Source organism: Sesamum indicum, linkage group LG6, assembly GCF_026168435.1.
Source record: "Sesamum indicum cultivar Baizhima isolate 11 linkage group LG6, ASM2616843v1, whole genome shotgun sequence".
NCBI classification, from domain to species: Eukaryota; Viridiplantae; Streptophyta; class Magnoliopsida; order Lamiales; family Pedaliaceae; genus Sesamum; species Sesamum indicum.
Window position 1 is genome coordinate 20046746 of NC_142662.1, and position 144179 is coordinate 20190924.

The following is a 144179-nucleotide window of genomic DNA, read 5'->3' on the forward strand; positions in this document are numbered from 1 at the left end:
ATTTAGCCGTGGGTTCGATTTTGATATTTTTTTTATTTTAAATTAAAATCAAACTAATAGTACGATGCCCCTAAATTTAGAACTACAATTTGGAAGATAAATCATTTAAAACGATTCAATTTGATTTGCTTCGAGCGGTTCGAATTTTTTTTTTTTAAATCACCCCTGGTTGTAGCTGTTAGCAATAATTCTTCTTGTGGGCTGCAGCCCAATAACAAACGACAACTGTTGGAAGTATCTGTGGGCTAACGCCCCTCACAATGAAAACACCTTGATCACAATTAATAAGCTAAGCATATGTTCAAAAGATGAGATGGAAATTATTTTACGAAGCAAACAAGCATATTTCTGTTGGCTTTTCCTATTTTTTTGTTTTTGAAATAATAGCAATGAAGTATTATTAATTTAAATAAATTAATTACCATCATTCCTGTCGAATATCAATTGTTACAACAATCATATTCTGACCATTAATATCAAATAAATGAATAGACACAACATCTCATGTATAAGGTGGACTTTTTGTATTATTATCAAGTATTAGAGTCTTATATTCCCTTCCATAGAAAAAAAAATGTTATAATTATTATTTGTTATTTGAGTTTTCTTTGGGCTTATGGATATATATATTAAGAATAATTTCATTCCACGAAGATTGCAAGAACATTAAAAAATAATTGATTAATTCTTCCCCTGAAGCGCTGGAGAAGCAGAAAACGGGTGTTGATATGGCGGGTATTATTCAACAAATTAAGTAATTTCAAACCCAACGATAAACCTTGATAAAACCCCAAGCGAGGAAACCCAACCAAGAATCAATTTTCAGTTTTCTTCATTAACTTTCCGTTCCGTTCCTCCCGAATACCGCGTCACTGGGTTTCATGCAGAGACAGTGATCATTACAATAGGAAGATTTTAGGCGCCGGAATTCGACAAGTTTATAATTTTGTTTGATCAGAGAACGATGGTGATGGAGTCGGGCAGCTCGCCTGGCGTCGGTTCACCGCAATGCCCTTTAGACTTTTCATTTGCATTCAACAACGTCGGTTTCTCTGATAGGATTCTCAAGATTGAGATCACGGACGACCCTCCCGAGTCCTGCCCCGACCGCGACGCCCTGCTCACCCATGCTAATGGTACTGGCTCCTACAAGAACATTGGGTGCATTTGCATTTAATATGATGCATGTGATTTTTATACGTTGTGATGACTTTTATAGTTGAGGAATATAAAATGGTGTTTAATACTTGATTCTATGAATTTGGGTGGCTTTGGAGGCAAAGAAACTTCTTCTTGGGGTGGGTTTGCTTACAATGGATTTTCTTGAAGTTTTCTTTTTCTTCTTTTTCTGTAAAGAAAATCACTCATTGCATTTGAAGGTAGCACTTGACGATTGGAAATGCGTGTAACCTTATTTCTTGACGTGGATGTTATGCTGAGATTAGGTATTGGGTTGGATTAAAAATATGGTCTAAAGGATCTTCCGTGAAGGTTGTGAAATTCTAAGTGATTGCTGGGCAATATTTGGATATACCTTTTCTTTTTTCCCATCAAGAATTATTGATTTGAATGGATCTTAGGATCGAGAAAGTTAGTTATACAGAGATGTCATATTTGGTTTTGGTTTTCCAGCTTATTATCAGAAAGAGTTCACTACGGAAGTAGTGTATTTGAATGGATGTATGAGCCGTCCTCATTGGAAGTAGACATACATATTGTGTCAGATCAGAGTGGAATGTGGACATATGGAATCCGTTAGACAATGCATTTGTCATCCGGGTGATAATTTGAGTGTGCTCATTCTTGTGACTAAACCGTGATGACCCTTTCTACTTTGTGTCAAATGATAATTGTCCTCATAGAAATCCGATAAGTGATGAATTGGAATGAAAGAAATTCATCGCTTTGTTTAAGCCTTAAAATAGGCATAAGATGCTTCTGAATATTATCGACATATAGACTTCCTTTTAGCGGTTTCCTGAATTACATCTTTTTCGTTATTCCCCTGTTACACTGAAGTTTGCCAATTTTTTTCCACCTCATCATGAACTAAGGTTTTAATAATATATTAAATCAGCAGGTTTGCTTAACGTTTCATTCTGATCTATCATTTCCAATTTTGATTCACTATTGTCCTCTGTACCACTTATGGGGAATCGCAACAGCAACAAAAGAAACCTGTTAGGTTATTATATCCTTGCCCGTAGTTTATTGTTTCAATCCTAATGCACTTTTGCCCCTTATGAATCCACTGCAGAACAATTCCACTTTTTCATTCAATTCAAAAACCTTTCATCGAGATTCTCTTCAGCACCTGAAGGAACTGCACATCCTCATATTTGAGAATTTGAATTTCTTAGCTCTTGTCCTTAAAACTAGACAAGGCTAATAGGATAACTCTGTAGGCCGTGAAGCTGCTCAGGGCAATGAAACATCCCCCAGCATGGATCATTCTGTAGTGCGAGAGAGGATTATATACTTCAGCTCTCTAATTTTAGCAGCACATAGTCCATTCTTCTACAAAGTAAGTTGTGTTTAACTTGATTTCGTCTTTTCTTTCTTCTACTTCGACTCCTCTTTGTTCCCACTGTTCATCTGTTTTCTAGTTGTTCTCGAATGGCATGAGAGAGTCAAAGCAGCAACAAGTAACTCTAAGGATTCAAGCCTCAGGTATGCACTGCAGCATATCGTTGGTGCTTAAGTTTTTACTTGAAAGTTCAATTTACTCAACGTTGATATCCTTGAGTTACTTCAACATGATGTGCAGATGAAGCTTCCCTCATGGATTTGTTGAACTTTATGTATAGCAATACTCTAACAAGAACTACTCCCTGTGCTTTGCTGGATGTGTTGGTGATTGCTGACAAATTTCAGGTTGCTGCATGCTTGAGGTACTGCAGCCAATTATTGCTGAAATTGCCGATGGACTATGAATCAGCCTTGCTTTATTTGAATCTTCCTCCAACTGTTTTAATGTCTGATTCAGTTCAGCCACTTAAAGAAGCTGCCAGCAAGTTCCTTGCTGCACAGTTCAGGGACATAGGCGGGTAAGTACCCATCTTTTCTTGTGAAGAAATACCTGTTATTCCTTTCTTTTATTATAGGTTTCGGTATAAGGAATGGTGCACTAACAATGAAGGGATAATTACACCATCCTTCCCCGTAACTTTGGCTAATTATACACCCACTTAGTTTTGAAATCACAGTGACCTTCCTTGTTCTTTGTCTCTGACTAATTATTAGTCCTTTTCGGTAGTCAAACTGATGATGTGTGATAACTTTGTCATCATAACTGTTATAAACATCCCAAAATGCTCTCATGTATTTTTATATGCCACGTAGTTTTGCAATGTTATCCAGAAATGCCCTTCTGAAGGATACTGAACCAAAATTTGTCATTGTTATAGAGATTTTTTCATAACTTTACAAACCCCAAGCTTACAAAATTTAACCATCAAAACCAAAATCTATTTAGTTCCAACCATTTCATTAGTTTACTAATAAAGTACTTCTTGTTGACAAAGAAACTAAACCAACCAAAGAATAGACACAACAATTTAAGTCATGACAATTAGTTATGTAAGTAATATTTTTTGGAATCAATAACCATGGACTATGTGATCCTCGTGATCCAACATTAGAAGCTCCATTTGACTTAGCTCTATATGGGGACTGAAGTCGCTGTATAGCTCAATGTTTTTTTTTTCCTCTTGTGCTCAAAGTCTTTCGTTGAGATAATCCATACTATTTGATCGGTATATAATTTAAAGTGATAAATGCTTTTTCTTTCTTATATCTTCTCATAACCGTGGTTATTAACTTATCTTAGGCTTGCAGGAATGTGCCTCTCAAATTTTCTACTAATTGCATAACTAAGTAATTCATATGTGACTTCTTGGATTTCTGTGCAAAGGATAAAAAGAAAAAACATATTGAAAATATATAATATACACCTTCTTTTATGTTACCCCCTCTAGCTATTAAATCTTAGCAATGTAAACTTGTCCTTTGACAATTCCATCTGGTCTTGACCAAATTCCGAGAGTCAAACGGTGGTATTTGTAATTTTGATATAACAGGGGGCAGAGTAAACACCACTAACAATGAATAATCATCTATTTCCTTTCATAGATATTACGCTCCATGTTATTCTGAATTAGCTAATTGACCTTTGATTTGTTTGTGTGTACTTGAATTCTGGCTTGAAGAAATGTTTTTGCTGTTAACTTCTAGCTATAGATGAGTCAATCTTTGTTGCTGATTCTTAGTTTTAGGTTTGCTGCTTCATAACTCTCTTTCATTGATTAATCAGGTTTCAGGAAGAGGTACTTGACCTGCCTTTAGTTGGTATTGAAGCAGTTCTCTCCAGTGATGACTTGCAGGTAGCAACAGAGTACGATGTATACGATATTGTGCTGAAGTGGGCTCGTAAACATTACCCAAAGTTGGAGGAAAGAAGAGAGATATTGAAAACGCATCTGCTTCGCCTCATTCGTTTTCCACTAATGATTACCGGAAATCTGAAAGAAGTCCTTACTTGCAATGACATTGATCCTGAACTAGCTTCAAGAATTGTTCTCGAGGCTCTATTTTTCAAGGCCAAGACTTCTCATCGACAGCGCTATCTTGCAGCAGAGTGGGTCAACTTTACAACACGCCATTACTTGGTCCAACGCGCATACAAATTTTGGCCAATTCAGGTAGTTGAATTTGAACTGCCTCGTCCACATAGCATCGTTTATTTTGATCTTAGAAAGGAAGAATGTCTACGTCTCTTCCCAACTGGTCAAGTCCACTCGCAGCTTTTTCACTTGGGCAGGCAACAAATTTACTTGACTGGCCAATGCAGCATCCCGGGCCATCATAACTTTGTTCATTCTTTCGGACTGTTTTTCTTTGTCGACGGGCCAAGATCAGCTGCCTGTACTGTTGTCTATGAGCTTGCATCAAGAACAAAGCCCTCTGAGGAGTTTGTGACCTGGTGGAGAGGAGCATACATATTCGACGGAGGAAAGAAGACCATTGGACACCACAACATGTTTGGTGTCCCGTGGACGGCATTTGTAGCTGATGGAAGCCCTTTCTTCATCAATGGCATTCTCCATCTGAGGGCTGAGCTCACAATCGAGAAGGAAAGCAACGAAGACGACCTGTATGGAGGGCTGCTCGGCATATTAGAGGAATTGGATGGATGAGGAATGATGAAGTCCAATGGCTGATCTTTCGTATTACTCGGCTGAATCTTTTTGCTACGGTTAATGGAACTGCTGTAGGAAACATCATGCACATATTAAGGATCTTGGTTTCTTGTTGCTTTACTGATCAAACATAAACTACTGTGGGATGGTAAGCCTTTGTATAAATAGGACCTGAGAATGACTGTGAGATGAATACAGCCGGTTGTTTCTTGAAAATTGATTTTCTGAAAAAGTATACAAAGTTAATGAAGAGAAGGTGGCAATTATTCTACATACGTATTTGATGAGTCGCTTTTAACGTTTTCTTTTTCTAAAAGACAATTGGATTTTGGGTTGGAGGAAAAGAAATAATATTTTAAAATTATGAATGAGAAAAGCTTTGGACAACCCAGTTCTGCCCAAAACTTTATAGAAAAGGAAAAAGAAATACCAAAAAATTAAATAAAGGCGAGTATCAATTAGGGATAATTGTATTTATACCCCTACCTTATAATTTATTTACAAATACCACTCTTGAAGATTGGATAATTGCATAAACCACCCCTTACAATTAAAAAAGTTTGGATAATTACACTCTCCTCCCCTGAGGTTTAGTGTAATTACATATAAACTCCTTATAGTTTAAAAAATTACATCTAGTATTTTTGAGATTTGTTTTTGTCTAACAAATAAGTTCATTAATCAAAAGTCACTAAATTTGTTGATATTAATTTATTACAGGTCAAATAAATCTTTTTATGATCAAATTACCCTCATATGTCTTCGCGCATTGATGCATGTGAAGAGATATCTTCCCCATTATGAGGGTAGTTTAGTTTAAAAAATTATTTGTCTTGAAATAAGTTAGTAATCAGTTACTCCCAATTCTCATTTAATTTTTTTTGTTAATATCAGCAAATTCGGTGAATTTTGGCTAACGAAGGGACTTATTTGTTAGATTGAAGCAAACTTCAAGGTGTTAAATGTAAATACCCAAGCCACAGGAGTCTATGTATAATTACATCAAATCTCATGGGAGAGGAGTGTATCCCTAAAAAATACGATAGTTTGTGTAATAATCTTGATGGTTTTGATGGTATAGGTATATTTTTTAAAAAAACAAAAATAATTTATATAAATGATTTTGATATTTGTAATAGGTTTACGCGTAATTATATGAATAATTTGTGAAAAAAGACATGGTACGTTGTCCCTTGTAATTAGGAGTCTTGGTCCACCTCCATGATTCAGCCCTAAACTGGCTCCCACACCAAGAAGAGCAAAAGCAACTACAAGCGTGCGCTTTAACCCGAATTTCATGGAACATTGTCTCCTCTCAGCCTTTTTGGTACACCACAATGCTTCATCATTGCATTTGCACTGCTCCATCCACCATTTTCATTCATTGGGCCTGGTCCCAAGTTATATTCTTGACGTTTGCATGAATCAAATTTTAGCTAAGAAAAGTTTGGGAGTCATAGCAGTTGAAGTCACCCAAAGGATTGAGGCATAAATTTAGGTGGGATAGTAGCCAGAAAGAGAACATGATTGAAGCAGAAAAAGGCCATGGAGAACTCTGAAATGAGTGCAACACTTTTGAGAAGACTAGAAGATTCAGTGAAGTTGAAATCATTGCCTTCAACATTTACCGTTGCAAGGCCCCAGTGAAGTTGAAATCACCATAGAAATATGAGCCTTATCATCAACACCAGAGGTTCAAACATGTACTGTATGGGAAACAACAGGAGTTATTTTACCTTTATCTCTTTGTTTCTGTTCTTACATTTCTCTTCTTGGATTCACTGCTTCAGAAGCAACTTTGATGAATCTTTGGACGCCATTCTTCATGAGCATGCTTTCAGAGTTATGATTCACCGCCGGCCGCACACCGGTGCGCTCTATAACGCCACTCTCCCTGCAAATCTTGCAGGGATGAAGGTTTCGGTTGTGGGGCTCAGAAGCACAACTCTGTGGAGAAAAGGTGCCAATTTCAGTGACTTCATGATCCCACCAAGAACACTACCTGTGCCTTATGTGAAAAGGCTGCTCATAGTTTACCATAACTTGGGAAACTGGTCTTCTTCATACTATTCCTTGTCAGGGTACACAATGGTGACTCCTGTTGTTGGTTTGCTGGTATATGATGCATCACATTTGAGCAGCAAGAACTTGTCGAAGCTCGAGCTCAACACGATGGGGAAGCCCATATCGATTGAGTTCCAGGATTCGATGCTGGTTGTACAGAGAGATCGAAGGATAAAGTGTGCTTTCTTTGGTGGTTCTGGTGAAGTTTTTCTGAGTGAAATGAGCTTGCCAAATGTGTGTTACAGCACGAATCAAGGCCATTTCTCGATAGTCGTTCCGCTCGAGAAGAAGCAGGAGATTTGGCCCTTGTGGGTTGTGGGTTTTCTGGCTGGATTTGTGGGGTTGATTTTAGTGGGATTGGCAGGGATAGTGGCCGTTAGATCATTCGTCGGGAAGAGAACTCAAGAAATGGAGAAGGAAGCAGATGATGGGGAGTGTCTGCAAACATATTGGATTTCTAGCAGCAAAATGCCACTAGCCGAAGTGACGAGAACTCGGCCTGTGCTTGAGACTACAGCTGTCCCAAATCTGAAGCTTTCTTGGTATGCTTAATAATGTGCCCACTTTTCCTTGTTTTCTTTTATTTAACACCGTTGAGATATCAGGGTCTGTTTTCGGATTGTAATCTGTGAATGTTCCAACATATGTTAACTGGTTTGATCTGTTGTAAATTAAAAAGACTGAACAATACATGATTCAGATGCACATAAAGTGAGTCTTTTACAGCCATATTGACTGTCTGAAGGATGAGTGCTGTATCTGGCAAATCAGTGATTAGGGTTGGGTTCGGAAAGGGTCAAGTCCAAAATGGTCCTAAGTACCACGGGTTCAGAATGGGTCGAGTGAAACCCGAAGAAGTGACCATAAGAACCAGAGCAAGATGTTGTCACATGGCCATAGTCCTGGAACCCCTGATTATAGAACAGTGTATTCACTATACTCCACAATTGAAAAACTGCAGTTATGCGCTGGAGACTATTATGACATATCATTATATGATTCAAAGTCACAAAAAAGTTGTAATTAAAAGACATCACAACATCATTAAAGGCAAACCATCAAAACCACAAAATTTAAAACTTCCAATTAACAGCATAAAACCGTCAAATAATCAAGTCCTTGAAACCAGGTCAATTTGTCCACAGTGGGACTACAATCGGGGGCAGAATGCTAAAAAATTTCCACTTTTTTATGTTTGTAAATGATTGGAGCTTATTGTGTTCCTATTAAGATGTGTTCAAGGGGATTTCCATTAGGTCAGAATAGAACTTCTCCAATAAGCATCCATTCATCATGATGCACAAGCATCCATTCATCATGTTGTGCATCGATTTATCGTACAAGAACAAAGCATATGGAAAAGCAGTAGCTCTACACAAATTACAACTTCTAGAGATTTAAGAAATGAATATAGTCAGGAGCATATCTCAGCCAAATTGTAAGTGCGATTCAGACGAACAAGCTGATGACAAGAAAGAACATCCCCAAAAAAATCAGTGACAGCTATTCGTTCAAATCAACAGTAATGGATCAACTACCAGAACAAGGAAAAAACTAATGTGCATGCACACCCCAATAGAGTAAGAGGAACACACCACAACCTCAAGAATATATATGTTAATTAGACTCCACCCATATTTCAAGAAGTAATTAACTTCCCTCCTAAATTCACTAAATGACCGTCCATACTGAATTACTCATTGACCTAAAGTTGCACATGATCTACATAGCAGTCAATGAAATACCCAAAGATGCACCATTACAACAGTATGAGTTGTGCGCTATCAATTGTTGATATCAGCTGCAGCAGCAGTGTCCTAATGGTTTGTGATGTAATGGACTATGTCAAAGTTCTTGCTCGTAATACTCTGAGAAATCTAATTAAGCATAAAAGGATCAAACGGATCATGCAATTGCAATAAAGACAATCATTTGCAATATCAACACCGCCTGAGTTGAAAAAGGAATGCTCCTCTTATTAACTGCATTCACAACAACGCAGAGGCTACAAAATATGTTTGTTATGAGTGAGCAGGAAATCCTCATCAGGGGATACAACTATGAATGCCTCAAGATCACCAAAGCTAGAACAATTTTTCAGTAACCAAACCTCAATCTAGCAATCTGCACTACACTCTGGCCTTCCGAGCAAGCTTGGACCACTCGGTGTGGTAAGATCCTGGGCGATCAATCCTCTCATAGGTATGCGCACCAAAGTAGTCCCTCTGAGCCTGCACAAGGTTGGCAGGAAGTCTCCCACGCCTATAGGTGTCAAAATACTGCAAACTTGCAGACATTCCTGGAACGCTAATCCCCTTCTGAATTGCCAAGCCCACAACTCTCCTCCACGCCGCCTGTCTCTGCACCATCTCCCTTGCAAATTCTGGGTCCACCAACAAGTTTGCCAACCCAGGATTCCTCTGGTATGCCTGCTTGATTCTATCCAAGAAGACAGCCCTAATAATGCACCCACCTTTCCAAATCCTCGCCAACTCCCCCAAATTCAAGCCCCATCCCTTCTCCATGCTCTTTGCCCTCAACAAATTCATCCCTTGTGCATAACTACAAATCTTGGACGCATAAAGCGCCTGCCTAACATCATCAATCAACCTCTTCTTATCCACGGCACTCACATTATTGATCTCCTCCTTCAACCCTTCCTTCTTGAAAATCTCCGCTGCCTCCTCTCTCTCTTCCTTCAACCCACTCATATACCTACTATCCAACGAAGCTGCAATGGTAGGAGCTGCTATGGACAGCTCAGCCGCTTGCTGAACAGTCCATTTACCCGTGCCCTTCATACCGGTCTTATCCAAAATCTTATCCACCAAATGTCCATTCCCCGTCTCCTCATCCTCCACCCTAAAAATATCTGATGTGATCTCAATCAAGAAACTCTCCAACTCCCCACGATTCCACTCCCCAAAAATTTCCGCCAGCTCCTCATTCCCCAACCCCCCAGCATTCTTCAAAACATCGTATGCCTCCGAAATGAGCTGCATATCGCCATATTCGATCCCATTATGCACCATCTTCACAAAATTCCCGGACCCACCCTCGCCAATATAAGTAACGCATGGCCCATCATCCACCTGAGCCGCAACCTTCTCAAGTATATGATGAATGTTCAAGTAAGCCCTGTGGGCCCCACCAGGCATCAACGAGGGCCCGTGACGCGCCCCATCTTCGCCGCCAGAAACCCCCATTCCCAAGTAGAGCAAGCCACTAGCGGAGGCGTCGACCATGCGGCGCTCGGTGTTCTCGTACCACTCGTTGCCACCGTCGATGATGGTGTCGCCGGGCTCCATGTAAGCGGAGAGGGCGGCAATGGTTTGGTCAACGGGGGCGCCGGCTTTAACTAAGATGATGATGGAGCGGGGTTTCTTGATAGAAAGGACGAAATCTTTGGGAGTGTACTGGCCGAAGAGGGGGAGTTGGCCTTCGCGGTGGGCTCGATCTAAAGTTTCGTCCACTTTGGAGGTTGTCCGGTTGTAGACGGAGATTGGGAAGCCTTTCTCGGCGATGTTAAGGGCTAAGTTCTGGCCCATTACTGCCAGCCCTGCTAGCCCGATTTGGGACATGGCAGCTGATTCCATTTCGGCCGCGGCTACCGAGGAATTTTGGAGGGGGAGATGCAGAGAGTGGAGCTCTAGAGAGAGAGAGAGAAAGAGAGAGAGTGTGTGTTCGTTAATATCACAGTAATGGAGTTGGATAAATACTAAGAACAGTCAGATGGTAGTTGGCGCATGAAATGACGCAACTGTCCTCCGTGTTTTTCCAAACTATTACAATAAAATTTCAGCAATCAGGGTGAACTTTATTGCAATTTTTTTATATTGATTAATAATTATCATTAGGTTGAGGACTTTAATTTCGTCAATTAAATAAAATTTTATTGGCAATATTAAATTGATTAAAAATAAGTAAAGTTGAATTTGAATTAGAATTTGTGAACATTGAATAGATATATTTGTGGTAAGAAGAAAAGACCACTTTGCTTAACTATGAAAAGAATAATTAGTGGAGTGGTAGTTGGAGAGAGTGAAAGGGTATTTGGCCTCACCTGCTAACCAGGGGTTGTCCTGTCCAACTCTACTCCTATTCCATTTGAGTCGAGTACGATGATTCCTAGGGTGCCATTTCAGGGTGTGGTAGGTGAAGGAAAATATCTCTTGGTAGGGATTAAGGGATATTTATATTTATCTCCATTACAAAACCACCCCTAAGGCTCTTGTGACAAATTGTAAAGTCTTAAACCTGGTTATATAGTATAAGCTTCATCCATCATAGTTGACCCCGGCCCCATAGGTGAAAAATATTAAGAAAGGACAAGCTACAAGAATAGCAACCAAGTATATGCTCGGATACAGTAAAAAAGCTCCACCCATGAGTTTAAATACAAGAAGTGGGCGTTCTGTCATCTCTGTAAGAAAACGAAAATCAAAACCCCTTTATCTTTCTTTCTTCTATATATGCTCTCTCCCACTCAGTTGCAATACTTGTAATGGGGGACTAAACCTTTACAAGATTTAAACAAAATCCTTTGTTTTGGCTGGCACTGTGGCGCTATGCATCTCCAAAGAAAAACACAAATCAGCTAACATGAACATCTTCCTATGCCTATTGAATAGTCAGCACTCAGGATTGTTTTTCCCAGCAGCTTGTTCAACACACACAACACTTGCTTTGGAGCTTCAGTCAGAGCTCTAACCATTTGAGGTCCACAAGCAGGTTCTTTTCAGCAACAAAAAACAGAATAATATGGTAGAGCCATGATAATTAATCATTTGTACCACCTTCTGAGGCACTTACCCTGCGTGCCTGCCTGCCTAAACTCTCTCATAGCTGTTGAGCTGTGCGAGTAGGGAATACTTACTGATCTAGCCAACGCTGGGTGGGTGGACTGCAAAAACTACGAATCAAGCTACCAGAAAGCAAATTCATATTTCTCCAACCTATGAGAATACATCACAAAACAAGTTAAGACTTGAAAGAGCATGTATCCTGATACCAAGTATAAATTCAGCCAAAAGAATTCTACAATATTTTGTGCATTCCTAATTTGACAGAGGCATTTTATCACTGCATCCAGACTAATAGACAGCTATATCAGTAGATGAGTTTTTAATTTTTAAGGACCAAAAGACTAGCCAAATATCATACTCTCCAATCATTTGTTGTTAATGTGCATGAAATAAGACATGGATTATTTATGGAACAGTAAATAAGTCATGATTTACATGCCAATATATATATAATAGCACTAAAATGATCCAACTTTACCTGTCTTTGCTCATATATGCTTTCCTGCTTTTTTTATTTACTCTTTTAATTTACCTCGGGGTATATATCTTCTCCAAATTGATAGTGAAGGCCCTATATGGTTCCAGGGAAAAGATAGCTAGAAGTAATAGAATTTCTCTTCATTATTTAGGATGCAACTTTAACCAACTGTAATTCTCAATGCAAAAATAACATTATTTGGCACAGTGTATGTGATCCTTTATTAAATTTTGCAGTGATATTGTATTCAACTTTCATGCATAATCATGTAGTTGGGTCCTGGGTGTTGCTTAGGTGTTTGAATATTAGTCAATTAGCATCCTAAATGAGGTTGTCATTGGTCCATACTTCCAGCCAATGACATGTGGATTGCCGAGCAGTTCCGGAAGGAAGACATGGCAACCTACTTCCTCAATTGCCATTCACCTCAGAACCACAAATGTACTATAAGACCAAATTAAAAGTCAAAGACAACTGCAGTTTGGCAACATAATGAAAATTGATATAAATGAAATTAGCTTACCTCTGAATTTACTTCTTATGACTTTTTCTTGATTTCCAATAACTAGGCAAATACACTGCTGCATTATGTGGACAACCGAAAAATCTCAAAAGATTTTGGCAATCCCTTTCCACCATCTCTTCACCGTCCACCGCACTTAGATGACCCAGGTAAGTCTTTCCAACATATATGTACCCAAGCTGCTGCCACAAGAGGACAATCAAACCAGTGCCCACTGAAACACTTGCGATAAATAGATAAACCAGAACAAGTCCTCTCGCGGGTAGGAACAGTGCTGATCTCAAGAAAACAAGAATGTTCTCTTTTAAGACACTGAAAATCAATTCAACGCCAATAAATCCGTCCAATGGGTTGACGTGCCTATGGGCTAGAGGTGGCCACATATAGTGTACGGAATAGGAAGTCATAATAGCAACATATAATGTACTGATGACTGTTGATATCAGAAAGAGAATAAAACAACGATGATTTGCGGCACCTACACAGTTCCCAATCTGCAAACAATGAAGGAATCTGATGATTGTATATGAAATTGCAACAAAATATATCCTGATCATAATTTTCATGAAAAAAGTCTTCAACTTCAAACACTTCTATTTATGTCACAACAGGTTAAACAAATAATATGGTATGCTCATGTTAACCAACTACATGCTAAAATGCTAGATCCAAGCTGCCAACTACTCCATTGACTACTTAGGCCTCAGAAGTCGCATCTTAATAACTTTTTCCCACCATAAAATTAAATGTTCTATAAACCTGTCCTGCTAAACCACAAAATGAAACCAAGGTAGCCCCAAACAAAGCACCACCAGGTTGTCAGACACTTCTCTCCAATATGACATAATTTCATTTAAGAGAAAATGGTTCATCACTTCAAAATTGCTCTCACAGACCTCCCCAACAACATTCCACAAGTGGTCGCCCTTTACTTGGTTTGAGAACTATATCTACACTTTAATGCGAAATTGTGCTTTTAAGAATAGAACCAATAGCGTTTAATGTACCTGAAGTTTGAACTCTGTTGCAGTTTGAAACATGATTGTTTTCTTCTTATTAATGAAAACACTATGTTGCAATCAGATGTAACACAAATTGTACCATTCAGGTGAAAAACAGCATTAAGGCATAAACATTTTCCTCTGAGTGATGAGAAGTGTCCAAAACTTACAAAAGGGCAGTGATGATCCATGTCTAATATGCACATCCCGCAAGAACGACAGTGGTGTGTCCTAGGAGATTTTGGCTTTGAACAATAGTGACAGAAGGTATGGTTCTCCAGTCCACCTTTCCCCACCGTTGGATAGCTACCCCAAAGTACCATGGGTGGAGCACCAGCAGGTCTAAATGCCGCAAGGAAAAATGAAGATAAAGTTGAGACAGACAATATCCCAGCAACCGTGATGTGGAAAACACCACAGAAGTGACTAATTGAGAAAACTACAGGATAAATAGCCCAAATGCCACCACCTGTATAACCAATACCAATTGAACACAAATTATACAAAATCCCACAGATGAAGGAAACATATAGTCAGCTTAGATTAGATGATATAGCTAGCATTAGGGAATTGTGGAAAACTCAATCAAACTAAAGGACATAGCACCTGTTAAGCATGATTCTCAAGACCTCACTACTATTTTTTATTAACACATATTTCTCTTAGCTACTCCACGTCCCAAAATATTTGGTCTAGTTTGCGGAATGGTGTTCCAAAATGGAAGTAGAAGTGCAAGTAATTTACATTTTTTATACTATAATACTTGAAAATAGTGGTTGACCATTGGGGTCTCACATCATTGTTATAATGGAAAGGGTACTCTTTGGGGAAAAAGTATCTATTGTCGGAAATGGATTCTTATTCTAGAGCATCCTAAAAAGAAAACAGGAGTAATGAATTTGGGCCAAAGGGAGTGTGTCACTAAAACCAAGATCACATGCAATGAATAACCAAATACCTAGTTAAAATGCACATGACCAATCTAGCCTTTATGTAGAGAAGTTGAGTGCCACACTCTCCAAGTTTTTCATGCCAGCCTAAATAGAAAGGTCCATGGAGCATGGGCTTAATCAATGATCCAAAATACTAACTGCAGACAAGTATTGTCATTTTTCTTATATTATCTAAAACAGAATTAGGACAATACAACATTGAGTTAACAAAACACTCAACTTTTATACCTGCAACGATTATATTTAAATCGTAACATGCCAAAAATCCATGTTGATTAAAACTTATTCTGCATGTCTAATTTAGAGATGTCAATAGGGCAACAGGCATGAGGGCCAAAGTCATTAAGCAAGAAATTTCTGTGATTGTTCTTACATATGAAGAATAGCATAAATAAAACAACGATCATAACAAAACACCGGTCACGCAAGCGTCTCCATTGGAAGTACTTGTTGTCGCTTTTCACCACATTTTGCTTTGTTATAGCTCCACACCAGCCACATTTAAAGACGGATGCATAAGGAGAAACAAGAACACGAAGTCCACAACCCCAACAAGTTGTCTCAACATCAACGTCAATAGATGCTGAGTGATCATCCTCCTGCATTTTAGTAAGAGTAAGCAACCAAGCATTTATGGGCTTGAGTCTGAGCATTCTAGTGTGTTGAATATGTATTTTGCAGGAGGAATCAGAAAGATCATGATAACGTTTCAGAATATGAAGCTAAAAGACAGTAAAAACATAACCCACATACTTAATGATCCCGCCCAAAAGTTAAAATACCTTTCATCCATATAATTGAAAATGTTCTTATAGATGACCTCAGGCATAATTGAGATGAGATCAACACACAAAGAGACTGAAAGTATTTTTTTGTCTCTCATTCTTGGTCGATAAACACTACACAAAGAGGCTTGGAACATCTAAACAAGCATAAAAACAATAACTCCACTCAACAAACTTCTCAAACAATTCAAAATCCTAGCTAGATTGATTAACAGCTTGCAGCTGGCCAGCATATAATTCATCTACATCTAATCAAGGAATGCATCATCATGAATAAAATTGCACGTCAAATCAATGTTAGTCAACGCTTCTATCACTCAGCAGATCCTTGACCAATGATCCAGGCAAAATACACCCAATTTCTTCAAATCAAATCCAAGACACTCAAAAAAAAAAAGAAAAGAGAAACGGATTTCACCTTGGGTCATAATCTTTTGAATTAAACATATAAATATCTTAAAACGATCACATAAATTACCATGCAGAAGAATCGCTATATATACATCTAGATATATATATATATATAATCCATAACGTAGGTTTGCAGAAGGCGGCGAGCATTACCCCCTGAACGGAGACGTAGTTAGAGGAGCTGGGGGCAGCGGAGTTCGCGGGAGACATGCTTCCTTCCAAAGGGACCCAAACAAGCCGGTCTCTTGAAAAAGAAAACTCAAGAAAATGAGGACTGAATTCACCCAAAGAATAGGCCTCAATTTGTCCTCCACGCTTTAGGGCACAGCGTGGAGTGAATTGATAGGAAAGGAACCTCAAGGAACAGTAAATCAAGAAACGAAGAAAGGATTAGGGGCCTCATCTCTTCTTATATACACTCCCTTTCTTCTCAAATCATCACTTTATTTTAACTGCTTTTTAAATAATTCAGTTAACTTATTTTAGAAAATAAATTTAACTTTCCTTTTCAATAAAATATAAATAATGAAAAATCAGAATGCACTAACACACATCAATATTTTGAATAATTTCAATTTTTCAACCTAATAGAATATTTTATACTTTTTAGCACAACTAGTAATTTACGCACATGCGATGCGTGAATAAATAAAAACAATTACGATAAAAATATTAATATGTATTAATCAATATGTTTAAATTAATATATAAATTCATACGCATTGCTCGCGAGCATAATATTTTTTATTCTATTCGATGTTATTAAAAAAAAAATTTATTCTTACATTAAAAATTTTGGGCTACTCCGATTTTGCTTGGCATCACACCTAGAATATATCTCCAAAATTATAGGTCGCTTGCAACCACACTTATGAATTACATAATCACAATTCTAATCTTGATAAGTAAAATCAAATTTAAAATTATCTAATTTGAAGTTGTTTGTTCTTACCAATTGAACCATACACGAAATGTACCAACACGAGAAACAATCTTTTATGGAAACTGCACATTTTCCTCTTGAACTTATGATCCAAGATTCTGTCTCTCTCTTTCAATAATTCATGAAAGATTATTTTATATCCGAAGAATAATATTTTTGTCTCTAAAGTCTAGACGACCCTTATAGAAGCAGCATTTCCGAGATGAAAAAGAAGCAATTTTCAAGTACATTATTTCACATATCCAACAGAACATTTTGGCAGTGGATAATGAGTTATTATGAAAAAGATGGCACTATAATTCTCAATTTGGAATGGAACACGAGGGAATGATACAAACTGGTTCAAACCTATATCTCCAGTTGTCCAATCACCAATTCAAGATTTGGAGTATACACTACAAACAAAATGCTAAATGCTTTGCATGTATTATGAGATAATGTCATAAGAAAGTTGACCCAGATGCAGCCTTAAATATGCAGCAAAAGAATTCCTTATGTCACCCAAATGATCCATTCTTCTCCAAATGATTAGACTAATTATTTGAGAATTTACATGCCAAATCATTGTGAATCTGACTCTGCCTCAGCAGTATCTTCTGCCTTTAGTGAGTTTAGTGAATCTCCAGTTAGCTGGCTACGGTACTGCTGCACCACCAAAACTGATGTCGAGAATTCAGGGGATATCAACAGGTTGCCGACTGGCCCCAGTTCGGGGCACTCCTTTGTTGTGTTAAGAGCTCCAACTAGTTGTCCCTCTGGCGTTCTTCCTACCAGAAATAGATTACTACGGTTATATGTGTGAATCACATCAACTGCTTCTGCAGCATTGCTGACCACGGTCTCTTTGAATCTGATGGAACCATCCTTGGATACTTTTTGTTTGAATTCTGCAAGAAATACTTCATCATTTGATCTAGCATCAGGGATATGCAGATCGTCCATATCTAGCTGGACAGTGTCCCCAACTATCTTTGGGTCCACAGTGAAATGAACAACGTTCAAACTTATGCCAGGGTGCTCAGCCATGAGTGCTCCATAGGAAAGAGCTTCATGATCATCAGGGCCACCAAAGAAGAAGGTCGTGATGGTGTAGTCAACATTGCTTGCAGCTACATGACACGTTCCACCAAGACCCCGATCAACTAAGATGGCGACTGAACACGGGGCGTGCTCAAGAACCCTCCTGTTAACATGCCTCAACTCAGCTCGTGTGGTCTCCAAGCGTCCATCAACTCTCTGATGCTTATGGAAAGGGAGGACAATCATTGCCACTTTCTTCCTTGCAGCACTATTGCAAATGTCCTCGTGCATGCTAGACATCGATGAGATTGCGGTTGTTGGTTGGACTGACACTTGGCTGAGATGCTGGAAAGCCTCAAATGCAACAACGATCTGATTCGGATCAGAATCATGGCCCCTGTTCCAAAACGGCATCCCGTTCTTTCTAGCCTTGTGAACCATCAGAATTGCAGATGATCGTTCAGAAAGCTCCATCAGGTGCATCGCATAGACACGAAGTCCCTCCCTAATTCCAGTACCACGTGAAGCCTCCATGAGATTAATCAAAGTGGGAATGTTTCTTGTACTGTGGAAACAGGTCAACAGTCTGAGTTGAGTATATGACTTCTTTCTTTGAATAGTTCTGTGCTTGTATTCCGATCTAGCCACTCGAGCTGGCTTGTATATGGTTAAAACAATAGGAGTAGTTATAAATGTTGTGAATAAAGCCATCAAAACCATAATGGCGAAAGTTTGATCATTCAGGACCTGCACATTCACCGGGAAAAAAGTCAGATGAAGAATGAAACAACAGCAAAGTCTAGTATTTTTAGATTGTTGCATAGTAATTTACCCCACGGTCTTTCCCAATGTTCAGGACAATGAGCTCGACTAAACCTTTAGTGTTCATAAGGAAACCAAGAGTTAGTGCCTCTTTGAAAGGGATCTTGCAGAAGCGAGAAACCACAACAGTGCCAACAATCTTTCCAAAACATGCTGTAAATATAACCAATACAAGAAGACCCCACGATTGAACCCCTTGAATGGTGGCTACATTTGTTTTGAGTCCACTTGACACAAAGTACAGAGGAAGAAACAGGCCAGATACAAGATCCTCGACCTTTTCCACAAGGGCGCCAGCAAATGGTCCCTCTTTTGGGACGAGAACTCCAAGCACAAAAGCCCCAAAAAGTGCATGAATTCCAATTATATCAGTGACCAATCCAGCAGCCAAAACAGCAGCCAATGTAGCACATATGTATATCTCATCTACTGGCTCACCTTGAGAACATCGCTGTGCCATCCATTTGAAAATAGGAGGAGCCAAGAATATGCATAACACTACAAAACCTGACCCACAGAAGAAGACCCATAGTGAAACAAGGGGAGATTGGTCAGTGCCTGATAGGGCAATTGCCAGGGCAAGTAGAACCCAAGCTGCTACATCATTGACTGCAGCAGCAGACATGGCCATTCGACCAACGTCAGTGGTTAAAAGCTTAAGCTCAGCCAGAATACGAGCCAAGACAGGAAATGCAGTGATAGAGAGGGCAACTCCCATGAATACCAGAAATGGGCCATGACTTACGCCTTTGGAAATAGTTTCTCTGAGCACAAATGATGTCCCAATTCCTAAAGCAAATGGGAGAGTGATTCCTGCAAGTGCAATACTTAGTGCTTTTCTCCCAGTCCGACGGAGAGCCCTTGGATCCAGCTCAAGACCAACCAAAAATAGAAAGAATAGGAGACCAAGATTGGCAATGGTATCCAAAACTGTGAGGCTCTGGGGTGGAAAAATAGCATGAAGATACTTTGGGTTACGGCCTAAAGCTGATGGACCTAGTAGAATTCCTCCCTGTAAGTATAATTTCATAAAACCAAATTCTCTCAGAATTCTGAAGTAACCATTCATGCTTCATATAATAAGGTGCTTTGATCAATACCACGGGTGCATCAATACAAAGAAACAACATACCACATTTCTACTAGTGTTTGCTCAATTCTATATCATAAATAACTCAATAGTGCAGATGGAAAAGAAAGAATAAGCTAATAACTCCTGTTTATCCATTAGTAGACCGTGATCACAGACAACAGTTCCAACTGAAATGTCATGAAACCTTGCATGGCAGATTGGAACGGCAAGGGCAAGTGTGTAATGTAATATGTTTACTCACATAGTGAAAAGAAAGAAATTGAAGGGATATACCTCCATGATAGATGGATAATAAGTACCATGTCTAATTTTGCAAGAATCCATTTTCCTCGTAAATGAGAATAATTTATTCCATAACTTAAATTAATAATCAGTCAAATGGTAAACAACTATGAGTGATTCCGTGGAGCATCTTCAAGTCCTAATTTTCATCATCAGAGATTGAAAAATAATCCAAGTCTTATACTGAATAATGTTACAAGCCCCACTTAGTTCCTTCCCATATTATTTTTCCATTTGCGTCTCATCCAGAATGAGCATTTCGTGAAAGATAGATACGTTGATCAGCGCCTATATCCTGTTAAGAGCATCAACGTGGCATTTCTAGTAGAATAGTACCAATGACAAGGCTGATGGAAGTCTATTCTTTTGCCGAAGAAAAGAATACTTTGAGCCATCATTCTGAATTAAACGCCAGGTGGCATATATTTAGTCAGAGTAGTGCTCATTGTATTTGTTCATATGATATGAACTTCAAATACCAACAACTAAGTAGGTTAATACAGAAGGACGAACACAAGAAAAAAAACTGTAAGGAGCACCTCAGTGTGAAGTCATTTGGGTATTTTATAGTGATTGTAAACTCAAATACAAAAATGGGGTTGTAAAGTGCACTTCGGGAAGAGTTATGACTAACTTAATCATGTGGTAGTTCTGCTATAACAAAGTAGGCAAAGGAAAGAGAAGCTCACAATAATCTCAGCAATAACACGCGGCTGCCTTAATGGCCTGAGAAGATATGCAAGTACTCGTGTAAGCACAACGACCAGGCATATCTGTAGTATCAAAAGAGGAAGTGCAAAGTGGAGAGGATCATCTCCTTGGAAGACCCCATTTGAGGTAGCCTTCATGGGCGGTGGACATTTGACAGTTGCATTAGAAGCCATTTTGTAGCAAAATAATACCAGATCAACTATAAACAGCTGATAATTCTCTGTTTACTACCTGCATAATCAGATAGACATAACATAAGAAGAGAGCAGATGGTTCAAAAGACTATGCATCATTTGATGCAGCACTGAAAACTAAAAAAGTACAGTTATAGAAGAATGTTTCATATCATTTAAATGCAACTTGTGGAAGTTCACTTGTAACTCATTTTTTTGTCAAAAAACAGCTGAAATTCACACAGCTTATTCAAAGCTTATAGAAATTCAATTGTTAACTCCAGTTAAATAAGAGCAAGAAGGACAACCCGAGGAGTGCTTTTCTTCCCAATAGCAGTAGTGTGGTCCAAACCCTTACCTAAGGTGTTAAGATCAGCAAATACGCTGTCGTCTAACGTAATTTCCTCTAACGAGAGGTTGTAATAATGACGATTCATTAAACAAGTTAAAAGGTCCTTGATTCCAGGTCATCCAGCATTATGAGTTGAGTTGGATGTAAATAAAGAAATCAGGACATTCAAAGAGTGGCACATACATGAAGAGTGTCATAAATAGGGGCTTACATAAACCAACTCTGCCCGACCACCCGCTCGAAAAGCATCACATCGCCCCTAATCCATCAGTTTTAATTTTTAATAAAAAAATTTAAAACATAAGATCCTTTATTTTTGGGTCCGGTGTTTTTAATCATTACAGTTCACTAAACATAATATATTTTAATTTTATTAATATTACACTTAGGTCACATAAATAACTAACTTTGGAATTCAATAAACTGCACTTCAAGTTTCATGATTTGCCAATCCGACCACTAAATAAGTCATATCCTACTATTTGGTTTGAAAAGACAATCAGGTACTTTTGGTGTAGCAGTCTGACGACCCACATTCATTGGGTGTGCATAAAGATTCCTTCTAAAACCGACCGACCCAACCAGTACACCCCTATTAGTGAAAACTCAAGACTGCCTAATACCTCCTTCCCAAGAAAAAATAAAAAAAATGAACTACCTCTGAGGGTAGCAAGATTACTTGAAAAACTTGTTCAGGCGAAAACCAAAACAAAAGGAAAGAAGGAAGAGTTAAAAGTTAAAAAATAATAATAATAATTGGAAAACTGAGTAAATATGCATAAGAAGTTATAAACAGATATTTGTATTAAAAGAATAATGGTCCATAGATTCCACACACACCCCAAAAAGGCAAAATACAGAAAGATCTCGGTGAATAGTGCCTACTACGTGGGGTATTCCACAGTAAACCATGCGAGAGGTGGGTGTTTTCTACAGAATAATTTCCGTTAGCAAATCCAACTACCATCAATGACAAAATTGTCTTTTCACACTAAATCCAGATTCATAGACCTACATAATTTGCAAACTGGGGACTCTACCACGTCCCTCCAACTCTCTACGCTTCCACGAAGGACGCAACAAAAGATTGTCAATCCACGACTCAAAAACTGACCGTAATGCCCTCGACTCCTCATTAAAATTAGAAAATCCAAATGTTCACGAATTCCCCATTCCAATTCCTAATCTTTGTCCTCCCGTTTACGCTAAGGAACCGCACCAACAATTGACTGGATAGAGAGTTTCCATGTGACCACGACTACTTCAAGATGACTTCGTATCCATACGTATATGTATATGCATACATGTATGTACAGAGTAAAGAATAGAGGAAAGAAAAACCTGTGTATACTACTCTAGGATCGCCGGAGAATTTCTTCTCAAGGGGATTGCCCAATTTCACCACCGCACAATGCGTCCCCTGAAGCTCATACTGAACTGTTGATTCGACGGTAGAGAGAGAGACTGTAAGGTAGAGTTAGTAGTGGATCACGAAAACGGTGGAAGAGTGGAACTCAGAGAGAGAAGTTGACAGGCGTTCGCGCTTCGCAGGGTGAATCTCTGTAGGGAACTTGCTTGTCGTCTACTGTGAATATAAGAGTCGTATTATAAGAATTACTTACTGGGTTTTAGAGGGGCGTTTCCGTCATTTCAAAAAATGTATTTTTAATATTTTTCATCTTAATTTATATTAATTTATATCAAATACATGTTTGCTCTTAAAAGAATACAAGTGACAAACTTTTGGACGAGTGATTTAGCATTAGGCTGCATTTGAGTTGATTGATCTGTATTCACTTACAATTTAGAATATTAAACTTCATTTATTTTAAATCACATGTTCAATTTTTTCTATTTGAATTTACAAGTCATTTGTGCACAAATTTTAAATTCATTTGATTAATGAATGATTTTAATTAATTAGGCTGTTTGTCATAGATATGCTTAAAATTTAATGGATTCAATCACCGACTTAAAATCCTTTTATTTAATGTTTGAGCCAAACAAATTAAATAAAAGGTATCGTTATATTTTAATAGTAGCCAAACATCTAAAAATTGGGGAGCAACATGTTATGCCACCCAAATTGGCCACTATTAGGTGTAGTTCAATTAGCAAAGTTAAGGTTCATGTATGAAATATCATTTTACTTTAGTAGTAGGTGTCGTTCTATTATAATAGTAGACAAACATTCAAGAATTCAGAAGCATGTGATGCCCCCCAAATTGGCTACTAAAATATCAATGAGATCTAATTCAATTGACGAAGTTGAGGCCCCATGACTTTAAAGTCATGGATTCAAATCTCAGCAACATATAAAATGTTATTAAGCTTTCAAAGTAAGTATCGTACTTTAATAATAGTTGTTGATTGAATTTAATTATTTAATATTATTAATTAATATATAATTATTAGAATTATTGATTATTATTATATATAAATATTTAATATTAATAATTATACTGAATTTATATAAAAAATAATCAATTTAATTATAAAATTTTAAATTCAACAAGTAAGTATATTTAACTAATTGTAGAAGGTGGGGTTGGAGGCTGGGACTGGGAGTGGGCCACCAAAGACTATTGGAAAGTCAGCGGCGCCATCCTAGTCTTGGATGACACTTACAGTCAGCCGTGTGCACCGCCTTTTTAGAGTAGTGCGGAAGTGTGAGCGTCAGAAAGGAAATTCTTGCTCTAATTCGATTTCATCAAATTTGAATGAATAAAATTACTTTAATTTATTATAATTTTAAAAAAAAATAGTATTTGTAGATAATTAATTTAATTTATTATTATTTTTTATCTTTTTATTTAAAATTAGTTTCTTTGTATTTTTATAAATAACTTAATTTCAGATAATCTTTTTTGATATTGAATATCTTAAAGATGTATTAAAGAATGTGACGAATGCTTAATATTTCAAATTTAATCTTAAAAAAATATTTTAATCAATTACTTAAAAGATAAATAATTATTTTTCAACATATTTTTAATAATTAAAAGATATAGATATATATTTAATTAATTATATGATTATCAAAAGTACAAATAAGCATTAATATGTGATATTTGAAAAAATATGTGATAATACATCATTATTGTAGTACGAGATTGCAAAAGTCAAACCCTCTCAACTTGGCACATGGCAGCATTCTCAAATTAATATTATTTAAATTCATTTTTACTTTTAAATCTTAATTGGGTCAAATACGCTTTGCACCCCTAAATTATATATAAAGTGCATTTACATCCTTAAATTATAAAACGTAACAAAAAGACCCCTTATGATATACAATAATTTTTTTATAACAAAAATGTCCTTACTTATTTACACCCTTAAAATATCTCTGTTGGAATCATTCCTCAAAATATAATATGATTATTATATTTTTTTTATTTAAAATAAACAGTACTCAAAATTTATAATTTTGATACTGAGTATAGAATCTGTATAAACTCTATAAATTTATAATTCTTATATTTTTTACACAATTGGTAACAAATTTACATAATTTTTATCTGCGTTATTATATATATTGAACCTTTTTTTAAAAAAAAATAAATTATCAATACAAATTTAAAATATTACATCGAACATATATATACTGTAAAATATGAAAATCTATAATATAATTAATAAATAATATTCTATATTTTTTTAAGTAATGATATGATATATTTTTATTATGTGAACATGTAATTGAATAAAAAATTATAAATTATATAACTTACTTTTTCTTTAATATTATATGCATTATGTATTGACATATATTTACATGTACTTTTTAACATAATTTATCTACGTTGTAAAATATATTTGCATATATTGAGCTTATAAATACTTTTTTTGTTTCATAATATATAAAAAATTATAAATTATAAATATTATTTTTAAAATAAAATGTGAGTAAAATTTTAGATCACTGAAAATAGTTTGGGGGAAAACATACTTTAGGAAGTAGAATAAAAAAGTATAAGGGTAAGTGAGAAGGGAATTTTTTGTAAAATTAATTCAAATTATTTTGTCAGTTATAGTTTTGTTACATTTCATAATTTAGGGGTGTAAATGAGACATAATGCATAGTTCACTGGTGCAAAGTATATTTAACCTATCTATAATAGTAAATTGGCCATTGGGCTTCATTCGCTCAGACCTACGGACATTAGACTTTATGTGCCTAAGGTCCAAATTAGGTGAAGTTTATTTGACCGGTTAGAGCATTTCTGGGGAAGTTATTATTTTCTCATTGTTTTTATATTCATGAGTTTTATACTTATTTCAAAATTATGTTACATCTATAATTACATAATTTAATTTTTAATTACGATCACAACTTAGGGAGAACTATCTAATAATAATAATAATTTATATATAGAAATTATCACAACTTAGGGAGTAATTTAATTTATTGAGGACAAAGTCCAAAATTTCCCACTACACAATATTGGCAAAAATCCTAGGACTTGTGTGCCATTTTCAGTACGTGCAATGGCAACTCTCCACAATCCCCTTTTTTCTAATAATTAATCCATCATAATATACGAAAACATTAAGCAACCCACTATTATATAAGTAGATTGATACTCACACAGTGTGAGACTCGAATTGAAAATATTTGTTTAATGAATATTACTGTTTGGGATTAGGAAAAATGTCTCGTTGACTTGTTTTAATAATAGTCATTGCTATCTAATATTTATTTAATTTTTTTTATTCTTATTATAAAATGATATTTCATCTCAACATTAGATTTTATATACAAATTTTCAACAATCGAAATCTCATACACACAAATTTTCAGTCTCGACGGTAATTCAAATGACTTTAAATATTAATGTTTTTTGTTTGCATTAGTGGCACAGGGTGCCAGAATGGACCTAGTTTTTGCAACTTGACATGCCCAAGATGATGGGCCTATTTGAGACTTATGAGATTGAAGCATTGAATTTTTGTAGGGTGAAAAATCAAAGTAGTACGACTGCTTTTATTATCCACAAGGAAAGTGGGAAATGGGAAATGGGAAAGAAATAGAAACCAACAAAAATGGATGAGCATTTCAATTTGTCACTATTTTTATCTACTTTCTGCATCTCTACATTTGTTGTGTCTGGGAATGATCTCCCCCTCTCCAATACAATTTTCAAGTGACAAATTCGAGCTCAACTTATATCATGACTTGTGTTTATTTTTAAAATGATTAGAGTTATAGTTTTTGAATGAAAAAGTATAGCATAATCTTTGTGTAAGTCTATTAAAAAGATCAAAGTTCGTAATACAAAAAAAACACACAATTCTCGACTTCTCCTAAAGTTTTGGTGAAATATCATATGGTAATTCAGCTGTCTGATGCACCCTAGATCAACAGCCTATAATTTTCACATCATCTTAATGTGATTGATTTAAGTGGACCATACCTATAAATACACCACCAAATGCATATAAATTATGATGCTATTGTATTTAATGCACTAAAAAAAATACCAATTGTCATCTCTACCATTCTATTTTCTGCACCCAAAACCAACAATAAAAAAAATAAAAAAGAAAGAAAGAAAGAAAGAAAAGAGAAAAAGTAAGATCACTTTTTGACTTGAGATATTGCAAATAGTATAAACTTGTCACCACTATCACTACGAACATAGAAGATAACATGCCTATGGACAGTGGAAAGTTACAACCTGCGGCTGCAAAGATTCAGCTGTACGCACCCCTCCCCTACCCCCTAGTTTTTAATACAGTTAATTCAGGTAGCTTGAGAATTGAAGCTGAAGATTTTGCAAACTCATGTGTACAATTAAGTCAAAACCAAACTGAAAGATCCACGGGTGAAAATGGTCCCTTGGAGATGCACTCAAGATCTGACCTTTCCATCATTTTATATTCAAGAAAGAAAGGTGACAAGGTCAATATCAAAACATGGACTAAACTCTCTTTAAAGGGTTTCTTTTGGTCTGGTTCAAACCAACGCCTGTTCCCCATTCATATTTCTTCGCCTGATGAGGACAAATGCTCAGTTGTCGTTTCTTGAGATTCTAATCAGCTATTTGGTAATCTCCCCTGTTCGTTTTCTGTTCAAGAAACTGACTCTTGGTTACCCATTTTCATCATAGTTTGTGATTTGGGGTACCAATTTCATCATTGTCTTGATTGCAGTTGAACAGTGGCGGTTAGTAAAGAGTGAGGGAGTTGTGGGTAGGTAGAATCCCGTTAGCATTCACAGGGAATTTGTTTTTTTGTCACGGGAAAGGTTTCAAGGGTCTCAACTGCTTCTGTTATTGATGTAACTGTATTGCTTCTTTAACCGTTTTGGGAACAGCAAGTATAAAATACTTTCATAACGTTTGGTTTTGTTTTTAACTTGTTTTGGGGTATTTTTTGTGGAGATAGAAAAAAAAAATAAAGATAAATAAAAATAAGTTAGAGATAGTGTGTATGTTTGGATTTGTTTTTAGAGATAATATAAAATAAGTATGATATATTTGATGTTGGGTAGTGGGGAGACGAAAGATACTGTTCATTGTCAAATCACGTCTCTTTTATATATATTTATATATATATATGTATAAAAATATATATAATTTATTTAGTTGTGAGTAATTTAAAATAAATATTATTTTTTAATTAATTATATTTTTTGAAAAAAGTAATTAAAACTATTATATAAGCCCATCTAATCAAAACCAAACATAGTGTATCAGTTTCAAGAGTTTGATGTACTTGAAATGGCTAGTTCTTCAGGAGATAGGAGTCAGAGAGCTAGTTCAGCAGCAGATGACGATCTGAAACCATTTATTGAAATCGGTAAGGATGATAGAGGGATTCCTGAGGTTCTGCTCGTGAGTCCACGCGGTGCTCAAGTCCGGGTCAGTTCTTGTTCACGTTATTTTCTTTTTGATTGTTTCATTTGGGGATGAAATCTGAGTTTGGATCGTGATGATTTTTGTTTCGTTTCAGGTTAGTCTTCATGGAGGACAGGTTCGTTCTTGGAGGAACGAAAAGGGCGAAGAACTTTTGTTTACTAGTAGTAAGGTGTGCTGTTGATTTTGCATCTACTTAATAGTTTTTTCTGCTATCAAGATTGCCTGAAAGAATTTTGTGGATCAATGTTTAAGAGCATGTTTTATCTGGTAGATTTGTACAGTAATTGAATGAATCGAGGAAAGTGATAGAACAGAAGGAAACCTGCATAATCAATTGGTATAATTTCTGCGTAATAAAGAAAAAAATTCACAATGCTTTCGCCTTACATGTTCTATTCACCGACAGGCAATTTTCAAGCCACCAGCAGCAGTGAGGGGAGGAATTCCGATTTGTTTTCCACAGGTATTGTAATTGATCTGCAGTCTCATGTTTCGTCCATTGCGATTCTTGACCAAATTTTAGCATTAGACTGATGATTTATAAATGCGTTCTGGTTTCTTGATTAAGTTTGGAAACCGTGGTTCTCTGGAGCAACACGGTTTTGCCAGGAACAGGATGTGGGTTGTTGATGAGAATCCTCCACCTATACAGTCCTTTGATTCCAGTTGCAGGACATTCATTGACTTGCTTCTTAAATCATCTGATGATGATCTCAAGCATTGGCCTCATAGGTATCTATAAGCTCCAAATTCAGTATCTATTGACCATTGTTCTTGCAAGAGGAAATAACTTGGATTGTTTGAGCTACCAGGTGTTCCGTAATATTTTGATTTCTGGAAATAAAATCAAGCAGCATCATGTGTTTATCCATTCAGCTGATTATAGATTTTTTTCGTTCCAGTTTCGAACTCCGTCTTAGGGTGCTTCTGACTTTTGAAGGACATCTCATTTTGATATCACGCGTCCGGAACGTTAACTGCAAGCCCTTTAGTTTCTCATTTTCCTTCCACACGTATTTCTCTGTCTCGGATATCAGGTGAGCTTCTAAATAAAAAGTTATGCCTTCTATTGTAAGATTCGCCATTCGAAGTTCTACAGCGTGAGAATCCCTCAAACCAGGATAATAAATATTTCGAGTTACGGGAAAGGTCCATCAAACCAAAATATCTAGTGCGGCAAAAATTAGATAAGCAACAGATTTCAAGATTCATTGAGAACAGATGTCCTTGGCCATCTTTTATGATATGAATGTTAACTGCATGCTGCTACTTCAGGATTACAATCATAAAAATACAGCTGATACTCAATTTAATTAACAGTGAGGTAAGAGTAGAGGGATTGGAGACTCTCGACTATCTTGACAACCTGCGCAACAGACAACGTTTCACGGAGCAAGGAGATGCTTTGACATTTGAATCTGAGGTAACATATTCTTTCTTTTCCATTTTTCTGAGTATTACCAAAATTTGCAATGACTAATCTGCAAAACACTGTCTACACTAGTTTATAGCAAAAGGAATTCAAATGGAATGTTGATTAAAGATTTATTTATCTGTTTGGAACAACAGAACTCGAGTTGATAAAGAGAATTCTGTTCCACCAATCTGAGTGGTTGTTTATGAAGGGTTTTTCTGTACATAGGTGGATCGCGCTTATCTTTGTTCTTCAGATGCAGTTGCAGTGTTCGATCACGAGAAGAAGAGGACTTACGTGATAAAAAAGGAAGGACTTCCAGATGTTGGTAGGTACCAATAAACTGATCCATAACAATATGCATCTATATATGTAGATAACACTAACTATTGTGGTGACAGTGGTTTGGAATCCATGGGATAGAAGAGCTAAAGCCATACCTGATTTTGGGGACGGCGAGTACAGGCGTATGCTTTGTGTTGATGCAGCTTGTATCGAGAAACAAATTCCTCTGAAGCCAGGCGAGGAATGGACTGGGCGAGTCGAGCTATCTGCCATCCCCTCGATAAAATGATGATATACGATAAGGCTAAAGGTTTACAAGTAAAGAAGCTGAAACTAATATGACTAACTTCACTCTGTTACATCCAGAGGTGGCCTTATTTCTGTGTCACCTCAACAATAATACTCAGTGGATCATAAAAAGCCATTTTGCTGTATTTTGTGAAAATGGCTGTTACATTTTGCTTCCATGATTTTGGTGTTTGTACTCTACGATTCTTGGAATTGGTCTATGATTCTAAATTGAGAATCTGAACTGCGAAGTTGATGATATATAGTAGAAATTTTTCATAGCAAACGAAAATAAGGGAAAAAGAAAAAGGGTTTTTTGATCAGGTTGGAAGCCACTCCATTATCAGAGCCAGGTTTCGATCCTGGGACCTGTGGGTTATGGGCCCACCACGCTTCCGCTGCGCCACTCTGATCTTGTTGATATTTCATTGCAATTGTTAATTTTGATTAAAAATAAGTGTGTGACGTACTCATCCATCCGACATCCGTTACATATGAGGAAATTGAATGGTTTATAAATATCTTCCTTTTTTTAGTATGCTTCATTATTTGACATCATTTATGAGAATAATGCCATTTCTCTATCCCAAACCTCCTGTACGGAGAATAGGTGATGTTGAATTTGTGCTCTTAGTATTAGGAACGCAAATTACACAACGTATATGCACCAGAATAGCCAAATAAAATTAAGGAAAGGTCACTTGGCTATAATACTCCTTCATCAATTGTCAATTGTCAATAGTTTAATAATTAGATAAATCCTAATGACAATTTCTGAAATTAATATTTAAGTACACAAATATTCTATACTTTTTGTAAAATTATAAGTACACCAATTGAGGTTATAATTGTAATTATAAGTTCAATGACGAAATTTTACACACACTCCTAAGGTACTGATACGCTACACTGATGAAATTTTACACACATTCCCAAGGTACTGCTACGTTACACTAACAAAATTTTACATACACCTCTGAACTACTGCTGCATTATATTGACACCTCCTAAAAAATATACATATAATTTTACAAAAAATAAATGTATTTGTGTAATTAAATTTAACAACAACGGTCTCGACATAATTTATGCTTAAAGAATTTGAATTGTACACCAAAAATGATATGTTGAAAGCTCCTAACTATAGGTCTTAGTTGTGTATAGTAGGGCATGGCATCACAACCATCCAAAAGTGGAATAATCATAGCAAAATTGTATGGTACTGAAAATCCACATAAATAGGGTGCACATGATACGGGAGTCCCCACCGGGTATTTTTGTACCCTACCCTACCAAATTATACGGAACAAAAGAACCCAATTTCCCTCTCTCCTTTTCCCCATCACTCACTATCTCAAACCCTATCCATCATATGCTAATGTTTTTGCCATCACTTGCCTCTCTCTCATCACTAAAATTTCTTCCCTTAAATCTTGAATTATTACATAATTCACATTAGTATATATGTAACTCAGACAATTTTTTACTTTAATTATGCATATGCACTAAGAGAACAAAAGATTATCTCCATTTTTAATTATATTTAAGACTTAATTTTTTATCATCGAAATGGATTCACTCTTTGTTCTTCATTATCCAACGGGAGGGTCGTTCTTCCAAACAAATTCATGCATACCTTGTTCAAGATCGTTAGAAGATTTGGACTAGGGTCCAGTTAGTTGTTTTGCAATTTTGCTTACAAAAAATTTAATAAAATAACTGACCTTTTACTTAATTTTAGTTTAAAATGTGAATAGTATATGTTCACGTTTGGCTTATATACAAAACACTCTTTTTAAGGTCGTGCTCCACATCAAATGATGACGGCTGATTTGAGTAACCTAAATTTTCCACTGTTTTTAGCAACACATCTTTTCTATGATAAACTTATAAGATTTCGATTGAATTGGATAGAAATATGATTCAATAATATGCGAGTAAGATGAAAAAGTGCACACTGTATTATCCCATGATGTCTTTCAAATCCTTAGCTTGAATACGAAAATGTAAGTCTCTCGTCACTGAAAATTCTCAACTTGACACCGAAAATATAAGCCAAATCATTTTACATCCTCAATTGTGGAACGAAATATGAAATAAAAAGGTTTAATCAAGATGAAAAAATACACATTCTATTATTGTTATTATTATTATATTTTAGTTCTTCAGTGTAATCAAACTCAAGTAAAAACTATAGTACTAATTATATTTACTACACTAATAAATGGGAATCTTATTGCTCCGTTTTACAATATTGATTTGCCCACTAGCCTACTCTTCGTGCCAAAATATATGCCCATAATTGCAATCTGAGGTTTAGGTCAAAGAACCTAATTATGAGCCATATATGTTATAGTCCACCATCATTTTTGGAGTAGGGACAAGAAGACTTTGGTTAAACAAATATTACTTTCTAATCGCCATTATATTTACATTTCTTTTTGGTAAGCAATTACACTTCCTTAGTAATTTACGTGGTCGTCAGAGTTATTAATGTCTTATTACTTGAGTTATTGGACATTCTAATTTTATATAAATTTTAATTATTTTATTTTAAAAATATGACTCATTAAGGAGATGGGCCTAGAAACTTATAAGCTGCTCAATTTACTCATTAGAATATCAAGATATTCATTTGATATCTTACCTTTGCTCATAGCACGTGGATTGAGTTTTTTCATGAAAATTCTGTATTACATCTTATACACATTTGATATGCAGATTGTTAAATGTATTATGAAACATATAATAAACTCTATATGTAAAAATTAAAATATGTGACGCGGACTTATTAATACAATTCATCATAATTTATTATTTTTATTTAAAAATAATAATTATATAATTATAGTAATATTTTAATAAACTCAGTATTAAATAAAATAATGAATTCATATAAAGTACTCGTGTAAAACTCGAGTCAATAATTTCAAACTTATTTAATTAATACCATTATATATATATAAGAGTTTGAATTGTTGCTTTAAAAGGAATACCTTCAAATTTTGATTTTCAAAAATTGAATAAAGAAATTAATGAAAAGATAGAAAAACAAAAAGAGGAAAAAAGAAAAAAGGAAGTGTAGAAATAAAGAATTACCAGGGGATGAAACCTTTTTAATCTTGGATCTTCCTTTATTTTGTTTCCCCAAGCAAAGTGCTCAGTCCTCAAGAGAAAGCTTGTACAGTAGCTGTAGCCTCTTGAGTTCTTGTTTCCCGTGAGAAGGAATTCCTACTTCCATGGTTACTGCTGCTGCTGCTCAGCCCAAAATCCAAAGGGTAGAGAACAAAAAGAAAAACCTTCTGCTTCTCCTTCTGACCTCACCTTAAAAATAACACCTTTTTGACCCGAATCCCCCCATTTCAAACCCTGCTACCTCCATTTTTAAAGCCCATTTCCAGACTCTCACTCCACTTTTTCCAGACACCAGTCTTGGAGTTTGCTGCTTTTTCCTCAATTCTTTCTTCTTTTTCACCTTCACACATGTATATATTCCTCGCCCAGCTTTTGTTCCAGCCCCTTATATCAACTCAAGGCCAAAATATGTGTTCTTTATTTTGAAACACTAGTTGAAAATTTTGGAGCCAAGTGAGGAAAAAAAAGATCATTCATTCTTGAAATGGAGAAGCTCCAAGTTTTTGCTTTGTGTTTCTTGGTGGGAAGTTTGTATTTGTTGTCAGTAGTCCAGGGGAGTGTTGCTGCAACTCTTCTTGAAAGTGACAAGCAAGCATTGCTAGATTTTGCTAGCAAGTTTGCTCATTTGCGCCCTTTGAATTGGAATGAGCAGTATCCAGTGTGCAAGAATTGGACTGGAGTGACGTGTAGTGAAGATGGCAACAGAGTAATTTCAGTGAGGCTACCGGGGATTGGGTTTCATGGGCCAATCCCAGAGAATACATTGAGCCGCTTATCAGCGTTGCAGATCTTGAGCCTCAGATCCAATGGGATTACTGGGACTTTCCCTCTTGATTTTGGTAACCTAAAAAATTTAACCTTTCTTTATCTTCAGCACAACAATTTCTCAGGTCCCTTGCCTGCGAACTTCTCTGTTTGGAGGAACCTGACTATTGTTAACTTGTCCAATAATGGGTTTAATGGCAGCATTCCTCGTTCGTTGTCGAGTTTAAATCAGCTTATTGCTTTGAATCTTGCTAACAACTCTTTTTCTGGTGAGCTACCTGATTTGAATTTGCCTAATTTACAGTTGCTCAACTTATCACACAACAATCTTGTTGGCAGTGTGCCTAAATCACTGCAGAGGTTCCCAAAGTCTGTGTTCTTGGGCAATAGTGAATCTTTGTTGGATTATACAGTTACTAGTTCTCCTATTGTTTTGGCTCCTCATGAGCACAATCCAAGAGCTAAAACTGTTGGAAAACTAAGTGAAAGGGCTTTGCTTGGAATTGTAATAGCTGGTTCTGTTATTGTGCTTCTTGGTTTTGGTTTTCTGTTGCTTGTTTGCATACTTAGAAGAAAGACGGTGGATGGCTTTGCTGGGAAATTGGAAAAAGGGGACATGTCCCCGGAGAAAGCTATTTCCCGTAGCCAAGATGCGAGTAATAAGTTGGTTTTCTTTGAGGGGTGTAACTATGCATTTGATTTGGAGGATTTGTTGAGGGCTTCTGCTGAAGTATTGGGGAAGGGCACGTTTGGGACGGCGTATAAGGCAATACTAGAGGATGCTACAATGGTGGTGGTGAAAAGGTTGAAGGACGTGAACGTTGGAAAGAGGGAGTTTGAGCAACAAATGGATGTAATTGGAAGCATCAAACATGAAAATGTGATTGAGCTAAGGGCTTACTATTACTCCAAGGATGAGAAGCTTATGGTTTACGATTATTACAGCCAAGGGAGTGTAGCTTCAATGTTACACGGTAAGATCTCTTGCACTCATCGTCTCAGTTTCAAATTACAAATATTCGGTCTCGTTTATGAACTTTTTAGTTAAGCTTGTTTCCACTATGGTTCATATCTCTGAGTTGTGAAGTCGCTTCATGAAAATTTGGAACCACTCTTGCCTTGTGGAGATAATTTCTTCTTGAAAGTAGAATCTTTCTTTGCCTGTAAATGTCAAAGATTGAAAATGAACAGTTGAAATGTGGTGAACTAGTCTTCTAAATAAATAATTCAGTTGAATCAACAAGTCCAAGGTGGTAACAGCCAGATGCTTCAAACCTTAATACTTCTAAAGCATGAAAGGGGTTGTTTGTATATTGGTCGGGATGGGCCCTGGACAGTCGCAATCACTGGGAACCCACTTAGGTAATAGGCCCTTTTAGATTTTCTTTCCAGCTTGGCTATATCAACCAGAGCAAAAGGGGAAAGTATATAAAAATTATGGGTTGTGGATGATTGAACCATGTTCCAACATCCTAGTGGGGTAGAGGAATCTCTTTGACCTTGTCATTGCTTAAAATTAGGCTAAAAGTCACTGTTATTTCTTTCTATGGCATTATGTGTTGTGTGCTTATAATAAGAAAATATTCCATACTACAATGTGCTTTTCTTGCCTGTCGGCCGACTTATTTTATTCGAATGTGCCTTGTGACATATTAGAATGATGGTAATTATCTTTGAATTCTCCTTTATTATCGTTCCTTTTTACCTTTTCTCATTGTTCATTCTTGATCATAAATGAATCTTTAGATAATGATGTTGCACTCTCTATAAGTTCTTAAAAAATATAGTTTTTGTATTGCATAGCTGTTGAGAATATGATGATGTCATAATGTAAGATGCTGATGCTGTCATGTATGATCTAACATTTTGCAACCGAGTTGGGCTTGGGCTACTGTCCATGAACCAAAGCTTCATCCTTGTGCTTTGTGTCCAAACATGCAGGAAAACGAGGAGACAGTAGAACTCCTCTAGATTGGGAAACGCGAGTTAATATAGCAATCGGTGCAGCAAGGGGCATAGCTCGTATCCACATGGAAAATGGTGGGAAGTTAGTTCATGGAAACGTCAAATCATCCAACATATTCCTAAACTCTCGACAATTTGGATGTGTATCTGATCTTGGCCTGTCGACAATTATGAGCTCATTGGCTCCGCCAATAGCTCGTGCTGCTGGCTATCGTGCACCAGAGGTGACTGATACACGCAAAGCAACGCAGCCTTCTGACGTGTACAGCTTTGGTGTGATATTACTCGAGCTGCTCACCGGTAAATCCCCTGTCCACACCACGAACGGCGACGAGATCGTCCATCTGGTCCGATGGGTCCATTCAGTCGTTAGAGAAGAGTGGACTGCAGAAGTTTTTGATGTCGAGCTACTGAGGTACCCCGACATAGAGGAAGAATTGGTTGAGATGTTACAGATAGCAATGGCGTGTGTGGTAAGAATGTCGGACCAGAGACCTAAAATGTCGGAAGTAGTAAAAATGATCGAGAATGTCCGATTGGCAGAGACAAATCGCACGTCCTCCGAAGTCAAGTCTGAGAACTCGACACCAATGCCTCTGTCGTCGCCCGGTCATTGAGAAGTTTCCAGTTCTCAGTACTAGAGTACTGAATCACTCACTTGTTGCTAGCCTATGTTTCATGTCTGATTTGAGGACTTTCTAGTTCACTACCTTGGTGGACAAAAGGTACTAACAAAGTATTTCAACCTGATCCCAGGTTGATATGTCCCTGCAGACATTTTTGTGATGTTACATGCATTTAATCTGTATGTATGTGGAGCAAACAGATTGTTGTAATATTGTTGATCTTGTTATTATTATTATTTTTTCCCCAATATCCTCAGTTTGTGATCTTGCATTTTCTTTGAATCCAATTTGAGTTTTCACCAGGATTTTTTTTTTAATTTTTTTGTGGATACTATTTATTACATTCAAATTTCAAAATTTAATCATTAGATAAATTATGTAGAATTTTTATAAAATTTGATATAATTACAAATATTACATTGATGTTTGAGAAATTACCTCAAAGAAAGTTGAGAGTCAATGCACAAACTTTTCTTGGCACCTGAACTTATATCATAAAGTTATACGGTTTCAACTTCGACATTACCACTTGAGTAAGACTTTATTATCATTATAACCATGAATAGAAACTTTTTAATCGAACAAAATTTTTGAATTTCTTTGCAATTTTCTACAACTCTTATATCAATAAACGAAGATTTATGAATCAATAACTACTAATAAAGTAAACACGTAACTATTCCCAACATGTTGGAGTAATTTGTACCCATAACGTTACAATTGTGGTGGGCCTCACCAATCACCATCAAGATGTATTCAAATGGGCAGTTCCAAATCTAGAAAAGTATGAAAACATGGAATCAATTGGGGCTTCAGAGGCCTTTAAGCTGGTTTTACCTTTGGGCTGATGGGCCAGAATTAGTTATTAGAGTTGGGCTTGGATTGTTAAAAGGCCTCAACCATATCTTTATGGGCCGAGCCCCACGTTCATAAACGGCAATCTTAATCTTGGGCCTCGATTAATTAAAATTAAAGTTTAATAAAATGCGATTTAATTTGCTTCCGCATCTTTCTTGCACTCAATAATCTCCCAAATGATTTGCTAAATTTGAAGTATTTAATAGAAATTTGAAACATAAATAGAAAAACTTATATGATGATATACTTGTTATGTTATTTACAACATATATATTAGTAGGATCAGGCCCTCTCACATTTGGGTCGTTTAGATTTCATTTAACTAATTTATTTTTTGGGAGATGCCCATCGGATTTTTGGGGAATTGGGCTTCATGGGAGGTCTGGGGTCCTCTTCCGAATTGAGCTTTCTGGGGGCTCCATGGGCCTTTCATTCCTTATTCTTTTTTGACCGTGTGAATTTTTTTGAACCAATTTAGATTTTTTTGGACCAACTTATATTTATGGGTATCAAATAGAAAATTTTGTGTGATATATTTATTTATTACATACATATTAGTAGGATTAAAATTCATTGAAAATTAAAGTAGGACTTGGCCCCAAAATTTGATTTTAATTGGTTTGAAACTCATAAATTATTATTATCAACAAAATCCAAACATGCAAATTGCGGCTAACTTATTGAATCATATCCAAAGCAAAATCCATTATATGTGTTGTCGTTGTGTTCAATGTATCTATCCCACTCCCAAACAATACCAAATTTATTGCTGTCCTTTTCATATCACACAAAATCCAACTCCCACATTTATTATCTCATGCAACATTGCACTATGTTATTACTGCACCAATTACCACACACGTCCCAAATATTTCACAATTAATCAACCCACCCCCCCTCCACCCACCCACCCACCCACTTTCGCTTATAAGAAATTTAAGTGGTTTATAAGTCCGATGTTTTTACAGAGTAAAATAGTGACCTCATTGAAATTAGAGAAAATAATATTTTGTAAATGAGGCGTCGATTGAGTAGCAAGTCGCATCAATGTGTGTGTACAATTTATTTTTGTTCATATGTGTTCACGGAATGAAAAAATGAATGAAGATAGAATGAATAATTGGTTGAAACTAAAAACATGAATTAATTTTAAATGTGGATAAATGAGAAACTATTCATAAAAATAAGTAATAATCAAAATATGGTTATTTATCAAGAAATAAGTACATGGGTTAAGGGCATTTCAGACCATTTATATTTTTGTCAATCATATCAGTTACTTTATGGCTCTTCCCCTTAATGAATAGTGTAGATTATAGTAACACGAGTACAATAATTACTTATAGCCCATGAGGTATAAATTCAATTATTGAAACAATAAAGATGATTTTTATAATTTAAGTGAATTTATGGGGTGCAAATATAATTATTCATATTTGTTACCATACATATTACTTCTGTACTGATCAAGTTGGCAGCACCAAGGAAAACAAGAGTACCAGCTAGAGCTACAAACCCTAATTTATGTACATACATTATTTTTATTTTTTAAGAAATTACACATACATTCATAAAGAATGTCAATATTATTTACACAAATCACCCTTAGCTTTTGAAAAATTACATATATATTTCTTAAAACATCTCCAATTTTTTCACTCTTAAGGATGGTTTCTATAATTCCGCAAAAGACAGAAATAATTTATGTAAATAGATCATAATTCAGGATATATTCCAGCAGTAATGATCCAGCATTTCTGACCAAACCTTCAGCTGCTATGTATACTAATCAAAAGCTACAACTTACGACTAGTTCTAAGTTCCAACCTTAGTTTTTGAAACCCTCTCCAGCTCAATGGTCCTTTTTTCTAATTTTTGATTCTTTTAAGAATATAATATAATGTTCACTCTCTAGGTAGACAGTTGTGGGTAGCTAATGGCAATGCAAATCCATGTAAATTAATGAATTAGCACATTTTTTTTTCCCTATCATAAGTGTCCTTATCCCAAATTAAAATTAAAAATGAAACTGATTTTGTTCGAAAGGGGCGAGTTAAACCCATTTCTATATGTATGACTTTAAGAATTCAAACTCTAGTCGTATGTGAAAATCCGTCTTAGAATCCAGCTCGTTTGTTAATGGACCAATTGGTTTTTATATTTACAAGTACTATTGGAGGGATATATGTATACAACTAATCGTATATATATGTGTATTTACATAATATGATTTAATATCTAGTACTTATATTGTTCCAATTATCGAAATACTTTTAAATGATGGAAAAATAATTAAATAGTAATAATAATTATTTGTTGTCACTATATTTGTCTTGTTATTGTAAATGTATATCTCATTTTTCATATATAGTGACAATTTTAGCTAGATATGTTCGTTAAAATTGAAATTAGTGTCCCATAATATATATATATATATATACAACTCTAAAATCTGTCATTAATACTATTCTTGGTTGTACTGCGGGCGACCCCTAAATATACTTTCAAATGTAGATTATTACACCACAGTCCAACTCAATACGATTGTGAAGAGGCCATAAATAAAAGAATAATTTAATAAAAAATTCTCGTATTACTTTCAAGACGGAAAATGTAGGTGCATAGTTTTGCTAATTTTCAAAATCATTTTACACAAATTTTGATCACACACACATATATATAAGTAATGATGTAGGAAGACATTTCATATTAATTACAAATGAGGAACTTGAGCGACTTATAAGTTTTAAGGCCTCATCTCACTAGTGAGGCATATTTCAAAACAAAATCATAAGATTGATACAAAACCAAAACGGACAATATCTCGGTCACAAGTAGGACACTGATCTTGTCACAAATCATATCATTTGACACAATCTATGAGAATAAGGCCATATGTCAGTTCCAAGCCCCTAGGGTGGGGTGCTAATGATATACACAGATGTCTCACATTGGTTGCAAACAAAAGCTTGAGTGACTTATAAGTTTCAAAATTTCCTCTACCTAGCCAGACGTTTTTCCAAAATAAAACATTGATGCTCATACGAAACTAATGTAAATAATACCTCATGCGACCGATCAAATTATAAGTCAGACTGAATAATTTTGACGAGTAGAATAAGGAAAAAAACAATTTTGAGTGCATAATTTGTATAAAAGAATCAACACGAGAACGTGTAGACATGAGAATGAGAATACAGCCGCAAAATACGGAGTTAATTAAGAATTTGGCAAACCCCCCCCCCCCCCCCACCCCACAATGTGTACTACATTTATGTGTTTTTTGTTTCCCCATAAAAAGAAAAAGGGGTTCGGATTTGGAGCAAATGAAGCCTTAGCTGTTGTTGTTTGTTACCCTCTTTTATTATTACAGCCCCTTTTTATGGGACAATGTGACCCATGTCGTTTGATGTCTACCACTTTTCTCTTTCGAATACTTCTTAATTAACATCATTAATAACGTATACAAAATTAATAATGTTTCTAATTATCGTATATGTGTACGTATACGGTCTGTATACATGTATACTGATTAATTCTAGTATCTTTGAACTGACTTCTTGGTTTGAATATTACTCGCACGTGTAGATAGATAGAAGTCGTGCATATGGATGATAGAGCTCGAATCTAATTACCTACAATGATATATATATTTTAAGTTCCTAATAATTTATTAATTAATTTAATTATCTACAATTTCATATATAGCTTGTGTCTGTGGAGTACAAGTTGGAATGTCCCACTTTGATATAAAATAATTTCAAAAGTGTTTGAGAGGTTATAAGCTTTATAAAACTGTCTGTTTTACGAATTTTTCTTCTAACACGCTTAATTATAAAATTTTAAAATAAAATATTTAGAATCTTATAAGTTTTTAAAAAAAAACAAGCTTAATTAATTCATTTTTTTAAATTCTTTAATCTTAATATCCGATAGAAAAAACTCTTATAATTTTATTAGTGTTTCACTTTTACCCTTTATATAATCGATGTGTTTCTTTCACCAGTCCCAAATATCTATTTACATGATTTTAAATTTTGATAGTTTAATGATCCTTTTGTCACTATTACAATACGACGAATTTATTACATCAAATACTTTAATATTTTATAAATTCTGGTATCTTATTTACCAAAAAAAAATTAATAATTTATTTTCAAGATAAAATTTAATATCTTTAAACTGTCAAAATATAAACTTAAAAAAGAAACATGCTTAGTTAGTATCTAAGCAACAAGAATATGTGTTGCAATATTCTGGAGAGGGAATAATAATTTTTATTTCTATGCGAAAATTTATAATCATGAACTCTCTAGTACGTAAAATTCTTTAATATAAATAGACAACAAAGCAATTTGAATTTTAAATGTGTACCATGCTTGGTCTGATTTCAGTTAATACTGTACTAAATAACCATTTCATTTAAAAAATTAAAATTATTGAGATGAAGATTTATTTAATATTTAATAATTCTAACAATAATTGGAGTTGAGCATGTAATGATATTTCATATGTAATGATTGGGTAATCAAATGTACAATTTGCACCAATCATCACTTGCCTTTTTGGAGGTTACTTCAATACATATATACTTTAAAAAATCTGATTAATTTAGTCACTAATCATTAAAGTTTTAGTCAAGTAAATAAGTTTGAGGTCAAAAATATGAGTCTTATTAAATTTGTGGATATTTATTCATCTTATATTATTATGTTCAATTATATTAATATATTAATTAAATTCATATATTACTCAATTTAAAAAGCGGTGTAAATTTTAATGATATCTTAATTTAACAATTAACAAATTTGAGGTCATATATGTGTTTGAATTCGACTGGACGTAAAGATATTTTTCCACATTTTATGAGTCTTTTTGTAATTTATTTTTTATTACTATTTGTTATGTTAATATAGTGATTGATGTTTAATATTATTTTGATGTATTGCTCAATATATTAAAATTTTAATATATGATGTGATGATGTGATATCCATTTTTTGGTTAATGAATAAATAAGTAATGATAGTTGCTTAGTTTTAAGATATTTTGTCCATTAAACATGGAATTAACAATCAATGATGGCCTCATAATTTTGATTTATAGAATTAATTGAAACAAAGATGATATTATTTAATGAATTATGTTGATAATTCGCTCTCCTCGAGGCTACCATTATCAAAAAGAAAAAGAAAGACAATATTAGTAATAAAATTCAAATAAAAATACTGACACAAAAAAAAAAATTGCTTGTTTGATAGACTTTGGATTTGAGCTCTCTGGGTCGAATTTTCTACCAGCCTTAAAAGGGGATCTATAAAAAATACATTAGTATTTTAACGCTCAAATCAGTAACTAGTTATAGAAAGATAAAATTAAGCAAGACAAAATAATAATGCAGGTTTAAGATGGTAAGAGATGCTTTCAATAGAGTGCATTTCATGCCAATGCCAGTAAAAATTTGCATTACCCTGATCTGGGGAGAGCAAGGGGGGGGGGGGGGGGGGAGCCTCATCAAATCCAGAGGTGATAAGGAGATCTTCAAGGAGTCATGTTGGCCGAGGAGACTTTCGTCGGATGGGTCTCTTAAGGGATAGGTTTTGAATTCCTAGGAAGTTGTTAAGTTGAATTGGGAAATCCATTCAAGTGTTCAAGCCTTGTCACAGCCTAAGTGGCGATTTCCTCTGTTGGGTAGGCGAATGGCTTTCTACCACCTGTACAGGTGATCACATTGCTTGTACAAGGGGCCAGGAGGCTGTCTCTCCTCACAGGCCAGGAGACTTTGACTGCAACTCACATCTCCTTAAAGACATAAGCGAGTACCTGGACTGAGGGTCTTGCCTCTTAGACCTAGTGCACTTGAGAGCTTCTTATTGGCCTTCATGCGAGTCGGGTTCATTCTTAAACTGAGTGTATTTTTTGAGGTATTAAATAAATAAAAAATTATTTGATATTAAGTAATAATATTTTATTTTATCATGTCACAAATATTATTTCGAGTGATAAGAATTCTGCATAAGTTAGTAGTGACAAAAAAGTTGTGCATTAAGCTATTAGTATAGATGATAAATGACACATATATAAAGACAACACGAAAACAAATTATTATTGCCTACACTTTTAATAATTATGGACTAAAAGTTATGATAAATAATTATTATTAACCATGATTAAATAAATTAATGTTTATCCACCATGACAAATATTTGGGCTATGGTTTTTAGCCATGATAAATATTTTAACTACACTCGCAAAATCCACGACAACAACATTGTGTAGTTGTGGTAAGATGACTATTTATTAATGTTATTTATTTTTAACCATGACAAATAATGCTAAATTTCTTCTAGTGCAACTTACCCATAATAAATAGGGTAAATTATATATTTTCATCCGAACTATACCCGTTTTTACACTTTGTCATCTAAACTTTTTTTATGTCAAGTTTCTATATCAACTTTACAAAATTTTTATTTTGCCATATATGACTATTTTTTGGTTGATTTTTCTGTTGGAACAATATCACATACAATACATATGTGATGTTTAAGAGCAATGTGATGTGATATTTTTCACATATGCACTGCATGTGATTTTTTTTGGTAAAAATCGATAAAAAACGATCATATATGATAAAGTATAAATTTTTTAAAGTTGAGATGATAAATTAAAAAAAAAAGATGACAAAACATAAAGGGGGCATAATTCGAATAGTAAAATATAATTTAGGGATAATTACATTCCCCTTCTTGAAATTTATTGTAATTACATCTAGATCCCCTGTAGTTTGGGAAATTAACCACTGCTGAGGTTTGCTTTCGTCTAACAAATAAGTCCTTCCATTAGTTAAAATTCACTAAATTTGCTAATATTAACAAAAAATAAAAAATATTATTTGCTAAATGGAAGCAAACTTCAGGGGTATTAGATGTAATTTCTCAAACTTTAGGGGCTTTACATATTACACCAAACCTTAGGGGAAGGGAGTATAATTTATTCCTATAATATATCCTAATAAATATAGTTATCACGCACAAAATTGTAATGCACTAATAAAATTTTATGAATCATAATGTGACAAAACATAATTAATTAATTATCTTCATGAGTAAATACCTATTATTAATAATGATAATTCTGATATCATATATCATAAAACTAATGTATTTTCTCTTCATAAATGAGGAGCCAAGACATGTCTCATTTTCTTGGAACAACATTTCCAACAGAGTATCTATCACTTATATTCCCTGAATTCTAATATATATACCCAATTACCTCCATGCAAATTGCTATTGATATATATATATATGTGTGTTATCTCTTTGTATATAGCGATTTTGACTATGCTGACAATAATTTTATTGCATGGGAACATAATGAACAATATCTTCATATAAAATGCAACCAATCTCATATATATATATGTATATATACTGTCAACATAATTAATTAAGCTGATAAATCATAAAAAAGAAATAAATAAATAAATAATAGAGCAGTGATGGGCAAGATGTTGCCTGCACGTACAAAAAGCTACACAATAAATTATTAATTAATTGTGGATATATATATATATATACTAAAAAAGATAGATACAAGAAATTATTATAAATTAATTGAGAAAAGAATTGCATTCTTCAAGACGGAGAAGGAGAGGATGCATGTGATTGTTCACCATGCCTGCCTGCACCCCACACTTCCCCAGTTAATTACTTTCACGGGATGCACAAAATTCACAATTATTAAATTAAATTAATATTATTGGAGTATTAACTCACGAGTATAATTAACATTTATTCATAATATTTTGAAATCAATTTTGATAAATAATTACACAGAATGCAAGAAACATTAATTAATTCTTGCAAATACAAGATTCTATGTGGAGAATAATTCCATGCAGTTCACAAGTATATATTACTTGTGCCAGTTGATTACTACAAATTAATGGATTGTATAATCTTTTTCTACCTTTGCACTTTGCTACCAAATAAATAAATAAATATATTTTTAACAAAATATTAAGTCGCAGTTCTAAAATTATCACTGAAAATATATATCAGTTAAATGACAACAATCTTGCATTTTTCATAACTATTTTTCGCAAATTTATTAGGGGACGAGGATTTTATGCTAAGTATTACCACTACTCATATTATCTAATTAAATATTTATGTATATATAGCGATAACATAAATATATAATATTACTAACTAATTATTTTTTATAGTAACAATTTTATGTATTTTTCATATATATATATATGTGAATGAAATATAAAATACAATATTAATACATAAATAGATTATTCCATTCGCAGAATATTATCGAATCTATCTCTGTAAACAAATATACGCACATCTTTTCCAAAAATAATGCATGTATCTGTTCAAAATCGAGTAATAATTAGTACAACATGTACGTACTATATGTTGTAAATAAATCTCCATGCAGAAAAAAAAAAAAAAGAAGAAGAATCATCTTCGGCCCTCATATGATGGGATCACGATTCTGCAAACCAAATCTTAACCCTAGTTGAGTTTTTGAACTTGATGCATATTTTTGAATTATACTATTACATCAATATTATAAATTTATATCAATAAATTACTTTAATTAATGACACTTCAATATACGATCAACACATCAATATAATTAAAAATAATAAAATTACAATAAATTCACATAAAATAAGATAAATGCTAGTTCGCATATTGTACAGTTCAAATGCATAACCTGGCACTGGAAGAAATTTAACATTTAATCATGGCTAATTAATTACCATGATTAAAACTAAATAACAGTGTTAAATAGTTACTAACGGCAACCACGCAATGGTTATTAACCGTGATTTCTGCGAGTGTAGTTAAAACATTGTCATGACTATAAGCCATAGCAAAAACATTTGTTATGACTGATAACCAAAACAAAAATAGCTTTCGTAATGGAAAATCTATTTTGCATCAAGTTTTGTTTAACTATAATTAATAATCATGATTTATCACGATTCTAATTTACAACAAATAAAAGTATAGCTAACAATAAATTTTCTTCTCATGATGAATTTGACGAATATATGTATATATATTTTAAAAGAGCATTTCAAATACCCAATTTGAAAAAATAAACTTTTTGTGGCTCAAAGTAGTCAGTCTTGGCATCTTGGGGTTGGCACTCATTGACTTGTGGTGGCATCACAGATTTTTAGGGTTTTCAAACTTCCCAAAAAAAAAAAAAAAAGACACACAGCAACTTGTGAAATAAACAATGAAATAGAAATTTGGGAAATGATGAATCCAAACAAAAGCTCAATGCATTTCGTTACGTAGTACAAACCAAAACCTCTGGAGCCTTTGTCGAATCTAATGTACTTTGGTTTCTTGTCCTTAAGTCCATGTTTTCTTGCAAGTTGGTGTTTGGCTGCAGAAACTCCGATGATCCACAGCTAGCTATTACCTCTTACTTTGTCTTTGCTAATCCCACACGTCTCTTAATTACTTACGATTTTAGTTCAAAACACGAGCACCAACATCAACTCCTACGTTCTTTATACATTTTCATCTCCCAACCCCAACACAGTCTTGGATTAAGTGTTTGGTAATACGTTGTTAATCTTTTGTTAATTACAGAGTTAATGTCTTGTCTTTAGCTAGTGAAGTGGGCTTAGTACATCCAGGCTAGCTATAGTGTTACTTGTGTGCTAGCTCATCAAGAGATTAATTAAACTAGGTGTTTGGGTATAATCTCAGCGTAAACGGTCCGATTTGCAGTAATATAATGAATAAATAAATCTAATTACATTCTAATTATTATTAATAATATATGATGAGAATTAGGAATGAGCTTTTAATTTCTTTGTGGTGGCAATTAATTATTCATCTCTGACTTGGTAGTTAGAGTTGTTTATACTCGACTTTATATCAACGTACCTATTAATAGTTGGATGTTTGTCTCAACTATGTTATATATAACTAATACTTACTTCCATCTCCAAATTATAACAAAGTCAAATTATTTAAATTTTTGCACCAACTTATATATGTTCATGAATTAGATTTTGATAATTTTATAATTATCACAGAAATCCCGTAGCTTGACATTTTTCATACTAGGCAAATAGTATTACTTAAATGGTTTTAAATGATTTATTAAATTATTCATTATTTTACTTTAATTTAAGATGGTGAAATATTATATACATTTAAGATGCTTTTTCTTTTTTTCATTTTGTTGTTCATAAGTGGATCGAATATGATCATGTCAAGATAATTATACTCTAATATTTAACACTATGTTGGGCAATATATATGTTGTGTAGAGCAAGATAATCCTGTAAGGGCCGTGTTACAACTTTATTTCCAACGCCTTTTCAACCTACATTCAGCGCTAAACTAACACCGTTCATTTAGGGTCTTACGATCTTACCCCGATATATCTAAATTCGATCATTTTTCGGTCTATGGTTCCTTAAATACTTTTATTCTTATGATCTATTTGACCTTTAAGCATTAGAGAGCTATAACTAGAACCTTTTCAGTATAGTTCTAACGTTATCTTGTCTTGTAGGTTCTGTTAAAAAAAATTTAAGACGTAAATTACTTAATGAAGGTCACCACCTCTAAAAATCGTAACAACAATAGGATCGTGTCTCATGATTTATCAGCACATTCCCAAGAATATGCTATAATTGTATATATGAATGATATCAGCAGTTGTAGGACTATAATCATCAGTTAAAATTTTATAATTTTTATTGTTATGTGGAAAAGGGACTGACCATTTTTAACCACTTTTGTGTTTGTGCATATTTAACAGTTTGTAATGAGACGAAGGAAAATACACAAACTTCACTGCAGTCTTTTCTTAGCTAAGTGCCATTGTGTTTCACTGTTGGAGGCGGCATAAATACTTGCTTAAATAACCAAATCTCACAATCTTAACCTCATAAGTTTACAACATCATGGTCAAAGACTTTATTACATATATATATATATATATATACACGTTGAAATATATATTGACTATTGTATCTCGAGTTTCTATTCGTCAGGGTGAGAGATCTTTGAATTTATAAGTCATTCAAACTCGTCGATTGCAATCGATATAAAATACATGTTGTCATCAATATGTATATATATCACATAATAAATAAAGTAGGCATCTTTGATTTAAGTAGATAACTTTGACATACCTGATATTAATTTATATTTATTATGTAATACGTGCTCATATTTTTGTAACATGGTATAAGTGAGAAGAAAGATATTTCTAATTTTATCTGAGTAATTATTAATTAAATTATTTAATTCGTGCCAAATTCTTTACCAAAATGATGAATACTTCTACTTATCCCGACAGATCGAAAAAATAAATAATCAAAAAGAATCTAAAAATTCCAATAGATGCCCAATGATTTAACAACTATGAACATGACAAAATTTAACTTTAGTCATATTATGGACAAAACAAAAAGGGATTATCTAAGCACAAAGTGATGAAGTATAGTCCAAACTTATGAAAGTACAAATCGGCAATATCATTCATACTTCTCCATGATATTTTCCCCTCACTTAGGACAAATTAAGCTTCTCTAATTATGGCCTCATGATGATAATTAAGATGGCGAGTGCTTAACAACTAATCATTCCTTGACACCTAATACGGTTTAATTAGTGCTTTAGCATAATTGAGCCACTGGCTATACCAAACAATACCTAACCAAACGTGATAACCTCTATTCCACATTTATAATCCAAGAATTTTAACTAAAAAGGTCCCTTAATTATGTTATTCTTGTGGTCTCATGTATACAAAACAAATTTTGTTAATTAATCAAGATATAATTCTCCTTAATTTGGACAATAGTTGTGTATGGTCATAATTAAATGAGCGAAAACGAAGTTCATCGACCATGTAATAAACTCTAGTATCGTATCATTTATGTTCTTCTGATAAAATTAGTACACATAAAGACAGTGCGGCATCTGCATCTCACCCTATTTCAACTATCTTGATTTGTATTCATTATGTTACTGGTTAACATTTAAAAGTTGAGGTTGTACGTTCAAACTCGTTTCTGTACTCATATTGTTCAAAAGACAATGTTTAAACGGTGCCGGATGTATCATACTAACAATTGAACCTACGTTACGTTGATGTGATATGAACTGTTTTGTTCGACAATATCACCATTTACTTTTTGTAGAAGCAATTACTGATTAAAAACACAAATCCGGATATATAAAGAGTTAACTAACAAATCGCAATAATCTTGAAAAAGACTGAAAGTAAATGAAACTTATGTTGATGGTGCAATTATTCCACATTAAATGAAGAAATTAATAAGGAGGCAAATAATGTTATGATGAGAATTTTAAAATAATAGAGGAAGTGGAGGGGAGTGGCTAATTTTAGTAAGCTACAAGTTGCCAAGCTTTTAATACAGTAGTTATATCTGCAGTGAACAAGTCATTATACTGTTGATTATTTAAATTCAATCAAATCGTAGACCTCTGCTACAGGTTACCGGTCAAGACGGCTTCCTTTGTTTGATACATTGGTAAGGAATGTTTGGACCTCTTGCAAAGTCAAACGACCCAATACCCTTGGGCCGGCCCACTCCCCATCTCCAAGTTACTGTTCTGCCCCTCGTACTCCATGTCCGAAATTTTTGTTTGCCGTGCTCCTTATCTTGAAACACGTTTTCTTTATTATTATTTTTGGAGTGGGTAAGTGAAGGTCAAGAAGATTTTATCTATCCACTAGAGGTAAATATGTCGTGTGTTGGAAAAGTTGGGAATATCGTACTCTCAATAAATGGTACGATGAGATATTTGAGTGTGATTTAATAAATGGATGAGATTAAAGAATTAAATTATCGAACAAAAAAGTGAAATTATTGTTCATTATTGGAGAACTACCAAATATAGCTGTAATGAATGAGATGTTGAACAAGGCGGTAAAACTCAAAAATTTATCATAACTACCGTTCTCGAAGCAGAATTTTTATTTGAAAGAAAGAGTTTAATTCGAAGTCAAAGTCAGTGTTGAAGTGAAGTTCAGTGATCCGAGGGAATGAAAGAAAGTTCTTTCTTTTTTTCTTGGTTCGACGATTCACTCTGACTGGAACAATCTATCTAGCCTCGTGCGAGCTAGACTGTGAATTTGTACTTTGGGACCAGACTGATAATTCCTCGGACACCACTTTTAGTAAACGCACAAACACTCATAAAATTTGAATTCGCAATCTCATAGTAATAAAACCTCAATTTCATCAATTAAATTAGATTGTATCGACTGTGCTGCACGACTCTAAATTGTGTGTGTTTCGGACAGTTGGTAGTGCTATTAACAACCATGAATTCCATTACTATGGAGAATAAAAAAGGATATATATGGTAGTTATGACAAGTGGTTTGTGTAAGAAGTTGCATCTTAGGTTATGGTAGGAATTAAAGACATTAATAGCGTTAGAGACATTGGGTAATAATGTTTTGACAGAAACCATGCAATGCGTCATTATTTATTACACACAATTGAAATAATCATTGATGGAAGACACCAAAATCTTGGTGCATACTTAATGACTATCACTGTGGGAATTGATTGAGAACGCCCGTACCATTAATTCATGTAATAATTCTGCCAACACCTAGAGATTCAAGTTTAAATTCATATGTGTTGGACCTTTCATGACTTTTTTTTTTTTTTTTTTTGAGATAATTACACTTTTCTCTCATAAAATTTGGTATAATTATATGTAAATTTTCTGTGGGTTGAGCAATTACATCTAACACCATGAAATTTGATTCCGTCTAACAAATAAGTTCATCCGTTAGTCAACATTCACCAGAATTAACAAAACAATTATAAACAAAAAAAAAACTATATTTGCCCTCGATTGACTTATTACTAACTTATTGCATATCAAATAAATCTTCTTATGATCGAATTATCATCATACGTCTTCAAGCGTTAATGCATGTGATGAGGTATATTTTCACCGTTATAAAGGTAGTTTAGTCCGAAAAATATTATTTGATTTGTAATAATTCAGTAATAAATCAATCGAGTGTAAATATCAAATTTTTGTTCAGATTTTTTATTTTGATAATGTCAACAAATTCAATGAATTTTAACCAATTGAGAATTTATTTGTTACACGAAAACAAATTTCAAAGATGTTAGATGTAATTTCTCAATCCATAAGGGGTCCGCGTGTAATTACATCAAATTTCATGGAGGAGAGTGTAATTATTCTTTTTCTTTTTAGGTTTCTTAAATGTGAAAAAAATTAAACAAATGCTAAAGGAACTGGCATGTGTAAGGTCACAATTATTAGTTGAGTTACAACGCGTGAGATTTAATGAAATTTCAGGTCAAGGAAAAAGAAGAGTGTGTGTTTTTGCCTGTTATGTAGTATTTAAAATACTGCATAAGTTTCATTACATGACATAAATATATTTTAATAATGTAAAAATTTTCGAGTAGGTGAGCCTAATTATGCTTAGCAAATTATAAGATTTGATGGACATAATTCAGACGCAAAATATTACAAAAGTGAGATCGGATTACCATATTAACAATAGAGATTTTTAAAGGGTGAATATGTCAATAAAATTACTGTAATATCGTTGAAAAAAGTTATCACAATCATCTTGTACAGATAGAATATCGATCAAAATGGTACATTTAGGGATTACAAATAATATCCCAATTGTTTTTGGCAACTGCCCACTAAGATTATTTTTTCTTTTACTACATAATAGCTTTAATGAAAGAATCCTTTGATTCTTTTATTGATTGAAAATTTTGTTTAGCTCTTCTATGCCATAAAAACTAATTTAAATTTATATTTTACAATAACTATCTTGGCACGGGTTCTGACACATATATAATAAATAATTTTATATATTTTAAAACACATTATAAATTAAAATAAAATATATATCACGTGCATCAATTTCAAATAAAAAAAATTAAATGTAATATGATAAAAAAATATAAATACATAATATTATAAAAAATAAAATTAAAATTTTACATATAATTATAAATTATAAAATACATTTTTATTTTATATACATCCCCCTCGCCCTCATCTAGAAGAAAGAGGCGATTATTGACGTCGACCAGTAGAGGGGGGTGAACGACGTCGTCCCCCCAGCACAAATGTCGCCCAACACACAATTAGGCGACGACGACATCACCCAACTATGCTAGAAAGGCACATGAACTCTGATTTTTTTTTTACTCCAATTAATTTTTTTTTTGGGACTTCAACTAAAGTGACCACTTGAAAATTATCTTGATTTGGAAAAGAAGATTACCATATCAACCCTTATAAATTATTCTCAACTTTCAAGAATAGTATCAAAGAAAATAAAAGGGTATATTACAATTAGTTTTCCCAAGAATTGATATAATTATAAATATTATTTTATTGTTTGAAAAATTATAAATATTATTATAATTTTTTGATAAAATTATGTGATTCTTGAACAGATGTATGAAACTATCAACTTTGCATTTATTATAACTTTTAACATATAAATAGGACCATGTGGAAAAAAAATTGAAAATTATAAAGAAATTTCCACTTAATCCAATTTTTTTTTTAAAAATACTTAAAAAAATAAGTAAAATTATAATTCATATTTTACAATGATAGTTTTATCAGTTCTCCACAAAAGAATGAATGAAAAATCCAACAAAAATCAATGGATCAAATTAATTATTAAAAAGTCATTAATAAAAAAATACTTATAATTTTTTAAATAATAAAAAATATTTATAATTATATTAAACCTCGTAACAATGGATGGTAATTCAGTGGGACTAAAAATAAATATACGTGGGGTTTTCAATGTTAATGGTGGTGAAATTTAGGATGTAACAATGGGCAGAAATTGAAATTGTTGTTGACAAGCCAAAAAGGGTTTATATTGAAGAATTGGAAAGAGTGAGGGGGCGATGGGCAATGGACAGACGTAGTGGCTGGATTGATCCATGGAAGAGGTAGAAAATTGTAGTTTTGAAAGGCCAAGAACCAACACATACATACAACACAGTACACGCTTTCTATTTTATATAAATGGCATCAAATCCTAGGTTGCCTCCCACGTTTATCCTGCCCCTGCTACCACCCCTAAATCCAAATGCTTTAAACAAACATAATATCATGATCAATTCTGGTGTTTGAATCAGCTTATTGTTTGATAAAAATTTCAGAGAATGAGCTTATAACCTCGTTTTAGTAAAAATGATGAATTTTCAAAATTTTAACTATTTCTTTTAGTTTTCATCTTATGAATCATAAAACCACAATTATTATAATCCACAATCTCATTTTATCTCAATCTTCTAAATGCTTATTTTCACAATACTTATGGTTTTATGAATATTTTATAGGGTTTAATGTATACGTATGTGATATTGTAAATAGGCAAATTGTTCTCTATGAAAAAAAAAATAGCAGTTTACTCCCTGTATTTTTTAAGTGAAGCAGTCTACTTTCCTATATAAGGAGGTAAATTGCTTCAGTTTACAAAGCACAGTGGGATAAATTGCTATGTTTTTTATAAGACGGTAATTTTTTCATTTACAATGTTATGAGGAATTGGTTGTATCTTTTTTTTCATATTTTATATGATATATAATTTCGTAAAATATTCTAAATAAATTTAACTAAATACCTTTTAGTAGACTCTAAAAATTGAGAGTCAAATAAAATAAACTCAGTTCTATATAGCCCAACAAACATATGAGATTTTGATTAAATTAGATAATATAGGTTGGAATGTTGGATGGAGTTTTGAGACCTAAAAATCTTTAAAACATATGAGATTTTAATTAAAAATAAATAATATCTTAAGCAAAAGGATTTAAATAAAAAGGTATACGTCACATCAAATATGTAGAATTTTTTTTCAAAAATTAAATAAAAAAATATATTAAAAGATTATGTAGGAATTATTAAAGAAGCAGATGATTTACCTGAAGAAAAGGTAAAAAAATGAACAAGTGAGCAGCCATAACGGTGTCCAGTATTTACCGTTAAACCGTCAACAAACCCTCCTCCGTAAAACAAAGATTAGCAAAGCTAATTAAGATCTGATTGTTAAGCAGGCGCGGTTAAAAAATCTTTTCAGTCAAAGATAGACTGACGTATAGGTCTCGGTCATTTTGACTGCCCAAATTAACGGAACCGTCCCCTCGGTTTGTCACGTGACCCTCACTCATGAATATCAAGAGAATGGGAGGAAAAATAAAAGAATTACTGACCAGGGAAATCTCACTTCTACCCTCCCTGATGGGGGCCCTTTTTTGTCCACGTGTCGTAATCCTATGTCCCCATTAGATGCGGCGGCTCGTTAAAAAAATCTCGCTCAATCTCTGGTAATTAACCGCCTTTAGATCTTAATTAAACACAATTAATAAAAAAGTTAAATTTCTTGAAATTAAATCTTTTATTTCTTTTTATTTTTATTTTTTCCTGTTTTGAGCTATCGGATCCTATAAAATAGTGGCATCAGCTCACATTTTTGGGTCTGCACCGCAACAGAAGAACACACACAGTACTCTCCTCTCTGTCTCTCTCTCTCTCTCTTACTCTGTATCCAAAGCTCTCTCTCTCTCTCTGCAAAAAATACTCACTCTGTCTCTCTCCTCCCAAAGAAGAAGAAGAAGACTCATTTCCCTACACTTTCTCGAGGAAATCTTCAAGGAGAAAAGCAGAGGAATCCAAGTTTCCATCTGGGGTTTACTCAAATTAGCCAATCAAAAGTCGTAGCCCTAGTGAAAGAACAAAACTTTCAGTATCCATTTTGATTCCCTTCTCCATATATTCCTTACCTTTCTCCCCCAACTTCACCTTTTTTTGAAAATTTTCTCACTTTTCATTTCTGGGTTTTCCATCCCACCCCCCCCCCCTCTCTCTCTTTCTCTCTGTGTGTTTATGTTCAAGAATTTCACACACACGGGTGTGTGTTTTTGGAGTACGTACGAACGTAGTAGACTACTGGTGTTTTTCATCCCTGTTCTCCGACTGTCTGCTCGTGCTCTATCTGCAGAGAAAAGCTTTTGCAAGCTCTCTTTATCTTTACCACACACAGAGAGATAGCTCTTCTTTTTAGTGTTACTTTCCTCCAACTTTCTTTATAATCCGAGATTTTATTTCCTTTTTCTGTGTTTCAAGACTTCTCTTTAACGTTGCCCTTTCTCTTTATTCTCTGAGAATCTCTCACCCCCCCCCCTCCTTTATTTCACGCCCTTAATCCCTTTCGCTTTCAATGCGAATCTGAAATACAAGAAAAATCTCTGGGTTCTATACTATGCTACTCCAGCGAGGAGAAGAAGAAGAAACCATGTTGTCTGGTGCCCGTCGTGGAAGAATCAAATATACTGAACATGTAAACCAAACCACTGTTGTCAGTCGCTCGGATTATCCCATTTCCGGCAGGAGAAGCCCCTTTCCGGCGGAGATGACCACCAGAACGGTACGGATTTCGGTTACTGATGCTGACGCCACTGACTCCTCCAGTGATGAAGAGGACGGGTTTTCTGTCAAACGTCGGAGGGTCAGAAAGTTCATCAACGAGGTTAGAATCCAGCCCTGCTGCACAGACAACGGAGTTGTTAACGGGAATGCCAGCGTCAACGGGAGTGTCAACGGCGTTACGAAGGGCAGCCGGCCGGCTGTCAGTGTGCTGAAGAGGAAGAAGAGCGGCGGGAAATCGGAGAGCAAGGTGGCGAAAGTGGGGAATGGTAAGAAGTTTCGCGGTGTGCGGCAGAGGCCGTGGGGAAAATGGGCGGCGGAGATTCGAGATCCCCTGCGACGTGTGCGGCTGTGGCTAGGCACCTACGATACGGCGGAGGAGGCTGCGATGGTGTACGACCACGCGGCCATCCAGCTGCGTGGACCTGACGCGCTCACCAACTTTTCCACCCCACCAGCCAAGGACAACAAAACAAGCTCAGGGTACAACTCCGGCGAGGAATCCCACAACAATGCCAAGTCGCCCAAGTCCGTCCTCCGGTTTGTCTCCGCAGCTGACTCCCAAGCCGAGGCCGAAGCGGAAGCGGAAGCGGAGTCTTCCTCTGTCTTCTCCCCCTCGAACGACGCCGTTTCAAAAAAGGAGAACGACGGTGAGATATTCTCGGAGTTCTCCATATTCTCTCCCAACTTGTTCACCGAGTTCGAAAACCCGGTGCCGGTACCCGATTTGTTTATCGACCAAATGGGTTTCTCCGACAACATTTTCGGAATGGATTTCAACTGCGGCACTGATATGCTCATCGGGTCAAGTACAGATCCCGGATTCGGATCGTCCACGTGGCAAACAGACGACTACTTCCAAGACTTCGGTGATATATTCGGGTCGGACCCTCTCGTCGCCCTCTGACCGGTGGTTTATGAAAAACCCAAAAAAAAAAAGAGCATTGTAATTCGGAAATCAGCAACGTTAGTGCTGATTTCTCGGCAGTTTTGAGTGTCAGATGTGTTCTCTTAGGGGTGTAAGAGTGAAGTTTTGTTTCCAGCTGCATCCTATCAATGTCAAATTTGTTAATTTTATCAGTAAATGAAATGTTTATTAGCACCAATAATTGTTAATCCATCAGTGAAATTGAGACGTTCTTAACATTAAAAATATCGTATTAGTTTAACCAAATTACTTTCCGGCAACGGCGCCGGCCGTTTTGTGCTTCGTGCTCCTACCTATTGTATTTTATTGTATTACTTGTGTTTTGTCTGGGTAGAAGGCACGTGCGGCGTCACGTGACTTGCAAAGTTACCAATTAGGTGAAAGAATGAAATGGAATGATCCAAACTAATACTTTGCTTATTATAAAACCTACGGGTGCTTAATCAACAAAGAAAAATATAGTTTGGTTTAATTAAATAAATTATAGAGCAAGTGCATGGTCATTTTATTTTTTAATTATAAACCAAAAGTGTATCAAGAAGACGTGAATTTCTTGACCCAACTCCTATTTTTGTCACATTATTTGACACTTTGAATAAGATACTCGTCTATCACATTAATATATTATTTTTAAATTAGATTATAATTTATAAACACACTTAGATACAATATCCTATAAGTGCGACATTGATTCATAACTCCATAATATAATAAAAAATTTCATCACCCATGTACAAAATATTTTTTCATATATTTAAATATGTATATATAAAGTACAATATGAGATAAAAATGCGAAGTCGTAATAATAGATTTGAATTTAGTGCAAATTAAACATGTGTGCTATATGCATTATAATAGCTTATTGTACTTAAGAGGGAGGGGTTGTATTATTATAGAGTAGTGTTGGTTTAAAGTAGTGGGTGAATTATTTTTGGTCTCTAGTTGGTGCAGTAGAGCTGCAGCTTTAATGTAGTGTGTGTATATACTTGAATTACCACATGTTCGATTTATTTATGAATGTACTAATCCAATTATTTTGATCTAGTACTTGTGCTAAGATTCAAGTTAGTTATGTTTGTCATGATCAACATATTTGTGAATCAGCATAAGGGAACATATATATTATGAGACTTGGTTATATATGCTTCCTGTGAATTTAGTTTGAATAATTTTGTGTTGTGATTTGAGTTGATCGATGATAAAATGTGCATGGGTTATCGATGATTTGTCGATACTTTGCTGAACAAGAATTTTTTGTTGTTTGTATAACTTGTTTTATTATGTGATTAAATTGATTGATAATAGAATTATGTGGGTTCTGTTTTATAGCATAGTTAAGTTGGTTGATTATTAAACGTGAGTTGCTGATGGTTCTTTTGTTTGACGAAGAATCTTTTGTTGTTTATTTAATTTGTTTAATAATGTACGAAGTTGGTCGCTGAGAAAACGTGAGTCGTTGATGATTTGTGTGAAATTTGCGGGAACTAAGAACTTTTTATGTGTTTGTTTAACTTGTTCTATAACGTGATTCAGTTGAGTAGTAAAAAACATGAATTCCGTTCTGTGATGTGATTCAGTAGGTCGACGGTAGAATTGAGTCGTTGACGATTCGGGTGAATTTTGCGCGAACAGGGCCTTTCGTTGCTTGTTTAACTTGTTCTAAAACGTGATTAAGTTGATCGACGGTAAAACGTGAATCATGGATGATTCATGTGAATTTTGTTTGGATAGGACCTTCTATTGCTTGTTTAACTTGTCATACAACGTGATTAAGTTGGATGACGTTAAAACTTAAAACTTGAGCCATTGATGAACTGTGTTGAATTTTGTCCATAAAAAAAAACTTTATGTCTTTATTTAACTTGTTCTGTGATTACAATTAAGTTGGTCGACAATAAATCGCATCTCGAAAATGCTCTTCGTGAAATTGTCCAAAAACTGGAGCTTGTCATTATTTGTTTCATTTGCTATATAATGCGCACCACGCATGCAGTTATTCCATGATAAAACGTGAGTCACTGATGATTTACTTTGCCGAACATTAAGTTTATAATTCGTATTCTATAACATGATCAAGTTTAGTTAAAGATAAAACATAAATATGAAACTTTTACACAAGAAAAACATAAACCATTACAAATTCGTAAGACATATCTATCCTCCCTAGTGCATAATGTTAGAACAAAACAACTATAAGTGCAGTACCGACACTTTTAAAAGATTGGTAAGTAAAATTTTAAGAAATGCATTTTAGGACAAGTTGAGGAAAAAAAAAGAAAGCAATAATGTTGCCTTTGACGACATTTTTCTTTGGGACACACAAAATCGAAAATCATCAACGTATGGAGGCGTTCAGTATTTTTCCCAGGTGAGGTGATGCTCTTTGGGACCCCTTCTCGTGTGTTTGTCTCTTCGCCAAATTTAGCATCTCAATTTGCACTTCCTATCAACTAACTACTACGCCCTCTGTCCCATCTTTGGATATTTCGTCATTTTTTTTTACTATATATACAAAAATAAAATTTTTATGACAAAATAATAATTAATTTTAGTAATGTCGTGTCGCTATATTATGCAGAATCTATATTTTTGGAATGAATTTAAAATAGCGTAAAACACACTTTTCTCTCCAAACTATTTTTGATGTAACATTTACATCCTTAAATTAATAAATGTAACACTTACTCCCTAAAATTAAATTTTTGGATAATATCGCCCTTATGTTATATATATTTAGTTCAAAGAATTCTTCTTCTAATAGTTTTGTATTTTAAGTTTAATTAAAATTTCATTAATTAGAAAAACTATCTTTTAATTATAACAAAGTAAAATATAATAAGTGAGTTAAATAGTTTGAATTTTATTATATTTTACAACTCAAAGTTAAGTAATGAATGAGTATAATAAATACACAAAAAAAAATTCATGTATTTTTTTATTAATTTGATAATAAAATTAAGTTATTAATTATTTTATTCTCTTAAATAAAAATGAGTGATTACACATCACTTTTTAAATATACGTTCTTTAAAAAAATATGATAAAATATATTTATTCATTTTCTCTAAAAATGATTAACATTTGATTAAGCACATTTATTTGTCAATTTTCTTAAAAAGCATATATGAGTAGTTGGCTATATTATATTTATTGTGTATCTACTATATATATTAATTTATACTCTATTTTTAATTTAAATTCTTCAATTATTAAAAAATAATTTAGTAATGATTTAATGTGCAAAATACTAAAATGTATTGAGAATAATATAATTATTCAAGGCATGAGGGGCATTTTTGTCCAATCAAAAGAATAAGTATTACATTTATTAATTTAAGGGATAATGTTACATCAAAAATAGTTTAGGGGGCAAAGTGTATTTTACCCTTTAAAATATAAAATTTTATTTTAAGACGTCGAAGAAACAAGAAGAAAAAATTTAGGGCAACGTATGTGGTATTGAGTGACAGTTTTTTTCTGATTCAGATGAAAATATTGTTTTCTGCATGTGACGAGTAATTGAAATTAGATCGAAGTTGGGGATTATTTGGCTTAGCGTTTAGAAATGGTAGTTTAAATGCGTTTAATATCAATAATTACTATTATTTTCACTGCATAAATGGAGTTTCAACTAAATTTTAATGAAGAAAATATTAATATATATACACACACACCATTATTGGTCATGAATAACGATACTTCAAAGTTTATTTTTTAATTTTCTCTTTTTCCTTTCTCTTTTTTCAATTCAAAATTAAAAATCCAAACATAGAATTTTTAGAAAAGGGATAATTATACCTGAAATTTGGTGTAATTATACGTAAATCCTCTACGATTTGAGAAATTATATCTAGTACTGATGACGTCAGTTTTTGTCTGAAAAAAAAATTCCTCGTTAGTCAAAATTCACGAATTTTTTTATATTAGCGAAAAAGATAAATCAATATTCATATTTACTCCAAAACTATAGACTTATTGCTGGTGGATAAATTATTTATTGAAGGAAAATAAATTATGAAAAATATTAAGTAGGATGATTTTTGAAAAAGAAATAAAGTATAGTAATTATGGGTGAATTCCCATATACAATCATCAAAGGTTTGGTTAGAGGATATAGTCGTGCAGAGGTGTGCCACTTGGATTGCAACTATTCACTCAAAAAACACAGAGAGTGAAGGGGTTTGTGTTTGCGCTTAGGCCCAAATTACAAGAATTGCTTTGACAGTTAGCAGTGGTTTGCTCAAAGTGGTCCTATGATGAGCTGGGAGTTCAGAGGTGACATAGATTTGGACAAACAACTAGGCTCATTAAACCGCTGCACCATCAGAAGATCTTAGCTTTTACCATATATATATATATATGTTCTATGCCTCACATAAATGCCAATTTTTTGTAATGCATCAGCCAAGAATTTATTAATTCTTATTTGTCATTTCCTCCTCTGTAAAAAAGGATTGAATGGCCCCAAAATCAGCTCCCCAATGTCTTTTCTCTCTTTATTTAATGTATATATGTTCCGCGTATAAAATTATTTTATATGTATATAAATGTTAAGTAAGTACAAAAATACACGATTTATCAAATTACCCACCGTAAGCTAAAGAATACCTTAACAGGGCAACTGGAGTCTGCGTCTTCTTAATTGGAGCAGGCTGATCAGCACTAAATTTTAACCCCTATTCAAAAGGCATGTCGCAAAAATTTAAATATCCTCTTTGGTTCTTATCATTGATCCAAAACTTATAAACAACCCCTCATTTTAGTTGTTATGTACGTTACTTTGCCCTAATTGTGATCTTTCTGCATTAATGATCTAACTGTTTGAACACTGTACCGACTTGATTGACGAAATGTGTTTGTTGGGAGAGATCTTGGCACCCAAAACCTTGTGTTGATTTTTGGGTTGCTTTGATGTTTGAATTCAGGGACGTTGAGAAAACTATTCGACGCAGATTAAATCAAATCTAATATAATATTCGATATCAATTTACAATTAAAAATTCCGACCTTCTTAATCCGACAGTCTTGCTCTTCTATGCGGATACCTTAACAAGGATAAAGATGTAAATACTCCATGCTCATGCATAGGTGGTGAAATCGAAACACTTTGTATAATTAGTGAGTTAATTGTGTATGTAGGTGCCCTGTTTGGTGAGGAAAATCAATCTTGTAAACGCAAATATTTTGTTGAGATAAGTACTCATACTATGAAGAGTATTTTCTCATGTTGATGTGGTGGTGAGGGGTTTAAGGTGATATGATGGTACGTCGATAAGACATGGAACTTGACTCTTAATCATGTCCCAAAATAATCATACTCGCCATTTCCAATCCAATATCATATTTACGAATTATGCCATGAAATATGCATTTGATTTATAATTTTAAGATTATATTTGAATTAATAAATTAAAAATTTGTGAGAATAATTTGAAAAAAGAATTTTAAGTGACTTTATATTAAAAGAATTTGGAAGTTTAAGAAATATAGTTCAAATTTAGAGTTTTGAAATTTTTTAAAATTCCTTTGAATTTAGAAATATCTAAATACATTCAAAATATTTGTTACTAGGAACTTGAAATTAATGAATTCAAATCCATTAATCTTAGTATAACTGATGCGCGTGATTTATCCTCAAATTGGTTTATATCATATCAGTGAGATAAGCTCCAATACAACCTTGGTATGCCTTAGATTCCTCTTGCCGCATGACCTACAAGACAGAAAACTGTAAGAACCACTAGAAAGGTTGTAGAGGAGAAATACTTCAAGTTGTAAAAAATGCATAAGTAGCAAAAGTTATACTCGGAGCATGAAGAGTCCATATTTATAAATTTTCTAGTTGTACAATTTCACGTAAATCATAAATTAAAAATTGATCATATGGTCGCCATGAGTCCATACATACTCGAATTGAATCTTTCTGAGGCCGGATCAGGAAACCACCCAACCTTAGAAACCTAAGTTACCAAAAGAATCCTATGTTTAATCGTAGATTTGACATCCATCAATTATATCCTTTTTCTTAATTACGAATACAAGATTATTTTAATTAATTTCAAGTGGACTATGTAAATCTATACCTATCAATATCATCCTTAGGTAATAATTACATCCCAAACCCAATATTCCACAACGATGAGGGATTTCTACAATCACATGGAAAAAGAAGTGTTATGCTGATTGCTTATCCCTATCTTTTATCAATGATAGGAAAAAATAACACGCACAAACACACATAGCATATTTGAATTGCTTGAAAGCAGCATTTATAGCCACATGGACAGAGTACCTGAGTGGACCAAAAAGAACCCAAACCAGCGAGGCTTTTTGGCTGTTTATTTTCATGCTGAAAAGGTCAGATCAGGCTACAAATAACAGACAGAGAGAGAGGTGGATTTGAGAAACAGGAAAATTTTGAGAGGGGATTTTTGTGCAGGCTTTTGTGGTAGGAGAGATTTTTATGAGGAAAGGGGGGTGATATGAATGCAATGCTGTGGTGAATAGTCGTAGATAAGACACCTATTCTGATGCCCTATGATTAGGAAACCTCTCTTCTTCACTATCCCAATTTGCCGCATACCGACGCCCCCTCTGTCTTTTTCTTTCAAATTCTGGTATCTTCAGATGGGGTCCTTCAAATTATACTCTTTTTCATTTTAATTTCTTTTTAGATTTCTTTGTCAATCCAACCCGATTTAGGGTTTTTGTTTTGCCGATTGTACGTTTGAGTCTGGCTTCTTTGTGTTAAAATTAAGGAATAAGTACGAAGTCGGACGTGTTTCTTGTAGTTTGTGTGGACTAAGGTGGTCGGAGTCGAATGGTCTCTTAGGTATCCCTTATTTGTAAATGAAAAGATTATCTGAAATCGACATAGTGTCAGAGATATCAAAATCTCTCCCAAAATATTTTAATGGTTGAATAGTAAAATGCTCTAAAACATTCCTAATTAAACAAAAGGGATGTAAGCACTCTCGTTATGTTTTGGCACAATGATACAGAACCCTAGAGGCACACTAGGATTGGCCATGTCTCGGGTGACCAAGGATTAAGTCCGGTCTGATTGATCGATCGGGATAGAAAAAATGTGCATTCCCATATCAAATTGTGAATGCAGTCAATAAATGTATAAGCAGTTGAAAATTCACTCAAATATAAATACGAGAGGATGTAGGTAGAATTGGTTAGCCTTATGAGCAAATTAAACTACAAAATGGGTAAAAAAATTCATAATGAATATTACTGGTGTGGCATTATTAATTTTGTTTTGAATTTACATGATAGAAAAAGAAATGATAGGTACAGTACATAAAATATTGTTGGCCAGTCTTTATTTTCATGTTCGTATTCCAAAATCTAGTAAGCAATTGTGTCTTTTAACTACCGAATCAAAAATAAAATAAAATTGTGTCACTTAACTAATATTCAATATTTATCAAAACAAGGAGAGGTTGGGGGGGGGGGGGGATGGTGTAAACAGTAGTGATATGCTATTTAACAATTCTTTTATTTAATTCCATATAAATGTGTTGATTTAAACAAAAAAAAAATAAAAAAGGTTGTTTCTCTTTAAAAAAAAAAGATAAATTATACTGATATCCCGTTAGATTACGTTTAGCTACACAAATGCAGCATATCGCTTAAGAAAAGGCTGATGTAATTTAACTCACGGAGTGTATTTATAAAATTTTATCGAATAAGAGGCACTTGTGATTTTATAAAGAATTAAGTATTTTATGTAATTAAACTAATATTAAGAAATGTCGATATAAGTATTGCAGTTTGAGAAGTTGATACAAATAATTTAAGTACGATAAAAATTTGAATCCGAGTTGCTTATAATTGCGACTTATTGCTGAAAAATAGGAAATGTTTTAATTAGATGGACATAGAAATTTAAGTAAATTCACCGTGTTATTTGGTTAGGTAAGAAAATTTATTGTTTGTAAATCTATGGGATTTTTCACATTTGCACCACATGATATATATAGTACCATTTTTTTTATTCCAACATATATCGGTGGGAATTATAAGTGTACATAGAACAACTCTTAAATTGCTATATCTTTTATTGATCGATAGTTTTCTTGCGATACAATTTGCAATGTGATCGATGATTAATTATACAAAAATCTATTTATTTAGTCAGAATCTTATGGTTTATTTTTGAAAACTTATTGGTAGGAAAAAAATGCCTTAGAACTTTTAAATAACTCAAAGTTCATTGCCTGCAATTGAAATGAAGTGGGACGTATGTTTGCGTTACTTGCTAGTGTTGTTTTAGTCTTTTTATTTCATAGATTTTCAACCCTGTATATAAAAATTTAATGTCATAATGTTGTGGTATCGTCATTTAAAGAAGGTAAATACGTTGAGCTTCTGTCGGGTTTGATGCAGTTACAAATACCCCTTATTATTTAAAAAATTACTGATACCTTACAGACAATAATGTCTGTCTAACAATTGACTCATTCTGTTAGTTTCCGTCAGGGTATCATCCAAATTCTGTAATAAATTACCCAAAATTCTTTTAGACCCTAAATCATGATTACATATTTTTAGATAAATTTATATTTTGTTTATAATATCACCTGTCTAATTTTATATTTTGGATTTTCTTATAGTAACGCGGGTTCCAACATCATATTTTTTGTTTATTCTTTTCTAATTTTTTTCAAAATATTAAAATTTCAGCAAAGTTAAAGTTGATTTTTCCAACTTACCATCCAAGAGTTACATATTTATGTTACATATCAAGGGAGTATCAATAATTTCTTAAATAAAAAAATATATATTTGTAATTGTATCAAATTCAGAGATGCTCAATATCATTTTTCTTTTAAAAATACAAAGAACAACCGTTCTCATACAAGTTATTATGTATTTTCCGTCATAACTGCCATCTCAAATGATTAATTGGATGTTATTCAATACATTGAACTATTATTAAAGCAATGTTTCTGCTACAATTAACGAAGTGCACATTCTTTATTTTCAACGATTAATTTCAAAGTTTTCAGATTTATAATTTACATCAGAATAGGAGTAATAATTTTGATCAAGAATTTGAAAAATTAAATCTGCAAATTCCATTTTAATTATGAAAATTAATAAAAAAAAAATTAAAAAAAAACATAGAAAAATGAAAGAAAACTTTAAATGAGTGACATTAAAGATGGTAGCAGAAACAATTGGCAGAGAGAGCAGAGGTCGCAATATGAGAGATCTTCTTCGTTTATACTCAAACAAGTAGCAGCCAATGATGGATGTACACGTCACCTTGGGCCTAACGGCCCTCAAAATCTGGGCCCTGGTCCCCCGGGGCCCACACTTCCACTTGGGCCAGCTCAGCCACCACTGCACCACCACCAGCACCAACGGCAGCTGCAGCTGCAGGACTGCCACTGCCTAACTTGCACCGCGGGTGCGTACAAAAAGTTTGTTCTTTTGGGCGCCTACTTTTATAATGGAAGAGATTTGAGCATATGTTGACCTTTCCCCCTTTAGCTAAAGCAAAAATACTCAACATAATATGGTCCCACAATTTCAACTCTTTTTCCAAATATTTTTTCCTTTGTTTTTTTTTTAAGAAAAAAAAAAATGAACACCACTCACTTTGGATAACTATGTGCTTAATCAACATCTTATAGATTTCTTTATTTTTTTCCTCTTCAAAATGAATTTTTAGATAATTTTGTTATAGTGCGACAAAATAATTTAAAATACTTTGGGATCTGCATTTATGATTCAAAATATTAAAATTAGGGATCCCTGAAAAAATATCGCAATTTTCTTTTGTCATGAGGTTTGGAGAAAGAACAATTATTAAAGAACATAGCAAACATTTTGTTGTCACACGAGACTGCATAATTGTGATATTCCAGCCAAATTATTGAAGTGTTCGTGATTAGGAAACAAAATTCCACAAAGATAATAAGTACTTGGAGGACAAACACGAAACTATATTTTTGAATTATCCCTTAAAACTGCTTTATTTCGTATGTATCAATACCAACAAAACGAGGGTAAGTGGGAATTTTTCAAGAAATGAGACTGATGCAACATACTTGTAATTTTAAAATTATTTAATAATTAAAATCGATTATTATTTTCTTAAAAATAAAAAATAATATTACATCACAACCTAAAATTAAGATGGTATTTTTAAAATTATAACAATCGAGCACAAGCAATTTAAGTATTTGTAAAAAGTCCCTACAACATCATACAATGATTATGATAAAGAAAATGAACATAAATTACAGTTGATGGTGTACCAGCAACAATTGACATGGTAGCTAGTACTACTATTATTTTGCATTATTTTTCAAGAAAACATGAATAAATATTAATATTTTTCTAAGATACTCATACTATATAGTATTTGTTTTTCTTAATTATGTTTGACCTTTGGCATTCTCAAATATTTCACTTTGCCTCCTAGAATGGGACACGTGGCAGGCAAGGGTTAAAAGGTCAGAGTTTTTATAATGTGTGGTGGAGGGTGGGGAGCCCATGAGAGGGTGTCCCTTGGATGGAAAATGTGGGGCCCGGAGAGTCACTCTCACCTACCGACAGGAGAGTGATGGGGCGGAATGTATAGATCTTTTGGGCCTAATATCTGAGAGTGGGCTACTTTGCTTGCTTGTCCCTATGTGCAGATGTCTCTAGAGACGCAGATATACGTACATGCCTGTGTATGTATAGCCATTATATGTAATGTCATGAGAAAAAAGTGTGGTGGAGGGGTGGGGTGGGGTGGGGTGGGGGGGGGGGTGTCTTAATTAGTGTGTTCACGTCTAACATGCTCTTCTTGTGGGACTTTCCACAAACATGTTGGCCTTTCAAAGATCACTCAAAATATCATTTTTACTTTAAAATTCTTGCAACTTCTTGTGACTTTGTCTCCGGTGTGTTCCCGAAATGGGCTTCTTTTATTTTTAAAATCCCAATTGTGGATACTTATCTAATATGGGATATTTGAATTATTTAAAGTATATGGATTTTTTTAATTTAAATATTTTTTTATAAGGTGTGGTGCGAATTTGAATTAGTTTATGGAGTTACTTTAGTTGAACAAAACTTTTTAAATAATCCCACTTATTTCTAACTCGATTTAAATTGTATGAAAAGTATCAAAAAAATATTAAATTATTCGAACTCACGTAACTCGAATGAACTTAGTACTCCTTTACTTTGAATGATTAGTGGTGATATCCTCCATAATCATAACATATTTTTTGGGCCTGCCCACTATTCTATCATAAGACCCGATACAATCCCCTATTTTTCAATGATTTGAATCGATTTTCAATGTCCAAGTGATTTGGTTCCCCACAATCTGATCTAATTTTCATTTCCTAAGTTGCCCTCATTATTTTGTAATTTCTCCCAACCCAAGACAAGTACATAATGAAATGATGTGATAGCTTTGTCTTTTCATGAGGGCAACAAAGTCATTCACTAACCTAATCAATTACAATATATTTCATACTAAACATGACCTTGGACTTATACTCTCGTAATCCGATTTTTAATAGTATTAGGTAAACAATAATCCACTGGATCATGTCATTACCATAATTTAAATCACAAGTTAATACATCCCACATTGATCCTATCATCCAATATAAAAGAAGCCTTAGTTACATACTATCTAGTGGAGAAACTAGAAAAGCTGGGCTGGGCTTCTTGAACCGAAATGAAGTGACACTTAGAATTGGGGCGATGGAAGCCCAAATTTGAAGTGCTGGCTTTATCCTTTTTTCTCTCAAGTGAAACTGATCAAAAGTCCTGACTTTGCATTTAAGAGTAATTAAATTGGAGTGTAAGTAACTGAAATTAAAAGGGTGAGCTAAGCTTTATTAAGTTTTGACGTCAGGGGGAGAAAAGGTGGTAGCGCTTCTGACAACCTCAAATAGCAACATGGCTTACAGTCTGTTGTATCTCCATCACCTCTTCGGACTAGGAGAAATCCTTATTCCCCTCAGCTTAGTGAAGTATGAGATGGTAATTTCAAGAGAAAGCATGCCTGAAATTCACATTGCCTTAATGCTTATGGCTTCATTTGTGATGGAGCAGCTGCAACAACACTGAGCAGCAATATGCACCAGAGATTGCGCCGTGTGTTTACAAGAATGTATTTTGTGAAGTCTCGTTCCGAGTCACATGACTTCTTTGATAAAATGGCGTATGATGTGAACTACCAACATGGCCTTTGGGTTATGGATTTAATTTCATATATTTTTACAAATTATTAGTTTATCCACCTTCAATTTCTTTTCTTTTTTATATTTTTACAAATATTTTTCCTTAAAAAGATAAAAATTGTTCATCTTACCGTTTGTGGGTTACATAATTATTTTTAAAGGGGAATATTTATAATGTTTTAAACAATAAGAAAATATTCATGATTATATCACATCTTAAATAACTAAGAATTTTTTAAAAAGATTAATTTTTTGAAATGACAATTTAGTAAAAAGATTTGTTTCTGTATAAGAATCACAAGGGCAAACTAATTTAAGAAATGAGTTTTGTAGAAAAGAAAATGCAAGATAGTTTTACGAAAGAAGTTTTGTCAAAAAGAAAATGCAAAATAGTTTTATGAAAGAAGTTTTGTAGAAAGTAAAATTTGAGAACCCGAGGAAATTCGCTGGGGAGGGGAGGGGGACAGAGAGGATGGAGCATAATTTAAGAAAGATTAGGTTCTCGAAAAGACAATTTAATTAAAAGATTCGTTTATGTATAAGAATCATGAGTACAAGCTAATTTAAGAAATAAAGTTTTGCAAAAAGAAAAATGTTGGTTAGTTTGAAAAAGTAAGTTTCGTAGAAAGGAAAATTTGATAACGAAAGTAAATTCCTTTGGGGGGAGGGGGGCAGAAAGAAGATAGATAGTTTTAAACTACGAGTTCTTTATAAAGGCTAGGTTTTTTTTTTATTTTTTTTTAATGACAATTCAATAAAAGGATTTGTTTATGTATAGGAATCACAAAGGGTATCTAATAATGGTGTTTTTTAGAAAGAAAAATTTTAGAACGAATGCATATTCATTGTGGGGGTGGGGGTGGGGGTGGCGGTGGGGAGGGGAAATAGAGAGAAGTTATCTTAAACTAAGAATTTTCGAAAAAGACTAGCTCTTTGAAACGACAATTTAATAAAAATATTCGTTTATGCATAATAATTATGAGTGCAAGCTAATTGAAGAAAGAAAGTTTTGTAGAAAGGAAAATGCAAGTTAATTTAAAGAAGTAAGTTTTGGAGAATTGAAAATCTAACAAACAAAACAAATTTATTATGAAGGTAAAAACAAACATGAGGTAGTTTAAAAAAGATCTTTTAAAAGAAAAAAGTAGCTTTTCGAAATGACAATTTAATTAAAAGAATCGTTTATGTATAAGAATCCCGAGGGCAAGCTAATTTGAAAAAAAGAAAGTTTTGTAGAAAGGAATTACGAGTTAGTTCAAACCAAGAAGTTTAATGTAGAAAGGAAAAATTTGAGAACCAAAGCAAATTCCGGGGGGGGGGGGGTGCAGAAAGGACATAGCTTAAAATAAGAATTCTTTAAAAAGACTAATTTTTTTGAAATGACAATTCAATTAAGGACTCGTTTATGTATAATAATCACGATGGCAAACTAATTTCAAAAAGAAGTTTTGCAGAAGAAAAATGCAAGTTAGTTTGACGAAGGAAGTTTTGTAGAATGAAAAATGGAAGTTAGTTTAAAGAACAAAGTTTTGTAGAAAGAAAGTTGCCAACCACAACAAATTCATTGTGGAGGTAAAAATAGATAGAAGGTAGTTTAAACAAAGAATTTTCCAAAACGACTAGCTTTTCAAAATGAAAAATCAATCAAAAGATTCATTTGTGTATACGAATAATGAGGGCAAGCTTAATTTATTAAGGAAGTTTTGTAGAAGAAAATGCAAGCTAGTTCGAACAACGAAGTTTTGCATAGAGGAAAATTTTAGAACCAAAGCAAATTCATTGTTGAGGGGAAACTGAGAGGAAGTAGCTTAAACTAAGAATTTTCTGAAAAAAGTAACTTTTTGAAGTGACAATTTAATAAAAAGATTCATTTATGTATAATCATGAGGGCAAGCTAATTTCACAAAGAAGTGCAGAAAGAAAAATGCAAGTTATTCACATTTGGTCCTCAAATATAGCCCCATTACGGTGTTGGTCCTTAAACTTACATTTTTGTTACATTTTGGAACGGACAAAAAATGCAACAAAAATGCAAGTTTAGGGACCAATACTGTAATGGGGCTATGTTTGAGGACAAAAAGCAAATAAGTGGAAATGTTTGGGACCAAATATGTAATTCTCCAGAAAATGTTAAGTTAGTTTGAAAAGTAAGTTTTGTAAAAAGGAAATTTTGAGAATGAAATAAATTCATTGTGTGGGGAAAAATAGAGATCAGGTAGTTTAAACTAAACTTTTTTTTTAAAAAGAGGAGCTTTTCGAAATGACAATTTAATAAAAGACTTTGTTTATGTATGAGAATCACGAGGGCAAGCTAATTTAATGAAGGAAGTTTTTTACAAAGAAAAATTTGAGAACCAATACTTTTCGAATGACAATTTAATGAAAGGATTCGTTTATGTTTATGTATAATAATCATGAGCGCAAGGTAATTTAAGAAAGAATTTGGTAGAGAAAGAAATGCAAGTTAGTTTAACAAAGGAAGTTTTGTAGAACGAAAAATGCAATTTAGTTTAGAGAAGAAAGTTTTGTAGAAAGGAAAATTTGACAACCAAAGCAAATTCAGTGTGAAGGTAAAAACAGATAGAAGGTAGTTTAAACAAAGAATTTTTGGAAAAGACTAGGTTTTTGACATAGGGTTCAATTAAAAGATCCGTTTATATATAAGAATTATGAGGGCAAGCCAATTTTAAAAAAGGAAGTTTTGAAGAAAGGAAATGCAACTTAGTTGAAACAAGGAAGTTTTGTACAAAAAAAACATTTAGAACCAAAGCAAATTCGTTGTTGCGGGAAAACACAGAGCAAGTCGCTTAAACTAAGAATTTTTTTAAAAAAAACTAACTTTTGGAAGTGGCAATTAATAAAATGATTCATTTATATACAATAATCACGAGGGCATGCTAATTTAAGAAAGAAGCTTTGTAGAAAGGAAAATTTGATAACCAAAACAAGTTCACAGTGGTGGGAATAATAGAGAAGAGGAAGCTTAAACTATGAAACTTTTAAAAAGAGTAGCTTTTCAAAATGACAAATTTAATTAGAGGATTTGTTTATGCATAAGAATCACGAGGTGCAAGTTAATTTAAGAAATAAAGTTTTGTTGGGGGGGGGGGGGTAGAAAAGCTGTAGTTTAAACTAAGAATTTTTTAAAAAGACTAGCGTTTCAAAATGACAATTTAATAAAATAATTTATTTATATATAAGAATCACAAGGACGGGCTAATTTAATAGTGTAAGTTTTTTAGAAAGGAAATTCAAGTTAGTTTAAAGAAAGTTTTAGAGAAGGAAAATTTGAGACCAAAGCATATCCATTGTGGGGAAAGACATAAAGGAAGTAGCTTAAACGAAGAATTTTTTAAAAATCTAGTTTTCCGAAATGATAATATAACAAAATGAATTAGTTTATGTATAATAATAACGAGGACAATATGATTTAAGAAAATAAGTTTTGTAGAAAGGAAAATTTGAAAAAACCTAAGCAAACTCATTGAGGGAGCAAAAATAGAACGGAGGTAGCTTAAACTATTTTTTTTAAAAAAAGACTAGGTTTCCGAAATGACAAAATGAATTAAAGGATTCGTTATGTATAAGAATCACGAGGGCAAGCTAATTGAAGAAAATGCTTTGTAGAAATGAAAATGCAAATTAGAATAAAGAATGAAGTTCTGTAGAAAGATAAATTTGATACCAGAGCAAAGTGTGAGAATCAATGCATAGTCATTGTAGGGGAAAAATATAGAGAATTTAGTTTAAACTAAGAATTTTTAAAAAAGACTACTTTTTGAAATGACAATTTAATGAAAGGATTCGTTTATGCATAAGAATCACAAAGGCAAGCTAATTAAAGAAAGGATATTTTGCAGAAAGTAAATGCAAGTTAGTTTAAAGAAGGAAGTTTTGGAGAAAGGAAAATTTGAGAACTAAAGCCAATTCGCTGTGGAGGGAAAAATAGAGATGAGGTATAAACTAAGAATTTTTTAAAAAGACTAGCTTTTCGAAATGACAATTTAATTAAATGATTAATTTATGCATAAGAATCACAAGGGCAAGCTAATTTAAAAAAGAAAGCTTTGTAGACTGGAAAATGCATGTTAGTTTAAAGAAGGAAGTTTCGGAGACAGAAAAATTTTCATTGAGGGGGAAAAAATAGATTGGCGGAAGCTTCAACTAAGAGTTTTTTTTAAGAAGACTAACTTTACGAAATGACAATTTAATAAAAGTATTCGTCTAAGTATAAGAATCACAAGGGCAAACAAATTTAAAAAAGAAAGGTTCGGACGTAGAAGGAAAATGCCAGTTAGTTTAAAGATGGAAGTTTTGTAGAAATGAACATTTGAGGACCAATGTAAATTCATTGTGGAGGGAAAAATAGAGAAGAGGCATAAACTAAGAAATTTTTAAAAAGACTACCTTTGCAAAATGACAATTTAATAAAAGGATTTGTTTATGTATGAGAATCACGAGGGCAAGCTAATTTAAGTAAGGAAGTTACATGGAAAGGAAATGCAAGTTAGTTTGAAACAGAAAGCTTTGTGGAAAGGAATATTTGAGAACCAAAGCATGAAGATGTAGAAAATGCAATTCTTTCTTCTTTAAGTAAAAACAGCACGGTGATAGCTTAAAAACATGACGATCATTGTGCGGGTTGAAACAGAGAAGAGTAGCTTAAGCTAAGAAATTTTGGAAAAGACTAGCTTTTCGAAATGATAATTTAACAAAAGAATTCGTGTTTGTATAAAAATCATGAGGGCGAGCTAGTTTAAGAAATGAAGTGTTGTAAAAAGAAAAATACAAGTTCATTTAAAAAATGAAGTTTTGTAAAAAGAAAGATTTAAGAATCAGGTGAAATTTTAGAAAAAAGGGTAATTATAAAGAGAATTTCAAGAAAAAGTAAGGTTTTTAAGTCATTCAATAGTTATCATCTTCTTTTTGTCAAACCAAAAAGAACGTTCAAGTGTCAATAGCTGGAGCTACTGATTCAAGCTCTTCTAACGTGAGTTGTTTACCTTTTGAAGGATAGAATGCACAAACCTCAGTGCAAATTCATTAAAGCTACGAAATTTATTGGTTACCTGGTTCAACTCATTCATGTCTTTGAATGGTCTTAACCTCGATGGGAAGAGGTTATCCAGGCTCCTCATTGGTATCAGGTTTATCAACAAAGTCAAGACCCGCGAGCTTCTCCTGTAAAATTAAATTATCATTAGAATGATTTTATGGTTTTTGGCAATTTGAATGAACAGAAATAATGAGCCATACTAGGTAAATCTATCTATGTTTGAGCATTCTCTTGCACAAGTATAAGATTGTAAGAGTAACACATAACTTGCACAACAATGATTTTCAAGAAACTTTATTTAATCATTTGATCCGTAGTAAACAGATCTCTCAATTGACAAGGGTTCTTTTGTTTCTGTATATTATTTTACAGTGGGATTCGATATCAAAGCATTGCCAACAAACACTTGATCAAAGCAATCCGATTCTGTTTTCTTGTAAATTCACCAAAAGTGCAAGTACAATCTCAAGACAAAGTGGTAAGAAATCACAAGTGAGATCATAAGAGGAGAGCGAGAAAAGATTAAAGAACAAACCAGAGGATGTATGAACGCCAACGCATCCTTCACTCCTCTGCAAACACCGATTCAATTCTTCAACCCAACCCCCCAACAGTTTCTTATTCTTCTTCTCATAAACCATCTGAAACCCGTTTCTTGATCATCATCAACTTTCGTCATTCTCCCACCACTCTCCTCTTCCTTCTGACCCAACGACACATCAATCCTTTCGAAAGAATCGTCATTCACCAGCGCCGCATCATCGTCCGATTCAACGTCTTTATCATGCGGGAACGGATTGCCTTCCCAAACAAATTCCAAAAGACTTGTTTCGGCAGATTTTTCCACTTCTCTTGAATGAGTTTCTAGCATTCGGCAGATTTTTCGACTTCTTGTCGGTTTCTTGAATGGGTTTCTAGTATTCTTGAAATACATTGTACGAATACAAGTGTTTTGTAAGGCTATGACAATTGATACATTGTACGAATACAAGTGTTTTGTAAGGCTATGACAATTGATACATTGTACGAATACAAGTGTTTTGTAAGGCTATGACAATTGACAGGCGAGGAGTCTGAGAAATCGCCATTAGAGTAGTAGCGACCCCTTGAGAGATTTTCTTGATTTTCTTGTTTTTATTTTTGAGATACACGTACCTTTCTACTGTGATTTATGTATCTTTCGTCACATCACTTTTATTTTATTTGACCGTTGCCTTCATTGAACTTTTTTACTGTTATATATTAACTATTTTTTAGAAATTTTAAAACATAAATAATAAGTATAATTTTTTATATTTTTAACGAAGATTCAGTTTACAAATCAAAATACCAAAAAGAAATCACTAATTACCAAAATTGAATCAACTTATAAGCATGAGATGTATCTCCTCACACGTATTAGTATGTAGAATAGTTTGATTAGAAAAATATTTTATTTGACGTGCAATAAGTCAGTTTAAAATAAATATCGATTTTTATTCGAATTTTTTTGTTAAAATTAACAAATTCGATGATTTTTTTTTTCTAATAATGGGATTTACTTATTAAATAAAAATAAAAATTAGAGATAGATAATCAGGATATGTAGATACCTCCAAAAAAAAATCAGTATATGTACAATGTATAATTTATAATGACAAATTAATTTAAGCCCCTTGTTTGGCGGGAGGCAGAATTCCAATAGAATCCGTGGTGAGAAATCTGGGGGCGTCCAAACAGCCCGCGTTTAATGTTCTCCCATCTGAAAAACCCCCAAATTCCAAAATCATAAAACCTAGAAAGCGAACGAGGAAAATTCACGGAGACAGCTCAAAGTCAACAGCATGCTGTGTGCGGAAAAGAATTGCTGAACCTGCTCAATTGCGTTGCGCAATCGCCTTATGATCAAGAAAGATGCATTGCTCTCCTCCAGTCCTTGCGTCAATTCCTCCTCGATAAAGTATGTTCGACAGATGCAGCTTGTATTTACATGCATTTCTTTCTTTTTTGCATTTCTGATCTGCAATTTATCAGTTCGTCTGGAAACCCTGAGATATCTGAATCAGCCCTCTTGTCTGTTGCCTGATCGTCAATTTCCGTGTCAGAAAAAACTTGGCTTGTGGAGTGTGCATTTAAATGCAAAACCTCTATAAAAATTATTGGATTATGGTTTTTGGTGTAATTCAGCTACCAGATCAAGTTTCTCCGAAATTTGATCTTTAAAGGTGTAAGAACTTCAACTAATTCATTATCTTGATAAGAGGGGTTCTTGTTGAAACATGATAACCAAAACAAATGGGATTCAGATGGGGGCTTTGTCGTCTGCCTTGAAAGTTTTATGCGATTTATGATAACTAATGATGCTAAATAAGTCATGTAAGAATCGTCTTCAACTCGGTGTTTCCAATCATTAACGTGGTGGGTTCAGTTGTTCATGCTGATTTCATCTTGCTGTAGGATACTTCTTCTTAAGTTGTTTATGTGTGCGTTCACCATTGCATCGTTTGTTATGTCCTCATACCAATTGAGACTCCGTTTCTCATTTCTACTTAAATTCTTCAAATTCAGAAAGTGAAGTTCTCGCTAGCAGAACAGACCAAAGAACAATAACATTCAAGCGGCAAGAAGCAAAGTTAAATTTCTCTTGCTCTTGGAAGTTGATACGAGGCCATTTGGCAAATTCTTCTTGCCTGGTGCTTAGGAGTTAGAATATATTGTTATGCCCCCTTCTATTTTGACCTTTACTATTTGGGATAAAGTGTAAGCAAAATTAGTGTTGAGACCTACATTTCGACATGCAAAGATGAACGAGCATTATTTGATCAAAGAAGCAGCATCGCCCCCTTTCTACGTACCATGTCATTCAAGAAAAGTTCATATATATCAATAGTTGAAATGTGGCATATATTGCACTCCCTCAGGGCTGAAATTCAGAAGAATCAACTCAAACTACACCTGAAAACAATTATCACCTCAACAACAGGGGTAAAGAATTATTTTGCCTGAGTTAGAGATACATGCACTAATGAAAGCTTGTCCTGGGACTCACCACCCATTTTGAAAATTCTATTAGAGAAAATTACATGACTCCAAGTTCCTTTCCATTCAATCAAATCTTAAATCCAAGAAAGCTAAACACGAAAAACCGCTAACTCTCCATGGATGAACTCAAACGCTCAATGGAGCATCAAAGCTGTGGATGAGATATGTGAGCACCAACGCCAACAACATCAGGCCATAAGCAATTCCCTGGTCAATTGCCGTCCCTGGAAGCAATGCAGAACAATCAGATTTCTCCATAGACATTCACGAGATCACATCATGATAAATAAGATTAGTATATGCCATGCATATTATTCCAAACCGAAATTTAATTTCATTATTATGTTCTAAAAGAATCCTTAAATTCATTTCATTTTTATGACTTTCTTGTGATATTTTTCTTATTTCTTCAGTTTCTATTTCTATTTCTCAGCCAAATAAATTGCCCTGAACCAAATACTCACGAATCATTGACACTACACAAGGTTTATCAAACACCATATGCAGTTTATAAAATTCCAAGAAATGGTATTTGAAGTTGTAATTGTAGTTATAAGTACACCCATGTTCAATGGCGAAACATTACACATAAAGACCTGTGGACATTGACCTAACGCTCCTGTACTTGTAAGGGGTGTTTGTGTAATTAGTTCTAAATTGAGGGGGTATCGATGTAATTTAACCCAAATCTAAAACATTGAAGATCTTTTTTTTTTTAGGGAGGAAAAGTAAGTTAATGTTTCATCCCATTTCCCTTTCAATTCTATCGTGACCCAGCAAAACAACTTTCGGGTAATTTTTTCCATCAAAAACAAAATCCTGAGCACAGAACAACAGTAAAGGGTTTTTCCTCAAAAGGGAAAACTGCGGAACAGCACTACGATGATTTCTACTAAACCAAACCAAACCAAACCAAAATCGGGAAACACCAAAGAAAAAAGAGAAAGGAAAATCGGAAACTGACCGTCACTTGTCGGAGCAGGAGCGGGGGCCAAGCCCTCATGGCCATGGCCCTGAACAGCAGGCATAAAACTCGCAAAAACAAGAACAAATGCAGCAATCACGCCGAAAGAAACCTTGCAATTAACTGCCATTTTTCAGAAATTGCCTTCTCTCCTCTCTGCTATTAGCCCTCCGAAGGGATTGGTTGGCACTATGCGCAGAGAAGAGAGAGTGGATAGAGGAATAACGCACCACCAAATCGCAAACTGCTAATACGTTAAGGAAAAGGAAAAGGAGAATTGGCAAGTCTCTCAGTCTCAGTGTATGGTGAGTGGTGGGGAAGAGGTAATGGAACGCATGTCTTCTGCTGCAGCTTTTAATATTATTATTCCCATGTGCTTTCTCTCTCTCCCCCCCTCTCTCTCTCTCTTCGGATACCTTTCCTTGGCTTGAACCGTACCGGAAGAGCCGGTGGTCCGTTGCCAAGAGGTGAAATAATAATGGATTAATTACAGTTAGATCCTTTTAAAAATACGAATTTATATTTTAAAATTTTACTTACAATTATGCCCCTCTCAAAATTTAGTTTTTACACCTGATCCCATTTTATTTGAATTTAGACGAAAAATATGCTGACTTTAGCAAAAAACGACTACATAAATTTTTTATTTTGTCAATTATTTAATATTCTCACATAATAATTTTTAACTTATAAGAAAAAATATAATAATGTTAATCTCATTATATATTATATTTAATTCTTTATAAGTATAAAAATATATATGAGAATGGTACATGAGGAATAAAATTAAAAATTAATATATTTTTAGTACTAAGGTAGTATTTTTCGTCAAAATCATGAAGTAAAAGATTTAGGTATAAACATAAAAAATTTTAAGGAGGTTTAAGTGTAATTTACAAAAAATAAAAAAATATATAAGTTTATATTTTTAGAGAGGGCCTCAGTGTAATTAATAATATTTTAATTTCAATGTATTTGAAAATTATTCTCATAAAGATAATTAAGGAAAAATAGCTTAGAATATCTTTTCAACTTTATAGTAATTAATAAATTTATGCTCCCTTCATCACAAGAGAAGATATTTGTAAGATATAGTAAAATTTTATGTATATGGATGGAAAATATAGAACTTTTGTACTATTTTCTAAAAATAGGGTTGGACTTTTAGTGATATTATATACTTTATTTAAAGGTCAAAGTTAAAAAGATAAATCATTTTAGATACGTCTCTTCATCTTTGACATCAGGAATGGATTCAAAAGTAAAAATTTCAAGGATCAAAATTATTGAAGTTATTTTTTTATAATATTTTTAAGTCCTTTCATATTCATTTTTTAATTTTATGTTGGGACATTATTTCATGAAAATTTTTGCAGATATATGATGTTTTAATACAGATGAATAATATTTTTAGAAGTTAAAAATTATGATGCATACACTTATGAAAATCGAATGGTAAGATAAAATACTAAAGTAAATATCAATGTAATGATGTTAATATTTTTTATTAATGGATTTATAAATTATAATTACTCAAAAAGAAATGATAATTTGTGTAAACTAACTATATGTTAGTGGGAAGGCAATTCGAATCTCCTAATGTAGGAGTTAGTGATTTTTTTTAAAAAAAATGAATTGTGTTTTTTAATAAATAAATTATAATTATTCATATAAATTGAAATAAATATTCACATATCCAATAAAACTTGAACCCATAATCTTAAATTTATTAATAAAATCATAATCAGGAGACTAAGACATCATTTGTGGAATTGCATTGTTATTTATTTATTTTTGTTGGAGAAAAATTTGTGTCCTTCTAGTATTTCTCCAAAAGACCGAGAGGAACGGTGGTAGGTAAAGGAGGAAAATGGGGTCCCAACCACTGTGTCTGGGCGCCAGGGCAAGTGGCGATAGCCCACGTGGGTGACCGGCGGGAACCGGCTTGTCAGTTGCGTTCCTGTTTGGCGCCACATGCTCCGGTCCAGATCCTTCCACGTGGACACATCTGGGGTGGAACTGCCTTGGATCCTTTGTATTGGCTGCTTTCACGCATCATAATAGATTTTTCTTTTAGTTTTGAGAAAATTGCATAAAAGTCCTTTGTGTTTTACTAAAATTGCATAAAATAATTAAATTTATTACATCTAAAACGCCCTCCCTAATTTTCTGTTAATCATGAATTGTCCGCTACCCTTTATTTATTATGCATTATTATTTTTTTTTATTAATAATAATCTTTAAATCTTCATTAAACACATAAAAATTTTTGTATTTACTTACCAATTATTGAATTTCAAATCCTTAAATATTTAAAGTCCAAATTTAATGCATATTTTACACTTATATAAAGATATGGAATATATATATATATATATGTATGTCATAAACATAAATTAATACAGAAATAAATAATGAATATCTATACTATATCTATACTAGAGGAGTTTCATAAGTTAGTACTTTATAATTTTGATCCCGATATTTTTTAACTCATCACATCGCATTTCATAATCCTAATAAATTTGCAATTTTAGTCACAAATTTTAATTTCATTAAATTTGTTATGAAAACAAAACTTGCATGGCACGAGTTTTCATTAGGTATTAAGAGAAATTAAGGTTGTTTCCTCTAGAAAATTAATGAAATTAAATAAACTTAGTAGAAATTATTATTTAATACAACTTTTATTAAATAATAAATGTTTTATTTGAAAAATTACAAACTAATGATATTTGATGTATTAACTTGTGTTATATGCTATAAAAATTAGCTTAAATTAAAAAATAAGTATATGAAAAAAGAAACCTTAATATTTTGAAAAAGAAACATCTAATCCCCTCAAAGTTATTGTGTTTTTTAATTACGCAATTTGCGAGTGATTTTCATAATTTTCCATGTATATTTTTTATTTAGTTCTCGTTTTTCTCTCTAATAGCACGATACCAAAAAATGAGACATAAAACAAACATTACTTATTAAAAAATTAGGGCTTGTTTAGTTAGTGGAATTGGGGTTGGAGTAGTTGTTTTAAACCCAAAATTTGAGCCTTTAAAGCTAAACAACTAATGGATTGTAATCCGACCCAATTTGGTGGGATAACAAAATCATTTCTTTTGTCTGAAATTTTGAGCTAAATTAAAATTAATTTATTGCAATGTCATTCCCACAGTTAATACGCTTTCAACTACTCACCAAAATAACTTATCTCAATTTCTATTTTTGTTTTTTCTTACTTGTGGTTATTTTAGTAAATACATATTTTATCATGCATTTATCTATTATATATTAATATTAATCCCGTTAAATTTAGTAAACTTTAAATTCCAAAATTCACTAAAAAAAATAATCTTAATCATTGTAATAAAAATAGAGGAAAATGGGTTTAAATAATACCATTTTTGACAAAATTAGCATCCCTTCTTTGTTTTGATAAGTCTCCATCAATCACTAGTAAAATATTCCTACTTCTTCGCAAATACAAACAACAACATCGGAAAACAAAATTCGCGGGAACTTATTTACAACCAGAAAAAGAAATCCCAAGAAGACAGGGATTTCAACGAACCAGACCTCTGTGCTATTGCCGAAGAACCAGAACCAGACAACCTCTTTTGATGATCAACAGAAAACAAGGAAAGAAACATATTAAAAAGAATTCAAAAGTAAACACTTGAAAGTTTTCGTCTTTTTCAGTTTCCAAATTGGTTTTTCCCTTCCATTTTTGTATTGGAACGAGTAGATTCTTGATTTATAACAGGCTGATAATAGCAATTCTTGTCTAGTTCTTCTACTCTTCTCTCTCTGTTGTTTTTTTCTTAATCCCTTTGATTTCTTGCAGTAGAACGATTTTTGCTTCCCCACCAATTTTGATTCGGACAGGATTTTGTTGGCTGTATTTGGATTGGGTTCTGCTGAATTTATAAAGGGTTCACAAGAACCCTTCAAAATTCAGTAGTTTCCCAATTTCTTACAGGGATGTGCTGGAGATTCTTGTGAACAGGTGATTTTGATCGAGTCATGATGCATTAATGAACATGTTATGTCGTGTGTATCTTTGATTTATATGATATCCTGATGCATTGGCAATCATATATTTCAGGGTGGAATAGTGTTTCTGAAAATTGGGATGGATCAGTTCAGACAAGTGGGGGAGGTTTTGGGTAGTCTTAAGGCCTTGATGGTATTAAAACATGAGATTCAAATCAATCAAAGACAATGTTGTTTGCTTTTCGACATGTTAACATTTGCCTTTGAGACAATCTCAGAAGAAATCAGACAGCATTTGAGGTTTGAAGATAGGAATACTAAGTGGAAAGCTCTTGATCTTCCGATGAAAGAGCTCCACAAGGTGTTCAAAGAAGCCGAATTCTATATCAAACACTGCATCGATGTGAAAAACTGGTGGGGCAGAGCAATTAGCCTCCATACAAACAAGGACTGCGTAGAACTGCACATTCACAATTTGCTGTGTTGTTTTCCGGTGGTGATTGAGGCCATTGAGACGGCAGCTGAGATATCTGGAGTTGATCAGGAGGACATGCAGAAGAGGAGACTGGCCCTAACACAAAAGTATGATCAAGGATGTGACGACCCTAAACTTTTCCTGTGGAAATTCGGGAAACAATATATAGTCCCACGAGAAATATGCCATCGTCTGGAGTATGCATGGAAAGAAGATAGATGGTTGCTTCTTGAGAAACTGGAAGAGAAGAAAACGACAGCAAAGCATGAGCAGCGGCTTGGTGAATTATTGATTAGGAAACTAAGTAATGGGGGAACGTCGAAGGGAAAGCTCTTACCAAGTAATGCCTTAGTAGGAGCACAAGATTACTTTGTGAGACGGCGACTGGGCTCAGGGTACCCCTCGGGTGGAGGACATCTTAAGGAGATCCATTGGTTGGGGGAGAGTTTTGCTATGAGGAATTTCTATGGGAGTGTTGATCCATTACATGCTGAGATTTCTTCTGTTCTTTCGCTGTCCCATCCTAATGTTTTGCAATATCATTGTGCCTTTTATGATGAAGATAGAAAAGAGGGTTTCCTTGTAATGGAGCTCATGAGCAAGAATCTTGGAGCTTACATAAAAGAGCATTCTGGGCAAAGAAACCGAATCCCATTCTCTATACCAGTTGCTGTTGATATCATGTTGCAGATTGCAAGAGGGATGGAGTACTTACACTCGAGAAAGATCTATCATGGAGATCTTAATCCGTCCAATGTTCTTCTCAAAGCTAAGAACGCTTCCATAGGAGGGTTTCAAGCAAAAATTACCGGGTTTGGGTTGACCTCCGTCATGAGTAGCACTGCAAGAAGTCCCAAGCCAACTGGAGGTGATCTTGATATTTGGTTAGCCCCGGAAGTTCTGACTGAGCTAGGCCAGCCAGATAGCAAATGCAGTACAAAGTACACAGATAAAGCTGACGTCTACAGCTTTGCGATGCTTTGCTTCACACTTCTAACCGGAAAAGTTTCATTTGAAGATGGCCATCTTCAAGGGGAGAAGATGGCTCGAAATATAAGAGCAGGAGAGAGGCCTCTTTTCTCATATCCTTCGCCAAAATACCTTTCAAATCTCATCAAAAAATGCTGGCAGAGTAACCCAAATCAACGCCCGACTTTCTCATCTATATGTAGGATACTGCGATACATCAAGAAGAACCTTGTTATAAATCCTGACCATGGTGATCCCGATTCTCCACCGCTGCTTGTAGACTATTATGACCTGGAGACTGGGTATTTGAAAAAGGTACCAGGGGAAGGGAGTGAGGATTTGGCACCCGTATCTCTAATCCCTTTTCAGATGTTCACATACAAAGTTGTTGAGAGGGAGAAAATCTCTGGTAAGAAATGGGACTTAGCAACTGAAGGCTCGGTTCACCGCGCGCCATCAGTGTTTGATGATGAACAAATGGCGACCATGGATGATCTTTTCCTTGCACCAAGTGATCGGAGATCAGTTTGTTCAGAAATCATTGACTCCAAAAATCCAACCGTTGCTGCCGATATGAGGTCTGTTATATCTGAGACACCACATCGAAAACTTTTCCTATTTGATCAGAGGTCATTAGGCTCCGAGAGTCCAGGGAAAAGATTTTCAATTGCTGGTGATCAAAGGCAAGTTGGTGCTGGAGCACCAGAAAGAAGTGTTTCAACAATGGACCAAAGACCAACTATTATCCAGCTCACTGAGAAAAGAAATGATCAAAAGTTAACTGGTGAGAATCCGGTGGAGGTTCAAGATAAGATAATAATAGCATCCAAAGTTGCAGAATCTCAGTTACCTAGTCCCAGGCCTCGAGAAAATGGTAAATCCGAATTACTGAAAGTGATGCAGCAGAAAGTAGAAATTACTGAGATTCTAGAGAAGAAACAATCACTAAAACCGATAGTAGAGCGTAAACCAGCTTCTCTCGAATCTTCACAGGGGAGAATATCTTCTCAGGCTACTGCTGGTTGTCAAAACTTAGCTGAGAATGTAGAAAAGGGACTAGAGCAGAATACAGAATCTATTCCTAAGTCGGTTTTAGCTTCTTCTACAACTTCAACAAAAACTGAACCACCAACTACAAGCATTCAGGAGCCAGGAATTTCTGAGAACTCTGGGAAGAAAGCTAAGCGCAGGAAATCGAAAGACAGAAAGACTGAAAAAAGTACAGGTTGAACTCTTCTAATTTTTCACATGTTAATAGGTAATCACTGCCAAAACTACAGAGGACTAATATTCTGATCAATTGATTTGTTTACTCAGGAACACCAAACGAGGACTTACCGAGGTCTTCAACAGCCAGACTGAAGAAAACAAAGCTCATTTGGTCTCCAGCCTCCTCGCCAGCAAGAGCTTTGAGAACGTGCGGTTCCTCAGAAACACCAAAAGATGACTCACCAAGGTCTCCATCTTCCACAATGAGGAAAATAAAGACCATTTTCTCTTCAGATTCCTCTCTAGCAAGAGCTTTCAGAACACCAGAAAATGATTCCCCAAGGTCTTCACCGAGCAGAATGAAGAAAATGATGCCCAGCTTCTCCCCAGCTTCCTCACCATCAAGACCTTTCATGGGATATGCTTCATCAAAAATACCAAAAGGTGACTCACCATGTTCTTCACCAGCCAGAATGAAGAAATCGATTACCAGTTTCTCCACAGCTCCCTCGCCATCAAGAGCTTTCAATTCGTGTGCTTCACCAAAACGTTCATCAGCTTCTCACTTGAAGGTTCATTCCCCTCCAAAGTCACCAATGAGCCCATGTACACGATGTTCAAGACTTAGTAGACAGAGTTCACTGCCTGTTGCTATGAGCCAACAAGAATCTCAAATAGATCATGAATCAACTCAGGTAACATAGTTATGCCTTCCTTTCATAATGTTGGCTCTCACTGATAAATATGTCCATCAAATAGGAAAGGGAATGCGATTTGTGATTCTCACCTCATGTACCTAAGTCAGACGGTGTAGGGGATTTAGAAGTCACTTCGTTGATCATGTGAGAATATTAACTTTTTTTGTTTGTATTTCTTGTCTCTTTTAAATGTAGAAGATCTCTAACAAGAGAGTATAATATTCTAGGTTACTGGTAGCATGTGAATCTGATTTCTCAGTTCACCAGTAAATTCAGGATCTGGAATCTGGACCTGCACTCACTTGCTCTGTTTTGGTACATATATGATAACAAACTAATCAAATAAAGATGAAACCTGATGCAACAGAAATTTATAGCAAATATGAAACAGAAGGAAGCATGAATCCACTGTTTTTGCAGTTTACTTTCCACTTTCAACTAAGGAGTAAGAATAGGAGTGCATATACAACAGCTAAACACAGTTTTATAAAGGCTACGCTTGTAAACTTCTTTACCGTGTAAATATACAGTGAATAACTCTGAACATGCTATCTCGACCACTGACTAGATTGTAATCTGAACAATCAAATTCTATTACAAAGGAGATAATTCACATGAATTGGCTGCTGTTGTTTCATTTTTAAGCAACTTCTGTGAAAACAATTGAAAAAGTCACCCACTTCAGAAAGTTTTCTGGAAGCCATGTAGATCTTTCCCTTTATCTTCATAAAACATTGCCACTGTAGACTCAGAAGACTTTATATCTTTGAGCAGCCAAACAAAAGTGCAACTCCATTCCCAAATAAGGATTCAGCTTAAGCCCTACTACATAAACCATAACAGATAATATAGAGGCCAGCAAGATACAAGCTTCACTTTTCAGCTGAAAACATGAATTTTCAAGTATATTCTTTCCAAAGAAAGATTGAAATGATAGATGATCAAGCTACCGTAAAACGCGTAGATGCTTCACTAATGAGGGGTCAAGATTATTGAAATGCCACAGCTGATAATGGGACAAGCAGTATTTCTAAACCATCTGCAGAAGTATACACCCAGATGAATTGGCAGCAACCACCATATTTGATTTCCTTCTCCAGAAAACACTCGAAACAAACTGTTCATTGTCATCTTCAGTCTCTTTGCCAGTTATGGGATCAATGGAGCCAAATGTGTGTGCAGTAATTGGCATGGGCAGAGATTTGTAATAGGCAAACACCTGCAGACAAACATAAAGAAATCCAAAAGCTATGAGACTGACAGGATCCATCTCAACATGATAAAGTCCAGGAGAAATTCATAATTGTGATAATAGCAAACCCAGCAAATAGATCACGAACATATTAAGTAATATAGGGTGATGTGTTTTGAACAATTTTATGACAGATCTCTGAAAACAAGATTTGTACCAAATACTTGCAGAAGTGATTCCCATAACGAAAAGCCAGTTAATAAAGACAAATGCAAAAAATTGCTCACAGCTAGAAACTCAAAATATCTTGAACAGACGCAAGCCCAAAACCATGAAAGTTAAGTAAAATTGCTCCTAGCCCAGTTGATGGCTCAAGATATCTATTTGTTTCTCTGGCATCCAGAGTCCAAGCAACCAGTCCATTAAATGCTCAGCAATCCCAAATGTGATTATTATTCACTCTACAGTTTCATTAGACATGTGATCATAAAACAATCATTCTACCCAACAATCTGAAGCCCACTAAGAACCTGGAGACATTTTTATTTGGTTTTCATGTCAACACTTTGGAAAATGCAAGTTGGAAGTGACAAACACCTCATTTGTCTCTGAGCCGCATGTTATATATCCATTAGCAGCTGATAAACCCACAAAGTTCTGCAGGAGAAGCAGCATAGTGTGAGACAAAGAAATTTGCCGAACATGTACAAGTTGAAGGAAATGGCAAAAGATAACGACATAACTTTGCCAACTAACCTTCTCATCAGTATGCCCTCTAAGAGTTAAGCTACAGGTGTCTCTTGATAAAGAATTGGAACTTGTCTTGTTAAGATCCCAAACCTTCAGTGTGTTGTCAGTAGATGCAGAAACAAGAGTTCCAGAAAGGAAATGAGCATTAAACCAAATATAAATGTGAAGCCAATTTTTCTTAACCTTTTGAAAACATGTTTTGCCAACTATAAATATATTAATTCAAACTACCACTAGATTCTGTACGAATATCATTAGGCAATTACAGATGATCACTTGCTCATGCTGAAGCCCTCACTCTCATTCCAAAGAACCTGGATGGAAACCTTAAACAGTGGGCAATTATGATGCTTTCAGCAGAGACTCCCAGTCCTGTTAAAGAATGCTTTCAAAGACTTTGGCATAAACATCCCAATATCCTTTCCTATTCCTTGCCCTAAGTTGTTTCCCATTTACAAGTGCATGGTTGGAAACTTAGTTCGCACATTCATCTTGTCAGACCTTTTAACTTGGCTTGTCAAGTTTCTTGCCAGACAGTAGTTTGAGAAGGTTTTCAGTGGACCGACAATAACCTAGCCCACCAAGAACTTACCTGGTTTTAGTGGTGGACTATTTTGATGTTCGGCCACGTCTGCTATAAATTTATCTTTTTCTTCTTTCTAAGTCAATTTGGAATTCTGTGTTCAGGGAAGAGAAACATGCCCAGGGAAAGTTGTGAGGGAAGTCCTGTATTTTTACGATGCAGTATTAATGCATAGCTTAAGGTTTGATACAATATAACCCTTCTAGTAGGACTTAAGAACTTTATCAATGTATCTAAAGATAAAGATGAATTAGAAACTAAATGTATATGTATGATACGAGGTTCAGGAAGACCACCATTTCATTGGCCCAGTTACAATTTGAACTTGTTACAACCAGGAAAATATATAAGAAACGATGCTAGACAAAAACAACTGCCATAAATGTTTTCATGCTCTAGAACTAAGTGAAGGATTTAGGTTGTCAAGAAGTAAGATTCCAAGATAAGAGACATGGAGCAAACAGAATATAATTGGTCGTTATAAGAAAAGTCATACCAATGACACTAACTCACCTACTGCAGCAGATACGTACATTAACTCACACTAAATCAATGAGATAAGAATACAAACCTTGACTGTGCCATCACAATCAGTCGAAGCAAGGTAAATTTGCTAAGCGTAATAATAATTATAAGTTAGTATAAAAGGCAAACAAACTTGTTTTAATAAAACCTTACAAAACAGCTAAATTTTGAACGTTCTCATAATTCGACGAAACATGACCCAAACGTTGGTCTAGACCCAAGCATTTGTGTGGTAAATTTGCTCAATGTAATAATAACTATAAGTTAGTATAAAAGGGAAACAAACTTGCTTTAATAAAACCGTGCAAAATAGCAAAATTTTGAACGTTATCAGAATTCGACGAAACTTGACTCAAACGTTGGTCTAGCCCCAAGTATTTGTGTGGTAAATTTGCTAAGCGTAATAATAACTACAAGTTAGTATATAAGGGAAACAAACTTGCTTTAATAAAACCGTGCAAAACAGCTAAATTTTGAACGTTCTCAAAATTCGACGAAACTTGACCCAAACGTCGGTCTAGACCTAAGAATTTGTGTGGTAAATTTGCTAAGCGTAATAATAACTACAAGTTAGTATAAAAGGGAAAAAATCTTGCCTTAATAAAACCGTGCAAAACAGCTAAATATTAAACGTTTTCAGAATTCTATGAAACTTGACCCAAACGTAGATCTAGACCCAAGCATTTGTGCGGTAAATTTGCTAAGCGTAATAATAACTACAAGTTAGTATATAAGGGAAAAAAACTTGCTTTAATAAACCGTGCAAAATAGCTAAATTTTGAACGTTCTCAGAATTCGACGAAACTTGACCCAAACATTGGTTTAGACCCAAGCATTTTTGTGGTAAATTTGCTACGTGTAATAATAACTACAAGTTATTATAAAAGGGAAACAAACTTGCTTTAGTAAACCGTGCAAAAGAGCTAAATTTTGAATGTTCTAAAAATTCGAATAAACTTGAACCAAACGTTGGTCTAGGCCCAAGAATTTGTATGGTAAATTTTCTAAGCGTAATAATAACTACAAGTTAGCATAAAAGGCAAACAAACTTGGTTTAAAAAAACCGTGCAAAACAGCTAAATTTTGAATGTTCTCAGAATTCGACGAAACTTGAACCAAACAATGGTCTAGACCCAAGAATTTTTGTGGTAAATTAGCTCAGCGTAATAATAACTACAAGTTAGTATAAAAGGAAAACAAACTTGATTTAATAAACCGTGCAAAACAGTTAAATTTTGAACGTTCGAAGAATTCAACGAAACATAAACCAAATGTTGGTCTCGACACATGAACTTGTGTGGTAAATTTGCTAAGCATAATAATAACTACAAGTTAGTATAAAAGGGAAACAAACTTGCTTTAATAAAATCGTGCAAAACAGATAAATTTTGAACATTCTCAGAATTCGACAAAACTTAACCCAAACGTTGTTCTAGACCCAAAAATTTGTGTGGTAAATTTGTTAAGCGTAATAATAACTACAAGTTTGTACAAAAGGAAAACTAACTTGGTTTAATAAAATCGTGCAAAACAGCTAAATTTTGAACGTTCTAAGAATTCGATGAAACTTGACCGAAACGTTGGTCTAGACCCAAGAATTTGTGTGGTAAATTTGCTAAGCGTAATAATAACTACAAGTTAGTATAAAAGAGAAGCAAAGTTGCTTTAATAAACCGTGCAAAACAACTAAATTTTGGACGTTCTCAGAATTCGATTTTATTTGACCCAAATGTTGGTCTAGACCCAAGCATTTGTGTGGTAAATTTGCTAAACGTAATAATAACTACAAGTTAGTATAAAAGGAAAGCAAACTTGCTTTAATAAAACCGTGCAAAACAACTAAATTTTGAACGTTTTCAAAATTCGACGAAACTTGACCAAAACGTTGGTCTAGACCCAAGCATTTGTGTGGTAAATTTGCTAAGCGTAATAATAACTACAAGTTAGTATAAAAGAGAAGCAAACTTGCTTTAATAAAACCGTGCAAAACAGCTAAATTTTGAACTTTTTCAGAATTCGACAAAACTTGACCCAAACGTAGATCTAGACCCAAGCATTTATGTGGTAAATTTGTTAAGCGTAATAATAACTATAAGTTAGTATAAAAGGGAAACAAACTTACTTTAATAAAACCGTGCAAAACATCTAAATTTTGAATATTTTCAGAATTCGAGGAAACTTGACCCAAACATTGGTCTAGACCCAAGAATTTGTGTGGTAAATTTGCTAAGCGTAATAGTAACTACAAGTAAGTATATAATGGAAACAAACTTGCTTTAACACAACCGTGCAAAATAGCTAAATTTTGAACGTTCTCAGAATTCAACGAAACTTGATCCAAACGTTGGTCTAGACCCAAGAATTTGTGTGGTAAATTTGCTATGCGTAATAATAACTACAAGCTAGTATAAAAGGGAAGCAAACTTGCTTTAATAAAACCGTGCGAAACATCTAAATTTTGAACGTTCTCAAAATTCGACGAAATTTGATCCAAACGTTGGTCTAGACCCAAAAATTTGTGTGGTAAATTTGTTACGCGTAATAATAACTACAACTTAGTATAAAAGGGAAAGAAACTTGCTTTAATAAAACCGTGCAAAACAGTTAAATTTTGAACGTTGTCAGAATTCGACGAAAGTTGACCAAAACGTTGGTCTAGACCCCAAGCATTTGTGTGGTAAATTTGCTAAGCGTAATAATAACTATAAGTTAGTATAAAACAGAAGCAAAGTTGCTTTAATAAACCGTGCAAAACAACTAAATTTTGAACGTTCTCAGAATTCGACGAAACATGATCCAGACGTTGGTCTAGACGCAAGCATTTTTGTGGTAAATTTGCTACGCTTAATAATAACTACAAGTTAGTATAAAAGGGAAACAAACTTGCCTTAATAAACCGTGCAAAAGAGCTAAATTTTGAATATTATCAAAATTCGAAGAAACTTGAACCAAACGTTGGTCTAGACTCAAGAATTTGTGTGGTAAATTTGCTAAGCGTAATAATAACTACAAGTTAGTATAAAAGGCAAACAAACTTGGTTTAATAAAAAACCGTGCAAAACAGCTAAATTTTGAACGTTCTCAAAATTCGACGAAACTTGAACCAAACATTGATCTAGACCCAAGAATTTTTGTGGTAAATTAGCTAAGCGTAATAATAACTACAAGTTAGTATGAAATGGAAACAAACTTGATTTAATAAACCGTGCAAAACAGTTAAATTTTGAACGTTCGAAGAATTCGACGAAACATAAACCAAACGTTGGTCTCGGCACATGAATTTGTGTGGTAAAATTTGCTAAGCGTAATAATAACTACAAGTTAGTATAAAAGGGAAACAAACTTGATTTAATAAAACCGTGCAAAACAGCTAAATTTTGAACGTTCTCAGAATTCGACAAAAGTTAACCCAAACGTTGGTCTAGACCCAAAAATTTGTGTGGTAAATTTGTTAAGCGTAATAATAACTACAAGTTTGTACAAAAGGAAAACAAACTTGGTTTAATAAAATAGTGCAAAACAACTAAATTTTGAATTTTCTCAGAATTCGACGAAACTTGACCCAAACGTTGGTCTAGACCCAAGCATTTGTGTGGTAAATTTGCTAAATGTAATAATAACTACAAGTTAGTATAAAAGGAAATCAAACTTGCTTTAATAAAACCGTGCAAAATAGCTAAATTTTGAACGTTCTCAAAATTCGACGAAACTTGATCTAAACGTTGGTCTAAACCCAAGCATTTGTGTGGTAAATTTGCTAAGGGTAATGATAACTACAAGTTAGTATAAAAGAGAAGCAAACTTGCTTTAATAAAACCGTGCAGAACAGCTAAATTTTGAACTTTTTGAGAATTCGACAAAACTTACCCAAACGTAGATCTAGACCCAAGCATTTATGCAGTAAATTTGCTAAGCGTAATAATAACTATAAGTTAATATAAAAGGGAAACAAACCTGCTTTAATAAAACTGTGCAAAACTTCTAAATTTTGAATGTTCTCAGAATTCGACAAAACTTGACCCAAACGTTGGTCTAAACCCAAGAATTTGTGTGGTAAATTTGCTAAGCATAATAATAATAATTAAAAGTTAGTATAAAAGGGAAACAATCTAGCTTTAATAAACCTTGCAAAACAACTAAATTTTGAACATTCTCAAAAGTCGACGAAACTTGATCCAAACGTAGATCTAGACCCAAGAATTTATATGGTAAATTTGCTAAACGAAATAATAACTATAAGTTTGTATGAAAGGGAAAAAAACTTGTTTCAATAAAACCATGCAAAACAGCTAAATTTTGAACTTTCTCAAAATTCGACAAAATATGCCCCAAACGTGGGTCTAGACACAAGCATTTGTGTGGTCAATTTGCTATGTGTAATAATAACTACAAGTTAGTATAAAAGGAAAACAAACTTGCTTTAATAAAACTGTGCAAAACAGCTCAATTTTGAACGTTCTTAGAATTCGACGAAACCTGACCCAAACGTAGATCTAGACCCAAGCATTTGTGTGGTAAATTTTTTAAGCGTAATTATAACTACAAGTTAATATAAAAGGAAAACAAACTTGCTTCAATAAATCGTGCAAAATAGCTAAATATTGAACGTTTTAAGATGTCGACGAAACTTGACCCAAACGTACATCTAGACCCAAGAATTTGTGTGGTAAATTTGCTAAGCATAATAATAACTAGAAAGTTTGTATAAAAGGAAAAAAACTTGCTTCAATAAAACCGTGCAAACAACTAAATTTTGAACGTTCTCAGAATTCGACGAAACTTGCCCCAAACGTGGGTCTAAACACAATCATTTGTGTGGTCAATTTGCTAAGCCTAATAATAACTAAAAGTTAGTATAAAAGGGAAACAAACTTGCTTTAATAAAATCGTGCAAAACAACTCAATTTTGAACATTTTCAGAAGTCGACGAAACCTGACCCAAACGTAGATTTAAACCCAAGCATTTGTGTGGTAAATTTGCTAAGCGTAATTATAACTACAAGTTAATGTAAAAGCTAAACAAACTTGCTTCAATAAAATCGTGCAAAACAACTAAATTTTGAACGTTATCAAAATTCGACGAAACTTGACTCAAACGTTGGTCTAGACCCAGGAATTTGTGTGGTAATTTTGTTAAGCGTAATAATAACTACAAGTTTGTACAAAAGAAAAACAAACTTGCTTTAATAAAATCGTGCAAAACAGCTAAATTTTGAACGTTCACGGAATTCGACGAAACTATACCAAAAAGTTGGTCTAAATCCAAGAATTTGTGTGTAAATTTACTAAGTGTAATAATAACTACAAGTTTGTATAAAATGAAAACAAACTTGCTTTAATGAAACCGTGCAAAACAACTAAATTTTAAATGTTCTCAGAATTCGACAAAAGGCGACCCAAACGTTGGTCAAGACCCAAGAATTAGTATGGTAAATTTGCTAAGCGTAACAATAACTACAAGTTTATATAAAAGAGAAACAAACTTGCTTTCATAAAACTATGCAAAACATCTAAATTTTGAACGTTCTCAGAATTGGACGAAACTTGACCCAGACATTGCTCTAGATCGAAGAATTTGTGTGGTAAATTTGCTAAGTGTAATAATAACTACAAGTTAGTATAAAAGGAAAACAAACTTGTTTTAATAAAACCGTGCATAATAGCTAAATTTTGAGCGTTCTCAAAATTCGACGAAACTTGACCCAAACGTAGATCTAGATCCAAGCATCTGTGTGGTAAGTTTGTTAAGCGTAATCATAACTACAAGTCATTATAAAAGGGAAGCAAACTTGGTTTGATAAACCATGCAAAACAGCTAAATTTTGAACGTTTTCAGAAGTCGACGATACTTGACCCAAACATAGAACTAGACCCAAGCATTTGTATGATAAATTTGCTAAGCGTAATTATAACTACAAGTTAGTGTAAAAAGGAAACAAACATGCTTTAACAAAACCTTGCAAAACAGCTAAATTTTAAACGTTCTCAAAATTCGACGAAACTTGTCCCAAACGTTGGTGTAGACCCAAGCATTTGTGTGGTAAATATGCTAAGTGTAATAATAACTACAAGTTAGCATATAAGGGAAACAAACTTGCTTTAATAAAACCGTGCAAAACAGCTAAATTTTGAATGTTCTCAGAATTCGACGAAACTTGACCCAAATGTTCGTCTAGACACAACAATTTGTGTGGTAAATTTGCTAAGTGTAATAATAACTTCAAGTTAGTATAAAAGGAAAATAATCTTGCTTTAATAAATATTGCAAAACCTCTAAATTTTAAAAGCTCTCAGAATTGACGAAACATGACCCAAACATGGGTCTAGACACAAGCATTTGTGTGATCAATTTGCTAAGCGGAATAATAACTACAAATTAGTATAAAAGGGAAACAAACTTGCTTTAATAAAACGGTGCAAAACACCTAAATTTTGAACGTTCTCAGAATTCGACGAAACTTGATCCAAACGTTGGTCTACACCCACAAATTTGTGTGGTAAATTTGCTAAGCGTAATAAAAACTAGAAGTTTGTATGAAAGGGAAACAACCTTGCTTTATTAAAACCGTGCAAATTGCTAAATTTTAAACGTTCTCAAAATTCGATGAAACTTGACCAAAACATTGGTCTAGACCCAAGAATTTATGTGGTAACATTTGGTAAGCATAATAATAACTACAAGTTTGTATAAAATGAAAACAAACTTGCTTTAATAAAACCGTGCAAAATAGCTAAATTTAGGACGTTCTCAGAATTCGTCGAAACTTGACCCAAACGTTGGTCTCGACCCAAGAATTTGTGTAGTAAATATGCTAAGCGTAATAATAACTACAAGTTTATATAAAATGGAAACAAACTTGCTTTAATAAAACCTTGCAATACAGCTAAATTTTAAACGTTATCAGAATTCGACGAAACTTGACCCAAACGTTCGTGCAGAACGAAGCATTTGTGTGGTAAACTTTGCTAAGTGTAATAATAACTACAAGTTAGTACACAAGGGAAACAAACTTGCTTTAATAAAATCGTGCAAAACAGCTAAATTTTGAACGTTATCAGAATTCGACGAAACTTGACCCAAACGTTGGTCTAAACTTAAGAATTTGTGTGCTAAATTTGCTAAGCGTAATAATAATTAAAATTTAGTATAAAAGGAAAACAATCTTGCTTTCATAAACCTTGCAAAACAGCAAAATTTTGAACGTTATCAAAATTCAACAAAACTTGACCAAACGTGGGTCTAGACTCAAGCGTTTGTGTGGTAAATTTGCTAAGCGTAATAATAATTACAAGTTTGTATAAAAGGGAAACAAACTTGCTTTAATAAAACCGTGCAGAAAAGCTAAATTTTGAACGTTCTCTGAATTCGACGAAACTTGACCAGACGTTGGTCTAGACCAAAGAATTTGTGTGGTAAATTTGTTAAGCGTAATAATGACTACAAGTTTCTATAAAAGGGAAACAAACATGCTTTATTAAGACCGTGAAAAATAGCTAAATTTTGAACGTTCTCAAAATTCGACGAAACATGATGAAAATGTTGGTCTAGACCCAAGAATTTGTGTGGTAAATTTTCTAAGCGTAATAATGACTACAAGTTTGTATAAAATGGAAACAAACTTGCTTTAATAAAACCGTGCAAAATATCTAAATTTTGAACGTTTTCAGAATTTTACAAAATTTGACCCAAATGTTGGTGTAGACCCAAGAATTCGTGTGGTAAATTTTGTAATCGTAATAATAACTACAAGTTTGTATAAAAGGAAAACAAACTTGCTTTAATAAAACCGTGCAAAACAACTAAATTTTGAACGTTCTCAGAATTCGTCGAAGCATGACCCGAGCAATGGTCTCGACCCAAGAATTTGTGTGGTAAATATATTAAGCGTAATAATAACTACAAGTTTGTACAAAAGGGAAACAAACTTTCTTTATTAAAACCGTGCAAAACAGCTAAATTTGGAATGTTCTCAGAAATCGACGAAACTTGACCAAAACATTGGTCTAGACCCAAGAATTTGTGTGGTAAATTTGCTAAGTGTAATAATAACTACATGTTTGTATAAAAGGAAAACAAACTTGCTTTAATAAAATCGTGTAAAACAGCTAAATTTTAAACATTCTCATAATCCGACGAATCTTGACCCAAACATTGGTCTAGACCCAAGAATTTCTGTGGTAAATTTGCTAAGCGTAATAATAACTACAAGTTTGTATAAAAGGGAAACAAACTTGCTTTATTAAAACCGTGCAAACTGCTAAATTTTGAACGTTTTCGGAATTGGGCGAAACATGACCCAAACGTTGGTCTAGACCCAAGAATTCTGTGGTGAATTTGGTAAGCGTAATAATACCTACAAGTTTATATAAAAGGGAAACAAACTTGCTTTAATAAAACCTTGCAAAATAGCTAAATTTTGAACGTTCTCAAAATTCGACGAATTTGATCCAAACATTGGTCTAGACCTAAGAATTTGTGTGCTAAATTTGCTAAGCGTAATAATACCTACAAGTTAGTATAAAAGGGAAACAAACTTGCTTTAATAAAATCGTGCAAAATAGCTACATTTTGAACGTTCTCAGAATTCGACGAAACTTAACCCAAATGTTGGCCTAGACCCAAGAATTTGTGTGGTAAATTTTATAAGCTTAATAATAACTACAAGTTTGTATAAAAGAAAAATAAACTTGCTTTAATAAAACCGTGCATAACAACTAAAATTTGAACGTTCTCAAAATTCGACGAAACTTGACCCAGACGTTGGTCTAGTCCCAAGAATTTGTGTGGTAAATATGCTAAGCGTCATAATAAGTACAAGTTTGTATAAAAGGAAAACAAACTTGCTTTAATGAAACCGTGCAAAACAGCTAAATATTGAACGTTCTCAGAATTCAACGAAACTTGATCCAAACGTTGGTCTAGACTCAAGAATTTGTGTGGTAAATTTGCTAAGCGTAATAATAACTACAAGTTTGTATAAAAGGGAAACAAACGTTATTTAATAAACCATGCAAAACAGCTAAACTTAGAACGTTCTCAGAATTCGACAAAACTTAACCCAAACGTTGGTCTCAACCCAAAAATTTATGTTGTAAATATGCTAAAGGTAATAATAACTACAAGTTTATATAAAATGGAAATAAGATGTTTTGAACTTAGTGCTATTATTGGAGCAAAGAAGGTTGCAACATTTCCCAGTGTGTTTTATTTATGTAATTGTATTAGGGCAGTGATTTTTTTATTAATATTATCCATTTTTTGGATCAACCTCTTTGAAAATCATGATCTGGTGTAGCAGGTTTCTGTTGAGATCATGATGTCAAGGACTATAATTTTATATGTTCTAATCAACTACTGCATTTCTTTTTCAATTTTATCAACCACAAACTTGATAAGTTTTTCTGAATGATGCCCCCTCCTTGTTCCGGCTTTGCCATTTCCTAATTTGTGCGTTTTTTTTTGTGTGTGTGTGTGTAGTGTGTGTGTGTGTGTGTGCGTGTGGTGTGTGGGGGGGGTGCGGGTTTGTGTGTGGGGGGGGGGGTGTGGGGGTGTGTGTGTTCCTTCCAATATATCTCGTTAGCAAGAGTTGTCTTGAATTGATTTACTTTACTAGAGGGGATATAGTGAGAGAAAATGAGTGGAGGATTGATAAAATCTGATAAATGCCTTGGGTGGTTATGATCTGCTAACCAATTTTTGAATTGGTTGCCAGCAACCATTACAAAATGTTGTAGTTCCATTTTGATTTCCTTCCTGCTAATACCAGTCTTTATAATTTTCACCTTTGAATCACATGGTAGTTTCTGTAGCATCACTTTGATTATTGGGTACTCGTATGGAAGAGGGAGAATGGTCATTTTGCTTAGGAACAATTAATCTGTTATATATGCTGTAGCTGATGGCTGACTCATACTTGTGCATACATGTGGCTTACTGTTTATCAGGTAAAGAACTAATCATTCACCTGTCCAAGTTTTTGTTATTTTTCTGCCTTTAAGTACTTATGGGCAATTTCATACATATTTGAGTGATAACAGTTTCCTAGTAATGTGGTTTACTTTCGGATTTGAGTGGTAACATATATTCATAACATTTTGGATTTTGGTTTACTTTCGGATCTCATATTGCTTTTGAGCAGTATGGGCAGTTAGATTACCTTGAAGGTACTTTTCTATTTCTTTTTTATTTTTCTTTTGAAGGAATTGAAGGCACTTTTTTGAATCAGGTAAATTGCAGGTATAAATTGAAGGAATTGAAGCGTAGGCGAAGAAAGAGGAAGTGTAGGAAGGATAAGAGGACGAGGAGGTGTCACAATCATTCAGATGATGATTCTTCTAATGATTTTACTGATCTGCGGCATAAAAGGAGGAACAAGAAGGCATATGCAGACTCTGATTCCGATGTTAGTGCTTCAGATGATTCGCAAGTGGGTTGGGGCAAGAAGCGGTCTGAGAAGAAGAGCAAGAAACATCGCCATGAAGAGGACTAGTTTCTATAGTAGATGATATGTCTTGTGCTTTTAAGGTTCCTCTAAACTGCTGCTAAGTGTGCCCTATTCAATCATTAATCTAATGGTTGATGAGCTTCTTGATGAAACCCACTTTAGCTTAGTTGACAATGCATTAGTTTGGTGCATTTGTTGTTTTTTAGTTTGATGTAATGTATTATTTTAATTGCTTCGTTCTTCTGGTTGTAGAATTCTAATATTTACAGAGTATGCTATGTGTGATTCCGACATGTGATCAGTCTTATTAGTTGAAATATTGCACTAATGCTTTGAAATTTATTGAGTTTAAAGTTGTTTTACTTGTTGGTTGTTATTCGATACTTTGGGGGAAGCCTGCCTGTGGGCATCAAGAAGAGCTTAACTATTACAACTCTTTTGAACCCAGCGTTGTTATTGGAGTAAAGAAGGTTGCAGCATTTCTCAGTGTATTTTATTATATAATTGTATTAGGGCAATGATTTTGTGATCAATATTATCCACTTTCTGGATCAACCTCTCTGAAAATCATGATCTGGTGTAGTAGGTTTCTATTGAGATCATGATGTCAAGAAATATACTTTTATATGTTTTAATCAGCTACTGCATTTCTTTTTTAATTTTATCGACCACAAACTTGATAAGTTCTTATGAATGATGCCCCCTCCTTGTTCCACCTTTGTCATTTCCTTGTCTGTGCATCTTTTTTTTTTGTGTGTGTGTGTGGCTGTGTGTGTGTGTGTGTGTGTGGGGTGTGCGTGTGGTGTGTGTGTGGGTGTGTGTGTGTGTCTATGTATGGGTGTGGGTATGTTTGTGTGTGGGGTGTGTGTGTATGTGTGTGTGTGTGTGTATATCACGGTAGAACATGCTTTACTTTCATTTTGAACATAGAAGAAGTGAGGTGTTGCTTTTATCTTCTGCGCCAATGAATGCCATCAGCGTCTTGTTACATTTGCCATTCTCCTTCAATTTCTAAGTCTTCACAACCCTTTTTCTCGTGTAGGATGTCACCATAGTTTCACAACATTTTATGCTCATTACTGGTATTGTTTGTCTTTATGGTCTATTTATGTCCTCTGTAATATTTTTGTGTGCTTGCATAGATGTGTATTCTCATTTTTGTTTACCTAATATGAAAGATTATTTATTGATTGAAGAGCAATAATGGGACAGGAGAAAGCGCATTGTCCCTCTTCTTTTTTCCTTTCAATATATCTCATTAGCAAGAGTGGTCTTGGATTGATTTACTTTACTAGAGGGGATATAGTGAGAGAAAATGAGTGGAGGATTGATAAAATCTGATAAATGACTTGAGTGATTATGATATGCTAACCGATTCTTGAGTTGGTTCCTAGCGACCACTACAAAATGATGTAATTTGGAACCCTGACTTTGGTGTGTTTAGCCGTTTTGATTTCCTTCCTGCTAATAGCGGTCTCTATAATTTTCACCCTTGAATCACATGGTAGTTTCTGTAACATCACCTTGATTTTAGGGTACTCACATGGAAGAGGGAAAATGGTCCCCTTGCTCAAGAACAATTAATCAATTATATATGTTGTAGCTGATGCTTGACTTATGCTTGTGCTTACATGTGACTTAGTGTTTATCAGGTAAAGAACTAATCATTTACCTGTCCAAGTTTCTGTTATTTTTCTGCCTTCAGGTACTTATGGACAGTTTCATACATATTTGAGTGGTAACAGTTTTCTAGTAATGTGGTTTTGGTATTGCAGAAACCAGGATATTTGAGTGGTAACAGTTTCCTAGTGCTATTATTGGAGCAAAGAAGGTTGCAGAATTTTTCAGTGTGTTTTATTTATATAATTGTAATAGGGCAATGATTTTGTGATAAATATTATCCATTTTCTGGATCAACCTCTTTGAAAATCATGATCTGGTGTAGTAGGTTTCTGTTGAGATCATGATGTCAATGACTATAATTTTATATGTTTTAATCAGCTACTGCATTTTTTTTCAATTTTATCGACCACAAACTTGATAAGTTAATCTGAATTATTATCCCTCCTAGTTCCAACTTTGCCATTTCCTTGTCGGTGCATCTTTTTTTTTTGTATGTGTGCGTGGTGTGTGGGTGTGTGTCTGCGTGTGTGTGTGGGTGAGGGTGTGTTTTTGTGTGTGTGTGTGTGTGTGTCTATGTGTGGGCATGGGTGTGTGTGTGTGTTTGGGGGGGGGGGGTGTGTGTGGGGTGTGTGTGTGTCACTGTATAATATGTTTTACTTCCATTTTGAACATAGAAGAATTGAGGTGTTGCTTTTATCTTTTGCGCCAACGAATGCCATCGGCGTCTTGTTACATTTGTCATTTCCTTCAATTTCTAAGTCTTCATTTCTATCTACAAAACTCTTTTTCTCATGCAGGATGTCACCATAGTTTCGCTACATTTTATGCTCATTACCGGTATTGTTTGTCTTTGTGGTCTATTTATGTCCTCTATAATATTTTTGTGTGTTTGCATAGATGTGTATTCTCATTTTTGTTTACTTGATATAAACGAGTATTTATTGAAATGAAGAGCAATAACAGGACAGGAAAAAGTGCATTCCCTCTTCTTTTTTCCTTTCAATATATCTCGTTAGCAAGATTGGTCTAAAATTGATTTACTTTACAAGAAGGGATATAGTGAGAGAAAATGAGTTGAGGATTGATAAAATCTGATAAATGACTTGGGTGGTTATGATCTGCTAACCAATTCTTGAATTGGTTGCCCTCGACCACTACAAAATGTTATAATTTTGAACCCTAACTTTGGTGTATTTAGCCATTTTGATTTTCTTTCTGCTAATAGCGGTCTCTATAATTTTCACCCTTGAATCACATGGTAGTTTCTGTAGCATCACCATGATCTTTAGGTACTCGCATGGAAGAGGGAGAATAGTCCCTTTGCTCAGGAATAATTAATCAGTTATATATGCTGTAGCTGATGCTTGACATATGCTTGTGCTTACATTTGACTTACTGTTTATCAGGTAAAGAACTAATCATTCGCCTGTCCAAGTTTCTGTTATTTTTCTGCCTTCAGGTACTTATGGGCAGTTTCATACATATTTGGGTGGTAGCAGTTTTCTAGTAATGTGGTTTTGGTATTGCAGAAACTAGGATATTAGGCCTATAAGTTGTTGAATCTGTGGTGTTGTTTGATAAATGGCACAGCTGTTCCTGTGGCTCTTGTGACGTCCATAGAATTTTGTACGTAATTGGAAGACTAATTGGTAATTATTAGAAATTTAAATTTTATTAGTAAATAAATTATAGATTTAATTTGAGATATAATAAAACTTGAACGGGTTAAATTGGAGTTCGCTATAATATTTGGGGGCAAATTATATTTATTTAAGAAAATTAGAAAGGACGTAATAGTAATTATTAAAAAGAATTTAAAGAAAAAAAAAAGAAAAAAAAGGGTGGGCTGTGGCATGTGCTGCCACCGCCTCACCACTCATTAAATATATATATATATATATATATGTGCATGTTAAATTGAATATATTACACAAACAAAACACACACACTGACGCGCATAATTGCGGAGGAAACAGAGGTACCGATTTTGGATTTTACTCTTTAATAATTTATATAATTATATTATTTAATTAATCATTTATTAAATATAGTTTATATTGAGCGATGTACTATTTAACCGGAGTATTTTATGATTTTGGCTATTTAAATTAGTGTCGAATTAAGTATCACATTTGGTATAAAAATGATATAGTTGGTTAATTAAATTATTAGATCTATTATATTTAATTATTATTATAGCAAATTTACACAATTCTATCGGAATGATTAACCAAATATGTAATTCTGTGTATTGTTGCTTAATTAAATTGTATAGCAATGACAAATTGACAGATCATTCATAAAAATATTCTGAAAATTATATTTAATAAATGGTATGTTAATAAAGAGGAAAAACGAAGATTTGTACTTCGATAGAAATGGAATATTGAAGAATTATTAGAAATTATACGAATAATATTTAATATTATATTTAAAAGAAATTATGATATTCTCGATATATTAATTGTATGTGGTATAACTCATTATAGGATACAGGAGTGAAGTAAAAGGACTGACAATTAGCGATTGAGTAGAAAGAAACGTTGTAAGGTCGAGGTAAGTAAATAATTAGTATTATCTATATATGTCCCCTTTATTTGTGGTATTACTGTTATATGATTTTTAGTTCATGCTGACTTTAATTTATCTGAAAATATATGTGAGTGGTGAATGATGTAATTTGATTGACGATAAGGTGTACATAGAATGAGAAAGTACGTTGAAATATTATGTTTGTTGTTTGATGTTTGATGTGTTGTGAGTGTCTGAGAATGAGAATGTATTGATATATGGTTTTACGTTACTAGTTGCTTACAAGAATGGTGATATGTGGAAATGAGGGTGTGGTGGAAATTGAATATAATTGTGGTGTGAATATCCCTTGATGTGTTGAAAAGCCTATAAAGCGATATGAAAAGTGCTATGTGCGAAAAGAAAGTGCTATGTGCGAAAAGAAAATGCTATGTGCGAAATGAAACAGCTATGTGCAAAAAGAAAATGCTATGTGCGAAATGAGATTGAGGAGCCGGCTGTCAAGGGGGTTCACTTAAATTTATATAACGGTGAGATTGAGTTGGCGGGAAAAAACACAATATCACCTTCTGGTAAGCAAACTAGGAAAAATGGAGTTTGATTGATTGTCTTGTTATGAGATAGTCATGTGGTGTAATAAAGCTGATTATGTTGGAATTAAATTGATTGTATTCCATGCATGTTGCCTGTTCCTCTTGTTTGGGCTGTGTTTGATATGCATATATAGATAGGGCTGGTTATTTACTTACTGAGTGGCAGGCTCATTTCCTTGCTGACATTTTCTTTTAGGAATAGACTTTGAGTGTCTGACTATTGAAGAATAGGTCCATGCGCTATACTCAGGCAGGTCGGGCCAGTATGCAGTTTTCTCCTCTTTGTCAATTAGAGTACAAAATACATTTTGTTGTATAGAGAGAACGTAAGCATGAAGATTACTTATGATGGACTACTTGTAGTGTTTGATGTGCAAATATGAAGATGTAGGTTCATTACGCTTGTTATGACGTTGGGGTTACGTATACATATGGGTTAAATTATTATGTGCATTTATATTTATAAACACAGGGATTACTATAAGTATGATGTTTAGCGTAGATATAGCCCTTGTAGCGAAGGGGGTGCTACAGCTCTTCTTTAGAAAGTAAACGATTCCTTTACTGAAAGGAGACACTAGCTTTAACTTTTTGGAAGAGAGGTAAGTTTCATGAATTAATCAAAATCCATTACAAGTTTTTATGCTAACTTTGTTAAAGGTTGAGGCGTCTTATGTGATTTATGTTTCTTATCGCTTGTGCTTTTGCTGAAATGCCTTAGTAAATACAAAGCTAACCCAGTGCTAATTGCTTTCGGTTAACCATCCCATGTATTCATAGCATTTTGGATTTTGGTTTACTTTTCGATGTCATGTTGCTTTTGAGCAGTATGGGTAGTTGGATTATCTTGAAGATACTTTTCTTTTTTTTTTTTTGTTTTTTCCTTTAAGGATTGAAGGTACATTACTGAATCAGGTAAATTGCAGCTATAAATTGCAGGAACTAAAGCGCATAAAAAGAAAGAGGAAGCGTAGGAAAGAGAGGAGGAAGAGTCACCATCATAGAGATGATGATTCTGCTGATCAGCTGCATAAGAGGAGGAGTAGGAAGGCATATTCAGACTCTGATTTCGATGTCAGTATTTCAGAGGATTCGCGAGTGGGTAGGGGCAAGAAGCGGTCTAAGAAGAAGAGCAGGAAACATCGCCATGACGAGGACTAGCTTCTACAGTAGGTGATATGTCTTGTGCTTTTAAGGTTCCTCTAAACTGCTGCTAAGTTTACTATTGAATCTTTAATCTGGTGGTTGATGAGTTTTTTTATCAAACCCACTTTAGCTTAGTGGACAATGCATTAGTTTGTTGTATTTGCTGTTTTTCAGTTTCATGTTAATGTATTATTTTAATTGCTTTATTCTTCTGGTTGTAAGAGTTTTGATATTTACGGAGTATGCTATGTATGATTCCGACGTGTGATTGGTCATGTTAGTTGAAATATTGCAGTAATGCTTTGAAATTTAATTAAGTTTAAAGTTGTGTTACTTATTGGTTGCTATTCGATGGTTTGGGAAAGCCTGCCTGTGGTCATCAAGAAGAGCTTAACTATTGCTGCTCTTTTGAACCCAGTGCTATTATTGGAGCAAAGAAGGTTGGAGCATTTCTCAATGTGTTTTATTTATATAATTGTATTAGGGCAATGATTTTGTGATTAATATTATCCATTTTCTGGATCAACCTCTCTGAAAATCATGATCTGGTGTAGCAGGTTTCTGTTGAGATCATGATATCAAGGATATAATTTTATATGTTCTAATTAGCTACTGCATTTTTTTTTATTTTTATCGACCACAAACTTGATAAGTTTTTTTGAATAATTACCCCTCCTTGTTCCGACTTTGCAATTTCCTTAGGGTGCATCTTTTTTTTTGTGTGTGTGTGTGGTGTGTGTGTGTGTGTGTTTGTGTGTGTGTGTGTATGTCTATGTGTGGGTATGGGGGTGTGTGTGTGTGTGTGTCTATGTGTGGGTGTGGGTGTGTGTGGGGTGGGTGTGGGTGTGTGAGTGTGTGTGTGTGTGTGGGTAGGTGGGGTGAGTGTGTGTGTGTGGGTGGGTGGGGTGAGTGTGTGTGTGTCACGGTATAACATGTTTTACTTCTATTTTGAACGTAGAAGAAGTGAGGTGTTGCTTTTATCTTCTGCGCCAACGAATGCCGTCAGCGTCTTGTTACATTTGTCATTCTCCTTCAATTTCTAAGTTTTCATTTCTACCTTCACAACTCTTTTTCTCGTGCAGGATGTCACCATAGTTTCGCAACATTTTATGCTCATTATCGGTATTGTTTGTCTTTGTGGTCTATTTATGTCCTCTATAATATTTTTGTGTGCTTGCATAGATTTGTATTCTCATTTTTGTTTACCTGATATAAAACAGCATTTATTGAAATGAAAAGCAATAACAAGACAGGAGAGAGTGCATTGTCCCTCTTTTTTTTTCCTTTCAATATATCTCGTTAGCAATAGTGATCTTGGATTGATTTACTTTACTAGAGGGGATATAGTGAGAGAAAATGAGTGGAGAATTGATAAAATCTGATAAATGACTTTGGTGGTTATGATCTGCTAACCAATTCTTGAATTGGTTGCCATCGACCACTACAAAATCTTATAGTTTTGAACCCTAACTTTGGTGTATTTAGCCATTTTGATTTTCTTTCTGCTAATAGCGGTCTCTATAATTTTCACCTTTGAATCACATGATAGTTTCTGTAGCATCACCTTGATCTTTAGGTACTCGCATGGAAGAGGGAGAATTAGTCCCTTTGCTCAGGAACAATTAATCAGTTATATATGATGTAGCTGATGCTTGACTCATGCTTGTGCCTACATGTGACTTACTGTTTATCAGGTAAAGAACTAATCATTCACATGTCCAAGTTTTTGTTATTTTTCTGCCTTCAGGTACTTATGGGCAGTTTCATACATATTTGGGTGGTAGCAGTTTCCTAGTAATGTGGTTTTGATATTGCAGAAATCAGGATATTAGGCCTATAAGTTGTTGAATCTGTGGTGTTGTTTGATAAATGGCACAGCTGTTCCTGTGGCTCTTCTTTAGAAAGTAAATGATACCTTTACTGGAAGGAGACACTATCTTTAACTTTTTGGAAGAGAGGTAAGTTTTGTGAAGTAATCAAAATCCATTACAAGTTTTTATACTAACTTTGTTAAAGGTTGAGGCGTCTTATGTGATTTATGTTTCTTATCGCTTGTGCTTTTACTGAAATGCCTTAGTAAATACAAAGCTAACACAATGCTAATTGCTTTCTGTTAACCATCCCATGTATTCATAGCATTTTGGATTTTGGTTTACTTTCTGATCTCATGTTGCTTTTGAGCAGTATGGGTAGTTGGATTATCTTGAAGGTACTTTTCTATTTTATTTTTTTTTGTTTTCTTTTTACGGATTGAAGGCACATTTCTGAATCAGGTAAATTGCAGCTATAAATTGCAGGAATTGAAGCGCATAGAAGAAAGAGGAAGTGTAGGAAGGAGAGGAGGAGGAGGAGGAAGAGTCACCATAATACAGATGATGATTCTGTTGATCTGTTGCATAAGAGGAGGAGCAGGAAGGCATATTCAGACTTTGATTCCGACGTCAGTGCTTTAGATGATTCGCGAGTGGGTAGGGGCAAGAAGAGGTCTAAGAAGAAGAGCAGGAAACATCGCCATGAAGAGGACTGGCTTCTACAGTAGGTGATATGTTTTGTGCTTTTAAGGTTCCTCTAAACCGCTGCTAAGTGTGCCCTATTGAATCTTTAATCTGATGGTTGATGAGCTTTTTGATGAAACCCACTTTAGCTTACTGGACAATGCATTAGTTTGTTGTATTTGTTGTTTTTCAGTTTGATGTTAATGTATCATTTTAATTGCTTTATTCTTCTGGTTGTAAGAATTTTGATATTTACAGAGTACGCTATGTGTGATTCCGACATTTATCGGTCTTTTTAGTTGAAATATTGCAGTAATGCTTTGGAACTTTATTGAGTTTAAAGGTTTGTTACTTATTGCTTGCTATTCAATGCAATGGGGGAAGTCTGCCTGTGGGCATCAAGAAGAGCTTAACTATTGCTGCTCTTTTGGACCCAGTACTATTATTGGAGCAAAGAAGGTTGCAGCATTTCCCAGTGTGTTTTATTTATGTTATTGTAATAGGGTAATGATTTTGTGATTAATATTATCCATTTTCCGGATCAACCTCTCTGAAAATCATGATATGGGGTAGCAGGTTTCTATTAAGATCATGATGCCAAGGACTATTATTTTATATGTTCTAATCAGCTACTGCATTTTTTTCAATTTATCGACCACAAACTTGATAAATTTTTCTGAATGATTCTCCCTCATTGTTCCGATTTTGCCATTTCCTTGTCTGTGCATCTTTTTTTTTTTTATATTTGTGTGGTGTATGGATGTGTGTGGGGGGGGGGGGGTTGGGGGTGTGTGTATGTATGCATGTCTGTGTTTGTAGGTGGGTGTGGGGGTGTGTGTGTGCGTCTATGTGTGCGGGTGTCTGTGTCTACCGTTCTTTTCCCCATGCGACCATAATTAGTCTATTAAGTAAATATACATATATTGGATAAACATATTTTAATTTACTTAAAAAAGTACATAAGTAAATAATATGAGTTAGATTCTTCTGGATAAATACTAATATATTTTTTTATCTGAAAAATTATTAAACTTCATTTAACGGAATAGAGCTCATTGAGGCTATCCATCCATGTGCATATATGACGTTTAGGTGGATGATTTCAATCATTCTATTTTATTATATATAGAATGTCACTAATATGTTTCCTCCAAAAATTTAAATATTTAATTAGTTTACTTTTCTATGTCTCTAGTAAATTTATGTGAAAGATTTAATTGGTCACCAATATAGGCAATAGAATATATTTTCTTATCTTTTTACTGTGTTGGATTATTTTCCTATTCTTTTTCAATTATATATTTGAGCGCCAGTTTCCTCTTCTCTTCTGTGCCCTCTGTACATCAATAACTTTTTCTTCTCTTCTCTCGACCCTTGTGCAGAGAAGAAATCCGCCTCTCTCCAGTAAGGATTTGAAACCTCATTTTTATAATTTGATTGAAAGTAAAATTGATATCCTCCATCAAAATTGCACGATATAGTTACACGAATCCGTGATTTCTACGTGAAAAGGTGGGTTTTCTACTCCACACAAGCTGATTTTCCCGCGCTGGTGTGTGGACAATCTTGAAAGGTCCAGAGAGTTCAATCGATCGGAAGTAAGCCATGGCATCTACTTCAAATCCAGTTCATGAGAAGGACAAGGGAAAAGCACCAAGATCGCACTTTCAACCAACAGTAAGTTGCTTAATGTAGCACTGATATGTTTTATATGTTTCCTGTCTTTCATTGTTGAACTCTTCTCTGGGAAATTCAAGGTGTGTTTGGCGGATTGGTGGTTGGTTAAGGTTGAACATGACTTCCAAGGGTCGCGGCTCGGAGTTGCGGGGTTTACTTCTCGAGAGTAAGTTGCTTCTTTATGGTTTGTTAACAGCGGGTTGAATTTTGTATTTAGCCTTTGAAATGCCTTTAATTCGTAGCCAGGAAATAGTTGGGTTAAATTGGGAAATGTGCGAAGGCAAGAAGTACTCATTTCGGTAGAGTAAAAGAATTCTGCTTTGCTGTAGTTATTTTTTACCATCAATCTTCTAAAATATTTTCTGAACAACCCTTTTCCGAAACCTTTGGTTTGTTAAGTTGAGCTACTGGGGTTGATTTTTGGGGTATATATGGTCTTTCTATCTTCGTTCATCTCCATTACGGTTGTACCCTTGTAAACTTCATCACCCTGTGAAGAAATAGATCTGGGCAAAATATGAAGCTAGTAGTTTTGATTCTTGTAACAAATTGCGTATATGAAGTGGTCTTTTCAAGTCTAAACTTAGTTGCTTATGTCCTGGCAATGTATTTTTATTTATTTAATGTGAGAAAGGCAATCCCTTGGCTCATAATGGCTAAGATGCAAAACTGAGTTTATTCTCTGTACCTGTGTTTATGTTTGTGCATTTGTGTACGGGAGTATATTCATGTAGATTGGCTTTCTAGTTAATGGTGTAAATATCAAGATGGTTTTTGGATTGATAGTTCTATTAAAGCTTCTGTGATTATGAGTACATTGCGTAATCCATGTTTGATTAGTTTTGAGGCAATTGGCCATTTATCTGCAAATTCATCCTGTCTTTCCTTTTTTTGAGCTCAAAATTATAACAAATTGAGATGTAAATGTTTTTCTCTCACAAGGCTTCAATCTAATTTGTGCTGTAGGAAACAAGCCATGCGAGCCTTTTCATCTGCGCCGATCCTTAAGAGATATGGTTTCTCTACTCTTGAGACCACTGATGGAATATGTGTTATCCTCGATAGCCTCATAAACAAAGTCCGCACTCTAGAAAATGGGTTTTCATCTGATGTAAGTTCACAGACATGCTTCTCATGTCTTTTTAAGCGTTCTTATATCTCGTTGACTGATGGGATAAATAACTATGTTTCCTTGAGTTATTATTATTTCAATCTAAGTCTAGATTGTTTTCTTTCAATTGGCTAAAGAGTGAAGCTATTTTCCTCTTGAACTTGTGCTACTGTGATCATGCACCAGAGCTTTTATATGCTTCACAAGTGGGGAAGACCTATTCAACTGCAAATTTGCAGAAAAGTCCTATCATTGTGTTCGGATTATTTCTTGGTAGTTGGAATAGTTGTGTTTTAGATGGTTTGAGAGATGTCTTGTATATGTATTGTTGAATCTCATGAATGCTTGAATTGTTCAGATTTGTGTTGGGAACTAGTTTTAATTGGCTAGTGGTGTCACTCTAAGCTTTTATTGATTTGAAAATGTAAATATAAATATGTGTAATGATATTTATAAAAACATAATATTGGAATGTATAAATATGTGTACTACTACTGATAGAAGTTTTTATAATATTTTTGAGAAAGAGGTTTTGAATGGTGGAAGATGTTTGAAAAAATATAAGAAATGTTTTGTTTTATTTTGGATTATTTCCAAAACCAATTGAAAAGAAAGTGTCTAGCATGCAATTCCATAGAAATTATATTTGGAAAAGTGCTAATATGCAGTGGACCATAGAAATGATTTTTCATTCCATGAACATAATTGAACTTTGGTTTGGTCTTGGACTTTTGGTGAAAAATATAATAATTTCCAATCCAATAACTTTCAAAACTAAGTTATATTGTAACAGCTCTTTCTCCTACAAGATGTCATCATTGTCCTGTTTTTCTACTTCTTCACAGTTTTCTTGTAGGACGACCTCTAAGTCCTTTTTAGCATGCTATTACAAGTGCAAAATAGTATTTGATTCAAAGTTTTTGCTAATATGTCAGTTGTAACAACTTAGAATCAGAATCTCCCTGTAAGATTTTGCCATTTTACTAGGTTGCTCCTTGATTTTAACATTTAATGCTTGTTGAGTGTGTTTCAACCTTGTCAAGTTTATGAAACGATTGTATGCCATTACAATGGATCTAGTTTAAAAGGATTACTTGATGGAAAGGGTCTTGTTGGCTTTTCAAATTGAAGAAACTGGTTCGAGTTTTATTAGTATAAATAAGTAACTGAGACAATATTGTCTGAATGAGAAAAGCCTTTCATTAGGCTATGATTTGTGAGCCTTGAGCAGATTTAATACAAAATTATCAGGTCAGAAGTCTTTGCTGGATGTTTAATGCAAATTAATAAAGTAGAAATTGCTTCAAATCCTAATATTATAACTATGAAGTTGCCTAAGTTGACGAACTTAGATGTGGCAAAAGGATTACGAATAGGTTGGCTGCTATGCATAGAATAAGTTATCTTAATAGTTGAAGTAAGACATCTTTCCTTCTTCATGATAAACTTAAGCCCTAGTTCCTTCTAATAATTGTTCATTAAAGGAGATGCTTACACGACTAATATTAAGGTTGATAGCAAAACAAACAATTCGACACATAATGTTTCGTTAGATTCAGTTTGGAGAATCTACTGCACGCAGTAATCACCTCGCTCAGTAACTTGGTGATCTTTCCTTTTTTTTTTTTAAATGTTGTGTAGGCATAAGGAAGAATTTCAAATGCAAAGATGAATGTGAATTCAGGAATATTTTGCTACCACTGTAATGCTGCAGATATGTTAGATGCTAAAAGCTCAACATGGAATTAACAGTTGAAGCCCTTTCTCTCCATCTGTGAATGTTGAGTCATACTTCTCATTATGCTAATATTGGGACCAGGAACGCATTTCTAGCTTCTTAAACATTCTTATTCTGAATGACACTTCTTTTAACTAGTTGAGCATTGGTTGCATAATATTTATACGACGAGTTGTTATACTTCATTACTTGAACAGGTATGCAACCATTTCAATTGCGGGTTTCCAATATACTGGAAGGAGTATGATGAAATCTTCTTGCGTGAAGAATCTCCCTCTAGTGGAGTTAAACTTCTTAAGAAGAGCAAGAAAGCTAAATTTTTACCTGATCCATTGCCCCAAAAATCTGACAGTGAAATTAGTGGCTCTGTAGAGAATATAAATATGACCTGCATTGCCTCTAGGCTTCTTCAAAAGAAATCTTATTCTGCTGGACGCATTGTCGAAGAGCACATAGCCAGTGACATACCTCTGACCTGTGTGAAAAATGCCATGCAGTCAGTAACAGACTCATTTTCTGGACGAGATGTCAAAATTTCAGCTGTTAATGATAAGAATGATGATTTCCAAAGTCCTGATAACGGAGGAATCCTATCTGCATGTCATTTGTACAATAGGAGCAGGAGCAAACCAACGGCCAATAATTTGAGGAATGTGAAGGTGCACAGTAAAGACTCCACAAATGCCAATCCCGGCAAAAGTCTGAGCTTGTCAGAGGAAATTCTAACTCACACTGAGGGTAGAGTAACGACACGTTCAATGAGCAATTTGAAAATGAAAGAGAAGAACTATAAAGCATCAGCTAGAATATCAGGAGTTGAGAAGATCAGTTTAAATTCTGTTTCATCCACGGGTTCCGGAAAAGTAGATCTAGCGCCTGGATATTGTGAACCAGGAGGCAGAAGTAACATTTATTCTGAGGTCAGTGGACTCCATGGACATAAAGATCAAGCAAAATTGGGTAAGTTGGATGCTGGTTCTATAAAAGATGTGCTGGAGCAAATCTCTGAGACTTCAAGCCAAGATAAGGACCTGAGAAAGATTAAAACTAATGGCAAGTCACAGAAGGCAAAAAATAAAGCAACAACATCACCTAGTATGCTTGCTGCAGCAGATAACAAGAAGGAAAATGTAATTGCTGAAAATAAGCGTTTAGCTGAGATGAATAACTCGTCGGGTATGAAGACCAGAAGAAAATTGGTATGGTAATCTTTTCACCAGTGTCGTCTATATTGTAACATCCTCTTTGATTAGAGTGCTGACTATGTTCTAATTATTTATTCTGATCAATGACTTTTAGTCTATTCTATGCTTGAGTTTCCACCTACATTGAAATGGACACAGAGCTAGTTATTGAAGGAAAAAAGATGTTTTCATGTAGAGCTGCCACATTGTATAAAAAACAATATTGGGGAGACCTATATAGTTAGTTGCATAATACTTGATGGCATTGGGAAACCGTCTGTACTGTATGTAAAAACCAAACTACTTTTCATATACCACATTGTGGTGTTGCTTTCTGCCAGTGTGGAGCTGTAATGGGCCAAAAAATTATATAAGTAGTATATGAATCATTTGAATTCAACTTGTCAATTCAAGTGATGCTAATCACTTTGTTCACCTGCAGAGAGGGATGTCATTCGGGGAACAAGTTCAGATAATACTGATTTCAAGCTTCCACCTTTTTGCTGCTTTAAGTGGAAATGAGTTAGATTGTTTTACTGACTGCAAATGTGTGGAGTTATAGGTTTCACGTTTGAGAATTAGGGATAGAGGATATCATAATAAGGTGAAATTTAAGAAGATCAGGTAGTGAAGCTTAAAATGATGAAAGAAATGTAAAGATATCATGAGTAATTCACTTGACAGGTTTGGTTCTATTGTTTGTGGTCCAAATGACTTGTACATGCATGAATTATCTGCTAAAGTGAAGTGTTTTCATGGATATTTTATTCTACTCCTTGTGGCTTTCACCTTGAGTTTTAGTTCCATTATCTTTATATGCTCACTCCTGGAAGAAGGATACTAAATTGGGACCACTAGGCTATTAACCTTTTGTGTTCCGGATATATGATTTGGGCAATGATTGCTGACCTCTTTTCACGAGGCAACATGCTTGAAGTAGCTTTTTATTACTAAATAGATTTGGTTAGTTTCATTAGTTGAATCGCAGATTATCTATGCTTATATTCTGATTGTAACCCTTCTGTTTTTGGATTTCCACTGAATAATAGAACTCAGTTCATTTTATGCTGCTATAAATCACTGCCTTCCTCTGTCTGGTTTAGAGAACTCCTGATAAGGAAAAGGAGAAAGTTCCCAGTGCCTCTCCTCAATCTTTGAGTTGTAACAGATCTAGATCAGGTAAGTATGTTGCTTAAATCTTTAAGTTATCATTTGCCTCCAGTGCGAGTATGAGCAGTTTACTTGTTTCCCCAATATCTTACCCTTTCTTTTTATGAATTAGTTCATAATACTTTGTTCGTGCTTTCTCTATGCACGCTAAAAAAGCTGTTCCATCAACTAAACAAAATGGAATTCATAACATTATTCAGTTTTTTTTTTGCTGAAAATTTTTCAGGAAGATTGCTGATGCCTACCTTGGCATTTTGGTGCAATCAAAGGGCAATCTATGATGCGGTTTGTCCTGAACTTTTAATATTATGCTTTACAGTTTTGCTGATTTACCCTCTTTTACTATAAAGTGGTTAAATTGATTGTTCATGCAGTTGTATGTAACTGGAACATATTTACTATTTTCTTATGCATCAGCTCTCAGATATCTGAGCAATCCAGTAAAAATGTTATTTTTGTAGGTTCATAGAAAGAGTTGTCTTAAAATATTATAATAGAGGCTTCCTAGTACGAATTGCATTTTAATTTTTTGTTTTAGGAGATTTACATGCATGATCGAAGTGTACACATACCACTGTGATTACTTCACATAAGCAAGAGTTTGCATTACACTCTGTGAACAGTTTTTTCATTGAAGTAAACGTTTACATTCATGAACTCGGAAAACTTCTGACAACCAACATAGAACTGATAACTTTGCATCATCTTTTAATAGTCAGCTCCTTTTTCTTTCTTCTTCCGCCATTTGCTATTGTGCAATGGCTGCTGTGTGTTTCGCAAAGAATCATGTTGGTAGTTAGGATGTAGATACTGATCTAGAGCGGAGTTTCTTTCTTCTGGGGGTTTTTTACAAAACGCAACTTTGAAAGTGATAATTCAAAGTCACCTGCATTCAGGATCGAACGATTACTGGAATTGTGGATGGCATAAACATGGAGCAGCCAAGAAAAGGTATGTCAGGCAAAATCCATTTATATCGTCATGTATTATGAGCATTTCTAGCAATAATATTACAATCAACTATTCAAATTGAATATTCTCTTTACTTCTTTGGACATAGTTCTACAAATACTTTTTATCCTTGTACTCATATGACTTGAGAAACAAGTACTTCAAGTGTTCAATCTTTCAAATCCAAAAACTTAGCCTGTGGTACTTCAAATTAACTTCTTTTCTCCGGATACACAATTAAACTGTGATTAGTTCTCTGCCACTACTGTGTTTAAGTCCTTTCCGAACTTGAAACACAACTAATGGAGTATGATTCTGCCACTATTTTGTCGAAATCTCACAGTCGCTGCATTTTGTCAAGTTCCGCTAAATTTCTTAGCTTAATTTAGGGTCGCATTCAGCAACAATCATATCTATTTCAGCTCTTGATTTGAACTTTTGATAGGAAGTAGATCTACACCCCGAAAGAGAAGGCAACTGATGTGAAGAGTTTACAAGGACTTGCGGCTAAGTAGCAGTCACACGGTATGCAGTGCATGAACAGATGCTTATCAGCTGTAAAAGGAACTCAGGATTGCCATTCCCTTGGTGTTTGGAAGTTAGAATATTTCTTGATGGCAGAAATTTTTTGAGTAAAACCTGATACATCTTGGAAAAGAATAGTTAGTCATCTGTTTTTGGAATTTGGCATTTTGACGTTTCCGGCAATCTGCTCCAATGGGAATGCTTTGTGGATCCATCCGTAGGTTCTTATTGAATCTTGATACTTTTGATTACCTAGAAAGCATGACATGTGTGACATGCATCGTATTTAAAGTTAAATGTTGTGTTCCTAATTTTATTATGTACTAGGATGCATGACCAACAATGCACTTGTACAAATATATTTTTAAAGTTCAATATATTATTTATAGTTAGTTATAAAAAGTTCATGATATTATTTTTGTTTTTGTTGAAACATTAGTATTATACAATTATATTACCAAAACAAATTAATAATAATTATTTTAAGTGATACGGAAACTATTTACTTCTATTATTTGTAATTCACTTTCTAAATTTAATTGCTACTACTAAATAAAAAAAAAATTCAAAATTAAAATTTTGTATTTTGTATTTATTAATGATCATATTTTATTATCAAATCAATTAATATAAAAATAAAATAATAATATTTGAAAATTCAATAGTAAAATAAAAATAATTAGTCAAAGCTCTTTATTTTGGATTGTTTTAATAAGAAGTTTTATTTACTAAAAGATTAACAATATAACCGAGTAAAGGTACAATATGAAAATGTACTCAAGTACGGGTATGAATATTTTCTCATAATAGGGATAAACACTCAAGTAATTCTCATTGTTTTATATTTAATCATAAGTTACACTTATCAGTATTTTTAAAATAATATACTGATTATATTATGGAAAAAACTTACAATCTAAAAATAATTATCTAATATTAATATTAAAATAAAATTAATTAGTCGGAAGCCACTTGATTTAATTTTAACGATACTTTTAATTTAATAAAATTGAGGATATTTATTCTATATTATATTTTTATTTTTTGAAGTTTGGATTATTATATGTTACATATTATACTTGAGGGTAAAATGATAAGTTTAGATTTTTTTTATTCTCACTTTTGTCCCTAAATTTATAAGTTGTCGAAATGGAATTAGTGCCATTACAAATAGGAAAAATTAGATTTATAGAATAATTATTCATTCACATTTAAGAAATTCAAATTTGTATATATGTACATAAAAAAGGTTTTATTTAAATTAGGTTTGGTCAAAATATAATGAACCATACAATAAGCATGATATATTTGATAGGTTAATCTTCTTAAATTGTACGCCAATTACATGACGAATACATTATATTTGTTGTGTAATTAGTTCATGCTTGACCAAACTCAGCTAAAATTAAAATGTTTCTATGCACTACACTCCTCATGATACATTGTGATGAGGATATTCCTTGGAATGTATCTTCCAAGGGCAAAATAGTCAATTAATATTGTGCTTTTTTTCGTTGGCTGATTCTATTATATTTTTATTTTTGGGTTATTTAGTTTCTTGATAAAAAGTTAAAAATTAATATATCTTAATAATGAGTAAAATTTTGTAATGGTTGTAAATATATATTATGTGAAACGTTAATCTGACAAAATATTGATGCAGCTATGTGATCACTAATATATATATATATATATATATATATATATATATAATGAAAGTATCAAAATCCAAAGGAATATCCCATTAAGCGTAAAAAATGTTTTCTGGCAATTCATTTAAAGGTAAGTTGCACTTATTAGCATTATTTCTACCTTTAGTAATTATGATAAAAATCAAAAGTACAACCTCAAAATAAATTTCTACTATTCATATTAAAATAAAATCGAGGGAAAATTGTATTTTTTGGTCGCATATATTAGAGCTTTCTTCAATTTAATTCCACTTGTTAGATTTATGGAAAAATTGTATCTCTTAAGTTGAAAAATTCCTTAGTGTTAGTTCTCATGTGCAGTTTTTGTTCAATAATGTTAGTTTTTGTGACACCTCGTACGTAATTGCAATTCATCTTATAAGAAATAAGCATTTAACCTAATAAGATAATTCTTATTTTTACTAATATATTATATAACCCTCGTGCCAGGACATATGCCATCAAAATTTTATATTCAATCCTCAACCTTAATATGTATGAACATAAGAAAAAGAGAGAAGTGAAGTTTCTAGTTTTTTCAAAGTTTAAATATAAATTCACTGAAAATTTAAAACATAAATAATTATGTAGCTAAAGCTCCCAACTTTTTCATTGCGACCCACCTATTAATTCTGATAATTGTCTAGTCACTAGGGCCTATCCCCTGAAAAAAATATGTGGCAAGGGATAAGTTGTCAACTCAGTAAGTATAGTTAATTAATTTATATATATAGAGACACAGCAAGTAAAGTACAATACAAGCACACCAACCAATAAATATTTGTCATATCATAACAATGGATATAAGAGCAACATATACCTACTATCATATATTAGTCAACGACATCATTTTAGACGTTATCGTTTATATTCCCTGCTTACCTAATTCGGGGTACATCATTCAATGGTTTTACTGGCCATCAATATCTCAATCATCAGAATATCCATCAAACGTGATAGCCCATACCAGCCCAGTGTGTAGTAATATCAGCACAGAATATCACAATGAACATGACATCCCCACACCATCCTAGTGTGTATCTATCAGTACAGGATATTTCTCGCTATTGGATATACCCCGGTACCTTTGCGCCATGGTATCTAGCTTTATATCATCCTTTTCATATCACATATCATGTCATCAATCACATCGTCATTACAGCCACAGCTCGCCATCAATTAAATCATCATAAACCATTGAAAATGCTCCTAGTTAGGTAAGCTATCTTTTCATCTCAATTCACAATATTTCCATCATTTAATTCCATCCAACAATTATTTTTCCATATATAAGTTATCACCCAATATGTTCAACAATCAAATATAACATAATACAAGAATCCGTCACTCTTTATTTTACATATAATCGCAAATAATACATAATGACAACTTCAACTCAGCGTTAGGCCTGATCCATCAACCAAATAAATATCTCAACTGCCGCCCCCTACGACTTGTTAGACAGGGAAACAGGAGTATATTCCATTCTTTCACAATAATAGTGTAGCTTTATTCAATTCCAAAAGTGCCACGACTCGTGAGACCGCGAATGGGTAAAAGTAGCATCCACACCACATTGTTGTGGATGGAAGGCTTGGATTTAATCAAACAATTTGAATTTTAATCCATTATGGGCTTAATATTTAACTCGGGCCATCCAAGTGAGAATTAAGTTTGTTGTAAATGAGACCTCATCATTATAAAATTTTGTATGCATCAGTTTTAATCATTGAGCATAAACAGATGCATTCCAAACACATCATACACCAAATATTAACCACATGCAAAAAAAAGCCTAGCACGCCCCTATTGGATGATCACAAGCCCAATCCTATGTGACCCACTTTGACCGCAATGAGTCTATGGTCAATCTAAGGTGTGGCTTAACTATTACAAAATAGTAACCCATTATCATTCTAATGGGCCTTCCTCTTTGTTCTTCTTCTATCGTGAGCTCCGTCCAACGGGCTTAGGCCATCCTCTCCTTGGAAGCTTACATTTGTTCAAAATAAATGAACCTCACAATACTAACTGCACTCCTTACAACTGAAATTGGAAACCCCAATCAAAAGTTGGGGGAGTACAAAAGGAGGGAGAAAGCAAATCTTATTATTTCAAGGCTAAAAATGTAAGAAGGAATTAAAACAAAGAGGCATGCAAGCCTCACCCAACATAATATTAAACCATGCGTTCGGCTAATGGGCTTTGTGATCATCCTCATTGTTTATCCAATAAACAATAATTAACACATTTATATCAGATATAAACATATTATACAAATAAATCCATGTATTTAACAATAGTATCCAATATCTAATACAAAAATATAACTAAAATGGATATCAACTATACATTCAATGTACAATTTTGTTGTTTGTTTGGAAGCTATTTCCAAATTAATTTAAGGGACAATTTTAATTTTAGAAAAATTCAATTTAACTAAAACTAAAACTAAAACTAGTCAAAATTAATAATTTCAGAAAAATTACAGAAATCAGGAAAATCCAATTTTTTAAAAAAGGGGCACAAAACGGTCCAACCATTTGAAACAGTAGTAGGTCGCACGCGCCCCTTCCCGAATGTTGCGCGCTGCCGCTCTGCTGGCACGCACGGCTATTGCTTGCCCGCGCCCTGCTGGCCAATACCGGCCGACAGGTATTAACTGATCTAAATTAAAGGAATCTAAGCCCAAACTCGAATTAACTGATCCAATCAATTAATTAAGTCAAATCTAATAAATTAATCCAATTAATTTAAAGTTGTTTAAACTCAAAATTAATTAATCCAATTAATTAATTCTTCAACCATCCATCAAATGGATTATTAAATAAATGATCCAATCATTTATATATTCTCATTGAATTAATTTAATCCAATTAAATTATTTTATTTCTTGTCGAATTAATTCCAAATTAATTCCACCAATTCCATAGTGATTTGTGTGTGATTCTTTAGGTTCACCCTCATTTAGGTTTTGGCATTGTATCCAACACAAATAATCAACTAAATCTAATTTAATTAATCATTAATCGAAAACGCCCGTCACTATGGACGGTCGTCTTGCAATGGTACATGGCACTAGAGATTAGGTGAATTTTGGCGTGAACATTTAGGCTCTCGAGTTCCATACAGGTACGATCCTTCCATCGTCCATCTCTTGGCCTTAGTCTAGGACATGAAATTAGATGCCAGTTCCCATCCTGGACCAGACAACTATACTGAATACTTGAGATGCGTTTACTCTATTGATCAACAAAGGAAGGCATTTCCTATTCGACCAATCGCTATGGGCATAGACCTAGAAAGTCTAAATCATCTTAGAACGCATAGGAGATCTAATTTCACATTTTAAAAAAGGTCCAAGTATAATTAATCCTTTGATTAATTAGTTTTTTATTTTATATACATTTACTGTTAGTTCATTCTATTAGTTTTTGATCAATTATTCACTTTATCTTTCTTTTTTCTATTCAATTAGATAAATAAATCAAAATTTTAAATTATACACACTCAGTGCTTCAATTGCTAGCGAGAAGATTCATACAATATCTGTTCGTTGCAAGGAGTGGAAAATAAAAATCTTATGCCACCACAAAACCACTGGAAGCACCTGTAAAATGCTTAATTGACCCCAAAAGACTCTTTGCAGCGCCAAAATGCCTAATCCTGTATACACCTGAAGCAGCTGTTTGTGGTATTATCCATTGTATGGTTGCATGACTTCGGGTGCTAAGTTTAGCAGGTCTGGACCAAATGAAGCGGAGGCAGAAATCATCATCATCATATGCAGGCCGCCAAGAATCCTTGCCTTTGAGAATCTCCACCAGCGCAAATGTACCTTCAGTCATGAGGTCATTTCTGGGACATGCTGACCAGAAAACTACCGTTACATTGTCACCTCTCTTAAAGGTGGAGTTCTTGGGTACATCTAAGCTGACGTCCCCAAAATTTACACCAAGTGGAGTTGCATCCATCACAACAGGTGTAAGTAAGCTTATTTGCTTGTTTAGCAGATCTGGAGGTTGTGGCCCGGATTCCACTGATTGTCCACTGATAAGGGCTGCTGCAAGTTTCTTGAACTCCTGAATGTAGCCGCTAAGAGTGTGAGGTCCATACAGTGTTGAGGCACCCTGAAATGGATTAAGAGCGCTATGTTAGTTACAAACTTGAAGAGGAGATTTGGTTAGTTCCAGGTGGGACATTGTTAAGAATTACACCACCGATATGTAATTCCAGAGATTTGATTATACCAGTGATATGTATAAGGCTAACTGTTTTCAGAATACCACTGAAGCAGAAAAGGACTTTCTGCAGTCAAGAATTATGTACTAGATTAAGCATTGCCAATTTTATGAAGTCAAACATTTTCTGAAGCTTACCACCAGAAAACGTTAAGTGAACTAATATGGCAACTAAAGTAATCCTACGTAATATTGACTTAGAAGTGACTAACCTCATATCTCTGTATCTGGTATTCCTCAAATGTTGTCACATATTGTGAATATGTATTTGTCAAACCCGCTATCACTACATGGACATTGCTACCAAACTCTTTAGTATCTCCACTTGTCAGAACCGTTTTAACAGCATCACGGAGCCGTCTTCCAGCCATTGTGGTGAACTCTGGCAAATGAAGGTAGAAAACAATACTAGTAAAAAATGAGATCTATTCACAATGAAAAGTACTTGGTAATTTTTCTTAGTATAACTTAGTCAGCTCTTGGGTCCATAATGGCAGAGCTTGTACAGCAGTTCACAAGATCAAAACTTGGATTCTAAAGGCCAAAAGAAGGGTGCAGTTTTGACAAATATTCTATGATATGATATGTAGAGCAATTAAAAATACAACGCTCATTTGCTTCGAAGGAGCAGAATCCAATAAGTAGGTACATTTTGTGCAATACTGAACAGAAATAGGAACTAGTTTAAATTCTAGAAGAAATAACCACTTACATCCTATTTACAAAAATCAAAACAGAAAAGCCCAAGAAATTAGTGTTCAACAGTCCTCAACAAACACAAATTCCTTTGAGTCATACTGAAATCTGAATCAAGTCCAGGAACAGCCAACTGTAGCCAGTTCCTAGTTCACAGCAGTCTGCTTCAGCAAGCAATGAAAGAAAGGATGCTAAGAAGCATCGGCTGAAGCCAGAAGCCGATTTTATAAATCATTAGACTCAAAAGTGTTGCATTTTATTAATGCAATCATCTATACTAGTAATAGGCGTATCTGTGAGAAGTTAAACAGAAGGAAAAGAAGCCAAGCAGTACCTCCAGGCACACTAAGAATCACAAGCTGCCCTATCCTCAGAATCTGAACTGGAAGTATGGAAGGCTGCAATGGAGAGAAAAAGTTATCATAAATGAAATTTATAGGCTATATATAAGATAATGCTAACATATAATTCAAGCAAAAAGTAAGACAGTAGCACGTGGAACTGAGGGAGAACAATAAAACAGCATAAAGAAACATAACATTAAAACTAGAAGTTCAATTCATAAAAAGGTTAAAGAGTGTATCCACATGATTAATTAGAAATAAAGTCAACAAAAAAGTTAAGTGAGAAAACCGATGATGTTGTTTGAATAATGGAAAAAGCAACAAGAGGGGCTACTGTTGCTGTGCAACTGTCAATGTATCAATGAGCCTAGTCCTTTTACCATGCAAAATTAAATCCTCATTCAGTGCCTTGTGAACTAAGTTGAATGTGAACGTAAAAAGGAATTATATATTGCCACTTAATTTTAGAAATGACGTTGACTTAACAAAGTGGAGAAAAGGGTATAGCGAACCAGGCAAGCAGGATAATGCTTTGATCGGGGGAGCTAAAAATACATTCTTCAACTAAATTCGTTCAAACATTGAATGTAGCATCTGCCCTTCCTCCTATATTGATTCTTGACATGTATTATTTTGTCTAGTTAACAATGAACGCAATATAACAACATAAAAGAGAGATCCACATATAACCCTTGCATGCTCATGAATAACACTTGAGACAGTGACAATGGAATTTTAAACTTCAGAAGTGCATAATATATGTTCCCTGTAAATTCAGTTTGCTAAACTTCTCATAATATCAGGCAAGTACCAGGACCTAAATGGAAAACCATTCTAGTTTCTATCAAACAAGATAATTAGTTAAACTGGATTTTCTGAAGACTACTATTAAGGTCTGGAAGATATCAAGGTCCTTATGATACAAACTAACAAATTTTGGTAGGATTGCAACTGACCGCCCAATCGTAAGGCTGTTTCATTTCACCAGTATCAAGCAGAATGGGTTTAGGATGTTGACAGTCATTTTGTTCCTTGCCTGGAGTTTTAAGTACGTTGCGGACGAGTCTCCAAAATGCATTACCCTGAAGAAAGGGAGCATTAATATGTGGAACATGAAAGCACATACAAATATATACAATCTAACTGACATACACTGTCATCCCCTTGCTTAAAATCAAAAGCCCCAGGTCCATCAGTTGTACCAGCAGCAAATGCAAACCCCATTGCTGCAGGACAGGTTTTTACAACATTGGTACCTCCGCCTTCCTTTGGAATTGTCACATCAAGTTTGGAAAAATCAACAAAAGTATGACGATAATCGATCTTCCCATTTAATTGCTCAGATGCTGCATTAAAAAGTTCCACTGCTTTCCTGAATTGTCTCTCCCCGATAATACGTGTGCTTTCAAATTCATCAGGATACCTGCCAAGCAGTTCAGTTCAGAGATGGAATTTTTAACCTACAGTACACACAATCATTTTTATGTTTATCAAGTAAAAATCAGGGTTTTGTTACTTTTACTCAATGCAAGAATGTAGAAGTACACATACCCAGGTCCTCGGCCATAGCATAACTCATTCTTTCCACCACAGGTACTATGATTGAAATCACAAGGTAAGCCTGTATCTAAACAGAAGGCTCCAAGCACATTCGGACTGACATCACCGCAATTGGTTTGACAAAATGCAGATACAAATGCAGGCATTTCAGTCTGCCTGAGAGCACTTCTTACACGTTTTGCAAGGCTTGTAAACTTGATGGTTGATTTGCCTGATGAGGAATCAAAAGAAGCAGCAAGTTCTAGTAACTCATGATCTGCATTTGGACCACCAAAAAAATTGTTCATAACTAACAATTTCAGGACAGACAACGAGAAGACCCTCAATTTATCCCTCCTCTACATCCCTCCCTACATCTAATCAAGGTGTTCTCCTATAATTAATTGGCAAACAACATGTTCAAGCAGTGACCAAGCCGTATGCACTAGGAGGCACAAAAAGGAATAAAATCAATGGAATTTAGATAAATACAGGCTAAAATTCAACTAAACAAAAACAAACAACTTTCCTTCGAGAATCAGCATAATTTAGGAGGAAAGACAAAGTATCTAACATAATATACTGGAAAACATGAAAAAGCGCACTTGCAAGAAAACTGGTGATAGTGGATTTACACTTTTTTGTTAATTACAGATTAGTACGATTTATCAATTATACTAAACATAGAAAACAAGAGAAGATAACTAACATAACCTTTATAATCAAGCTCAGAATGTTTTATGCCTTACGTAAGCATCGTGAAGAAACTAATCCAATATAAAAATGACAAAACATTTTTTAACTCATAAGAGAACCTTCTTATGTAAAATTATTTAGTAGCCAACAGTACAATAAGCATATTTAAGAGTTTAAGGCCAAACAACTGGCGTGAAGCTCAAACATAGTTATCACGATTCCCTGTTGTTAAACTTCTACAACTGAAGCAAACATCCCCATGTAATTCAAAAGTGTTTCTATTTCCAACATTATGCTGAAAACTTAAATGGAGAAATACTCAAATACTTACGAGTGTCTTTAGCAAGAGGAATAATGCTTGAGATTCTTCTGGGGATTTTGTTAATCTTAGATACATCAGTTGATATGCTTCCACCATTAGTTTGCTCAAACCAGTCTTCCATAAAGCGAGCTGATGCTCCTTTATTGTCCCCACTTATCAATGAATTTGTCCGGCTCATAGAAGTTCCATGGGTTGCAAACCAATTGAAGCTGCCAACTGGGCCCCATTCATCATCAACAAACTTCAAGAGGGTCATGTCTTTATCAACATCATACTTATATTTACTGCGTTCAGCAGCTGGATTATTGAGATAAGCGCTTGGACTGCGATTAACACCAGCATCTAAAAGCTCCCCTATAATGAGGCCAAATTTGGTGAGAATAAATAAAGGTGCAGATTCCACTATAAACAATTTGCTTTAAAGCATTATCCATGAATTCTCAAGCACATTTCTCGTAGAAAGCAAAATATGGACAATGAAGCACAAAATTCAAAACAGGCACAACAAAGAGAGCTAAACCTCTCCGCTAGTGAGGAAACTAGATAGGTTTTAAGCAATCTAAGCAAATGTGAACTAGTTATTTAATATACGATCCCACAAAAAGAATCACGCATATTTTGTTAAACTAACTCCACTCCTAGCACCATAGACAGAGCCACCAAAACAAAAAACCAGGACATACGACAGAGAATTGGTTTTCTGAAAGGTATCAACCAGAGAAATACAGCTTTCTATTAGGAAAATGGAGTTCTAATACCTGAAATCTGTGGCCCCAGTAAGGAATACATATGGCAACATAAAACATCTAATACACAACCTATGATTATGTTGGGATACTGATTCTTTTCTCTGAGATGGCTTTTATCACTGGCAGGCTTCGACGCTACAGGAATTTTCAGCAATTGAAGTTTGTTCATTTGCTTCGAAATTTTTTCTTCCACAACAATAACTTGTACATTAAACATCAAAGGTGGCCTTTAGTAAAATTCTTCTTAAGCATGCGTAGAATTAAAGCCATGAACCCATTTCACCACTCCAATATAGTTGATACAGTCATACCCATATATCATAAGAAAATCTCTTTCAGTATACATGTCAACAGTATCTGCCAAACCGACTAGAAAGCTGAAATGCAGGTTCGAAAAGGTAAGCTTATATAAGAAGGGGGAAAACCTGAAAGACAGTTTGGAAGAAATAGTAGGCTGGTAAATGCAGTAGGAGCAAATGCACTGCTTCAACATACTTATGTAACTAATTGACATAGAACAACCATTCCATTCAGCCATACATTATTTTAGCATTGATAAACTCCAATGCTAATTATAACTCCATTACCTTTATTCACATATATTGATCCAGTTCGAAGGTTATCATGAGCTTGTATGATGCTCTGCTCAATTCCATCAACAAGGGCATCAAATGATTGGCGGACAAAACCAAGGGATGTTACAAGGTACACAACATATTGAAGATAACCTCCAGGGCCAGCATGGGTATGAATGCCACTAATGGCGACATTATTTTCTGTATAGAGATCACCATACCTGCAATAGCATCATGATGCCTCTCAAATGAAATTCTATAGCATCAAGCAAACAACTATAATTGCAGGTTTTAAAATCATCTTGGTTCAATTGTCTATGGAAAACTAAACTTCCATAAGAGTAGCACTTCTTATTAGGTAATAACTACCTTGCCTTCAATCTCTCAAGGACTTTTATCGTAACCAGTTGTGATGCCATACAAGCATCAAGATTTACAAACACAATCCGTTTGCCCTGAGGCTCTGCAACAACGAAGGCGCGAGCTCGCAACCTGAAGTGAATACCAGATGCCGTCTGATCCATGTTTGCATACCCCATCATGTTAACATCAGCTGCCGGCCCAGTGATGTCATAGCTTCCTAGCCCAATCAAGTAGTTGGAAGCTGATTTTACCCCTCTACCATTCTCTACTAAGAGTAACAAAAATATTGGTAACATTATTCTAATGGATCTTCCCATCATTCCTTTACCGGGTAGCCAGTTGAATTTGCTTAATGACTTCACTGCATTTCCATTCAGCAAAAGTGCAAAATTAGTGAATACTGTCAGAGAAGAACACAAGACAAACATATCAAGAAAGCCAAAACTAAGATAAGTACTATTCCCGACAACAAATTCTGTCGCAAATGCATAAACAAAAACTGAGTTTTACTAGAATTTTGTAATTACAATCTCTTTTAAGCAATATAAAGGTAAATACTACTATTTGACTGACAAGCTTTTCTATATAAGCTGATAATAAAACTATATAATTTGAGCTGAAAACCTTAAAACAGAAACGGCAATGGCAAAGAAATAGAAAAAGGAAAAGCATGTCGATCCGCTAACCATTTTAAGAGGTAAAACGGGAAAAAAGAGGAAAGAGATCGTTCAATTTCACCGTCACGATTAAGCAATTACCCAAATATCTCGGAGAAAAAAGATTAAGTTCGCAAATTCACTTTAACAAACACCAATTCAGAAATCATAAGAAGCCAAACAGCAACCATACGATGGATATCAGATACATAAAGTATCCTCTACACATATAAATACCGAAAGCTCAAAGATAACAGCATAGGCATACTGAAATTCAAGAAAAGATAGCTGAACCCATCACTTACAGAGAAAAGAAAATCAGAAAATCTGATTCAAGTTACTGCCAACAGGCAAGACCTTCTCCTTATAGAGAGAATAATGTGAAAGGAAAAGGAAAATGGCAACTTGGCGTAGCAGTCAAGATTGCGACTTCTATTTTGGGTTCAATTGTGTGCACAGTACTATACATTGCCACTACCATGTTGGCTCTTCCCAGCAATCAAAACAATGGTCCTCTACCATTTTCATTTTGTAGCGTTTATTAATTCTACATTTGATGGTAACTAGCATGATTGATAAAGGGTAGGGTTTATTAATTCTACATTTGATGGTAACTAGCATGATTAATAAAGGGTAAATTGCCTATAAGTACACTATGAAATACAAAATTTGTTAAAATTTAGCTGCGTCCGAGAAATAGTAAAAAAAAATTATGAAACTTAATACAGTAACAATGCAATAAACTCTCGAGTAATATTACAAATGAGCAAATTATGGTTTATAATATGCGTGGCGCAAGAACATTGGGCCCAAAAGAGATTATGAAACCCAAGCTAAGCCCATCAACCCAAAAGGAGGGTAGCCTACTAGAAGAACCAGACACGGCCCAAGAAGGAGGTCTGGTAAAATACTCTCCAAACCTTAGGCTCAGATGCAAGGGCGAACTAGGACAGTCTAGGAGAAGGGATGAGCCCTCAAGAACAGAAACTCCTAAACATAGAGGGATTCCCTGCAAAATAGAAGTCCTCGCACGAAACGAATCCTTCCCCAGGCAGAAACGTGCTGTTATGAGTTGATCAATTGAAGATAAGGTTGAGTCGGGTCTTATCCACATGCATTTTGACCTTTTTTCGAAGATAAATGAGCTGTGTAGAATCCCAGTGAAGGGCGACCCCCCCTCTATATATACAGGTCAGTCCCCAATGGAGACACCTTCCAAAATCTAAAAAATTGCTTTATACTCTTGCTTTGTCTATCAACTTACATTCTGATCATAATTCTCCTACGAATTTCTTATTTATATGTCAATTTCTGATTACAATTTATTTTTACAATAATTTATTCATAAATTCGAGACTAACTTGAACGTCAGAGTGCTAACGTGTTATTTTGTAAGTTTATTTTTCAAGTTCTTTTGCCTGATTAGCCCAAATCCATCATCGAAGTCCAAGTTCGTTAGATCGATGCTAAAATCGCACGCATCAAGTGGCGTCATCTGTGGAAACTTTGAGTTAAAGATGTGAGTTACCATGAAATCCCCTAGCAATCCTGCAAACAAACAAAAAGTTGTGGAGGCAATTGGCAACAATTAGACTTTACAGGTCGTTTCAAGAACTTCTCTAACCCCGATTGGTGGAGGATCCGCCCCAGCACTCCCTGCACCAATGCCACCCCCCAAAGTGGGTGATCCTATGGTTGACCCCCCCCCAAGGCAAAGTACCTCTTCGGATACACGGGAGAGATCTCTCCAGCTTTGCTAGGCGCAATCTGACAGATGGTTGCTGCAGCAATTCAGGAGTAGATGGCAGTATTTGTTCTGCCCGCACAGCTCCCGTAATGGAAGCAGGCATCCTTGAAGAAGGAGACGCCCCCGTATCCAGTGTCAACTGGTTGAGAGACAGGCGCCCCCTCTAGCGGGCCCTCAGGAGGTCTCCCGATAACGGCTGGCACAATTGGAATGCCTGCAGAAAAGTCTCTAAGACGTCCAATACCAGATTGTAGGGCCCCCCGAAACAGTAAGGTGTCCCTTTTTATAGAGGCAGTGATAACGAACTTCCAGCAAATTGCTGCACCCCGGCTATTGATGAATATGATAGGACGACCAATCCTCAAGAGCATCTCTCACATTTTGAGAATGTAGCTCTTTTACATAGGTACCCAAACGGAATCAAGTGTCGCATTTTTGTTACCACTTTCGCCAGGGCCACATAGCAATGGTTCAATCAGTTGCATGTGGGAGCAGCAGAAAGTTTCCAAGAATTCGGATCTCTCTTTTTACACCAATTCGCTAGCAACTAGAAGCTTTGAAAAATAGAGCTTAGCCTTTTTGTCGTATGCCACCAAGACAACAAACCATTGAATGTGTACTTGTAGAGATTCAATGTTGTAGCATTGGAGGTACCCTCCGCCTCTCAAGAAGTGAAGGACAGTGCTTTGTCACAAGGACTCTTGGACGGGGACTTCTTCAAGTCCCTGGCCAAGAAACCCGTCAGAAAATTCGATGCCCTCCTAGCTCGTGCAACAAAATATATCAACATGGAGGACGTGCAAGCTTCTAAGAAGGAGAGTCAAGAAGAAAAAAGGAAAGAAGCTAGGGAGGAGGCCCCCTCTAAGAAACCCTGAACTGATTTTCGGGATAAAAAACCACCCCTCCAGAGGGTTAATGCAGTATACACCCCCTTGACAGTACCTATCACTCACGCCCTTATGGCAGTTGAAGGGCTTTGCCTACTAACTCGTCCCAAGTCATGGAAAAAAGGCTCCCAATATCCTAAGTCCAACAAATTCTATCATTTCCCCAACGATTACAGTCATACCACTTAAGAGTGTCGGCATCTCAAGAATGAAATTGAAGACTTATACAAAATGGATATTTACGGGAATACGTTTGTTGGGAGAAAGCTCGAGCAATCGGGCCATACTGAAAGCAAGAAATTGACAAAGGAAAGAAAGTAAAAGTCCCTAGCCCCGGTCTCTCCCAAGTGAAGAGCATAAAAATGGATTTGGGGGAGGATTGAGGCTAATAATCCTCCCCGTAAAGGAGTTATCCGAATGATTACAAGAGGCCCAAGTGGAGACGACTCCCAATATGCTAGAAAGGTTCAAGTCAGAGAGGCGCACGGTATAACTATAAAAGAAATATGGGATGTCGGGGCGATGGAGGGCACCCCCCTCATCCAGTTCGAAAAAGCAGAACGGTCGGGTCCTAAAAGCTCTCGTAATGATGCTATAGTCATAACAACATTATTAGCCAACTATGAAGTATGACGCACCTTCATAGATTCGGGAAGTTCTGCGGACATATTGTGCGGAAAGGTATATGAGCAGATGTAGTTATGGGATACTCGCCTAGAAAAGGTGAACACCTCCCTGTACGGTTTCACAGGAGAAATGGTTCATCCTCGAGGCATGGTTTCGCTCCCATTAAGTCTAGATACTGGGATTACTCGAAATGCTTGCTTGTTAAAATTCTTAGTGGTGGATACACCCTCAGTATACAACATCATCTTGGGGAGGCCCACCCTCAACGCTTTTCAAGCGGTAATTTCCACTTATTAAGTTTCCCACATCTGGACACGTAGGAGAACTACAAAAAGACCTCCTCTAATCTCAAAAATATTACGTGGAAGTTGTATGCAAAGGGAAAAAAAGAAACAAGGATGAAATGGTTAAAGAGGCACCCCCAAACAAGCAAGGGCAAGGGACTGTAGAAGATAAAGAAAGTGTGGGGACGTCCCCCGAGGTTGTGCCAGCTGAGGAATTAATGAACGTTGAATTTTATACTCGGAGATCCGAAAAAATTTACGTGAATCAATTCTCAAATGGAGGATGCAGTACGTGAAGAAATAATTCAAGGTTTACTTTGCAATGTAGACATCTTTGCATAGACCTCTCAAGACTTAAAAGGGATTGATCCTAACATCAGAACCCACCATCTCAATATAGATCCCAGCATCAAGCTGGTAAAATAAAAGAAGAGACACTTTGGGCCTAAAAAAGATAAATAATCTAAGCTGATGCCGCCACACATCGAAGAAATACAATTCCAGAAATGGCTATCCAATGTCGTATTAGTAACTAAGCTAGGGGGAAAATGGAGATTGTGTATGACTTTAGTGATTTCAACCAGGTATGCCCTATCCTTTACCACGAATTGATCAACTGGTGTTCCACATCAGGATGTAGATTGTTAAGCATGATGGATACATCTAAAGGATACCACTAGATAATGTTGGTTGCAGAGGATCGTAAAAGAGTCAGTTTCATCACTTTCACTGGAACATTCTATTACGTAGCCATGCCATTTGGTCTAAAGAACGTAGGGGTTACCTACCAATATTTGGTAGATAAAATATTTTGCCTATAAATTGGAAAGAACATTGAAGTGTATGTGGACAATATGCTAGTAAAAAGTAAGGAGACCAAGGACCATGATGCAGACTTAGAAGAAACATTCTCTGTTCTGAGGAACTATAGACTAAAGCTCAACCCTGGAAAATGTGCCTTTAGAGTAAAAGGGGGATGCTTGTTGGATTTATGGTAACCCAAAGAGGAACCGAGGTTAACCTCCTCAAGATTAAAGCCATTCTAGAGATAAAGGCGCCCTCCAACATTAATAAAGAATAAAGACTAACTGGGAGGGTGGAAACACTCAGCCATTTTATCTCTAAGTCGGTAGAGAAATGCTTGCCCTTTTTCATAGTCCTATAGAAGGCGAAGAATTTTGAGTGGGACAGTGCGTGCCACCAAGCCTTTGAAGAATTCAAACGATATTTAGTGGGGCTCCCTCTACTGGTGAAACCATTCCCAAGGGATACCCTTTATGTGTATTTATCAGCCACCCCTCATTCGTGAAGATAACGGAAAACATATGTCGACTTATTACGTCAGTAAAGTACTCAAAGAGGCGGTAGATGTCAGAATAATGTAAAGTACTTAAAAAGTCAATTAGATTGGCTTAAATGTAATTTATTAAGACGATTAATTGATATCATATAATATTATTTTTAAGTGAATAAAATGAGTATTCGCTTATTTTGGCATCTACTTTGTTATGCTCATTATGTATGTTTGCATTTAATACAACACTACAACAAAGCTCACAAACCAATTGACAACCGTGCAGTTGGGCCGCGCATTGGATGGTGGTCATGAAACAACCGCCAAAAGGTTGGGTTTGAAACATTCTAAGTTAAGGACCTTGAGAATTTGCATCGAGAGTCCTATGGAGAATTCCACTAAGAGTTGCATTCAATTGGTGAATACTATGTTTCATCGGTGACAAACATGGGGCGTCTATGCGATCTTGGTGGGTTGATTGGTTAGGTGTCCAATCAACTAAACTAACTCGCGAGGATCGTCATATGGAAGCTTTGGACACTTGATCTATATGACTCGAGTCCCTGACTTCGATAGTACGAAAGTAGTCGTCGGACTTGAGGAATCACGGCAGTCATGTGCATACGATTATTGTATCTTGGTCTGCGCGAGAGGTGATTGTTTCATAGACACGATCATCATATACCTTATCCAATACAGTCGGAGTATGTAACAAGGACGATGAGTTTCCAGAAAGGATCCGTCCCCTATCAGTATGTGACAGAGGTATCTCCTATGTACTTGGAGATGCGTTCAAGCTCTATGTACCTGTGGGCTACAGTCGTTGATCGAATAGGAAAAAGTGGTTCCTATATGGAGAAACTTGGAGTAACGATCTCAAGTATTAAGCATAGACGCTTGGTCCAGGATGGGAACCGGCACTTAATTTCATGCCCTAGACTAAGGTTGGGAGATGGTAGATGGAAGGACCGTACCCGTATGGACTCGAGAACCTAAATGTTCACACAGAAATTCACCTAATCTCTAGTGCCATGAACCGTTGCTAGACGACCACCCATGGTGACGGGCTTTCTTGATTAAGGGTTAATCAAGAATTATTAATTAAATTAGATTTAATTAATAATAGCGTTATACACTGGCCAAAGTATAGCTGAAAGGTGAACCTAAAGAGTCACACATAAATCACAGGAAAGGGACAAGAAATTTTGGAATTAATTCCACAAGTGATTGGATTATTTAAAAAGAGAGATCCATTGGATGGCAAAGACCCAAAAATAAATTAATGGCATTAATTTATTTTAGGTTTGTCCTTATTATTTAATAAGTTGGATCTTATTTATTAATAAAGACAATTTGAGCTTATATATTTAATTAGATTAAATATAAGTTGGGCTCCATTAAATGGATTTTTATTAAAATTAAATTTAAATAAAAATTCATTGGGCTTGTATTTTTTTTTGTAAAAATTGGCCAACATGAATTATTTTGAGCCCATGAAAAATTCCATGGAAGGAAATGACTAGTGAATTGCAATTCTGAAAAGTGCAATTCTAGCCATTATTAGGGGTATCTTTTTATTTGGAATAGAGAGAAATATACCTTGGAGATAAAAAATGTCTTTAGAATTATCAATACAAGATATATATATATATATATATTAAATTATTATTTGGAAATTAATTATGATCATTTACACAACAAAAAATTCCCCCTCTTCCAAGGAGCATTCTGCCACCCCTCTCTCTATCACGCTGATAGGATCGCATTTTGTGCTAATTTCATGTAATATTTTGACCTATTTTGTGATCAAATGCTTCTAATTAAATATTATTTTGCAGCATTAGGACAAATGAAATGGAAAATGAAGAAAAGCACCAAAATAGAAATTTGGACAAGACTCAAACTCAATTTTTGGCAAGAATTTGGAGCTGCTTGGACTACCTTTTGATGAATGAGAGTTTAACTAGGACTATAATTTTATTTCCATTAAGTCTTTTAGTTCAATTAGGAATCTACTCTTAATCCTAGTAGAATTATGTATCTAGTTATTATATATAGGGATGTAATTTACTTTATGGGACAACTTTTGAACTCTTCTATTTCTCTACTTTTTATAATATTTTCTTACTTTGCTTTTCATGCGTTCTTCCATCAGCATGTCTAGCTAGTTCTCTTATTCTGGTTGAAGATTTGGTGATTGCTTAAATCCAACGAGTTGTGAGATCTAATTTATGTTTTCTACTTTTATTCATATTGGTATCTGTGTTGTTCTCTGTGTTTTTATTACAAATACTCTGATTTATTGTCAAGAATATTTGCCTAGCCAATTGACTTACAAATCCGTAATTGTTTGTTTAGTTCAATAACTAGTGGTAACATAGCATAATTGATTATGTAGAATTTTTCGATTATGTTGTGGGGAATGCACAATCTAACTTAAATAAATCCTCGTATGAATTTATTGGTTAGAATTGGGCCTTTCTACTTCTTAATGTTGTCGGTAAATTAAATCTTGAGGACGTTCCCAAGGTTGTTTACTGATTAGGGATTTAGTAAACGGACGTTCCTTGACTATCCACAAGGTAAGGAAAGGTGAGGTCGTTAGGCCGTACCAATGGCCATAACTAATTTATCAATCATTAATAATTGTTATCTTTGCATCTATGATCGACCGTGGAATTCAGCATGATCCTATCTTTAACTGGAATACTTTTATCATATATTTATCTCTTCTTATTTTAGTTTTTTATTTTTATTCTTCACAATCATAAATCCCCCCCAATTATTTTTATTTTTATTTTTATTGAAGGAATTAATTTAAAATCAATCCCTGTGGATTCGACCCTACTAACACTTCTACAAAAATATTCGTAGGAATTATTTTTGGTGGATTCGACACCCATCACACGCTTGGTGTGTTTTCTTTCTCTTGTTCTCTTCTAGCAAAGAAGGCATAGAGATCCCTACTCCGGTGTGTTGTGGACAAATTAGAAGGTTCCTGCGTTGGACCGTCAAGTGAAGAGCATTTCAAGCGAACATTTGAAAAGAAGGTATTGTTTTCATCTCTTCTATTTCGGTTTTCTTGATTCTATATCAGCCCCATTTATACTTTATTTTATTATACATCAAATGCCCGAAAACTCCTAAATTACACCCCTTTGATTCGTTATTTATGCAATTTATTTTTATTATTATGCATTTTTACCTACCGCTTCTGCTAGCACGGTACCAGGCCATATCATGTGATCCCCTCCAGAAGGACGGTACACTCTTATGTGGAAAATGACCCTCACACTTGTCATCACAGCTAGGAGGTTGCATCCTTATTTTCTCTCACATTCTATTGGGGTAAAAACTACTTGGCTCTGCAGCAAACGTTGGCAAGCCAAATACATGAGGACGATTGCTAAAATGGGCGGTAGGGGTAAGTGAGTATGATATGCTAAGACTTTATTTCCGAGCCAGCAGGGGCGTCTAAAGAAAACACCCCCAAGCTGAAAAATCGCTATTACATGTAGATGGATCAGCTACAAGTCAGGATAGTGGTGTAGGCATAATCATTACTTCACCCCAAGGAGAGGATTTAGAATTTGCCGTCAAATTTGGGTTTAAAGACTCCAACAATGAGGTTGAATACGAATCACTTGTAATAGGTCTCAAAATGGCACAGAAGTGGAGTTAGACACTTGATAGCTTATTCAAATTCTCAGCTAATAGTCAAATAAGTGGAAGGCCCATACGAAGTTAAGGAAAAAAAAATGATACAATACCTAAAGTAGATAACAGAATTAAAGATAGAATTTGAGAGTTTCCAACTTATTCAAATCCTAAAGCATTGCGGGCTTGATACTTCTGGCCCTCCACGAAGCAAGACGCATGACAATTGGTGAGCAAATGTGAGAAGTGTCAAAAGCACTCCTCCCTCATACATCAATCTGCAGAACCCCTCACAACCATGCTGTTACCTTGTCATTTCGCACAATGGGGAATGGATATTGTGGGACCTTTCACCCTAGCACCCAGTCAATGAAAGTTTCTACAGTAGCCATCGACTACTTCACCAAATGGGTAGAGGCCGAGCCACTCGTCATTATCACATAACAGAGTTGATGAAATTTATGTGGAGGAATATCATCTGTCGTTTTGGACTCTCTCAAGAAATAATCTCAGACAATGGTCGATAATTTCAAAGCAATAGAATATATAAGATTGGTGTAAAAAACTACATATCAAGCAAAGATTCACATCAGTGGTACACCACCAGTCAAATGGGCAAGTCTAGGTCACTAACCGAACCCTAATACAAAAAATCAAAAGGAGACTAGAACCAGTTGGTGAAAACTAAACGGAAGAATTAACTAGTGTCCTATAAGCATACCGCACAACCTCCCCAGGGTCAACGGGAGAAAGCCCCTTTACAATGGTACTGAGGTGATCATCCCTGCAGAATTGGGCATACCCTCTCACATAATTTTGCACTTTTCTGAAGAAAACAATACAGAGTTGCTAAAAGAAAATCTAGATTTTGTTGAAGAATTGAGAGGGAAAGCTTTCATTCGCATTTAGAGATACAAGAACACTATGATTAATGCCCACAATAGAAAAGTAAAAATACGAAGTTTCCAAGTTGGACTTATTAATTAATAAATGCTTATTAGGCTCATGTATTTAATTGGATTAAATATATAATGGGCTTAATTAGGTGGATTTTAATTAAATTGAATTTGATTAAAATTAGTTGGACCTTGTATTTTATTTCTATAAAATCGGCCAAGCATAATTAAATACATTGGATAATTTTACGAAAAGAAATAATTGACTAGTAATTCTCACTTTTGAAAAGTGTTGTGTTTGTCATTCTTTATTTGGAATAAAGAATATATTAACTTATGGATAATGGAATAAACCTAGACACATTCTAGTATATCTATAAAAGGTATATGTATATATATTAGTTATTTGGAATAACTAATAACATTATACAACACAAAAGTTATTCCTAACCGAGAAACCCCAATTGGCCGCCCCCTCTCTCTAAATACTTGGTGTATTTTTTTCTCCCTTATTCTCTTTTAGCAAAGGGAATTAAGGATACCATATTCTGGTGTAGTGTGGATGTGTCTTTAGAAGATTTCTATGTTGAAGTCTCGTGTGGATGAATCAACAAAAGGAGGTTCGAAGTAAAACAAACCAAAAGAAAATCCTTGATTTACATTTCTTGTACTTTTCGTTTTAATTTCACCATAAGCCCTGATTTAATCTTTATTGCTTATTTTATTAACTACATCGAATACCCAAAAAATTCAAGGGTACATCCCTTGGAATCATGATTTTATTTAATTTGATTTTTAATTTATGAGTTTTTAATTACTTCTTCCGCTTGCGCGTTCCCGGACCGATACACTTACCCTTTTACTCTTGAGATTTTACCACGATTTGAAATAAACACATTTTCACTTTGGATTATTAATTAATTTATCCAATCAATATCAAATCTTTATTTAACTCTTGGACCTAAGATTAATTAATCTGAAAATCCTAATCATTTAATTAATTCAATTAATTAACACTTTGGGTTTCCTATCACATAGGACCTCAACTGCATAATTCATTTTCTCAAATTATTAATTTAAATCCTTTAAATTAATTATCTATCTCTTCTAGGATTTGTTCAATAATTAATTGTTAGAATATATGACGAGAAAACCAATTAAATTGATAATTTTTAAAACTATTTAGCAATCTTTATTAATGTAATATTAACATGATGTATATAATAAGCGTTCATCTGTAGCGCTATGTGTTTGTACTGCTTACTAATAATGTTAAAATGGTGTTTTAATGTCACAACAAATGCCCACAGACCAATTGTATAACTGATGTAATTGGTTACGAATTGGATGATAGTTATGAAACTAATCTCTGAGGGTTGGTTTGAAACGTTCAGTGTCAAGGACCTCGATTGAGAGTCCTATAGAGACTTGTACAAAGTCTTGTATTCATTAGATGAGTTCGTATTTCATCAGCGACAGACATAGGAAGTCTATGAAATCTTAATAGATTAGTTGACAAGGTTGTCAACTGACTGAACTAACTTGCTAGAATCGTCATATGGAAACCTTGGAGGCTTGGTCGATATGACTGAAATTCCAGGCTCAATAGTATGAGAATAGTCCTCGGACTTGAGAAAATCATGGTAATCACATGTATATGATGGTTATAGCTTGAATTTGGTGAAAGATGACCGTATCTTGAATGTGGTCATTATACTTGCCAGTGCAGTCAGAATATGTATTATGGATAGTGGCTTCCAAGATAGAATTCGTTTGAAACTTTCCAAGTCGAGAGCCTTGAAACTAGGCATTTAGAGTCCTATTGAGACTTGCATTGAATATTTCATTCATTGGATGAGTGTCATGTTTCATCGGCGACAGATGTTGGATGTCTATAAAGTTTCAGTAGGTTAGTTGACAAGGCAGTCAGTTGACTGAGCTAAATTGGGTTGGAATTGTCATATGGAAGCCTTGGAGGCTTGGTCGAGATGACTAGAATTCCCCGCCTCCGATAATACGGGAGTAGTCCTCTGACTTAAGGAACCATGGTAGTCACGTGCACATAATAGTTGTATCTTTAATCTGACGAGATGTAATTGTCTCACAAACATGATATTATAAGCCTTGTTCAGTGCAGTCAAAATGTGTAATGAGGACAATAGGTTTCAAGAAGAGGATCTGTACACTATCAATATATGACAGTGTTATCTTCTATACAATTGGAGACGCATTCATGCCTTGTAAATCTATAGCTACATTGGTTGGTCGAATAGGAAATAGTTTCCTATGTCGAGCAATTAAGCGAAACACGATCTCAAATATTAAAGATATATGCCTGGTCCAGATGGGAACCGACACCAAGTTCTACGCCCTATACTATGGTCGGAGATAGTAGACGGAAGAATTGTATCCGTATGAAATTTGGAAATCTAAATGTTCATGGGGATATTCACCTAGTCTGTAGTGTCATTGACCATTGCTAGATGGCTACCCATGGTTGCGGGCTTTCCTGATTAATACTTGATCAGAAATGATTAATTAGTTATGTTCGACACTAACTCAAGTCTAGTTGAATGTGAAATAAAAGAATCACACACAAATCGGCGAGAAAGGACAAGAAATTAATTTGGGATTAATTTCAGAAGATGTAAATAATTGAATTATTTAATTGAGTTTGTCTTAATTAATAAATTAGAATTGTTAATTAGAGAGATTGGGCTTATGCCTTTAACTGATTAAATAACCCTGGGCTTATTTAGTTTGATTTTTATTAAATTGAATTTAATTAAATTCATTGGACCTTGGAATTATTTCAAACCTAGTCCACTAAATTAAGGCCCATTAGCCAAATGGTTAACTTGAATTGATGGAAGGAAGATTGACCAAGTTGTAGTTTTGGAAAGTGCAAACTTACCAGTTTGTAGCACTTCTCTTTATGGCATGATTGGATCATATCATATAAGAAGGGGTTGCCTTGTAGGTAAGTGGAATGTATCCAGGCACATTTTTATCGTTCCATACAAGGCATATATATATATGTGAGTGTATGATCATGGTAATACACATGTAATATAGAAAACACAAAAACCCCACCTCCAAGAGAGCTCCCCCCCCCCACATCTCTTATCCCACCAATTCTCTAACTCATCTTGATCTAGTATCAAATATAAAATTGTAGAGAATTTTGATGAAGAGAATACACTAACTAATAGTGTAGTTCTCTTTGATCATCTTTTGATATCAATTTTGATTTCTTCTAGCAAGGAGATCAAAATCCTCCTCCTCTCGGTGTGGCATGGATCATCTTTAGAGGACTTCACTATCGGAGTCTAAGATGAATGGGTCGGATATGTATTGTCAGTTGAAATGCAAATAAAAGAGGAGAACTTTCATTTACATGTTGTATCCCTTTTGTTCGTTTATCTATAGCCTAGTATATTTGGATTTGTTGTTTCATTCATTTTTAATCCACATACTACATCCAATGCCCAAGAACACCAAGAATACAGCTTTTGGTTAGACCGGGTTTATTTTAATTATACCTACTTTTTTACTATATAATCTCTCTTGTGCTTCTGTAGAGCATTCCCGGGCCAACCACCCCCATCGGAAAGTTGGTTTCGTAATAGCCAAATGCACATCCAATTTCATTGGTTTAACTGATCTATAGTCTGAGAAATGCAGTGTTAACATATAATATGACATGACCAAGATGGCCAAAGAATAAATTATATTCATGATATTTAATATTATATTGAATAAGATTATTAATAGAGATTACAAAACAACCAACTAATTGGCTTTTTGGTCACTACACTAACAATCCATTGCCTCATAAACATTCTATTCAAACCACTAACATCCTACCATCTTTGGTAAACTGTATTTACATTTTTCTATCCCCAAATGTTGAACTCCCACACTTTCGCTCAACTACACATACAAATCAATGCTGGCACAAGCACCGATCAACCGAATAAAGAATCACACAACCACCACCGCGACACCAAACAAGAAAAGCGTACAATACAAATGCAAACATAGAAACGACAGGTGGAAAATACTGCCTAACGCTGGCAAGAGGGCGCAAATCAATGGACACAACCCAACTCCAGTATGTCCCCCTTTATTTTGGCGTCTTCCCGATAAATGTGCTTTCCCTGGAAGCAATTTATTCTTCTCTACTTTTTAGCCCTCTCTTCCTCCTGTCAATTTAATTTTGGAACGACATGAAACTTTTTTTAAAAAATGAATAAAAATAAGAGTGAACAACTTTAGATTAATGTAATACCTGCAACCTATCCAACCGGTGACACACAAACAACATTGTTTTGATTGGAAACACACTGATGCAGTGTTGCGTTAACTAAAATGACCTTATTTCAAGCTAGCAAATCTTAAAATGATGCCATATCATGTGCATGCAGAATTTAAAACGCATCGGACCGAAAGTAGTATTGTAAAAAGCAAATATATCAATAAGAGGCGAAACAATCAAGACGACCGCATTTCAAACCAACAAACCTCAAAACAATATCGTTTTATTTGCACGTGGAATTAAAAATAATTTGACCAAAAGAAGTATTATAGAAAACAAGCATTGCCACAATGGGCAAAACAACCAACCAAAATGACCTCAAACCACGAAACATCATCATTTCATGTGCATGCTAGAACAAAAATATAAAAGAAGTAAAACGTTGGACCAAAATTGGTAATGTTGACAACACGCCTCAACATTTATAATTAGTAGTATTATACGATTGGGTCGAGCCTAATGTAATCCTAGGCAGATTTTAATTCTGAGTCAGGGCTCAACTAGGTTAGTCCATGGGTCGGGTTTGGATTGGCAAAATGGAACCAATAAGGACTGATTATTAAAGTTTACGACTAGCCATGAAAAGTACTAGGTTTAAATTAGACCAATTCCAGTTGAGCCTTGGTAACGCAGACTAGTGGGCATCTTTGATTTTTCCTATTTTAAAAATATAATGTAAAATATCAATGAAACTTGTCTTTATTGATGTCAAGGTCACTACTCGAATAGTATAGATGCCATAATAGATATACAAAGCTAGTTTTATATACAATTATATTTTGTTTTAGAGTGAAAATATGAAATATACCTAAAGATGGATCATGTATCGCTTACATCTAGTATAAAAGAAGAATGACGAAAAGAACCTTAGAACCCAAGGATGCGAACCACTAAACTTAAACTTAAAGGAGTTAATGTGCCAACAACAAATTTTCCAAAATAAAAGATGTGAGGAGGATGATATATTAGCTAAGCAACTTTTGTTTCTAACTGAGAGAGAAGAAAAGATCATCACTAATGGAATTTGGCGAAACCTAAGTCTATTATTAGTTAATGCTTATTCATAATGTCTATATTATAGAAAATTAATAAAGCCATTATCTGATTTTTATAATCTTTGCTTATATTTTTCATGTAGTTTTCTCTACCCAATCATGCTAGACGATATAGAAGTAACTTCTAAATCTTGAGGTCTTAAGACATAATCTATTACCTAAATTTGTGATCCTCTTCTTGGAGGGAAGCTTGCAAGCCAAGTTGGAGCTTGGGATTAGGGGTATCAAACAAGCAATAGAGTGATAGTCCCTCGCTTGTTTGCACATACTTAATTTTTTTGTTTATATATATCTTCGACTTAATTGTCTTTTAGATTACTGAGTTATTTAAACCATTCTTGGTGTTATTTGTAGCAAAATCAAATCTTCCAAATCTTTATATTAGGAAGGTAGATGGACAAATTCATCCTTTATTCTTTACTTCAAATAAATATTTATTAATCCCCCATGCGAGTTCTTAAGGCATAACTATAGCTCAAAGTGGTAGCGATGACACCTTGAGCCTTCTCCATAGTAAGAACCTTTTCATCATCAGTTACACATGTTCACACTCCTTAGTTCACGGGAAAAAAAATCTAATTGTCCTAATTCTGAAATCACCATTTTCCTTACAACAATGTTATTATATATTTAATGATATTACTCTTCAAAATGAAACAAACCATAACATATAAATTATGTTCCGAAAATCTTATTTCACATTATTTCTATATATTTCTTTATTTGTGATTGCTATATCTTTTGGATCAGGGATGATATGACGGTAAAGAGTTGTGAATAAAAAAAATTACAATCTCTTTATCACTCATACATTTCACAGTCCACACAAAGACTTCCTCCCTACTCATATTTCTTTTACTAAAAATTATAATCAAACTCACCAAAAAATATCTAAACTCTCAATATATACAAAGGTAAAAATATATATACCAAATTATAATTTCAAATAAATTGATAAACCCACACATAAGTTTATAAATAACATGCCTCGTATATTCAATATATTATTTTCATGTTTAGGAAGTTATAGTCTAATTTTATAATAATTGAACTTTTAATACTCAAAGCTAAAGACAAAATAATTAGGTTCAATCCACTGGTGAGGTGTTGATGAGATATTGTGTCTATCAAAACTTTAGCTTGCTAGACCTCAAGCCTAAGAAATTTTCTTCGCACTCCATCAGTTGTCATTTCTCATTTCCCAACAAGTTTGTCGCCCTCGATCTTATACCAAAATCACAATTCCTATACTCACAGTAGCCTATATCGTCTGTCCTAAAGTGAACAATATTTTTTTATACTGTTAATATTCTATAAAAAATGAAGCAACTTGAATTTTTCTTATTTGTTAATAAAATCAAATTGTTCATAAATTTTAAATACAATTCTATAATAAATAAATTTGACTTAAAATCCAATTCTTTATTAAATCTTAGGTTTAAATAATATTAAGAAGGAAAAATGGGTTCT

The 144179-nt window shown here is 34.4% G+C and overlaps 11 protein-coding genes, 2 long non-coding RNA genes and 1 pseudogene across 19 annotated transcripts; 8 read left to right on the forward strand and 6 right to left on the reverse strand.

Moving 5' to 3' along the window:
* Positions 1-729: 729 nt before the first annotated feature.
* On the forward strand, positions 730-5414 carry LOC105164220 (BTB/POZ domain-containing protein POB1-like). Its single transcript, XM_020694853.2, has 5 exons — positions 730-1136; positions 2406-2524; positions 2607-2670; positions 2768-3047; positions 4313-5414. Exons 1-5 carry the CDS (start codon positions 965-967, stop codon positions 5193-5195), a joined length of 1518 nt encoding a protein of 505 aa, XP_020550512.2. The 5' UTR covers positions 730-964; the 3' UTR covers positions 5196-5414.
* Positions 5415-6523: 1109 nt separating this feature from the next.
* On the forward strand, positions 6524-7973 carry LOC105164030 (uncharacterized). 2 transcript variants are annotated; one of them, XM_020694852.2, is made up of 2 exons: positions 6524-6901; positions 6989-7973. In XM_020694852.2, exons 1-2 carry the CDS (start codon positions 6867-6869, stop codon positions 7812-7814), a joined length of 861 nt encoding a protein of 286 aa, XP_020550511.1. In that variant the 5' UTR covers positions 6524-6866; the 3' UTR covers positions 7815-7973. The 2 variants fall into 2 exon arrangements, with proteins under 2 accessions (XP_020550511.1, XP_088737143.1); XM_088881017.1 differs by having other exon boundaries at positions 6527-6891.
* Positions 7974-9217: 1244 nt separating this feature from the next.
* LOC105164029 (6-phosphogluconate dehydrogenase, decarboxylating 3, chloroplastic pseudogene) lies at positions 9218-11004 on the reverse strand (annotated as a pseudogene).
* Positions 11005-11604: 600 nt separating this feature from the next.
* LOC105164028 (DHHC-type zinc finger family protein) lies at positions 11605-16611 on the reverse strand. The gene is made up of 5 exons (XM_011082576.3): positions 16372-16611; positions 15396-15621; positions 14240-14538; positions 13069-13562; positions 11605-12217 (listed from the first exon to the last, which is right to left on the reverse strand). Exons 1-4 carry the CDS (start codon positions 16426-16428, stop codon positions 13077-13079), a joined length of 1068 nt encoding a protein of 355 aa, XP_011080878.1. The 5' UTR covers positions 16429-16611; the 3' UTR covers positions 11605-12217; positions 13069-13076.
* Positions 16612-17434: 823 nt separating this feature from the next.
* On the reverse strand, positions 17435-23209 carry LOC105164027 (cation/H(+) antiporter 18). 3 transcript variants are annotated; one of them, XM_011082575.3, is made up of 4 exons: positions 22956-23209; positions 21068-21320; positions 19014-20015; positions 17435-18928 (listed from the first exon to the last, which is right to left on the reverse strand). In XM_011082575.3, exons 2-4 carry the CDS (start codon positions 21260-21262, stop codon positions 17723-17725), a joined length of 2403 nt encoding a protein of 800 aa, XP_011080877.1. In that variant the 5' UTR covers positions 21263-21320; positions 22956-23209; the 3' UTR covers positions 17435-17722. The 3 variants fall into 3 exon arrangements, with proteins under 3 accessions (XP_011080877.1, XP_088738282.1, XP_088738283.1); XM_088882156.1 differs by lacking the exon at positions 22956-23209 and adding an exon at positions 21413-21531; XM_088882157.1 differs by lacking the exon at positions 22956-23209 and adding an exon at positions 21464-21486.
* A 5078-nt stretch (positions 23210-28287) lies between these two features.
* LOC105164026 (putative glucose-6-phosphate 1-epimerase) lies at positions 28288-30668 on the forward strand. Its single transcript, XM_011082573.3, has 8 exons — positions 28288-28480; positions 28572-28646; positions 28884-28940; positions 29046-29209; positions 29380-29514; positions 29798-29900; positions 30120-30219; positions 30293-30668. Exons 1-8 carry the CDS (start codon positions 28340-28342, stop codon positions 30463-30465), a joined length of 948 nt encoding a protein of 315 aa, XP_011080875.1. The 5' UTR covers positions 28288-28339; the 3' UTR covers positions 30466-30668.
* Positions 30669-33600: 2932 nt separating this feature from the next.
* On the forward strand, positions 33601-37205 carry LOC105164025 (putative inactive receptor kinase At4g23740). Its single transcript, XM_011082572.3, has 2 exons — positions 33601-35338; positions 36306-37205. The coding sequence occupies exons 1-2, from the start codon at positions 34084-34086 to the stop codon at positions 36944-36946; spliced, it is 1896 nt and encodes a 631-aa protein (XP_011080874.1). The 5' UTR covers positions 33601-34083; the 3' UTR covers positions 36947-37205.
* An 18161-nt stretch (positions 37206-55366) lies between these two features.
* Positions 55367-57434, forward strand: LOC105164024 (ethylene-responsive transcription factor CRF2). Its single transcript, XM_011082571.3, has one exon. It carries the CDS (start codon positions 56148-56150, stop codon positions 57216-57218), a length of 1071 nt encoding a protein of 356 aa, XP_011080873.1. The 5' UTR covers positions 55367-56147; the 3' UTR covers positions 57219-57434.
* Positions 57435-68788: 11354 nt separating this feature from the next.
* On the reverse strand, positions 68789-75628 carry LOC110012127 (uncharacterized). Its single transcript, XR_016065741.1, has 2 exons — positions 75042-75628; positions 68789-74631 (listed from the first exon to the last, which is right to left on the reverse strand). It is a non-coding gene; the product is annotated as an uncharacterized LOC110012127 (long non-coding RNA).
* Positions 75629-76146: 518 nt separating this feature from the next.
* Positions 76147-77271, forward strand: LOC148787892 (uncharacterized). The gene is made up of 2 exons (XR_016065738.1): positions 76147-76445; positions 77054-77271. It is a non-coding gene; the product is annotated as an uncharacterized LOC148787892 (long non-coding RNA).
* A 179-nt stretch (positions 77272-77450) lies between these two features.
* LOC105164023 (arabinogalactan protein 41) lies at positions 77451-78863 on the reverse strand. The gene is made up of 2 exons (XM_011082570.3): positions 78492-78863; positions 77451-77751 (listed from the first exon to the last, which is right to left on the reverse strand). Exons 1-2 carry the CDS (start codon positions 78619-78621, stop codon positions 77654-77656), a joined length of 228 nt encoding a protein of 75 aa, XP_011080872.1. The 5' UTR covers positions 78622-78863; the 3' UTR covers positions 77451-77653.
* Positions 78864-82007: 3144 nt separating this feature from the next.
* Positions 82008-86065, forward strand: LOC105164021 (uncharacterized). 2 transcript variants are annotated; one of them, XM_011082567.3, is made up of 3 exons: positions 82008-82494; positions 82594-85150; positions 85243-86065. In XM_011082567.3, exons 2-3 carry the CDS (start codon positions 82621-82623, stop codon positions 85836-85838), a joined length of 3126 nt encoding a protein of 1041 aa, XP_011080869.1. In that variant the 5' UTR covers positions 82008-82494; positions 82594-82620; the 3' UTR covers positions 85839-86065. The 2 variants fall into 2 exon arrangements, with proteins under 2 accessions (XP_011080869.1, XP_011080871.1); XM_011082569.3 differs by having other exon boundaries at positions 82594-85144.
* Positions 86066-108977: 22912 nt separating this feature from the next.
* LOC105164020 (uncharacterized) lies at positions 108978-116323 on the forward strand. 2 transcript variants are annotated; one of them, XM_011082566.3, is made up of 9 exons: positions 108978-109120; positions 109229-109393; positions 109474-109559; positions 110360-110504; positions 112440-113441; positions 114530-114605; positions 114823-114881; positions 115493-115547; positions 115993-116323. In XM_011082566.3, exons 2-9 carry the CDS (start codon positions 109322-109324, stop codon positions 116031-116033), a joined length of 1536 nt encoding a protein of 511 aa, XP_011080868.1. In that variant the 5' UTR covers positions 108978-109120; positions 109229-109321; the 3' UTR covers positions 116034-116323. The 2 variants fall into 2 exon arrangements, 1 of the variants encoding a protein (XP_011080868.1); XR_002287178.2 differs by lacking the exons at positions 115493-115547; positions 115993-116323 and having other exon boundaries at positions 109020-109393; positions 114476-114605; positions 114823-114886.
* A 4933-nt stretch (positions 116324-121256) lies between these two features.
* LOC105164019 (Neutral/alkaline non-lysosomal ceramidase) lies at positions 121257-128480 on the reverse strand. 2 transcript variants are annotated; one of them, XM_011082564.3, is made up of 10 exons: positions 128250-128480; positions 127295-127649; positions 126938-127146; positions 125611-125955; positions 124596-124815; positions 124197-124467; positions 124001-124126; positions 123035-123098; positions 122217-122386; positions 121257-121893 (listed from the first exon to the last, which is right to left on the reverse strand). In XM_011082564.3, exons 2-10 carry the CDS (start codon positions 127606-127608, stop codon positions 121345-121347), a joined length of 2268 nt encoding a protein of 755 aa, XP_011080866.1. In that variant the 5' UTR covers positions 127609-127649; positions 128250-128480; the 3' UTR covers positions 121257-121344. The 2 variants fall into 2 exon arrangements, with proteins under 2 accessions (XP_011080866.1, XP_011080865.1); XM_011082563.3 differs by having other exon boundaries at positions 124596-124860; positions 128250-128479.
* Positions 128481-144179: the final 15699 nt, after the last annotated feature.

Coding starts and splice junctions, on each gene's coding strand:
- LOC105164025 (XM_011082572.3), top strand. CDS start 34,084: ATGGAGAAGCTCCAAGTTTTTGCTTTGTGTTTCTTGGTGGGAAGTTTG. Junction 35,339..36,305: donor TGTAGCTTCAATGTTACACG/GTAAGATCTCTT, acceptor CCAAACATGCAG/GAAAACGAGGAGACAGTAGA.
- LOC105164020 (XM_011082566.3), top strand. CDS start 109,322: ATGGCATCTACTTCAAATCCAGTTCATGAGAAGGACAAGGGAAAAGCA. Junction 109,560..110,359: donor GCGGGGTTTACTTCTCGAGA/GTAAGTTGCTTC, acceptor TTTGTGCTGTAG/GAAACAAGCCATGCGAGCCT. Junction 114,606..114,822: donor TTGTAACAGATCTAGATCAG/GTAAGTATGTTG, acceptor AAAATTTTTCAG/GAAGATTGCTGATGCCTACC.
- LOC105164019 (XM_011082563.3), bottom strand. CDS start 127,608: ATGATGGGAAGATCCATTAGAATAATGTTACCAATATTTTTGTTACTC. Junction 124,861..125,610: donor TCCTCTTGCTAAAGACACTC/GTAAGTATTTGA, acceptor GTCCAAATGCAG/ATCATGAGTTACTAGAACTT. Junction 122,387..123,034: donor GATTCTTAGTGTGCCTGGAG/GTACTGCTTGGC, acceptor TTCATTTGCCAG/AGTTCACCACAATGGCTGGA.
- LOC105164024 (XM_011082571.3), top strand. CDS start 56,148: ATGCTACTCCAGCGAGGAGAAGAAGAAGAAACCATGTTGTCTGGTGCC.
- LOC105164026 (XM_011082573.3), top strand. CDS start 28,340: ATGGCTAGTTCTTCAGGAGATAGGAGTCAGAGAGCTAGTTCAGCAGCA. Junction 29,210..29,379: donor CTCAAGCATTGGCCTCATAG/GTATCTATAAGC, acceptor TTTTCGTTCCAG/TTTCGAACTCCGTCTTAGGG. Junction 29,515..29,797: donor TTCTCTGTCTCGGATATCAG/GTGAGCTTCTAA, acceptor TTTAATTAACAG/TGAGGTAAGAGTAGAGGGAT.
- LOC105164030 (XM_020694852.2), top strand. CDS start 6,867: ATGAGCCTTATCATCAACACCAGAGGTTCAAACAT. Junction 6,902..6,988: donor AACACCAGAGGTTCAAACAT/GTACTGTATGGG, acceptor TCACTGCTTCAG/AAGCAACTTTGATGAATCTT.
- LOC105164023 (XM_011082570.3), bottom strand. CDS start 78,621: ATGGCAGTTAATTGCAAGGTTTCTTTCGGCGTGATTGCTGCATTTGTT. Junction 77,752..78,491: donor TCCTGCTCCGACAAGTGACG/GTCAGTTTCCGA, acceptor CATTGCTTCCAG/GGACGGCAATTGACCAGGGA.
- LOC105164220 (XM_020694853.2), top strand. CDS start 965: ATGGTGATGGAGTCGGGCAGCTCGCCTGGCGTCGGTTCACCGCAATGC. Junction 1,137..2,405: donor CCTGCTCACCCATGCTAATG/GTACTGGCTCCT, acceptor ATAACTCTGTAG/GCCGTGAAGCTGCTCAGGGC. Junction 2,671..2,767: donor TCTAAGGATTCAAGCCTCAG/GTATGCACTGCA, acceptor CATGATGTGCAG/ATGAAGCTTCCCTCATGGAT.
- LOC105164028 (XM_011082576.3), bottom strand. CDS start 16,428: ATGTCTCCCGCGAACTCCGCTGCCCCCAGCTCCTCTAACTACGTCTCC. Junction 14,539..15,395: donor ATTTATGCTATTCTTCATAT/GTAAGAACAATC, acceptor TTGGTTATACAG/GTGGTGGCATTTGGGCTATT. Junction 13,563..14,239: donor TGGATCATCACTGCCCTTTT/GTAAGTTTTGGA, acceptor CATTGTTTGCAG/ATTGGGAACTGTGTAGGTGC.
- LOC105164021 (XM_011082567.3), top strand. CDS start 82,621: ATGGATCAGTTCAGACAAGTGGGGGAGGTTTTGGGTAGTCTTAAGGCC. Junction 85,151..85,242: donor AAAGACTGAAAAAAGTACAG/GTTGAACTCTTC, acceptor TTGTTTACTCAG/GAACACCAAACGAGGACTTA.
- LOC105164027 (XM_011082575.3), bottom strand. CDS start 21,262: ATGGCTTCTAATGCAACTGTCAAATGTCCACCGCCCATGAAGGCTACC. Junction 20,016..21,067: donor GTGTTATTGCTGAGATTATT/GTGAGCTTCTCT, acceptor TTATACTTACAG/GGAGGAATTCTACTAGGTCC. Junction 18,929..19,013: donor ACATTGGGAAAGACCGTGGG/GTAAATTACTAT, acceptor GTGAATGTGCAG/GTCCTGAATGATCAAACTTT.